Source organism: Megascapheus bottae, chromosome 17, assembly GCF_031878675.1.
Source record: "Megascapheus bottae isolate mThoBot1 chromosome 17, mThoBot2.hap1, whole genome shotgun sequence".
Taxonomy (NCBI): domain Eukaryota; kingdom Metazoa; phylum Chordata; class Mammalia; order Rodentia; family Geomyidae; genus Megascapheus; species Megascapheus bottae.
The window spans coordinates 37,082,617-37,204,512 of NC_143525.1; the positions used below are offsets into that span (position 1 = coordinate 37,082,617).

Genomic DNA, 121,896 nt, shown 5'->3' on the forward strand with positions numbered 1-121,896 from the left:
GGGGCGGGGCGGGAGCCAGCTTTGAGGAAGAATTCATCTCTGCCCACCCCCTTCTTCCTGCCTCGTTCCTCCTCCCCTTCTCTGTTTCTCACACTCACTAATTTTTTTTTTGCCTTTTCCAGCTTCCCCCGCTTTGACGTTCCCAGATTTGTCTGAGCCCCCAGACCATTTAGAGGCTCTCCTCTCAACACAGCCCAGCCCACAGAGGGACTGCTCTGAGCTTGCTGTTTTCCCAGGATTGGGAAGGTCTTCCAAGTATAACCACAGTCCCTACAGCATTTGGATCCATGACAGAGGCTTCCACATCAGGGTGTGACAGAACCCTCTTTGAAGGGATCAATAAGAGCAGAGCTGGAAAGTAGGGTCCTGGGGGGCCCCAAATTCCTTTCTCTTAGAAACTTCCAGGCTATGATTACAATGAACAGTGGGAGTGGGGGTGGGATGAGGCTGCAGATGGGAGATGGACAGAAAAACCTGAGGGAAGAAAGCACCCATGCAAGTGGATGTGTGGCTGGAGTAGTCGAACCACCAGCCTTGAGGGAAACAGCCAAGAGAGCACATGAAGCCCTGAGTTCAAGCCCCAGGGCCAGCGCGCTCTCTCTCTCTCTCTCTCTCTCTCTCTCTCTCTCTCTCTCTCTCTCTCTCTCTCTCTCTCTCTCTCTCTCTCTCACACACACACACACACACACACACAGAAGCATGCACACATACAGAGGCACCCCATAAAATTGAGGACCTGAGAGACCACTGATCTAGTCTTCAGCTCAGGCTCTCCAGGCTGAGCCTTGGTGGCTATGCTGTCATCTGTCACTCCAAACAGCCAGAGCTGACTAGATCAAACATTTCCCCCCTCCTAGCATCTCAAGGTGTGTCCTTCCCTCTGACCCCCTGACCCCCCAGGTCTGGGCCCTGGAAACCTACACTTTGGGAGGACAATGGTCGTCAGATGCCTCTTCTGTCTCTGCTAAGCCGTGGAGAAGGTAAGCATTAGTCAGGTCCCTCCAACCCCTCATTAGGACAATAGCTCCCCGTACCGTTAATTGTCAGGTGTGGCATGTCCTCCTTCCAGCCTCCTGGCCTACAGGTTAGTCACTCTGATTGAGGGTCAGCTCCAAAAGCCATCTCTCCCACTCATGCTCCCATCACTCATTCCAGGCAGAGGGCTGGGATGGGAGCGGGTGTGTCACATTTCCAAAAGAATGCAGAGAAAGAGATTGAGCCCCAAGTCCCATGGCCAATAAGTACCCCCATCTACTCTCTGTCCCTCCTAGAAAGTAGACAGTGTGCCCAGCATCCTTTGAAGGTCTCCTCGGGGATTGCTCAGCCCCTCGGGCTGGGACGCACATAAATGCAAGCTAACCCTTCTGGTCAGAAGAGATTTCTTTCCCCAAATACACAGCACTGGGGAACTCAGCTAGCCTGGAACCCCATTCTCCAAGGGGCCCTTGCCAAGGACTTCAGAAATGAATTCCTTCTCTCTTTAGAGAAATGGGGCCTCTGACCCCAGGAAGCCCCCAACAAACCTTGACTCAATGACAACACAACCAGTGTTTACTTGAAACAAAGCTCCATGGGGACCAAAGATTGAATCAGAGCTGGCAGCCCCCACAGCCTGGTAGAATCACGGGGCATGTCTACACATTTTCAAGGGAGTGGAGCCAAGGGCGCTGAGAGAGGCTTGGGGAGAGGCTGGGTGGGAGCGAGTGGGGAGGGGAGGTCCACACTTGCAGGAAGACTGGAATCCAAGAAGAAGATGGTGAGAAATTGCTGGGTTTCAGAGAAAGGTAAGGGCAAGGGGATCTGGTTGAAGAAAACTTCCCAGGCAGAGACTAGGCGAAAAGCCGGAATAGGGAGAGGAATCTGAGGGGCTCCAGGACATTGCAAGAGGGAAGAGGCAGCAAGAGTGAGGAGATGATCTCAGGTCCTGTGAGCTGTCATGTCAGCCTGAGAGAGAGAGGTGGGGTGGGTACTCTGCTCACCAAGCTGTGCGAGAGTGGGAGGAGGGGGCAAAGAAAGCAGGAATTGGAAGCTTCCGGCACCAGCTCCATCTCTAGGAGTGGTCATCCTCTACCCCTCTCTGAGTTGGCCTTAGGTAGGGTGCAGAACACCTGCTGGGCAACAGGGAGCGCTAGTGAGTATGAGAGCCTATCTGGAGGGCGACAGCAGCGGTCAGAGGGATGACCCACCCTGCTCCTTATCCCTACCCCCACCCCTGCCCTCCCAGGAGCTCCTTACTCTGCTTCTAGGTAGAATTGGAGAGAAGGGATCGTGGGTTTCTTTTCTCTTCCAGGAATGAAAACTGTTAGCTCATGTGCATTTGCCATTACTCATTGCTGTATGCCAGGCTTTGTGGGGATGGAGGTACTGTTAACCAACTGCGGGCAGCTCTTTCCTCAGATGAGTTTAGAGGGCAGAGAGGGCATTTTCCTGAGGAAGGTCACACAGCATACCTCTGTGTGTTTAACTTCATATGACGCAAGACTTCCCCTACTGGCAGAGCCTGCTAAATGCAGGCATTCTGCCACTGTAGAGGAGTTAAGAGCATCTCCGAAAGGAGATGCTAAGTGAACCAGCCTGGGTCTTCTCCCTGGGCAATGCCAGTCCCTAATGAGGAGTCCCTCAATTGGTGCAGCAGGTCTCTGGGCCTGAGCTCTGTGTGTGTGTGTGTGTGTGTGTTCGCCTACACTATGTGTGGGGTCTCACAATTGGAGCAATCCTGGTCTTAATTCACACCTCATGTCCTGTGTGCCTTGGGCCTCTGGCTCTCTGGACTCCAGCTGCCTTCTCTGTGAAGGAGTGGGTGGCCAGCTGACCTGCCAGGCACTTCCAGCTGGGCCCTAGAAGGGTGCAGAGACAATGGTCTCATTCTTTAGCAAACAGGCCAGGAAGAAGTGATGAAGACCTTTTTGCCTTTACTACTCTTGGGAAACTCCAGATGGAATTTGGCATGGAATCTGGAGGGACCCTCTGATTTCAGCAGATCTCTGGGTTTCCCCGCCCCCATTCCCTGCAGACTGAAGCACACCCATGCACACATGTGCACGCCCCTCTTTCACAGTCAGCTCAAGTGTGGAACAGAAGGTACTGCCTGTTTGGATGCCTCATTCTCCATGACAAGAATAGGCCCCTGTCTTATCAGCCTGGGGTTCCTCTGAACACAACTTCACCCCCCCCGGAAGGCTGGGCCATGAACCTGGTGCTTTTAGCTTTCCCTGGCACTGCCCACCTCCTCATATGGTCTGCAAGAAGGAACCCGGAAGAGCAGTTTGATGTCATGGAAAAACAAAACAAAACAAAACCTGGGAGCTCAAAGGCAGATCATTGGTGTCTTTTGAGTTCAGGGACTTCACTTTGCCTGTTGGGAAATGTGGAGTAGGGTGTAGAGTAGCTGTCCTCAAGATCCTGCCTGTGACATTTGGGGCATTTTAGGCCTGCTATATTGAACAAATACAAACATGGGACACTTAGGAAACCTTGAATTTCAGATAAGCAACACATGTAAATCTCAAATGTTGCATGGGACACACAGGAAAAGAAGATTATTTGTTGGTTATCCTGAAAATCCAAATGAGTTAGGTATCTTTTTGTCGCTGCCTTAAGATCTGAGTCAGGTAGACGAATTCCAGTGACCCAGAGGCTGTGAGTCAGCTCCCCTTTGCCCCTCTGCATGGCGCTGGTGCCTTCCCTGGGACCTCTTCACCTCTGCAGCTCTCCCCACCTTCTTCCACACCCTTCTCAGTCTGCTCATTGCACTCAACAGCTGTTTTTCCCTCAGAAGTTCTGCATCTCCTCCTCCATAAAGCCATGCCTCTCTCTGTGGGGCTCCTGGGCTGGCCTGGGCAGGGGCAGGCTGGGAAAGAGATGCAGTATTTCAGGCTGTGGTGCTGCTGCAACAGGGACTCAAGTTCAAGGGAGCAACATTCTCAGGAAAGAGGCAGAAGTGTACTGAGAGAAGTGTATTGAGAGAAGGTTCCAGCGTCCTCTGAACTAACTAGGCCCCCATGCAGGACTTGGGGAGGGGCGTTGTGATCTAGGTCCACTGCCAGCCACAAGTGGAGGAGACAAGAGGTCCCCTTCCCTGCCCAGTCCCTTCCTCAAGTCCAGCTCCATCACCAGGAACTGGGAATGGAGGGGATTCTGTGGGGCCCAGATCTCAGTTGCACTTGGCTCAGGGGAATGGAATATTCTGTTCTTAAGGGCTGAAAGGGGCCAAGAGATAATGAGAAACAGACAGAAAAAGAGAGACCAGGGAATAACATAATGTGGGGGTGAGATGGGGAGGGAGGTGGACCAGGAGGGGCCCTGAGGAGCTGTGTGTGTGTGTGTGTGTGTGTGTGTGTGTGTGTGTGTGTGTCTGTCTGTCTGTCTGTCTGTCTGTGTCTGTGTGTACCCAAGCAGAGGAGGGAAATGAAGGCAGAGAGAAAAGCAGACTTCTCCACTGACAGCAGAGCCTGTGAGGGTGAGGGGAGAAAAAAAAAACACGGAGAGACCCAGCTGGGGAAACTGGAACCCCTGGGAGAACAGAATCTGGGGAAAGGGGGAGCAACAAGGAAAGCATGACAGACAGTATGGTGGACAGCGGGGCAGGGGAGCTGTGGGCGCACCCTGTCCCGTACCCCACTTCTTAGGAAGCATGGTTCTCAGCTACAGCCGGCACAGGGCTCCCGCGTGCGTGGAGCTCCCGCGCAGGTCCACCTCCAGCCGGGCGGGTCTCTGGTCTGCTCGGGTCGCCCGTCCGCGGGGTGCCGGGGTCGGGCGGCGGCTGGCGGGATCCGCGCTGGGCGATGCTGCCACCTGGCGGCCACACCGGGACAGCACGGCGTGCGCGCGGGGAGGGCCTGGGGTCGGAATGCGGGCGGGGCCCTGGAGAAGGGCGAGGGGCGGGGACGGGGGGGCGGGGACGGGGGTCCTTCCTGGGATCCCGGTGGACTGGACTGGCAGGCTCGCGCCCCGGCTTGCTCCTCGGGGGGCGGCCCCAGCGGACAAGTCCTAGGACCTTGATTTCCCTTTAGTAATCGAGGAAACGGTGCCATCACCTCCTCTCTGCGGCTCAGGGGAGGGGTAAGAATGCACCCACAATCACATCCCTCGCTGTTGGCACAAGGGGGCGACCCCCTCCCCTTGTGATTCTCCCCAGCCCTGGCTCCCCTCTTCCAACTCCCCCCCACTCCCAGAAATCCAAATGAGGGGGGGCTTCCAGCATCACGCCTGTCCCCCATCCCAGGCCCAGCCATCCCTCCCTTGCGTCCGGGACGCGAGGACAGAGGATGGTAGGGACTAGCAATGAGTCTTAAGCTGGCCCCACAGTTTTCTGTTTATTTTACTTTATGATTATTAGAACCGCTTTTCTTTTCATTTATCCCACACTTTTTTTTTCTTACAACCAATTAATCTCTGCGGTCTCCCAATTCTCAAGGCCTAAGCAGGATCTCCCCCTCCTCACCTGTGTGCGCCTCCCCGCCCCAAGTCCGGCCCAAACCCCGAGCTCACCGGCTCCGCCCCCCCTCGCCAGGCGGAGCCTCATAGGTGGAGAGAAGTGGGAGAGGTCGCGCCCCGCCTCTCCTTCCTCCGCTCACACGCGGAAGCCCAGCTCCCCGACACTAGGATGTGGGACGCCTGGGTCCCAGGCCTCGAGTCTGCCCTGCTGTTCAGCCTGCTGGCCGGCCTCCAAAGAGTAGGCGCCTGGAAGGTAAGTACGATTTGGGGGTGCTAATCCTGTGGGCGGGGGCCTGCCCACAACCTAGTGTTCACCTCGCATTGTTGGGACGTCCTGGTGACCACTACGGTGAGCAACTTTTCTGTTGTGTGGGGGGTTTTTGGGGGGGAGTGGGCGGGCAGAGAGGTGGAGGTGGAGTCGTCAGGGGAAGGCCCTAGGAAAGCCCTCCATCTCTGGGGGTTCTGTTACTAGGGGATCCGACCCCACCCACCGCCTGACAGGGAGAGCTCCTTCGAATGGGGACTTTGACCCCCTTATTAATCTTGGCTTGGCCTTCCAGCTTCTTCCTGAGTGCGTCAGAAAGCTGGGCCTAAGTTCTCCCTGGAGTGACTCTGCGTCCCGGCCCTAAGGTCCTAGACAACAGGAGGCCCCTGAGCCCCTCCTAGGAGAGGGAGCACAGTCCCCCTGTGTGCTAGCTGTTGACCTGGTTTGGTGACCCAAGGCTGGGTGGCCTCCCTGAGAAATGAGTGACCAAGAGGGAGGCAGGGGTTGAGCCTGGCTTTGGCTCCTGTTCCTCCCACAAAAGCTCTACAAGTGGTGGGGAGGGCTGTCTTGTGATGGTGGAGTCTCTTACCAGCTGGGATGGGCCCAGACACACCTTTTTTTTTTTTTTTTTTTTTTTTAACTTACTTCCTTGAGAGTCTGGGGAAGTCCCTAATCTACTTCCTAGAAAAGTTCATGGGGGGGGGGGGGACGCCAGGAATTTGGCCTAGTGGTAGAGCACTTGCTTAGCATGCAGGAAGACCTGGGTTCGATTCCTTGGTCCAACATACATAGAAAAAAGCTGGAAGTGGTGTTGTGGCCCAAATGGTAGAGCTCTAGCCTTGAAAAAAATCCAAGGACAGTGCTCAGGCCCTGAGTTCAAGCCCAACGACTGGCCAAAAAAAAAAAAAAAAAGAGTTCATGGGGGGCAGGGAAGGGGTTGGTTGCCCATGGCTGGGCCCTGCTGAAGCCCAGCCATGGAACCCAGAGCATCTTCTGTTGTCTCTTCTCAGCAATCTCAGAGGTCAGGCACAGTTAGCACCATTAGCATTACCCTGATGTCTCCTTAAAGCTCAGCCCCAGACAAGATCACCTTGGTTAAAAGTGGGAGAGGAATCAGGGATAAGCGCTCTTCCCCATCACAAGCAGGAACCATAGTTTATGATGCCTGTTAATTATCCACCTCTTCTGAGGTGGGATCCTGGAGGGAAGGGGCAGAGTCTGGGTGAGGGGGAAGGGCTGCAGCTGGTGCCTGGAACCCTTGGTTTATCTTGAACTCTAGAGTTATCCTGTGTACTGTGTGAGTTGAGGGGCAGTAGCTCATCCCATCTTTAGACCAACCCACAGGATCCCTTCCACCTCCTGCCCCCACCAAAGGAATGAATGAAAAGGTACTCAAGCCCAAGCCCCAAGGGAGGAAAAGGGGAATCGCTTCACTAGCAAAAAATGCTATTTTAAATTTTTGTCAAATAAATGTATAAAAGTAACAGGGGACTTGTGCCCAACCTGACTTCCTATCCTGAGCCCTGGCTGTCCCAGGATGGGGTGACCAGTAACCCCTCATAGGGTCTTTGCACTTACATCCCTCTCAGTAGTCTGAAAGCAGCCCCAACGAAAGAAAAATCAGTTGGTTGTTAAATACTCATTCATTCATTCTGCAGATATTTTGGCTATCGGGTTTGGGGTAATGATTTAAAAATACAGAGAAGAATTTTTGCCACATGGAATCTGCATTCTGCTCAGCCGTTAAGATAAGGATGAAGGTCTCTCTTTGGGAGAGTGGTTGTAATTTCAAGTCAGGTGGTTGGAGAAGGAGGTGCTGTCTCAACCTTGCTGATTCCTGGGAGAAGATCCTGTGAAGGCTTGAATATATGCAGTAGTGGTACCCAAGAGACCACTACTAAGGAAAAACCGAATGCTCAGGATGCATAGAGCTCAGTACTGCATTGGGTGCTTGATTCATTTCTCCCAGAATGACTTCTGACTTCCACTAAAGATGCAATCCTTGCTACTCAGAAGGCAAAGATCAGGAGGCTAGCCCAGGAAAAAAGCTTACGAGACTCCATTGGAAACAATAAGGAGCTGTGTGTCAGTGGGGAGTCCCTGTTGTCCCAGCTGCACATTAAGTGTAAATAGGAAGATCAAGATTCTTTCCAGCCTGGATAGGAAGCAGGACTCTTATTCAAAAGTGACGAGAGCAGGACAGGAACATAGTGGTAGAGTGCTTGCCTAGCATGCACAAAGCCCTGGGTTCTATTCTTGGTACCACAGAAAAAGCCAGAAGTGGCGCTGTGGCTAAGGTGGTAGAGCGTAAGCCTTGAGCAAAAAATGTCCAAGGACAGTGCCCAGGCCCTGAGTTCAAGCCCCAGGATTGACCAAAAAAGAAAGAAAGCAAAAAGGACTGGAGATACAGTTAAATGGGAGAATGCTTGTCTTGAAAGTATGAGGCCCTGCAGGGGAAAAGCCTTCTTTCAACCAATCTAAAATTTTAATTTATCACTTAAATCAACCCTTTAACTTTTACCTTGCTTTTAGGACACCATTTGCGGGGTTTTGTTTTTTGTTTTCGTTTTGCCAGTCTTGGGCTTGAGCTCAGGGCCTGGGCACTGTCCTTGGGCTTTTCTCAAGACTAGAGCTCTACTACTTCTCTACCACTTGAGCCACGGCACCACTTCTGGCTTTTTTCTATGTATGTGGTACTGAGGAATTGAACCCTGGTCTTTGTGCATGTTAGGCAAACACTCTACCACTAGGCCAAACTCCCGGCCCCACCATTTGCTTTTTCCGGTGGAACCTTTTCACAAACAAAGGGCAGAGTAGTAACAGATTATATGATAGACACACGATTGAGCATAACTCGTGACTGAGTAAAAGCTTTTGGTTTTGACTTTTTTTTAAAAGTATTTATCTATTATCACTGCTCTGGTGTCCTGCAGAGCCTATTGTAGAAGGGTGGGGGGAACTGGCCTTTTTTTGCAAAGGAAGGACTTTCTGAAGGGTGAATGGGGGCTTGGGCAGGAGTGAAAAAACTCATTGTTTAGGGAATCCCGAGAGGTGTGTTTTCAAGGGGAAGACAGAGGATCAGGACAAGGGAGAGGAAGGAGCTGAGGCTGCTTGCTGGGGGTCTATACTCCAGGGAGCCACTTCAGGGGGTTGTTAGATGATCACATTGATATGGCAGCCAGAGTTTTGGCTGCGGTGCCCAAGTGACTGGCAGGACAGTGGACAGCAGAGCAGAAAGAGGAGAGGAGTTACTGCTAGTCCCGGGACCACAAGTGTTACAGGTTCTTAACTGGCCTGCTGTTAGGAAAGATAAGACTTGGATAAGTGAGCATGAGTGAAGAGGAAGAACCCCCCCACCATGGCCAGGGCTTCAGGGGGTTCCAGACTTTGGCCTGGGGACCAGGGGTGGAGGAAGGGAGAGTCTGAGTCTATTTAACACCTGGCTGTGACTAATCTGGGGAACATCTGAATGTACCACTCGACCCTGAGTTCATGAACTGTGCCTGACTTTCTGCCTCTTTTTCTTCCACAGATTGGGCCCCAGTTCAAATGCGGTGTCTTGTGAGTCTGAGATTTCTGGCTGTACCTTCTGATCTGGCGGGGGGGGGGGGGGGGGGGGAGGGGGGCGGGTAGGCCAATGCCCAGTCACCCATCTTCCAGGATGGGGGATGGATGCCTTGTCCATCACCCTCACTCACCCCCCTTCCTGCCAGAGACTGTACCCTCCTCCACCAGAGAGGGAGGGCCTCCCTCACCACCCAACCATGGTGGGGAGTGGCAGGGTACACACTCACTTAATCCCTACTTTCTCACTTGGTCCCATGGGTCCTAAAGTGCAAATCCAGAGGCGCGAGCACAGTAAGGAGGGGTGGGGTGAGGGGCTCTGAGCAGAAAATGTCCTCATCCAGTCAACCATGGCTGTTCTCAAAGCCCCTTTCCCCCATTCTGGGGCTGAGGGAGACACAGAGAACTCTCTTCACATCAGCTCCAGGAGCGTTGGTATTACCTGTCACTCTACATCTCCTTCAGGGGCGTAACCATGGCAACACTCAAGCACCCCCCCCCAAAATCTGGCCAATGAGCTCTGCAGATGCTTCTTGTACCCATTTTACTGATGAGGCTTGTGAGGCCAAATAACTTGGAACAAGCACACAGGCCAGCTGAGAGATAAGTCTGGAACCCAGGTCCTCAGCCCTGGCTCCAGCTCCTCCCACTGTGGTCAAAATACGGCCTGTCCTGTGCTCTCTAAGGGAGGCTTGAGCTCTGCGGGACTGGGTGTCTCCCTGGCTGCTGTGTGCTCACCGTCTCTTCCAGCCCCTTTCTCTGCCCCAACCAGTTGGTGTCCCAGCGGATTCAAATGTTGTAGTAAAGGCTGCTGCATGGAGAACGAATTCTTTTCCGGCCCCTTGAGGTGAGCCCAGGGCCCACCCCTCCCAACACGGCCTCCGGGGCCGGGGGTGGCCACGTTGACGTGGCAGCGGAGCACTGCGGGGAAGGGGGCGGTGGGACACTCAGATGCCGGCTGTCTCCCGTGCCAGGATCTTCATCGTCATCTTCCTGGTCGTCGTGCCCCTTCTATGCATCTGCGGCCTGGCAAAGCGCTTCTGTCGCAAGTGCAGAGAGCCAGAGCTGGATCCTGCCATTCATCGCCAGGGGCCCCCAGATCCTCCCTCGGGCGCCCCCCCACAGAGGGTCTGGGTCTCCACCAATGAGCCTCCACCACCCTACAGTGAGGTGGGTCTCTCTGTCCTAACCCTCGCTGCGTTGTGGCTGGCTGTCCCTTCTTATTCTCCAGATTATTGAAGTAGTTAAGACAGGGGAAGGTGTGTTAGCCCCAGTCCCGAGGAATCGAACCCAGGGCTTTGTGCATGCTGCGCAAGCACTCTACCCATCAAGCAATGCATCACCCCTCTCATTTGAGCTGCAGCCATCACAGGGTGGTCAAGGGCTATTAGACTCAGGACCCCAGAGGTCCAGGACTGAACAAAACCAGTGCCTTCTTTTCCCTGCAGGTTATTCTGAAGCCCACCTTGGGCCTACCTCCCACAGAGCCACCCCCTCCCTACAGCCCACGGCCTGAGGAGGATTCCGACCTGCAGAGGGGTATTGACAATCCCGCCTTCTGAGCCTCCTCATTTCTGGTGCCTTTTAGAACATGCCAGAGACTTCTGGGACTCCCAAGAGGGTCCCATCCATCCTGCCACAACTCTGATCCTTTGGGGATTTCACTTACTGCTTTTCTGTCCCTGCTACCTATCAGCTGCCTCTCGTCTCCAGAGTTGGGCATAGACGGCATCTGTTCCTACCTCAAGTCAGAGGCTGCCAGGAAGAATAGGCCAGTGGGCTGGAGGCACTTGTGGTAGAACGGTCTCTCCTGCCAACACAGCGCGTCTTGACTGGACAGCTGCTCTGACAGATTACAGAGGCGCCTCTGTGCCCCTGGGACACTGGTAGCAGGGGAGCTTGCCCTGCTCCATGCAGCAGTAAGGGGGACGCTCTTACCAGTGTATGTGGGTTCATGCAGGACCATCGGACACCTCCCCCCAATCGTTGTCTTTGCACTGAGCCCCACAGCCCACTCCAGGCACTGGACACAGCATCTACACTGGCCCGAACTTACAGGAGGGCTGGAAGTAAGTGGCCCTGCCATGCTGGTTGGGTACCCGCTTCGGACTGCTCAATGATACGCCCTTGCTAGGGCATCAGAACTCAGGCAGGTGGCAGAGCTGGCCTGAGGAGATAGCATGGGTATTTTCAAAGATGCCAGAACGGGGTTGATGGAGGCTTCTTGGGAAACAGGACCCAGAGGAAGAGCGATGCTTGCTGATGTGCCAGAGGTGGCAGGGGGAGACAAATCCAACCCTAAGTGGCAGGTGGGGACTGGTGGGGAGGGGGGAGGAAGATAGTAAGTGCTTCATGTCAGTGTGGCTGATGGATGAGAATACAAGGCTGGTGTTGTCCTCATTGCTAAGTAGCCCATCAGGGGAAGCTGAGTTTTGGAGATGTGGAGGAGAAGGCCTACCCTTGGATTGGCTGTCATGTGTCCCCTTCCTATCATCACAGCTAACAGCTGGAGGGAGAGGAGCTACCATCCTGATCCCAGTGTGGCAGGAACTGAGTGACAGAAATGACTGCTTGTCTGTGTCTCCTGTTCACTGTTGCTAGGAAGGGAGGGGATGTCACCTTTCTGGAGGTGATGAGGCCCTATCTGTTCACGCCACCGATGTTTACAAAGCTATGGGTGGGGCACAGACCCCAGCCTGGACATGCGGGAACACATTGATTAGATGGCAATCAAGAAATCTGAGCAGCATCTACCTCCAGATTCAGTGTGCGGGGCATTAAAATCAGCATCCATTGATGGATGTGTGGACAGGATTCTATCTAAGAAGCCACATGTACTGAACGAGTGGACCCAGGTGCCAGTAACTCACACCTGTGATTCCAATAACACAGACTGAGATCTGAGGATTCTCGTTCAAAGCCAGCCCGGGCAGAGCAGGCCCATGAGACTTTTATCTTCGGTTAGCCACCAAAAATAGCCAGAAGTGGATCGGTGGCTCAAGTGGTAGAATGCTAGTGTTGAGCACAAAAGCTCAGGGCCAGGTTCAGGCCAAGTTCAAGCCCAGGACCAGCGTGTGTGCATGCACACACATGCGCGTGTGCACACACACACACACACACACAGTGGATAAATAGCACCCACCTGGACAGGGTCCATCATTTAGTGTGCAGAACAAAAAGGCAAATGGCAAAATAGTAGCCACAATTTGTGTGTGAATGTTTTATCTTTGCAAATACCTACATAAAATCTAGAAGGCTGGGCGGAGAGTTTGGCCTCGTGGTAGAGTGCTTGCTTAGTATGCACGAAGACCTGGGGTTCGATTCCTTGGTGTACCACATACATAGATTAAAGTGGGAAGTGGTGGCTCAAGTGGTATAGCTATAGCCTTGAGAAAGCCCAAGGCCAGTGCTCAGGCCTCGAGTTCAAGCCCCAGGCCTGCGCGGTGGGGGGAGATCTGGAAGGCTATAAGCTATCTCAAGGCATACATGGTTCACCCACATGGATATTGACGCCAGGGCAATAGCAAGAGGAGTTTTGATTTTATATGCTTTGGTGTTTGTGCCTAGCACTTGGTAAGCTGGAACTAGAGGAGTGCCAGCTCCAGGCTAGACTGGGCTATATGGTGAGACCCTAATCTTTTCCTCAAAGAGAAAGTAGTCCTGTTCCTGGTTTTGTTTTTATTAGTTTGTGGAGTTTTAAATATATGTATATATATATTATATATATGTATGTATATATACAATCAGCAAATCATGCCTTTGAAAACTTAAGAGCTATGTTAAAGACTTGTGAACTTTGATCAGTGGCAATTCGTGTATCTTCAGCTCTGCTATGGAGGAAGAGGCTACAGCTCAGACCTGAGCCATACCCATGACCCATATGTGACCCAAGGGACAGACAAATGATGGGTACAGGAAAGCCTGGACACTTGCCAGGCCCATCTGGAACATGGGAAGCCAATATGCCACACCTAAGTAGGACTCCTCTGGCACTGGGTCTCAGCTGGATGAGAAGCCATGAACTGAGGTCTGGCTGTTGGGTGGGTAGATGAGCAGTTCACTAGTTCACTCCAGCAAATGAGTGCTGAAACACTGAACACATGAAGAATTAAATAAGTGCACGAGGGAACTGAATGAACGAATGAGATCTACCACCACGCAAAGAAACATAGCACTGGGGGTGGATGGTGGATGACAAGAAGAGATTGAAAAGGAGGGTAAGGAAATTGAGTGCTGTAGAAATAAACTATGCAAGTACGAAAACAAAACAGTGAAACCTGTTGAAATAGTGTTTTTGTTGCTGCTGCTTCAAAGAAGGAAGTTAAGAATCTTTCCCTAGGGGCCCGGAGTTTGGCCTAGTGGTAGAGTGCTTGTCTAGCAGGCACAAAGACCCAGGTTCAATTCCTCGGTCCCACATACATAGAAAAAAGCCAGAAGTGTTACTATGGCTCAAGTGGTAGAGCTCTAGCCTTGAGAAAATCCAAGGACAGTGCTCAGGCCCTGAGCTCAAGCCCAGGACTGGCAAAAAAAAAAAAAAAAAAAGAATCTTGCCCTAGCCAGGCGCCAGTGGCTCACACCTGTAATCCTAACTACTCAGTACACTGACATCTTCGGGTTTTGGTCTGGGGCCAGCCTAGGTTGGAAAGTCCAAGAGACTCTTATCTCTAGTCAGCAAAGCTGAAAGTGGGGGTGTTGCTCCAATGGTAAAATGCCAGCACTGAAAAGGCTAAGGGAGAGTGCCTAGGCCCTATGTTCAAGCCCGGTACTGTCACAGAAAGCAAAAATGTATCTCATCACCTAATGCCTGGCCCAGGCCCCTGATCCATCTGCTGCCCAGACCTTCCTAGACCTCCTCCCAGCGCGTCACAGGGGCACCTCTGTCCACTGCAGCTGGACCTGGGTCCCACGCTCAGGCCTCATTGTGTGCCTTTTCTCTTCCTGGAAGTCCAACTACCATCTCTAACATGCAAATGAAGTCATCCTTCGGGAACCTTCCCTGGTGCCCCCAGCCTCTGTTGTCTGCTGCTCTACCTCCTCCCTCCCATCTGAATTCTCCATGCTACTATCATTTGTCCTTTGACCCCCACCTTAGGGGATGTGGTTCCTGTCCAGATTAGCAGTGACCTAAATTCTGCTGAAACCAAAGGTCCAGTCTCTGGCCTCGCCTCCCATTGGCATCTGACACACCTGGCCACTGCCTGCTTCTTGAAAACCTGCCTTTCCCAGCTTTCTTCCCATGAGCTGGCTGATCCGTCCCAGGCACCTTCTTCTTTCTTCCTCCTAACCCGGGCTAACCAGAGGGCTCTGCATCCCACGCCCTCATCTTCATGTCTCCCAAGGTGGCCACCATCCACACTTCACCGACCATCTTCAATTCCAGCCAAGACTTTGCCCTTGAACTCTAAGACTTTGCCCTGTTCACTGCTCAGCACCTCCCCTTGGAAGCCTAGGGAATGTCTCATGGGCACTGATTTCCTTCCATCTCCCCTGCCCTCCACCCCCAGTCTAGTCCTTTCCTAGGTGTCCTGTCACAGGAAGACAGACCGCCAGCCATCCAGCTGCTCAGGCCCAAAACTAGCCAGGTGCCAATGACTCTCCCCTGTAATCCTAGCTGCTCAAGATCTGAGGGGTAAGAGTCAAAGCCAGTACAGGCAGGAAAGTCCAGGAGACTCTTATCTCCAAGTAACCACCAAAAGGGAGAAGAGCTGCTGTGGTTTAAGTGGTAGAACACTGGCCTTGAGCAGAAAATCTCAGGGATAATTCCTGAGGTCAACCACTAGGCCCAGAAAAAATAAATAAATAAAGCTGAAGCCTTGAGTTTAGTTCTCAGGATCAGAGCGCATGCACACATGCGCACACACACCCACACCCACACCCCTAAGGTGTGACTGTATTCTGAGTTGTCTTTCCCTTATCCCCTCACCTTGCCCAGTCCCCAGTCCTCTTCTTACCATTTCCTGGCACAGCTAACATCAAGCCTTCCCAGTGCCTCCCTGCCAGCTCCGCCTCCACACTAGCTTCTGTGCTGCCCCCTGCAGTTCATCGTGCACAGTACATGCTGCAATTAAAAGCATACACCAGGGGCCGGGAGCTTGGCCTAGTGGTTGAGTGCTTGCACCAAGACCTGGGTTCGATTCCTCGGTACCACATCCATAGAAAAAAAGCCAGAAGTGGTGTTGAGGCTCAAGTGGTAGAGCTCTAGCCTTGAGAAAGTCCAAGGACAGTGCTCAGGCCCTGAGCTCAAATCCCAGGACTGGCAAAAAAAAAAAAAAAAAGCATACACCATGCTTGCTCCTTGCTTAAAATCCTCTCGGGGCTTGTTCATGGTTCTGGAAACAAACAGCAAACCCCATCTCTAGTCTGCATGACCTGGAAATGTGACCCCTATTTTCCCCTCATATCCCTTCCCCAGGTGTTCCCCTGGCTCATAATATTTGATAACTTTTGTGCTAGAAAGCTCTCCCTATACTGTACACATGGGGCCTCCTCTCATTACGGAGTCTCTGGTGCAGCCATCACTTCCTCCAAAGACTCCTCAACCACCACATCCAGTCCTATTTATCTCAGTACCCGAAATCACACCATTGGCTAATATGCCTACATGTTCAGGGTCTGCCTTCCCTCTCTAGACTCAAGTTCTCCTGGGGATGGGCACTTACCATTGTCGCCATGCCACGTGGAGATGCTCCACGTCCAGCTCGAAGGCATCAGTGCCTTGGCAGCTGACCACCCATCTCAAAAGAAAAGCCCAAAAGATCCTGCAGAAGGAATGGCAGGGAATGAGCTCCAGGCTCTAACCCCGAGCCCAGTGCCATGTCTGATGTTCAGCCCAATGGAAGATGCTATGGGCTTCCTTTTTTTATTCTCCCCTACTCTCTCTCTTCTGTCTCCTTTTCTGATTATGAATCAGGTGCTGTTCCAACAGGTACAGGTGGGAAAGCACTCACGTTATAACCCAGCACCCAGTACCCAGCACAGCCTCTCTGTGGAGAAGACATTGAACTAATTTCAGAAAACTAACATACACCATGGCAAAGGGGTCTCAGCAGAGGCACTGGCATGGGCAAAGCCCTTGAGGAAGAGAGTGGTTGATTCCTCATATAAAGCGTAACAAGCACTGCCCTGTGGCTTGAACAGCCGCGGTCTACTCTTTCACCATTGTGGAGGCCAGAGGTCTGAAATCAAGGTGTTAGCAGCTGTTAGTTGGTAGTTGGCCAATATGTGACTCAACATTTGCTTGAGTTTCCTACCAGTGTTTGTTTTCACAGCAGGAAGGATATCAAGAACTCTGGAGTCTCCAGGAAACAGTTTTGTGTTGGCACGCCACAATAGCAGCATTTTCCCCGGCAATTCCAGTTGGAACCTTAAAGCCTGTTCATGTTATTACCAAATGTCCAGCTCCCCAGGCTTTCCTTCTTGGGTGTCTCCCCACCCCTTTATTTCATAATGGTTGTGGGACTAAGGACAGTCACAGTGTGACTGTGATCTCTGGCCACAGTTGACGGGATCAGAAGTGGGGATGGATCCAGTGTGGGCCAGAAAAACTTTGCTTGAGCTCCTTTAACCTTTGCAGCTCAGGGAGTTTGGCCACTCCCTAGGTGCCCAGGTTGTAAAGCTGGCAGGCAGAAAATCTAGAGCCTACTAGATCAATTCACTTGACAAAGAAGCCCTGAACACCTCCAAGGTTAGGTCAGTGACTGACTAGGCTAGACTTGAACTTGTAGGTTTCCTGTGTGGGTCTCGTGTTTCTGCACCATCACCACTGCTCTTGTGCCACGTGACATATCCAGAGCTCATGGGAGATTTCCAAAGTCCTCCGCTGGAGGGAAGTTGAACTGTGCCTCCTCCTAGCTACAGAACAAAAGGGGATGAGCAAAAATAGAGGAGAGTGGACGCAGAACTAAAGACCTGGAAACCTGGTGGGGGTTCATGCAGGAAATTGTGGATAGAGGAACAAAGTCTACCTCAGAGGGAAAAACCAGCAGGCTGCACTCATCTACGGCTGAGCCCGTCACACAGGAAGCACAATCAGAGGAGGTCTTCACCTTTCTGCAAAACTCTCATGCAGGATCCAAATAAAACTGAGCCAATAACTATCCTCTGAAAGGAGGCTAAAAAGAGATCAGAGAGCTGCTCAGGTGTCCGCTACCTGTGGCTCTCTAAATCTTCCAGCCCTCAGAGGTCATCCTTAACTTTCATATAAAAGAAGCTGGCTTGCAAGCGACCTGGTGGCCTGTCTTGCACAGGGTGCCCCTCCCTTAGCTCTTAGACCTACCAGCTCCTATCCTCCCCCCCCACACTGGACGTTGCCCTCCCTCCAGTCTGTCCCCCGAGCTCAAGTGACCAAGCCACTCTATGTATCTGACATTTACTGCACGTGCGTGTGCATGTGTGCCAGTATTGAGGGTTGAATTAAGGAACTAGGAGCTGCCCCTGAGCTTTCCTTCTCAAGCTTGGCATTCTACCATGTGAGGCACAGCTCCACTTCCAGCTTTTCTGGTGGATAATTGGAGAATCTCTTGGAGTTTTCTGCCCAGGTTGACTTTGAATCACAATCTTCATATCACAGCCTCCTGAGTAGCTAGGATTTACAGGTGTGAGCCACCAGCTTCCAGTTCTGAAGGTTGTTGCTACTGAATGTTTCCAGAAGTTGGGGGTCATCCTAGGAGAGTGACAATGGGGATCTCAGAGTGGCCTGCCTCACGTAAGTGAAGCTGTCTGTGGCTCAAGTGGTACAACACCAGCCTTGAACAAAGAAAGCCAAGCAAGAGCATGAGACCCTGAGTTCAAGTCCCAGTACCAACACAGAAAGAGGGAGAAGGAGCTGGAAGTTTGGCTTAGCAGTAGAGTGCTTGCCTAGCATGAATGAAGACCCGGGTTCGATTCCTCGGTACCACATTCATAAAAAAAGCCGGAAGTGGTGCTGAGGCTCAAGTGGTAGAGCTCTAGCCTTGAGAAAGTCCGAGGACAGTGCTCAGGCCCTGAGCTCAAGTCCAGGACTGGCAAAAAAAAAAAAAAAAGAGGGGGAAGACTTGAAACCTAACTCAGTGGTAGAGGGTGTGACTGGAAGGCATGAGGTCCTAGGCCCAATTCAATCCCCAGTACTAAGCCAAAAATAGGAATGTTTACAAATGCTCATTAGTGAGCCTGGACACCCTCCGGGACTCCTGTCCTCTACTGCCACCTCCTGGCATAAAGCGGCACTGCATAGACATGGAAGGACTATATGTACATACGTACTCAATTTCTAAATGACCAACACTTCAAATCTGGGGCAACATTTAAAACACCTTCTTTACTTTTCATTCTTGTTATTGTCAGTGTGGGGCTTGAACTCAGGGCCTGGGCATTGTCCCTAGGCTCTTGTTCTATCAGTTTGAGCCACAGCTCCACTTCCACTGGGGTTTTTGGTGGTTAATTGGAGATAAGAGTCTCATAGCTTTTCTGCCCAAGCTGGCTTTGAACCATGATCCTCAGATCTCAGTATCCTGAGATCTCCTGAGGTGCGAGCCACTGGTGCCAGACCACCCTCTTTTAATTCATAAAAATATACTGGAATATGTGTGTGTATACATACATACATACATACTGATATCTGTCTATCTATACCTATGTAGATATAGATAAATGAAATTGAGTTACTCAAATACATGCCTGGATTTGTTTTTTTCTTTCCAGGTCTCTCCTCCTCTGTGGAAATCTGATACTGTCCTGTGACCTTAGTATTGCAGTATTGCTCTCATTCCTGTGCTTCTCAGTTTCTATTTCTGGACTTAGACCCAAAGGCCTCTCAAATCTACAACCTGCAAAGCAGAATTGAAGTCCCATCATACAAGGAACTTAGTCCTTCACTTCAGGACTTTGCTTAGACATCTGGGAATCAAGTCACAGACAAGTTAGTTCACAGCTGTCCATCAGTGTCTCTCACCTGACCTCAATGGACGCTGGTACTACTTGGTCTCCTATATTTGTGATCTTTTTCTTTTCCCTTTCTTCTTTCCATTTGTTTCCTTTCCTTTCCTCTTCCTGGCAGTACTAGAATTTGAACTCAGGACTTCACACCTGCTAGACCATGTACTTTACCCCACACCCCCAGGCCTTTTGCTTATTTTTCAGGTAGAGTGTTGTGCTTTTGCCTGGGCTGGCCTGGACCTCATCCTCCAACTTTTCCTTCCCACATAGCTTCTCTGTTGAGGTGGAGGAGGGTCATCTCACTAGCTTTTTGCCTAGATTGACGTTGAACCATGACCTTTACAATCTTCTCCTCCCCAGTAGCTTGAGCTGACAAGTATGAACCTGAACCAGTGCGTGCATTTCCCATATCTATTCATATTCCCATTTCCTCTACTGGCCCATTTACCCATCAGAATAGACCTTTCAAAAGACCAACCAACCTGGTTCTGGTAGCTCATGTCTATAATCCTAGCTATTCGGGAGGCTGAGATCTGAGGATCGTGCAAAGCCAGCCCCGGGGCCCTCCCCGCAAAAAAGGGTGAGACTCTGATCACCAATTCAGTTCCCAAATTCTGGAAGTGGAAGCATGGCTCAAGTGATAGAGTGCCAGTCTCAAGAAAAAAAAAAAAAACACAACTAAGGAACAGTGTTCATGCCCTGAGTTCAAGATCTGGTACACAAACACATGCAAACACACACACACACACACACACACACACACACACACGGCACAGACATCTCTCCTGGTAACTAAGGAAGTCAGGCTACCTCTCCTTGCAGGCACTGGGCTGTGTCCTAGAAACACAGATGCATGGGGAACTGGGTGTAGCAAGTCAGACAGACCCTGGGGACAGTGGCACTAGCTGACCAGCTGTGCAATTGTAGAAAGCATTCATGTGCCAGTGTGCAGTGAAGACTTACTTGGCAAAGAATGTTTTCCTTGGAGCAGGAGACTACTCAGGAGGAAAGTCATTGGTGATTTCATTTCTTTTTTTTTTCTTTTTGCCAGTCCTGGGCTTGGGCTCAGGGCCTGAGCACTGTCCTTGGACTTTCTCAAGGCTAGAGCTCTACCACTTGAGCCTCAGCACCACTTCTGGCTTTTTCTAAGTATGTGGTACCAAGGAATTGAACCCTAGGTAGTGCTAGGCAAGCACTCTACCACTAGGCCAAACTCCTGGCCCTGGTGATTTCATTTGTATGCGCCCTCAAGATTCTGGTATTTTTGTCTAAGTCTCTGGTCATTTTTTTATATAAAGAATTGGATTATTGCAACTGTAAAAACAAACACAGTGCCTTTCTTTGGGATCCATGGCATCTCAAAGCACTTACAATAACATCAAAGGTCACTGGTCACAGATCAGCCATAAAGAACATAACACAATGAGGCTGGGTGCTGGTACTTGCTATTCGGAAAGCTGAGATCTAAGGATTAGGGTTCAAAGACAGCCTGGGCAGAAAAGTCCTTATGACCCTCTTATCTCCAATTAACCACCAGAAAACTGGACATTGACACTAGCCTTGAGTAAAAGAGCTCAGAGACAGCCCCACAAACAAAGAAACAAACAAAAAACATTTGAAACATAGTAAAACTTATGAAAAATGTAATGCAGGAAGCAGCACTCACAGTTGAACAGACTTGTCTCAGAGTACCTGGAACGGAAGGTTACTTCTGGCAAGAGTAAGAACAGGCATGTCGGTGTGAGAATCATGTGTTTCTCTCTCTCTCTCTCTCTCTCTCTCTCTCTCTCTCTCTCTCTCTCTCTCTCTCTCTCTCTCTCTCTCTCTCTCTCCCTCCCTCTCTCTCTCTCTCCCTCTCTCTCTCTCTCTCTGTCTCTCTCTCTCTCTGTCTCTCTCTCTCTCTCCCTCCCTCACTCCCTCCCTCTCCCTCCCTCTCCTTCTCTCTCTCCTCCATCTACTAGCCTACAATTAAGACATACATTTATTTACAAAATGGCCTCTCCCCCCTCTCTCCTGAGTAGGACAAAAGTTGATTATTCTAAACCTTTATAGCTCAAACTACCCTAAAGAGCCTTTATCTGACATTTATTTGTGGCCCTCTAGACTCCCAATATTTTTTTCTCTCTTTTTCCTTATCCTTTTTTCTTTTCTTTTTTTTTTTTTTTTTTTTTTTGGCCCCCTTCTCTTTCTGGCCCCGCTCGCTCCACCCCCGCTCGCTTGGTTGTGTATGTGGGATACCGAGGAATCGAACCCCGGTCCTTGTGCATGCTAGGCAAGCACTTTAACCGCTAGGCCAAACTCCCGGGCCCTCCTTATCCTTTTTTCTTTCTAAGTTTCGGTCTCTTTCTTCCTTTCATCTCCCTCCCTTCCTTTCTCCCTTCCTTCCCTCCTTCTCTTTTCCTGTTCTTTTTCGAGATAGACTCTCACTAGTTAGCCCAGACTGACTTTAATCCCCTCCTCCTCCTCCTTGTCTCCTGACTGCTGGAATTGCAGGTGTGTGTCAACCACACCGAGCTAAAAGAATCCCAGTGTTTTTCCTCTCCCATCTCTTCTGTAGAAAATGTACTGTGTTTGTTAAAGATGGCTGTTTTCTGCTCCACGGTGGGACTGGGCTGTGCCATCCCCAAACTCCTTTGAGCAAGGATGTATCCCACTTGCTAAGAATGCTGTCATCTCCTCCGGGACCTTCCTCACCCTACAGCACGGTACACTTCGCAGGGAGCAGGAGGCACTTCCAGTGACTGCCCGTGGAAGTGGGGTCAGGACCGAAGGACTGGCCATGGAAGCTCTTAACCTAGTTAACTGGGTGAGATGTCTCAGTGCCTGTGATTCCAATGTCTGTACACAGACAGAAACGCAATTCAAAATGGGTTTAACTTCAACCATTCAGAAACCACCGGCTAGCCTCTACCAAAGGACTTACACTTCAACTAATCAAATATTTTTTTGTCTTGTTCCCTGCAATATCTTGTAAATGCTTCCTCAGATGGCCTCCTCCAGAACGTGCTGGATCACTTCTGTCTTGTGTTAAATGCTCAAATAAACACATTAAAATTCTGGGTGCCAGTGACTCAGGCCAGTAATCCTATAATCCTAGTGAGAATGGTTGTTCTAGACCAGTCCTGGAAGAAAAATCCACAAGACTTTGCAGTGTGTGTGTGTGTGTGTGTGTGTGTGTGTGTGTTACTAGGACTTGGAATCAGTACCTGGGAGCTAAGTCCCTTTCTTAGCTGTTTCACTTTAGGCTAGAACTCTACTGTTTGAGCCACACCTCCACTTTGAACTTGTTTTGGAGGCTAATTAGAGATAAAAGTCTCACAAAACTTCCAGTGCAGGCTAGTTTCAAACTTCAACCCTCACATCTCAGCCTCCTAAGTAATTAGAATTATAGGCCCTCCTGCCTAGCAAGCATAAGGTCCTGAGTTCAAATCACCAAAAGAAAATAAAGAGGAAAAAAGGGGCCGGGAGCATGGCCTAGTGGTAGAGTGCTTGCCTAGCTTGCACAAAGCCCTGAGTTCGATTTCTCAGTACCATATACACAGAAAGAGCCAGAGTAGTGCTGTGGCTCAAGTGGTAGAGTGCAGCCTTGAGAAAGCCCAAGGACAGTCCCCAGGCCCTGAGTTCAAGCCCCAGTACTGGCTTACAGAAAAATAAAAAATAAAAAAGTAAGTCACTCACTCCACAGTAGCCCAAGGCTGGTAGGAGGAGCGAGGTGAAGATTTTTGAGCTGTGCGGCACTCCAAGAATCCTAGGGGAGAGGTTGTCGATATTCTATAGGCCTTTCCACAAGTGCCTGGAATACACAGTAAAACCGTTTGTTAGGGAGGAAGGTCCCAGAAAAGCAAAGAAGTAAATGTTGACAGCAACAGTAACTTAGCCAGATCTTCCTACCCCACACAGTGGGAAGGCATTTCATCCTCGGTGGCTGTCCGTGCTGAGTGGGGGGAGATGGTTTGGGCTCTGAGCGTCCATTGTCTCTTGAGACAGATGCGTCCCTGGTGGTGGCACCAGAGCATTGCCTGTGGCGGGGAGGGGCGTGCTCCCACGCAGTTGCCCCAGAACTTACAATCAATCAACAACGGGGTTTCTGCTAGCACCGCCGAGAAAGTGCTGAGCACTGAGCTGAGAAGCAGAGCCTTGGGAGTGGAGGGTCCCCACTGTGACCCCCAGCCTCCGTGTTTACCCTTGCCTGTATGGACCATCTTCCCAGTTCTGTTCTGTGTGTGTGTGTGTGTGTGTGTGTGTGAGAGAGAGAGAGAGAGAGAGAGAGAGAGAGAGAGAGAGAGAGAGAGAGAGAGAGAGAGAGAGAGACAGACAGACAGACAGACAGACAGACAGACAGACAGACAGCATGCTAGGGCTTACACTCAGGGTCTGGATGCTGACCCTTAGCTTTTTTTTTTTTTAACTCAAGGCTAGTGTTCTACCACTTGAGCCACAGTTATACTTCCAGCTTTTTAACTGCTTAGTTGGAAGTTAGAGTCTCATCGACTTTCCTGCCTGGTTGGCTGCGACCATGACCTTCAGATCTCAGCCTCCTGATATCCCCTGTTCTCAATAGGAAAGACTCAAAAGAAATCAGGCAGAGAATCAAGTGCCAGCATTCCCTGGGTCACCACTGGGGGACAGCACAGCTTAGCTGAACAGTGACAAGTTTCCTAAGCTGGTTAGGCAGTGCAGAGCAAACAGCTCTCAGCCAGCACAGAACCTGACTCTTCAGACACAGGGCCCAGAGAAACTCAGGCAGAGGCGGCTTCCCTTGGGCACCCAGCACCTGGGAGGGCTTACCTAGCTCCTTCCTGGAAACTCAGAGGAGTCTCACTCCCAGTGGGAGAAGGAGGGTCTGGAGCTTGATCTGACAGCTCCTTTCCCAGGGAAGCATGACATAGGCCACAGGGGCCATACTCCCAGCTGGTGAGAGTAAGGTTCTCTGCCTCCCCAACCCCCGGCTCGGGCCAAAGGATTAAGTCTGAAGTCCAAAGTGGCATTGGTTAACTTTGAATTTCTCAACTTACTGGTATTGTGGACCAAATAATTATTTGTTGTCCTTTGCACTGGGTTTATCTTGTACCAATGTGATGCCTGTAGCCTCCACACTACCCACCAGTCACAACCAAAAAGAGTCCCTTCCTGCCCCCCCCCCCAACATCACCCACTGTCTCTTGGGGTGGGGGTGGGTCACATACCTCAGGTTAGAATAACCATGTTAACAATCCCAAAGTCAGAGAAGAACCCTCCTCTCCTGGAGGCGACCCCTTTCAGAGCACATGGGAGGAAAGGGCCAGAGGAGGGAAGAAAGAACCAAGGATGCTCTTCCCCAGTCCCCAGCATGGTGAGAGCTAGTGGCAATATGGAAGTTCATCACTAGGGGGCAGTACTTTACACATGTGCAAACACAAACCAAAGATTCACAGGGCTTAGGATCTGTGCCTAGAGAGGGACAGGGGTGGAGACTGGGAAAGGAAAGATGGAGTGAAGAGAAGTAGTCATTACTGAGGGTAGCCTTCCATGGAGTAGGCCTGAACAGTGCCATGAACTAAGGCATATGATTAGCTAATTATAGCATAGCAAATGCATAATGGGGGATGGAAGCAGGGAGGGAGGAGGAGGGAAGAAAGCCAACCATCCACATCCAGCCTGCTCAGGAGGAAAGAAGGAATGGGAGGTGCCCAGGAGTCCCCAGTCCGATCTAGAGAGGCACAGTCCTGGGTGAGAATGGAGTCACTCGAGGGTGGAGAGGGCCCTCAGAACCTGCTTCCCAGATCTATGAAAATGGGAACACTTTGAGAGATTGTATAAGGGAAAATTTCCCAAAATGATTCTAGAATTTGAAGGCCACCAGTTTGACACCTTTGGTTTTAGATTCGAGTCCAAAGACTCAAATGGGGCCTTGACTTTACATCCAGCTGGGCATGAATCATCCAGCAGATGGTGGGGGCACACTCAGAAAGGTGCACAGCCCTCAGAGCCAGAGAGGCCCCCTAAGATGGGCCCCCACCAAGCTGAGCCGCATTCTCTGCAGAGAGTGGGCTGAACAACCAGGGAATTTGTGGGTTTCTTTCTGGCTTCTGGGAGCAGCTGTAGCTCCAGAAATTCAAGTACTTGAGAGGGAGGCACAAACTGTCAGCAGAGGAAAGCAGATGCTCCAATCTGGCTCAGCCTGAGTCACATGTCCAGCCCGCTGCATAAGCAAGAGAGCCCAGGGATTGGCAGAACCCCCAGGGCTGCAGGAAGTGGCTGTACTTGCTGGGAAACACAGGCGAGCTGCTATACAAGAAGGCTGAGAAGCCCACAAAGCCAGCAACTTCCATCTCCCAAGGATGTGGGAACTCGATGCAAGAGAGAGAGAATCCACTTTCTTCGTAACAAAACAGCTACTGTCAGGCAGTTGTGGCTCACACCTGTAATCCTAGCTACTCAGAGGGCTGAGATCTGAAGATCGTGGCTCAAAGCCAGTTCGGGCACAAAAGTCTCTGAGACTCTTATCTCCAATTAACCACCCAGAAATTGGAAGTGGTGTTGTTGCTCAAGTGGTAGAGAGGTAGCCTTGAGCTGAAGAGCTCAGGGACAGTGCCCAGGCCCAGAGTTCAAGCCCCAGAATCAACACACACACACACACACACACACACACACACACACACACACACACACCACATACATGAAAATTCTAAACTATTTTAACACAGTTTTTTTTTGTTTTTCTTCAAAATTCTGCCATTTCATTTTTATTTACAATGTGCATTGAGAACACATTTTCTCTCTCCCCTGTGAATTGCTTACAGGTAAATGTGACTTGTTTAAAGAGCTGAGTATGTTTGGGGTTGCTGGGTGGAGTCTGACAGCCTGACAACAGAAATCCTGGCTGTGGGAAGGAGTAAGGTCCTTGTCACTCAGACAATTCCCTCAGGAAACAGCTTGCTGCATTTGAGGAACTCACTTCTGTAAGCACATCTGTAATTTCATTGTAGCTTCAAGCACTTGTCTGAGAAAGATCCCCACCCCTTTTCTTTTTTGTGCCATGGATGGATGGTAACACTTTAGGAAGTGGTGTACTTCACAAAAAGTTACTAACAAAAGGCACCGTGTCAAAGCCCGACATAAATATAATTAAAAAATCACAACCGACTTCCTGTTGGTTGCCGAAGCAGACATTAAATAAGTCTTATCTTCAGTAGTACATTCAGAACTCCCTGTCATAGAAAATTAGCTTTAAATGATCACTCAGAGAAGAAGCATGAACCGCTCGAGTGCTATTGTTTATTGATGTGATTTATATTACAGCCCAGTGGAATGACAAAACTGTGCCAATAAATTAGTTCGAGAAATGAGACAAAATTAAATATTAATGAAGTGCTCAAACAAGCACTAGTTACACTGCCATATATGCTTATAAATATTGCTATAAGTAATTCCTGCTCCATATACATGTAGCACTGTAGACCAAGAAAAGATTCATTCCTGTATGCAGGGCCTGAACACTGTCCTTGGGCTTTCTCAAGGCTAGAGCTCTACCACTTGAGCCACAGGACCACTTCTGGCTTTTGTCTATGTATGTGGTACTGAGGAATCAAATCCGGGTCTTTGTGCATGCTAGGCAAGCACTCTACCGGTAGGCCAAACTCCTGGCCCTGAGAGACCTTTTATTTAACCAATCCATTTTTCAATTTACAGATTGAATCTTTTTCATGAAAAGCAATAAAACTGTTCATGGATCATGGATAACTTTTACCTGTTATTTTTGTTCGATTGGGTCTTCCATGGACAGGATAATGTCCTCCCCCCTCTTTAAGGGCCAGTCTTCTTAGCCTACCAAGTCAAATGCTCATCTCTTCTAGAAACACCCTCAAAGGCACACCACAAAATCACATTAACCAGTTCTCTGAGCATCCCTTACTTAGCCAGGTCAAGTTGAATGAATCATCACAGCATCTGACCACGGGACATTGAGTGACCATGACACCAGAACTGCCCTCATGAGCTGAGTATATCAGATATACCAAGTTATAAAGTTAGTCCAACAGGAACCCATGATCCAGTTACAGTGGCGTCTCCCAGACCGGGCCAAGCAAAGCCAACAGGCTCAAGGAAGGTAGACCAGCAGGTATCCAACCCCCCTGTCGAGCTGTGCCTCTCCTTTAGTCACATCTATCTACAACCACCTTGGAGTAAAGGAGAGGGCGAACTTCAAACCAGTTGACAAAAAGGAAAAAAAGAAAAACCAAGTTGAGTTCCTGGATGAGTCAGCTGGGTACGTGGGTAAAAGTCACAGATGGACGTCCTCGCTGTGCTCTGGCTGGCCCTGGCCCTGGCGAAAGAGGGAAGAAAAAGCTACCATGGGCAGAGCATATACTCTACTTGATCATCCTCTTTTTTTCTTTTTTTCCTTTTTTTTTTTTTTGGTTGGTCGTAGGACTTGAACTTTGGGCCTGGGCGCTGTCCGTGAGCTGTTCATCTCAAGGCTATTACCCTACCCCTTGAGCCACAGTGCCACTTCCAGCTTTCTGGTGGTTAATTGGAGATAAGAGTCTCATGGACTTCTGTGCCTGGGCCAGCTTTGAACCGCAATCTCAGCTTCCTGAACAGCTAGGATTATAGGTGTGAGCCATCAGCGCCCCAGCTGATCATCCTCTTTATATGCAGAAAAGGCCTGAGGTCAAAGTGTGCATGGAAATGGATCAGCAAACACACACACACACACACACACACACACACACACACACACACACACACACACACACACGTGCATGGACCCAGAGACTGCAGTCAAAGGCTTTCTAGGAACCTGGGGTTACAGGTATGTACCACCACACCTAGCCTGAAGTTCAATCATTTACTTATTTACTTACTTTTTACTGAGTATTGGACCCAGGGCCTTGGATTTATTAGTGGAGTATTGTACCCCTCAAGTTACATGTGCCCCAAGCCCTGGAAAGGAAATATTTGTATCTCCTGTTAATGTGACCAGTAAGGACCACCCAGAAGTTGGAGTGTTGCCAATCACAGCCAGCCCTGAAAGAAGGGGAGAAACAAGTCTTGGCAGAAGCACAAAGTGTACTAGGAGGCAGAAATAGCAGATGTCCAAGACAATGACAGATTCAAGAAGGAGCCAAGAAAACAAAACATCCCCAGATTCTGTTCGATCTGTGAGCTCATTTGGTCCAGTCTCTCAACCCAAGAAGTACTACCCAACCTCCACGCACACACTTTCAAAACAGGATGCTTGTTACCTCCAAGACAACCCATGTCCTTTATTTAGGACATGGCCTCTGTGCAGCAGCTTTCCCTGTGTGACAGGCTGGAGGGTCACCCCCTGCCCTGTGCTTCTGCCCTTCCCCCACCCCCAGGCTCCAAGCCAAGCCAGGATATAGAAGAAGGACGGCTTTGGTAAGATGAAGACAAGTAACAGATGCTTTGTTAAGAGTTGTCTAGTGAAGCTACACTGCAAGAAACAATTCACTTTAGAAAGACATAGAATGGTCTGACTGGCAAATATTTCCCTTGGAGGGAACTAAAACCCTCCCCATTACATCCAACTACCTTCACTTGTGCTGACAGAAAAGGCAGAAAGAACCATTTGGCCAGAAAGCCTGGGAAAAGAAAGCAAATGGGTAAAGTGACCCAGGAGCTGGGGAGAGGATAGAAGAAGAAAGATTTCCACTGTCTGTAGAGTTAGACCAATGGAAAAAAGGTGATGTTTTCTCTACCATTTTTAAAGTTTGGACTCTACAGACTATAGATTTCGGGGTGGTTTAGTTGGTGGTGGTGCTTTTGTTTTTGTCTTACAAGAATTTTACCAGCAGGGTGGCTAGTGCCTGTAATCCTAGCTATTCAAGAGGCTGAGATCTAAGGATCAGATCAGGGTTTAATGCCAGCCTAGGAAGGAAAGGCCACGAGACACTTATCTCTAATAAAACTAAAAAACTAGAAGCAGAAGTGCAGCTCAAGGGATAGAGCACCAGCCTTGAGTGGAAAAAGCCAAGTGAGAGTGCTAGGCCCTGAGTTCAAGCCCCAATACTGGCACACTGGCACACACACACACACACACACACACACACACACACACACACGCAAAGATACTTTGCCTTCCTACCTAGCTTTTCAAATGGGGCGACAGGGAGGGTATGTGCGCTATGCTCACCTTTAGCTGCAGCCAGCCCTGATTGCATGTGTGTAGAAACCATTTGTGGAGCCAGACTGAGAGGCAGGCCAGCATGACCCTCAGGCTTAGTCCTCAGGCGTCTCAAGGTAGCTCTGGTCTTCACCCGTGCATCCACACACAAAGGGCATGATGTCACTTGTCCTTTCTCCTGCCAGCCTGGTGAGGCCCTCACGTGGGAATGTAAAAATACTTCTCACCAGCCCTCCAGGATGTTGGTGGACTGTTTTCACAGTAAACATGAGAATCACAGTGCAGCCTGAGGCCTGGCACCAACTTTACCCAGCGTGAGACTGACAAGCACCCTGCAGTCAGCAGCTGCAGTCAGCTGAAATTGTGAAACCAGAGCACACAAGGGAAGACTGCTCTCCCAGAAGGAGAGATTTATTTTGTTGTCTAATATTGAAATACTTTAATATGCTTCCCAATAAATCGTCTGGTTCAAAAAGAACATGTAACAGATATATGCAATAAAGGTCTCTTTTTTTTAATGTTAGAGCATATACAGTTTTTATGAAACAAAACATCTGTTTCTATCTCCATTTAATAAGTGTTTAAGGAAGGCTGATTAGCTGAAGGGGGTACCCACATCTCTCAGTTCCCTGGCCTTGGCTTCAACAGCCATCGGAAGTAAAGAAGCTGTGTTATCATTAATGCCTCAGCCACAAAGCTAGGTGGCACCTGAGGTTGCTCAGCTACCATCTCCCAGTGTCACCACACGGCCTCCTGTGCCCAAAGGCAGTCTCCTCACCTCAGCCTCCTGCCTAGATGGTCACTGCCACCTGCTTCTCAGAGAGGGGCCCAGCATGGCAGTCCTCCAATGCTATGAGCCAGCTGGTCCCCACTGGGGGTTCCAGAGCCCTTAAGCCTGTCTGTGGAGAACTAGAGGTAGAGAAGCAGAGAGAGAAGACCCTTCAGTAGCTCTAGATCTCATCACTGTGAAGCCGGATAAACTAGGGAAAATGTGGTATGGTCAGCTAACAGCAAATACAGGAGATATTCCTTCCTATACCTCCCTTAAGATGAAGAGACCAAAGTCATTTAGAAGAAAATGAAACAGGATAACCTGAGGAAAATGAGGCCTGGTGAAGGCAACTCAGATGAATGATATTTAGAAACACAGAAGCACCAGCTTTACTTCCAAGACAGATAATCAGATACATCCCTTTCTGAGGGATGCATTCCTCGGCCCAAGAATTAACCCTTGTCTGACAGGATGTAGGCCTTCCTATGAAAAATGCTTCTCCACACTTAATCTACCTCCTGCCAGAAAATACAGATAGCAGAGTATCTCCTTATTTCAAGGATAAGGATCTGTTGTCCCAGCCACAGGGTGCATTTTTACCTGGCAACTCAGAAAATAACACGAGGTATGATTAGACTACCCTTCTACCTCTAAGCCCTGGCTTATTTATTTTTTATGCCAGTACTAAAGCTTGAACACCGGGGCCTTAGGCTCTTGCTTGGCTTTTTTTTGCTCAAGGCTGGCACTCTGTCACTTGAGCCACGCCTCTACTTGCTGGTTAATTATTGAGATAAGTCTCTTGGATTTGTCTGCCTGGGCTGGCTCTGAACTTCAGGATTCAGATCTCAGCCTCTTGAGTAGCTAGAATGACAAGCATGAACTACCAATACCTTAATAGTTGAGAGCATTTTTAAAAAATGAATAAAGGAAATCATGCTTTCTACGACAACATAAAAATCCCAGTCCTTGGGCTGGGAATGTGGCTCAGTGATGGAGTGCTTTCCTACCATTCATGAAGCGCTGGGTTTGATTCCTCACTACAACATACACAGAAAAGGTCAGAGTGGCGCTGTGGCTCCAGTGGTAGCATGCTAGCTTTGAACAAAAGAAGCACAGGGTCAGTGCTCAGGCCCTGAGTTCAAGCCCCAGGATTGGAAACTGCTGGTTAGTTATGTTTCCACCACGCCCGCCTGTCCTTCCAGCCAGGTCTACCAAATGTGCCTAGGTCCCAAGGGCTCCAGTTCCCATCCCATCCAATTCTAGGAAGTCTCGCCTTCCTCCCCAAGTGCTCCTGGACTCGCTGTGGAATGAAGACACACTCCCTCAGGCCGGCCTTGTCTTCCTGTCTGCCTCACCCACAGACTACTCAACGCTAGCTCTGGTTGTGCTCCTTCCCTGCAGCTTGCGGGTGACCCTCCTCATCCCTGGCACTGGCTCAGGCCCTTGCTGGGATTTATCATGATAGTATAAGATCAAATCCTTACTGCTGAAAACTACCCAAGTAACAGAGAAGATAGAAAAAAATCCCAGTGCTTCTCATTGAACAGTCTTGGTCTCCCAGGCCTCTGAAATCCACCGAGGTGCGGGCACACACACTTGCACACTTTTTTTTTTTTTTTTTTTGCCAGTCCTAAGCTTGAACTCAGGGCCTGAGCACTGTCCTTGGGTTTTTCCTCAAAGCTAGAGCTCTACCACTTGAGCCACAGCACCACTTCTGGCTTTTTTCTATGTATGGGGTACCGAGGAATCAAACCTGGATCTTGGTGCATGCTAGGCAAGCACTCTACCACTAGGCCAAACTCCTGGCGTCAACACCTCCCCCCCCCCAACACACACACATTTGAGGTGAGGAAAATTTCCAGTAAAAGAATGAAGGAATCCTTAATTTCCCAGTTCCCACATGACTTACAAGCTCTTGGAATCCACTATGAAAAACACTCTGGGGGGAGAGGGGGCAGGTCACAGAAAAAGGAAATTTATGGGCAAAGCCAGAAAGGATTTTTTAACAAGGCAGAAATAAAGAGGAGCCTCCTTGCCAGGCAAGAGGTAGGAGCAAAGAATCTGAACATGCTCTTCTCAGGTGTAGTTATGCCCTCTAGACTAAGCTAGGAAATCCAGGCTAGACTTTTCCTAGCTAAGTAATATGTCACCTGGCAACCTTTAATCAGCCTTGCTAAATCTCAAAGCAGGGAGACAATAGGTTGAGGGTAGGTCTAGTACCCAAAGCTTGGAGACAATGGCTATCACCTTTGTAGGCATTCCTAATTAGTCATCTAGGGAGATTGCAAGTCACTTAGCAGCTAAAGAAAGGGAGAGTACTGCAGGCCCTATGTTCAATTCCTTGCTGCTCCAGTTGTCACAGCTGCTTATTTTTCAATTTTTAAAAATTTTCTAACTCCCCTCATGTTACCTCATCCTGTGTATCTTGCTTCCACTTGCCACAGCAAGGAGGAAACTCAGAACCACCCTGGATCACCCCGGGCAGATACCAAGGGCAGAGAGACGGCCCTGATTATAGGGTGAGTACACACACCACTCCTTCCTCATTTCCCACAGCCCCTCCCCAATCCAGCCCTCCTTCTAGTCCCAGATCGCACTACATTCAGATGACCCGTGCTGCAGGATCGAATGTGTCCTGGGACACTTCCTAAGGACCTTTCCTGCTTGGCTTCTCTGGCTATGCCTATAATGATAGCTACTCTGGAGGCTGAGATCTGAGAATTGTAGTTTAAAACCAGCTGGGCAGAGAAGTCCCCATAAGACTCTTATCTCTAATAAACTACTCAGAAAAAGCACTAGCCTTGAGCACAAAGAAGCTCAGGGACAGTGCCCAGGTCTTGAGTTCAAGCCCCAGGACTAGAGAGGGGGTGGAGGGGAAGGGGAAGGGCAAGAGGGAGAGGGAGATGGAGGTGGAGAGGGAGAAAGGATGAGAGAGGGGAAGAGGGAGAGGGAGGAAGAGAGAGGGAGAGAAGGGAAGGAGAGGGAGGGAGGGAGGAAAGAAGGGAGAGGAAGGAAGGAAGAAAGGAAGGAAGGAAGGAAGGAAGGAAGGAAGGAAGGAAGAAAAGAAGGAAGGAAGAAAGGAAAGAAGGATGGATGGATCTAGGAGCTGGGAATGTAGTTGGATAATAAAGTGTCTGGAGTGTGCAAGATTCTGAGTTCAATTCCCAGCATTGCAAAAGAAAAGAATTCTAGAACACACACACACACACACACACACACACACACACACACACACGCACACACACACACCACAACACATGAAACAGAATACTGCAGTAGGAAAGAAATTTTATATCCTTTGTTCTTGTTCTGCTGTTTTTGGTTTTTGTTGTTGTTGTTTCTTGTCAGTCATAGGGCTTGAACTCAGAGCCTGGGCTCTATCCCTAAGCTTCTTCACTCAAGGCTAACTTTATTACTTAGAGCCACAGTGCCACTTTTGGTGATACAAGTCTCACAGGACTTTTCTGCCCAGGCTGGCTTCAAACTACAATCCTCATATCAAAGCTTCCTGAGTAGCTGGGATTATAGATGTGAGCCACTGGTGCTAATATATAGAATTTGTTTATTTTTGTGATGTGCTGGTACTAGAGCTTAAAATCGGGGCTTCTTGCTTTTTTTTTTTTTTCCCTCCTAGCCTTGGGGCTTAAACTCAAGGCCTGGAAACTGTCCCTGAGCTTCTTTTTTGTTCAAAGCTAGCACTCTACCACTTGAGCCACAGCACCACTTGCAGCTTTTTCTGTTGATGCAGAACTGAGGAATCATACCCAGGACTTCATGCATGCTAGACAAGTACTCTACCACTAACCCACAGCTCCAGCCCCCTTTCACTTTTAATGGGCTTTTCTGCTCAAGTTGTCACTCTCCACTTCTGGCTTTTGGGTGGTTAACTGGAGGTAGTAGTCTCAGCAACTTTTCTTCCCAGGCTGGCTTTGAACCTCAGTCCTCATATTTCAGGCTCCTGAGTAGCTAGGATTACTGGAGTAAGCCACCAGAGTCTGACTTTATTTTGTCATTTTAAAACAGGTTTAAATTAGGGAAGGAGTGATAAAGAAAGATCTTACAGGCAAGTGAGAACAAAGAACCTACATTAAAATGAGCTCAGATTTCTCACAATATCCAAAGAAGTAAATGTCAATTTATTTTTATCTTGACTCATCCTTAGAAATACTTTTCTCTAGAGCCTATTTATATATTTTTCTGAGACTGAATAAAGAACATAAAAAGAAACAAAATGTCCCTCTTCCAAGCATCTTTAGACACTCAGGATGCGGATGTGTCCTTACTCTGCTGGGTCCATGCTAGTATTTTCTACTCTTGTCTGTGTCATGCTGTGTTTTATAACTCAGTCCCCATTCATTAAATAGACTATGTTGTGGCTAGAGTTCCAATAACACTGGTCTAGAAAAACCTTAAGAAGAAGCCATATTGTTCCTCCTATATGAAGACAGAAACCTCAGGTGTGGAAGTTGCTTAAAAAACGAATCCCTCCTGAGTAGTTTAATTAACTTGAAGAGGCATGCTGAAAAAAAACAAGGGAAAAACTCAGATGTATGAATGAAAAATTCAAGAATGATACACTCCTGTAATCCAGGCACTTGAAAATCTGAGGCATGAGAACAAAAAGGCTGAGGTCAGTCCAGGCTATATAATGAGATCCTGTGCCAAAACAAAACAAACAAACAAAAAACTAAAGAATGAAAGAAGCAAAATCCATCCTGAAGCACCTGCTTGAGGTTTAGAAGGCTACATTTTCCTTTATGTTTTATTTTTTTATTTTTGGCCAATCCTGAGACTTAAACTCAAGGCTTTGTTTCTGTCCTTGAGCTTTTTTTTTTTTTTTTTTTTTTTTTTTTTACTCAAACTAGCACTCTAACATTTGAGCCACAGCATCAGGTCAGGCTTTTCCTGAGTAGTTTAGTGGAAATAAGTCTCACCAACTTCCGTGCTTAGGAGGCCTTGAATGGTGATACTCAGATATCAGCCTCCTGAGCAGCTAGGATTTCAGGTGTGAGCCATCAGCGCCCAGCAGAGAGAGAGAGAGAGAGAGAGAGAGAGAGAGAGAGAGAGAGAGAGAGAGAGAGAGTGTGTGTATGTGTGTGTGTGTGTGTGTGTGTGTGTGTGTGTGTGTGTGTGTGTGTGTGTAGACAGAAAGTTTGTCCTGCGTCTGCCTCCCAAGTGCTTGGATCACCATACCCAGCCTCCCACCCAGTGCTAAATATTGACAGGGTGCAACTGGAAAGCCCTAGGACCTGGCCTCAGGCTCTCCTCCCCACCCTACTCCAGTAGAGAAGCCCCCGTGGCAAGCAGCCTCTGTATTAGGGGACGAGGCACCCCTCCTGCGTATTCCTCGGCAGCTGGCTTTGATTCCCTGCTGCCCTGAGGCCTGAGAAACTATTCAAATGGGTCGCTCACAGCCTCCTGGGAAACATCATCCTTTGGTACTCACTTCTTCACTCTGTGCCCAAGTGCAAGGCAGCATGGTCCTGCAGTGTGTCCTGCGTCGTGTGTGGTGCATGGATGGTGTCACTGCCCCTGAGGCAGGAAGCATTTGGAAGCCACACATTGCTTGGATCTCATATGTTTACAGTCAAGTCCAGTGTCCAGCCTTCCCCATGGCCCAGGGTAGGAGCACTTCTCACAGTGGGGGGTGTCGAAGGGGATTCAACCATGAGACAATATTAAACAGAGGGCACTAAAGATATTGTGCTGGTTCTGGTACTGCTGGGATATGTTAATATTTTACCAATTCAACAGAGTTGGAGGAAAGGAGAAAAAAGTAAAAGGGCAGAGCAGACAATGAGGACTGGGAATGATTGTGGCCTAGTGGTAGAGGGCTTGCCTAGCATGCCCGAAGACCTGGGTTGGATCCCTCGGTACCATATACACACAAATAGCCAAAAGTGGTGCTGTGGCTCAACGGGTAGAGCACTAGCCTTGAGAAAGCCTAAGGACAGTGCCTAGGCCCTGAGTTCAAGCCCCAGGACTGGCAAAAAAAAAAAAGAGCAGACAATGAGAGCTGGTGGTGGCTCCCTCCTGTAATCCTAGATACTCAATAGCCTAATATCTAGGATTGAGGTTTGGATCAAATCTAAGCAGTAAAGTGAACGAGAACTGCACCTCCAATTAACTAAGCACAAAGTTGGGTTGGGGTTGGGTGGTGATAGCTCAGGCCTGTAATCTCAGGAGGCTGAGATCAGAGGGCTGAAAAGTACAAGAGATGTACAAGAGATCCTGTCTCCAATTAATCTGCAAAAACAAAGTTGGAATTGTGATACAAGTGGAAGAATGTCAGCCACGCAAGTGTGAGGCCCTAAGATCAAACCTCAGTATTGAAAAAAAAGTGTGTGTGGGGGAAGCTATAGATGATGTAGGTCAGCAGTAGAGTGCCTGGGCCTGTGTTCAATCCCCAGCAGCACACAAACATACACAGATGTGGGATTCCTGATAACTAAGAAATAAGATAATTCCTTCCCATGAAAAAGGCTTTGTCAAGGGGAGCCAGAGGCTCACACCCATAATCTTAGCTGAGATCTGAGGCTCATGGTTCAAAGCCAGCCCAGGCCGAAAAGTCTGTGAGACTCTTATCTCCACTAATCTACTAAGAAAAAGCCAGAAGTGGTGCTGTGGTCCAGGTGGTCCAAGTGAGCCCTAGCCCTGAGCAAAAGCAGCTCCGTAATAGTGTCCGGGATTCGAGTTCAAGCCCCACAACTAACAAAAAAGAAAAAGGAAAGGGCTTTGTCAAACAACCTATTTAAAACTAAGGCAGGCCTTCTCATTTGAATGTTTTGAGGAATTATTTATACTTTCAAGACTTTCTACAATATAAGAAAACAGCTGACTGGCTGGGAATGTGGCTTAATGGTAGAGTGCTTGTCTAACATGCATAAAACCCTGGGTTTGATGCCTCAGTCCAACATAAACGGAAGAAGCTGGAAATGGCGCTGTGGCTCAAGTGGTAGCACTAATCTTGAGCAAAAAGAAGCTCAGGGACAGTGCCACGGCCCTGAGTTCAATTCTTAGGACTGACAAAAAAGAAAGAGGGAAAGAGAAAGAAAAAAGGAAGGAAGGAAAGAAGGAAGGAAGGAGGAAAAAGAAAAGAGCTCAGTGGAAGTTAAGGAGGTGCTGAAGAGAAGAGAACAATGAACCCCAAATTTTATAAAGTCAAATCTAAATTAATCTATGTATGTGATGTCGCAAGAACAAATTTGTATACCCAGCAATCAAATCTAATTATATACTGCTAAAATGACTGGAATCATGGGCTAAATAGATACAGACAGAACGACCAGGGCCCTGGGTAAATAGATCCCCTTACCCTTCATATCAGATACAAAAACAAATTCCCCATGGATCAAAACCTTAAGTGTGGGGCCAGGAATGTGGCCTAGTGGTAGAGTGCTTCCCTAACATACATAAAAACCCAGTTGGATTCCCACATACACAGAAAAAGCCAGAAGTGGTGCTCTGGCCCAAGTGGTAGAAGGCTAGCCTTGAGAAAGTTCAAGGACAGTGCTTGGGCCCTGAGTCTAAGCCCCAGGACTGGCAAAAAAAAAGAAAAGAAAAGAAAGAAAAACAGAAAGAAAGAAAGAAAGACCTTAAGTGACAAAATGCAAAATAAAATCCTAGGAAAAAATATATAAAATCAGGGACTGGGGAGTTTGGCCTAGTGGTAAAGTGCTTGCCCAGCATGCACAAAGACCCACTTCGATTCCTTGGTACCATATACATAGAAAAAGCCAGAAATGGTGCTGTGGCTCAAGTGGTAGAGCTCTAGCCTTGAGAAAGCCCAAGGACAGTGCTCAGGCCTGAGTTCAAGCCCCAGGACTGGCTATATAAATATAAATATATATATATATATACACATATATGCATATGTGTGTGTGTGTGTGTGTGTATGTGTGTTGTCATCATGGATTACAGAGACCTAGTAAACACAACAGAAAATGAGAGAAAGAGGAACATATTTGATTTTAAAAACTTAGAGTAGTCTTAAGAAGCCAAAGTACAATGATAAGTTCAAGGAAACTTTAAACTTTAAATAGAATTTAAAAATTACAATTGATAAGAAAAGACAAACAATTTAATAGCAACAAATTAATTGTGGAGAGGCAGTTCTAAGAAAGAGCAAATCTAGTCAATAAACCAATTAGCACACAGTGCCCAGCAGAAAACTGCAAATTAAAAAGCAATGAGGTCACTTCTCACCTATAAGATTACCAAATTTACAAACAGAATCACACCTGCTGCTGCTGGGGATGCCGAAAAATAATAGCCTCATACATACTTGATAGAAATGTGAATGTCACAGGACACTCTGGCTTACACTTGCCACCAAAAAGTCCTAGAGACCCCATCTCTCCAGAAAAACCAGGGTGTGGTGATATGTGCCTGTCAGCCCAGCTAAAATAGAAGGATCAAACTCCAGGCTGGTCCAGGGATAAAAGTAAGATATTACCTCAAAAATAATCAGAGTAAAAGTGGGCTACAGGTGTGGCTCGGGGGTGTAGAGGGTCCTCTAGGGTTGCGGGGGGCACCCGCCTTGTGCGTGAGGGTTGTAGGCAGTCGCCCGAGCCGGCAGCCACCCCCTGGCTTTTCCTGCCCTAGCTGACTTTCAACTGTGATCCACAGATCTCAGCCTCACGATTAACTAGGATGCCAGGTCTGTGCCACTAACACCACAATTTGCAAAAATTTTTAACTTTTTTTTTTTTTTTGCCAGTCCTGGGCTTGAGCTCAGGGCCTGAGCACTGTCCTTGGACTTTCCCAAGGCTAGAGCTCTACCACTTGAGCCTCAGAGGCACCACTTCCGGCTTTTTTCTATGTATGTGGTTCAGAGGAATCAAAACTGGGTCTTCGTACATGCTAGGCAAGCACTCTACCACTAGGCCAAACTCCCAGCCTCTTGTCATATATATATGTACGTATATATATATATACACACATATATATACATATATATATATATATATATTGCCAGTCCTGGGCTTGAGCTCAGGGCCTGAGCACTGTCCTTGGGCTTTCCTCAAGGCTAGTGTTCTACCCTGAGCCACCGCACCACTTCTGGCTTTTTCTATGTATGTGGTACCGAGGAATCGAACCCAGGTCTTCGTGCATGCTAGGCAAGCACTCTACCACTAGGCCAAACTCCCGGCCCCTATATTTTTATGTTTAAATGTTATATAGTGATTATGTGCTTTTTATAATCAAGGATAAACAGCTGTTTTCAATGTTGGGGGAGAAACCAGGCAGGTAGAGGTCCCTTGGGGATCTGATTTAATGAGTACCCAAGATCGATATTTAATTAACATATCAATTGCTGGCATGTCAACTGATGTCTTCACAAATCCTTGAAGGGCTGGCTCTCTTAAGTAGACTATCATTTGAAACATTGTTTACCTATCTCCTATTGAACTAATGCTGAGGAATAGACTGCTTACAGAGATGCCCAGGTACAAGAGAGGATTAAAGGAAGTTTTATACAAGTGCCTCAAATATGACTGTGATGCTCAACCCAGTTAGAAGTCTTTCACCTAGTAAGTATCAAGAGACCTTTCTTTAAAAAAGAAAGGGGCCGGGAGTTTGGCCTAGTGGTAGAGTGCTTGACTAGCATGCATGAAGACCAGGGTTCAATTCATTCCTCGCTACCACATATATAGAAAAAAAAGCCAGATGTGGTGCTGAGGCTCAAGTGGTAGAGCTCTAGCCTTGAGAAAGTCCAGGGACAGTGCTCAGACCCTGAGCTCAAACCCAGGACCAGCAAAAAAAAAAAAAAAAAGTTAAAAATTTTTGCAAATCGTGGTGTTAGTGGCTCAGACCTGGTATCCTAGTTAATCGTGAGGCTGAGATCTGTGGATCACAGTTGAAAGCCAGCTAGGGCAGGAAAGTCCATGAGACTCTCATCTCCAATTAGCCTCAACGGAAGCAGAGCTGTGGCTGAAGTGATAGAGCACCATTTTGAGGGGAAATAGCTAAGGAACAGTGCCTAGACCCTGAGTTCAAACCAGTCTCAGTGCATTGTGCAAGCAGGTGCATGCATATGCACGCGCGCACACACCATTTGTAAATCTTTTATCTCAGTGTCACCGTATATTTTGCTTTGGTGGGCATTACTTTACCCGTCCTTTGCGTGTTGCCAGGTTCAGGGGAGGTCAGAGGTGTGTTTAGTCCTTGAACTCGGACTCTGAGGAAGTGTCAGGGTCAGCTGAGTAGGCAGAAAGTTAGAAAGTTAGGATTTCCTAGTTCTTCCTAGTGTCCTCGGAGAGGATAGACAGAAAGACGAATGAAGTGTGATCCCGGGGAAATCACGAGCAGATGTTCAAGTCTCCAGGGCTGGAAACGCACAGGTGAAGAGGCAGGTGATGGGGTGCAGGGGAGGGGCGCGCAGCTGCTAGGTCTTGGCGAAGAGAGTACCACCATCTGCCAAGGTTTGGTGCTTCTCCAAGTGTGGTGCTGGACCTGCAGCATTAGTATGTCCCGGGACTTGTCCAAAATTCTAATTCTCAGGTTCCACTCTCACACCTCGGAAACTTCAAGGGCAGGGACCAGCACTCAGCTGCACTAGTTCTCCAGGTGATTCTGAGTCTGAGAACTACAGCTCCAGCAGGGGCCTGCGGAGGCTTCAAAGGGTGAGGAGCCGAGGACCTTTCCAGTCAACCGGTTACACTTCGCCCTGCTATGCGGCCTGCAGGATGTAAAGCAGGGCCTTGTGTCATTCACGCAGCCTCTCCCAAATGGCATTTGGGGTCTCCCTGGCATTCTCCAGGATCTCAGGGAAGCGACCTCCCGGGCGGTCAAGTCTGAGTTCCCTCCCGCCCAGGAGACACCCGGTGGAGAGGGCGCCGGGGCTGCAGACCCTCCGCGCCCCAGTACCACGCACTGGCTGCCCCGAAGGAGGTGAGCTCACACGGGGGCACGCACGGAGACGTGGAAGGCACGCCTCGTGCAGGCCCGGTCGGGGAGGCGAGAGCGGAAGAACTGCACGCAGCCACCCGCGGGTAACACGTGGGATCCCAGGTTCAGGCGCCCAGGTCCGCGCCGCAGCCAGGGCGATAGCCGGGCTGCGGCCCTGCCCCGCGCCCCGCCCCGGGCCGGGCCCCGCCCCTGCGTGAGCCCGACCCGCCTTCCTGGGCGGGGAGGGCGGGAGTCTCCGCCCCGCGCCCGTGCGCACGCCCGTGGCCGGGTTGCAGGGCTGGGCGCGCGCCCCGCGTCCGGGGCAGGAAGATGGTGGCGAGCGCGCGGGTGCAGAAGCTGGTGCGGCGCTACAAGCTGGCGATCGCCACCGCGCTGGCCATCCTGCTGCTTCAGGGCCTGGTGGTGTGGAGCTTCAGCGGCCTGGAGGAGGACGACCCGGGCGAGGTGCTCCGACAGCCGGGAGGGCAGACGGGCAGGCCAGGCGCGGGGGAGCGGAGGGTCCGGCCAGGCTCGGGGGCACCCGCCTCGTGCGTGAGGGTCGCAGGCAGCCGCCGCGAGCCCGGCAGCCGCCCCCTGGCTTTTCCTTCCCAGGCTGGCCTGGCGGGCTTGGGCGCGGAGGCGGTGCGTGACCCGGAGGCCTGGGCGGCGGGCGGGCTGGGAGCCCAGACGGGAGGAGTGGGTCATGGTGGGGTGGTCTCCGGTCGGGGGAGCCATGAAGGTCAGGCGCGGGGAGCGGGTCTGGAAGGTGGGGCCAGGCCCAAGCCTGCTGCGAGGTGGGGAGCCCCAGGCCAAACTTTCTGAAGTTGGGAGGGGGCGGGGGCGGTGTGCGCTGTGGGCGGAGGAATGGGGCCCAGAGATCTGGGACGTCGGTGCCCAGCCGCACCTGAGAGCTACGACCCGTGGCGAGTGGAAGTCAGGGGTGGATCTGGGGCCTGTGACAAAGTGCATGCCCGGGAACAGTGGGAATATAGAGCGACCCTGAGGGAGATAGCAGGGGTGTCCTCAAGGTGTGGGTTTCTCGGCCCGGGGTTGGAAGAACCTGGGTAGGTCTTCGGTAGGGGGAAGTAACTGCTGAGTTGGGTTTGGGACATTACAAGTGTGGTAGATGGCTCTAAGGAAATGGGGACAGCAGCAGCGGCTTTAGCAAAGCCCCACTCCCCGCCCCACGGGTCTTCCTTGCCTGACTGGTGCGATTTTGGCTGCAAACCCAGACACGTCCTCCCCGGTGTGGATAAGAAGGGTCCAGTGGGGTCTGAGTCCATCCTGGAAGGTGCAGAGGTTGGGCCAAACCATAGCCCTAAGCTGTGGCCAGAGATCAGGGCTTCCCCACTCTCAAATGCCGGCTCTTAGAGCCTCCAGGGCTCTGGGCCAGCGGCTTGCTTGGCATGTCTTTCTGGGCTTCTCTACCTGGTAGGGTGAAAGCTAAGGGATCCTGGAGCTACCCTTGCTGCTGGGGAGAAACAAGAGGCTGCTGTGGTGAGGGAAGCAGGAGTCATAGGAGATCCTAGGGACTGAAGGTGCAAGACCCAAAAGAAGGAGGATGGCTGTGAGGGCAGCTGGTCTCTGTAACTTCTGAAGGGAAGGAGCTTGTTCTGTGTGGACCAATGAGGAGGAGAGAGTTTCGGTCCCGAGTCTGCGTGAAGACAGGGAATTTAAATGGAATGGACTGAAGACACACTTAGGCAGAGCCTTCCCAGAAAGGCCCTGTGCTGAGTCCCTGCTGACCAGTCCACAGCCTGTAGGGGAAAACTCAGGCTGTGGAGAGGGAGGGATACCCACCTAACCCCAAGAGAAATCCTCGACCTGGACAGGAAAAGATCCTCAGTGACTACATGGTTGTGTAGTTCTGGCAGCCACGGGAGCTTGGACCCCTCACCAGATTGGGGATTTTGCAAGGCCACATATTGTTGTGCTTAAGATGGCAAGGGCTGAAGCAGGACCACCTCATTACATATTTTATTTTAATTAATTAATTAATTTTTTTTTGCCAATCTTGGGACTTGAACTCAGGGCCTGAGCACGGTCCTTGGGATTTCCTCAAGGCCAGCACTCTACCACTTGAGCCACAGCACCACTTCCAGCTTTTTTCAGGGTATGCAGTACTGAGGAATCGAACCCAGAGTGTCGTGCATGCTAAGCAAGCACCCTACCACAAGGCAAACTCCCGGCCCCTTATTTTTATTTTTTATGTGCCATACTGAGCCTTGAACTCAGAGCCTGGGTGCTGTGAGCCAAAGCTTATTGACTTATTGGTAATTAATAGTGAATCTCACGGACTATCCAGGCTGGCATCAAACCACAGTCCTCAAATCTCAGCCTCCTGAGTAGCTAAGATTACAGGTGTGAGCCACAGTACCTGACTGGGTATACTTTTCTTGTTGGGTGATGAAAAAGACAAGTTGCAAAGCTGATACCTAGGAGTATTTGCAGGAGTTCCTGGCACAGGCTAAGCTGTCAAATACATAACTCTTATTGTTTTAGCACTGAACATTCATTCAGTCAACAAATATTTATTAAGTCCTATTTGTACCAGACAGTGTGGCTATACTGAGGGTACAGAATTAAAGAATAGATGAGGTCCTGGACCTTATGGAAAGACAGTCTATTGGGAGGGAAAATGAAGAGGAAACTCAGAACAACAAGGGGGCCAGTTTAGATCAGGAGGTCAGAAATGGCCTTCTGCCGGAAGAAATTCCAAGGAGAGTTTGGAAGAAGGCCCTGAGGAGAATGGGCTGAGGAATGGAGAAGGAGGTAGAGCATCTCCCCAAAGATGATTCCATTCTGCTTGGGCAAAGGGAGCATAGCACGGGGCTTCATTTTTACTCTTAAGTGCAGTCAGTCGGGAGAGTATACAGCGGGACTTAGCTTCCACTTACGCCCAGCACTCTGCCGCTTGTGGAGAGGTGAAAGCAAGTACCTGAGGTGATCGCTAACCTCCAATGAGCCCCTTGATAGTTTTCAGAGCTTTCACAAACATCTTCTCATTGCTGTTTTAAATGTAGTTGTGAGATGGGGGTAGGGGCAATGGGGCAGAGTAGCATTTCTTTGTCCACTATCTCTGCCTCAGAGAAAGATTTCAAACGTTCTCAGTCTCCTGAAGTGGTGTAACCCTTTAAATGCCTCCTTGCTGGGGTCTAAGTGGGTAGGAAGGGGCCGAGGCCAGAATGCATCAGGCCTAGGTCCAGTGCCTACCCTCAGTAGTCAAAGGGGATTCTGACCCCAGAAGCAGCTGCTCTAGGTGCATAAGCCTGGGGCTCCCTTGGCCATGCCTGAGAAGGGTGGCTGGAACGTTCTCATTCTTCATTGCTGCCTTCTGGTCCTGGGCCTCCTCTGGGATTGTCCTTCTCAGGGTCAGCCAGCTCCCTGCTGCAGTGCAGGGCATCAACATGCCTGCCTCCTCCCACATCCTGTCCCCCACCACAGCCAGCCTGGCGCAGTGCCCTCCTGCCCTGCCCTCCTGACCAGCTTCCTGACTTGCTGAAACTGGCTTTGACCCCAAGGACCCACATCTCTCTGTCATCTCTACTATGTAAAATTGGACCCCGCCTTCTCTGCTTGCTGTAGCAAGTTAGAAGCCACATATGCCCAGCTCAGTGGAGTTGCCCTCCCTTTCCCAGGCAGCTGCTCAGCCCAGGGTACCCTCGCCCATGTAGGTACAGAACAGCTATTGGTCTCCCAGATCAGGATGGACACCCCAGCTCTCCCTAGATACCTCTGAAGATATTAAAGGGAAGGGTGGGTGCCAGGCACAGAGGGCCTGGATGCCAGGTTATTGGGTTAGACTCTCCTGAAGATGGCTGTCATGTCCACGCTAAAGTTCTAAGAGGGGACTGAAGAGAAAGTCCTAGGGAGGTAAGGGTGGGAAGAACTTACCTGGGACTCTAGATTTGACTCCCTCCCTTTCCAATAATAATAATGACTTTTTGTTGTGTGTGTGTTCATATACATGTGTGCATGTGTGCTAATGCTAGGTTTGAACTCAGGACCTTAAATTCTATCAACTTTCTTGCTTACAGTTGGTGCTCTACTACTTGAGTCATGCCTCTAGTCTTACATACATTCTTTCAACCAATACTTACTGTCTATAATTCCCTGATACTCTCCTGAGCACTAGGAATATGTCAGTGAACAAAACCAAATATCGCTGCTCTTATGGAATCTGTGATGGCATGAGGGACAGAGAGAGAATAACAATATGAACAGTAGGATGATATGAAGCATTATCATATTTTTGTGGGGGAAAAGAAAGCAGAAGATTGAGGAGGGCTGGGTTATTTATTTTTTTTTTGCCAGTCCTGGGGCTTGAACTCAGGGCCTGAGCACTGTCCTTAGGCTTTCCTCAAGTCTAGAGCTCTACATTTGAGCCACAGTAACACTTCCAGCTTTTTCCATATATGTGGTACCAAGGACTCAAACCTGTGTACTAAGCAAGTAGTCTACCACTAGGCCAAACTCCTGGCCCAAGGACTGGAATTTTTAAATACAGGGCCCAGGGCAGGCCTTATTGAGAAGCTGCCACCTGAGCAAAGACTTGAAGGAGGCAAGGAATCAATGGTGGCATGTCTGTGGAGGGTGTTCTAGAGCTAGGGCACAACCAGTGCCAAGCCAGAGCCAGGAGCACCAGGTGAGATGGGGGGAGGGGATGGGGGGACACTAAGCAGGCCATTGTGACTGGAGGCCTGTGAATGAGGCCAAGGGGTCCATGGAAGAGATTGGCAGGGGCAGCTCAGTCTTTTTGGTTGGTTGTTTTCCAGTCCTGGGGCTTGAACTCCAGGCCTAGATGCTATCCCTGAGCTTTTTTTTTTTTTTTCTCAAGGATAGCACCCCACCACTTGAGCCATGGCTGTACTTGTAGCCTCTTGATGATTAATTGGAGAGAAGAGTTTCACAGACTTTCCTGCTCGGGCTGGCTTCAAACTTCAGTGCTCAGATCTTAGCCTCCTGAGTAGCTGGATTCTGAGTGTGAACACCTGTGCATGGTGATGACCTGAGGGGAAGCTGAAGCAGTTTGGAGCAGAAAATACTATGGTAGAACTTAAATTGTGACAGGGACACTAAAGGCTGTGTTGAGACTAGGGAAACAGAGCTGGAACAGGGGATCTAGACAGGAGTAGAGATCAGGTCCTCGGAGGCATCAGGTTCAGCTTGGATTTTCATGGTGGTCCCAATAAGATGTGGGGTGTGAGGGAAAGAGGACCCGAGTTTTCGTCTAGGACTGGGGATGTGCTCTGTGGTACAGTGCTTGCCTAGCATGCATGAAACCCTGGATTTCATGCCCAGAACCTACTACCTCCCACCCACTCCCTCAAAAGCTGAGGGAAGTTGACTTAGCTACTTAAAGGGAGTTGACCCTAAGCTACTTCAAGTTTCATTACTTGTGAAGTACGGGAAGGTTGAAGAAGAGCCGGCATCTGCACTTGGACTTGCAGATGGGAGGTCTCAAGAGAGATGGTATAGAGGTTGCTTGTTCAATGCCTGGAGGTTCAAGGTTGCCTTCCAGGGTGGGGAGAGAATGCAGAGATGTGTATGGAACCACAGAAAGTGAATGAAGTGGAGAAGTGAAAGAGCTAGCCTGGAGGCAGGGTAGCCCCTTGTGGGTGTGGTTGGAAATGGAGAGGAAGACGTAGAAGGATCTTCTGGAAGCCACGTGGGGAGGGTACCTCAGTGGAGTTCTGTCCCTTGACGCATCCTCCCCAGTAAGTAGAGGTGCGGCAGGCAATGTGGAAGGTTTCAGAGGTTCCTCTCAGGGGAACCTGCGGCAAGGACAGACTCGGCAGCCTCCAGCCATGGGCCCAGGCTCAGCCTTGCTTTCCAGTGAAGGACTGCATGAGTGTAAGGCAAGGGCTCCATAGGCAGGCGGAGAGCCCACCTAGCTGGCCAGGACTTCATGCTTCTTTCCTTGCATGACTGTCAGACTGACTTTGCAGTCCTACAACTTTCCCTGAAGGCTTCTGTTCCACCCCTGCCCATCCATCAGAGGTGCTCCTCCAGTAAACGTCTTGTACTCTGCCGGGCACCAGTGGCTCATGCCTATAATCCAAGCTACTCAGGTGGCTGAGATCTGAGGATCATGGTTTAAAACCAGCCCAGGCAAGAAAGTCCATGAGACTCTTTTCTCTAGTTATCAAAAGGATAGTACCTAGGCCCTGAGTTCAAGCCCCAGGCCTGGCACCAAAAAAAATTTTTTTTTAAAGCAATATGTCTGTTGGAATGAGTGGGTCTCAGCAGTCATCTGTGTCCTCTTTAGTGTCTCTGTGCCTTGGGGTATGGGTGGGTGTTTATCTTAATTCTGCTGAAGGAGAAAGCATCTTGTGAGTCCAGAGCATAAAAAAGTTGAGTGTAGCTGGGCAGGCTGGGCACGGGTGGCTCTTACCTATAATCCTAGCTACTCAGAAGGCTGAGATCTGAGGATCAAGGTTCAAAGCCAGCCTAGGTACAAAAGAACCTAAGATTCTCATCTCCAATTAACCTCTAGAAAGTGGGAAGTGGGGCTTGGCTCAAGGGTAGGGTGGTAGCCTTGAGCTGAAGAGCTCAGGGACAGCGCCCAGTCCCAGAGTTCAAGCCCCATGACCCACCATGATCTGAGAGCTCATGGGGTACCTGGGTGCATTGGGGTGATGCAGGAAGGGCTGAGGCCATGCCACTACCTGATTCAGGGGCAGTACTATTTGCACAGAGTTTTCAGGCAAGCAGGACTTCTTTGGGTTGAAGGGTGGGCAGACGCATCCAGGTCTGAGGGGGCCCCTGGGCCAAAGAGGAAGTGAGCAGCTGCCCCATGATGTCTGTCTGTGTATCTTACAGAAAGGAAGGCAGAGGAAGCCACGGCCACTGGACCCAGGAGAGGGCTCCAAGGACACAGACAGCTCGGCAGGGCGTCGGGGCAGCGCAGGCAGAAGGCATGGACGTTGGCGGGGCCGCCCTGAGAGCCCGGGTGTACCTGTTGCTAAGGTGGTACGGGCAGTAACCACTCGGCACAGAGCCAGCCGGCGAGTCCCACCTGCCCCACCCCCAGAGGCCCCAGGCCGCCAGAACCTGAGTGGGGCAGCAGCTGGAGAGGCACTGGCAGGAGCTGCTGGCTTCCCACCGCATGGAGATACAGGGAGCGTGGAGGGTGCTCCTCAGCCCACAGACAATGGCTTTAGCCCTAAGTGTGAGATCGTGGGCAAGGATGCACTGTCTGCACTGGCCCGGGCCAGCACCAAGCAATGTCAGCAGGAGATCGCCAACGTGGTGTGCTTGCACCAGGCTGGGAACCTCATGCCCAAGGCTGTACCCCGGCACTGTCAGCTGGCTGGTGAGGGACAAGGGCATTCTGGTTCTCCCTGGGTGTGGATGTGGGAGATGGCATGGTCCAGATTGTCACCCTCATTTCCCTCATCCTTGTGGTCTACCTTGTTGCCTAAGCTTGTTTTAAATGGCAGAGAGGGTTCTGGGACTCAAGGCTCCAACACTCGGCTGCTGCTGTTGGAAGTCATGCAGCTCCTCTTCCCATCTCACCCCTGCTCTGTGGTCTCCGGTGGGCCTCACGAATGCTCCTGTTCACCCTCTCAGGGAAGATGAGTCCTGGCGTCCAGTGGGAAGAGATGCATGCCCAGCAGCCTGTGGAGGGCCCTCCTGTACGCATCGCCTATATGCTGGTGGTGCATGGCCGTGCCATCCGCCAGCTGAAGCGTCTCCTCAAGGCCGTCTACCATAAGCAGCACTTCTTCTACATCCATGTGGATAAGGTACTGTTGGTGGGAAAAGCTAAGGGGATGTGGGATGACTCCAAAGGTTACAGTAGTCGATGTCTCTCTCATCTGGGCACTGGTAGTCTCGAGCCAGGGAAATTGAGGCTCGGGATGGTGAAGTGTCAGGTAGCGTGGCCGGTTAGAAGCCAAGCCCTGTCTTGGCTATCACTGTTTCCTATGACTTGTACCTTGTCCTGGGCAGAGGCAGGGAATTATAACCTGGGGCCCGACCTTGCCTTCTCCTGTAGCGCTCCGACTACCTGCACCGTGAGGTCTTGGAGCTGGCTCAGCGGTACGATAACGTGCGGGTGACACCTTGGCGCATGGTCACCATCTGGGGCGGTGCCAGCCTTCTGAGGATGTACCTGCGGAGCATGCGGGACCTGCTCGAGGTACCTGGCTGGGCCTGGGACTTCTTCATCAATCTCAGTGCCACTGACTACCCAACCAGGTATGAAGATGGGGCTCCATCTGGGAACACGGGTTTAGAGGGCCCAATGGGCTCCTTTTCCTCCCCCAAGCCTCGTTCTAGGATCCACACAGCCCTCTTGGCCCCAGCTCCATGTCAGTGCAGGGCTGGTAAAGGATAAGCCATGGACTGGGCATGATAAGGGATTGGAGTGGGGAGGAGGTGCCAGAGGCCCATTCCTGGGAGCTGAGGCAGACAGCAGGAATGGAGGAAGGATAAGGTCTTCCTTGGGGCTTTCAGGTCCCACCGAGCCATAGCACCAGCTAGGGTCACATTTCTGGCAAGGTCTCAGCAAGAAAGGCATAGCCAAGGGGCAAAGGTGAAAGCATGCTGGCCGGAATCTCTTCTGTCAATGACTGAGCAGCTGCCCTGCACACCTCTTCCCTCTCCAGGACCAACGAGGAGTTGGTGGCATTCCTATCCAAGAACCGGGACAAAAACTTCCTCAAGTCACATGGTCGGGACAACTCCAGGTGAGGGAGGTAGGGAAAGAGGCCTTGGGGCTTGTCACAACCCCTCTCACACAAACCCGCACAGACGCAGATGAGAGCCTGGACCTTCCTCTGCAACATTCTGCCCACCACTCTGCCACCCACAGGTTCATCAAAAAGCAGGGCCTGGACCGGCTCTTCCATGAGTGTGATTCCCACATGTGGCGGCTGGGTGAGCGGCAGATCCCGGCAGGCATTGTGGTAGATGGTGGCTCTGACTGGTTTGTGCTGACGCGCAGCTTTGTGGAGTATGTGGTATACACAGATGATCCGCTTGTGGACCAGCTCCGCCAGTTCTACACGTACACGCTGCTTCCCGCCGAGGTGGGTGACTTGGCAGGCACGAAGGCCGTGTGTGTGTGTGTGCCCGCGCGTGTGTGTATTGTCTGTGGCTCATCACCCTCTCCTGTCACCTTCAGTCCTTCTTCCACACAGTGCTGGAGAATAGCCCGGCCTGTGAGAGTCTCGTGGACAACAACCTGCGTGTCACCAACTGGAACCGTAAGCTGGGCTGCAAGTGCCAGTACAAGCACATTGTGGACTGGTGTGGCTGCTCTCCCAACGACTTCAAGCCACAGGACTTCCTCCGGCTGCAGGTAGTTTCCCCGGGCCTTTCCAGCCCAGCTTTCCCCATGACCAGGATGGGGAAGAGGCACTGTAACATAAAGAACCTATCTACTAAGCACAAAGCCCTGAGTAAACCCCACCACCACTACCATCTCCAAAAGGAAAAAAAGGCAGGATGGGCATCTCTCTGGAGCACATTGAGGTCTGGGCCGATAGCAATAGCTGGAGAATTCCTGGGAGGCTGACTGTAGGCCCTGCTGAGATGGGTCAGCCCGTTGCCCTGCCTCTATATCCTTTCACACATACGTACACACACACACACACACTCTATATCCTTTCACACATATGTGTACACACACACACACACACACACACACCCTTTTTTCCTTTCCCTTTCCAGCAAGTCTCCAGACCTACCTTCTTTGCCCGGAAGTTTGAGTCAACAGTGAACCAGGAAGTCTTGGAAATTTTGGACTTCCACCTGTATGGCAGCTACCCACCAGGTACTCCAGCCCTTAAGGCCTACTGGGAGAACATCTATGACATGGCTGATGGCCCCAGTGGGCTCAGTGACGTCTTCCTGACTGCTTATACCGCCTTCGTACGCCTCAGCCTGCGCCATGTTGCCACTGCCGCACCCCCACAGGCCACCACACTCTGCAGGTGAGACTTCCTTCTGACACAGAAGTCCCCTTGTCAGGAGGCAAATCAGGACCAGACAGCCCCCACCCCATAAGAATCTGAGGCAGAGAAAAATGCAAGCAATAGTATTGCTATGGCAACTAATAATAATAACAAGAAAAAGGTAAAAGCCAGGCACATAAGTGCTATCGAGTGTGAGGTGTGGGGTCAACAAGTGCCTAGGGACGGGACTCCGCAGTGCCCCCACCCTGGGACTCTAGGCTCAATTAGGTGTGCTGATGGCATCTCCCTTTCTCCCTGCTGGAACCTTCTTAGGTTTGAGCCCAGGGGTTTGCCGTCCAGTGTGCACCTGTATTTCTATGACGACCATTTCCAGGGCTACCTGGTGACGCAGGCGGTGCAGCCCTCAGCCCAGGGGCCAGCAGAGACGCTTGAGATGTGGCTGATGCCCCAGGGGTCGCTGAAACTGTTGGGGCGCAATGACCAGGCCAGCCGGCTCCAGAGTTTGGAGGTGGGACAGAGCTTCCCCCTTTGCTTTCTTCTGTAGGGAGTGGGAAGAGAGGGACAGACACCAAGGGAAGGATAAGGACCTGTCCCACCTTTATGTGCGGGGTCCACCCGGTTCTGCCTTCCAGGAGTGGCACATGCCTGTGTCCTCCCTGCATGTGGATGCTGGGACAGCCTCCTACGTGGGGACCCAGAGGATATTCAGTGGTAGAGAGGGGATTTTCAGTTCTGTTACAAGCTCGACTTCTATCTACAAGGACTCTAGAGACTTGGGCTTCCTAAGTCTCTTCCCCAGAAGCTTTGGCTTCATGATGGGATGGTCTGCCCTACCATGGGCCTCAGTACTGCAGAGCAGTTCAGAACAGAAGAGATTCATGTTCCAGCTGGCTCCCTTTCCTTTTGTAGTTGGGAAAGTGAGGCCTAAAAGGAGGCAGTGAGAAGTCTGCATCAGCGTAGAGAGACCATTTCTTCCAGGTTCTTGCCAAAACTGCCTCTTTTCCTACAGGTTGGCACTGAGTGGGACCCCAAAGAACGTCTTTTCCGGAACTTTGGGGGGCTTCTGGGACCACTGGATGAGCCTGTAGCCATGCAGCGTTGGGCACGGGGCCCCAACCTCACAGCCACAGTGGTCTGGATTGACCCAACCTATGTAGTGGCCACATCATATGACATCACGGTAGATGCAGACACTGAGTTCACACAGTACAAGCCTCCTCTGAGTCGGCCATTGCGGCCAGGAGCATGGACTGTTCGGCTGCTTCAGTTCTGGGAACCTCTGGGTGAGACTCGCTTCCTCGTCCTGCCCTTGACTTTCAACCGAAAACTACCTCTCAGGAAAGGTAAGGATCTAGTGGCCAGATGTGTCACAGAATAGCATTTACCAGGGAGAGGACCCCCCATCCCTAATCTCTCAGGGGAGGAGGAGAGAGAAGGCTGGGGCCTTCATCTTTCATCCCTTAACATGCTAGGGCCCTACAGTGTGATAGGATGAGAAAAGAACTTCCTTCCTTCTTTCCTTCCTTCCTCCCTCCTCCTTCCTTTCCTCCCTCCTCTTCTTTCCTTCCTCCCTCTTCCTTCCTTCTTCCCTCCTTTCATTACCCACCACCTTTTTTGTGTTGTTGGGTTTTTTTTGCCAGTCCTGGGCTTAAGCTCAGGGCTTGAGCACTGTCCTTGGATTTTTCTCAAGGTTAGAACTCTACCACTTGAGCCTCAGCACCACTTCTGGCTTTTTCTAAGTATGTGGTACCAAGGAATCGAACCCAGGTCTTCATGCATGCTAGGCCACTAGGCCAAACTCCCGGCCCCAGCCTTTTTAAGTGCCTTGAATTACTGTTTGGCTTAATCCTAAAGTTAGGTATTCAGGGATTCCTGCTTTTGTTTTCTACAATTATCCATTTTATAGACACAGGAAGTCCTTTGATTAATCCAAGGTCACAGCACAAGATGGTCTATAGCAGTAGTAGCAGGGTTGGGATAGGAACTGGAGTTTCCAGCATTGACTTTTAGTGTCTGGCCTCCATGAGATCTGTAGGGTGTACTTACTGCCTGTTCTCTACCCCTAGATGATGCTGGCTGGCTACATGCAGGACCACCCCATAATGAGTACATGGAACAGAGTTTCCAGGGGCTGAGTGGCATCTTGAACCTGCCTCAGCCTGAGCCCATGGAGGAGGCTGCCCGGCGGCACAGAGAGCTCACAGGCCCTGCACTGGAGGCCTGGACAGATGGGGAATTGAGTGGCTTCTGGTCTGTGGCCGGACTGTGTGCCATGGGCCCTTCCACCTGCCCTTCCTTGGAACCATGTAGACTAACCAGCTGGAGCTCTCTGTCTCCTGACCCCAAATCAGAACTGGGGCCTGTCAAAGCGGATGGGCGACTCAGGTAGCAGGGCCCCAGCCTGCACACCCGGAGGACCCCGGGAATTGCACCTTACAGATGATGGAGGGATGCCCTCTCCGACAGCCAGAACCAGAGGCCTAGGCAGTACACTCATTCAGCCATCCAGAGCCACACCCACCGCAGGGAAGGTGGGCACACATGGCTGCTCATGGCTCTGCTATGGACCAGATCGTCAGCGTTGCTCCAGGAGGATGCTCCAGCAGCTCTCCAGGCCAGCTCTTCCTCCCCTCCGAATTTGTACTTGTTTTTGTTGAATTTAAAATGGGTAGGGGAGGAACTAGAAACAAAACATGTGCAATAGGGCTCGGAACAGCCCCCAAGAAGGTGGAGAAGGTGGCCGTGGCTGCGGGACACAGGGCCTGCTTCACCCATTTGCCTCTGCTCTGGGAAGGCTGGGCCTGCCTTGCTCTCCGGGGTCTGTGGTGCTTAGGGCTAAGGCTTTGCAGGTCCAAGTGCCCTGCCAGGCTCAGGCCTAGAAATAAGTGATTTGGAGGCCAATGTGGAGCTGGGCTCTAATGGGACAGCCTCTCCTCTGGTAGCCAGGGGACCCTAGAGCAGGGGTGGGGCTAGCTCTCAGGCTTTTCAGTACACCCTACCCCTTGCCAAGAAAGGCAGGGTGTCCAGGCCTACTGAGAGATGCAGTTTCCCAGGAGTACTCGTAGGTGTGCCCTGCACAAGTGGGCCTCACGAGCAGTGTAAGAGGACTGTCAGGGCACTCAAGAACCTGGAGTCGCGTTGTGCCTGAAGCGTGGTGTGAAGTCTGAAATATGCAACAGAGGAAATATATCTCTATCTCTCTAAGCTGAGCCTCTTGCTTTTTCCACCTGAGGATTGGTAGTCCATTGTTGTTCCCTGAGCCACAGAGAAGTTTTATGAGGTTTCTCCACCCCCCAATTTATTGTTATTTTGGAGATGTATACAGTGAGGTTACATTTCCTTTGGTATAGCGTCATCTGTTTCCACTCTCCCATCTCCACCCACACGTTGCATAGTTCACTTTCATCAGTATCCAGTGCAGCCAGTGCTCCACTGCTGAACTTTTTCACCTTTTTTCCTCTGATTCATTTGCCTCCCCCCCACACCTGTGGGTTTGGGTTTTTTTGTTGTTTGGTTGGTTGTTTTTTTTTGTCAAGCACCTGAGCCACGCACTACTTCTGGCCTTTCCTGGGTATGTGGTACTAAGGAATAGAATGCAGGGCTTGGTACATGCTAGGCAAGCACTCTATCTGCCACTGGGCCATGCTCCTGGCCGTGGGTTTGTTTTTTATGCTGGTACTGGGGCATAAGTTCAGGATTTTTAAAATTAATTTTTTTTTGCCACTCCTGGAGCTTTGAATTTGGGACCTCCACACTGTCCCTAAGCTTCTTTTGCTCAAGGCTAGCACTCTACTATGTAAGCCACAGTATCACTTCTAGCTTTTTCTGAGTAACTTATTGGAGATAAGAGTCTCAAGGACTGGGCCCGGGAGTTTGGCCTAGCGGTTAAAGTGCTTGACTAGCATGCACAAAGACCCGGGTTCGATTCCTCGGTATCCCACAGACACAACCAAACCGGAAAAAGTGGCAGAGACAAGACTGCGACGGCGACAGAGAGCGAAAGAAGCGAGCTGAGCTGAAGTGAACAAAAAAAGCCCAACCGAGTGGTGGCCGGAGCGAGCGGGGCCGGAGCGAGCAGAGCCAGGAGCAAGCGAGAGCTGGCCGGGCCGGAGCGAGCGGGGCCAGAGCAAGCGAGAGCTGGCCAGGCCGGAGCGAGCGGGGCCAGAGCAAGCCAGGGCCGGAGCGACCCGGGCGCCGAGCGGAAGCAAGCTGGGCCAGAGCGAGCGGGGCCGGAGCGAGCGGGGCCTGAGCTAGAAAGGGGGCCTAGCCGGGCCGGAGCGAGCGGGGCCACAAAGAGAAAGGGGCCAAAAAAAAAAAAAAAAAGTCTCACGGACTTTCCTCCCCAGGCTGGCTTTGAACTGCAATCCTCAGATCACAGCCTCCTGAATTACAGACATGAGCTACTAGTGCCCAGCAGGTTTTATACTCTTGCTTGGCTTTTTTATTCAAGGGCGGTGTTCTGCCACATGAAATAAGTGATTTGGGGCTAATGTGGAGCTGGGCTGTAATGGGACAGCCTCTCCTCTGGTAGCCAGGGGACCCTAGAGCAGGGATGGAGCTGCTCTTAGGCTTTTCAGCATATTCTGCCCCTTGCCAAGAAAGGCAGGGTGTCCGGGCCTGAGAGATGCAGTTTCCCAGGAGTGCTCGTAGGTGTGCCCTGCACAAGTGGGCCTCACGAGCAGTGTAAGAAGACTGTCAGGGCACTCCCGCTTCTGGCTTTTAATGGACAATAAGAACCTCTTGGGTTTTTCTGCTTAATCTAGGTTCAGACCTCAGTCCTCAGATCTCAACCTCCTGAGTATCAGCATCTAGCGACCCAGGGGTTTTCACTGGTACTATTTTGATAGAAAAGCGAGATGAAGGTCTTATTGCTCTATGGCAGAAACCGTTTAGAATCTATCCAGGAACCAGCAGGCATGGAAGACCTCTCAAGAACCCTGACCTTGTCACTGGGCCAGGCTATCTCAGACATGGTCTGCTACTTACACTGGAATGCGTGCCTGTAAAGCCCTGGTAACTGTTCTAAGACCTGGGAGAGGCAAACCCTATGTTTGGTACCTTCTCTCCCTTTCTCAACTCCCTAACTGCTTCAGTATTAGTTCTGTGTACCTTATGTGGTGTGGGTGCAAGAGAGGTTTGCAGATGTCTAAAACTACCCTATCAGCCAACCACACTGGCTTTAGCTCAGCTCGGGAATAAAGGGCCAATTCCTGTGCAGGCTGCCCTCATCGAGATTGCCAAGCTACCAAAAGAGGGGGCTCCTAACCAGTAAAGCACAAGGTGAATTTTATAGCTACTGCTCTGACCTGGCTACCAGTCTCAATCCTTACATCCCTTAGAGGCAGGCACTTTTAAGATCTTTGTGTAGCTTATCAGGACACAGGTTAAGAGCTGTGATATGTTGGGGGTGATGGCAGCATGTTTCAGAGGGAGGCAGGAAGAAGAGCCCCCCCTCCTGTCACTCAACACTCCTCTTAAGACCTAGCTGAACAGGTAGAATAAAAGCACACAAAGTGACAGGAGTAGTGGTAGAGTGCTCACCTAGCATGCACGAAGATCCAGGTTCGATTCCTCAGTACTACATACGTAGAAAAAGCAGAAGTGGTACTATGGCTCAAGTGGTAGAGCTCTAGCCTTGAGAAAGCCCATGGACAATGCTTAGGCCCTGAGTTCATGCCCTAGGACTGGGGGAAAAAAAATAGCCAGGCACGGTAGCTCACACCTATAATCCTAGCTACTTAGGAGGACCTGAGGATCCTGGTTCAAAGCTAGCCCAGTCACTCAAGTCCGTGAGACTCTTATCTCCAATTAACCACTAGAAAAGTGGAAGTGGCACTGTGGCTCAAAGAGCAGGGCACTAGCCTTAAGCTGAAGAGCTCAGGGACAACACCCAGGCCCAGAGTTTGAGCCCCATGACCAAAAAATAAAAAACAAAGTACACAAGCCATTTTTGGTCCAGAAGTGAAGGTAGTTATTTTTTTTCTCATTTAGCATTTGTGGTTGTACCCTAGCCTCTACAATGTTAAGTTTTGTTTCTCAACATCAACTCTTAGATCAGTAAAAAGAAAAATTGAGCAAGGTATTGGTGATTTATGGCTGTAACCTTGGCTTTTCAAGAGGCTGAGACCTGATTATGGCTTGAAGCCAGCCTGAACAAGAAAGTTTGTGAGACTAATCTCCCAACCTTCGAAAAGCAAGAAGTGGGATTATGGCTAAAGTAGCACAGTGCTGGTCTTGAGTGCCAGGATAAGTTCAACTCAATATTAGCATACACACAATTTTTAAAAAATTACTAACTGGCTTCAGTGCATACCAGAACAGGTAGATTGCTGGCCCAGCACAAACCAGCAAAGTTACCCAGGCCATGGCTGTCCAGTGTTAGGTACAGTGGTTCCAAGGGCATTGGTTTGCTAATTTAAATGGTTCACACTCATCTTCCCTTGCCATTCTCCATCCTATCATACCAGATCCATATTGCAGTCTCTTGCTGTAGTCCTAAGTTTATGTTCTTGTCTAGCCCAGACATTGCCCTTAGTGTGATTTTGTCCTTTGAAGGTTGCAACCCTGCAGTTGTGTGTTTGTAAAGCTTCCTAGGTGATACTTGTTTGCCAACAAGTAGAATGGAGTCTAGCCTCAGCCCCTCTGCTCTGGCAAGCTTGTCTTGGCCTTACTATTGGGTTGGAAGTTTTGCAGGACCTGGGATCAGACTCCATGACTCAGATTCAGAGGCAGGCTTCAGTAGGAGGCAAATCTACAGGATGAGGCCTTCTGCACCATCCTTTCCTGTTCATGTCACTGAAACACTACTAGCTGTGGGAACTCCTGACATTGTTCTTGTTCCCTTTCTCTATGGTTAGCTTAGCCTTCAGCCTTAGGCTTTGAAGTTTCTTTGCAATCCCACTGAAGTCAAGACCAGAATTTGGGCCAGGCTGGAGATGGGATGTGAATGGGTTGAAGTGCAAGAAGGCTGGCATCTGAGCTGCATAATGTTTGCACTGGAGAGCCTGGGAAGAGGCTTTTGTATTTTGTCGCCCATGTGTTTGGTTTCTAGGGCAACTATTAGAGGCAGAACCAAGACTAAAGGACAGCCAACTGGCACCAAGAGCTCTCAGTTACCTGGACCAATGAGAAGTAAGGTGGAAGGTGATTTGAGACTAAGAACATAGATCTGAGCAGCTGGAGCTCCCCTAGGTAGTGATCAGGCATAACAGAAGCTGAGTCTGTTTTAGTCACCCCCCCCCCTTTTCCTGGGGGGGTGGAAGAGAAGCCCTTGTGGCTGCCAGGCACAGAATACTAGGTCATAGCCTGGTATCCACCAGGATAAGCACAACAAGAGAAAGCTATGCACAGATGCCTGGCTCTAGAGGAAGTTGATAAGTCTGGGCTGGGATTCATGGAATGGATATGGACCCAGTGAGAGGCTAGCCCTGAAATCTGCTGGTTGCTGTCAAGGTCAAAGTCCTTTCTTGGCCCCATATAATGGGCAACAGCTCCTGGACACAGTCGCAAAGCACTGACCAGGACCTACTGCCATTCCAAGCCACAGGACTGGGGCAAAAGTGCCCTCTCATTGTAGGCTAGACTCCTAGCCTCATCAATAGATCATCTAGAGCATGTGTCTCCCAAGCCACTTGGGAAGAATGCTGTATATGGAAGCTCCGTGACCCTGGACTACCCAGTTGTACATTGCCACTCTTTTTTCTTTTCTTTTTTTTGTCATGAGGCCTGGAACTCAGGGCCTCAACACTATCCCTGTGCTTTTGTCGTCAAGATTAGCAATCTACCACTTTGAACCACAGCACCACTTCATTTTCTGGTTGTTAATTGGAGATAAGAGTTTCTCAGACATTGCTGCCTCGGGTAGGATCTGGGATTCCCAGATCTCAGCCTCCTGGGTAGCTAGGATTACAGGCATAAGCCACCAGCATCCGGCAGCATTACCAGTCTTAAATTGCAGCAGAAGGCTGGGTTCCAAATATTCTCTGCTCAGGCTTTTAAGTTTTCTTCTGCCACCTCAGACCCATTCTTCGGGTGTCTGCTCCTTTCTTCTCTAATGTGTACCCTTGTGAAGTTCCTCTAATACATACAGCTCCTTCCCTGGGCTGAAGGAAGCAAAAGTAGCTCGGCTCTATCTCAGGGAGTTGGTGCAGGAACAAAAGAGGGCTGTCTGCAGCTCAGTTTGCTTTGTCTGTGAGGCTAAGTAGGCCCTTCCCACACTAACTTCCAGCGCAGAATTCTAATCTAAAAGGAGATGGGCCCATGCCCAAAGGCTCAGGCTGCCCTGGCTAATTCTCTGGGGATGGTAGTGTTCCTGCTGCTACCATGCCAGCGCCGACTCCACTGCTGTCAAGTCAACCACTCCTGCCACTTCATGAATCTCCACCAACATAAGCACCCCTCCCCAACAAGTCCAAGCCAGCAATTCCAACAAAAGGGCCCCAACATTCGAATTTAGGAGAAGAAATGTCTTGTAGGAAAGGGTTAAGGTCATCTAAGTCAGGCCCCTTCCTGGCCATTATAAGGCAGTATTCTGAGCCAAACTTTCAGGGCACATAAAAGATCTTTCCCTTGCAATCCAGCTCCTAAGGCAACATTAGAAATTTAAACTGCAGCCTCCATGGCTGACCCAACTGGCACCGACCTGGGATAAATTATGGGGTCAGACAGAAGTGTGTTCTCTAGCTCTCCTCCAGAGGTCATCAGAGCTGCCTCCAGGTAGGGAGTGGGCCTGGAGAAAGGAACAGAAGATCTCTTTACACTCAAGTGCTTTTCAGAAATGCTGGGGGCCTGAGTTTTGGCCTGCAACTTGGAGAGGACTATATGGATGGGGAAAGAGGTACAGGGCACAGAAAAGTTTGGGGGCTCCTGAATACATCTTAAACCCAAGCACACTTCATGATTCCCAGGACTGATCCCTCTCTCTCTTAGCACTGGCCCCACAGAGGTCTAGCTAACAGAAAGGTGCTCAGTGCAGGAACAAAAGAGGAGAATGTAGGTGGGGAAGGATCCTTGAGGTGTCACCTAGGAAGGAGAGAAAAAGTGTGCACCAATGTCCTGAAACCAGAGTGGGCCTGTTGTGATTGGGTAAATAAGAAAGAATTCAGGCCTGTAATGCTAGCTACTCTAGAGGCTGAGATCTGAAGGTCTTGGTTCAAAGCCAGTTCAGACAGATAAATCCAAGAGACTCTTTATCTCCAGTTAACAATTTCCAATGAATGGGCAAAAAGTTGAAATGGAGATGAGGTTAAAAAATAAGTCAAGAGTTGGGCACCAGTGGCTTCACACCCATAATCTAACTCAGGAGATTGAGATCTGAGGATCACAGTTTGAAGCCAGCCCAAAAGGAGTCTGTAAGGCTCTTATCCCCAATTAACCACCAAAAAGCCAGGAGTGGAACTATGGCTAAAATGGTATAGAGTGTAAGCCTTGGGCAAAAAAACTAAGGGACAGCACCCAGGCTCTGAGTTCTGTCCCTAGTACTGACACAAGGAAAAATAAAGAATTCAGGAGAGATAAAGTGGTGATAGATTAAGGACACCTAGAGGGGTTTCTTGAAAGGAAGAAAAGAGGATGGGACCCTCAGTCTTAGGCTCACTGTTCACAAGGCCCTGGGTGGAAGATGGGTAGGATGTTGGATGCCTCTGAGTCTTTGAGCCTCTTTGTTACAGGGAATCCCAGAAGGGTGAAGTATTCTGTATGGGGCTATCTAGGAAGCACCAGCTGTCACAGTGGCAATCAGCTTGCTTGTCCAGCTCTGGGTGTTTCCCAGAAGGATTTGTCAGCTGATAATAATCAGCTTAAAGCTGATTGTTAACTTAAAGCTCTGGGTCTAGGGCCAGGAGTGTGGCCTAGTGGTAGAGTGCTTGCCTAGCATGCAAAAACCCTGGATTTGACTCCTTGGTACCACATACACAGAAAAAGCTGGAAGTAGTACTGTAGCTCAAGTGGTAGAATGCTAGCCCAGGCCCTGAATTCAAGCCCCAGGACTGGGGAGAAAAAAAAAAGCCAGAAAAGAAAGTAGGTTCAGTGTATCCAACTGTTCAGGGGCTGGAAGAAGCCATCTGTTTCTTAGCCATGGCTGAAGCAGTCATTTGCTACCTTATTGTGGAAAGACTCATTTTCAAGTCAGGTGGGTGCTATATGAGCCTCAAGGGTCCTGCTGCCTCATCCTGCCCAGGTCGGGGGAGGGTGCTATGCTTAGGCATACAGCCTGCTCCCTCTGCAAGTACCAGGTGTGGAACACAAGTGTATTTCTTCCTCTACTGCCCCCTCCTCTCACAGGCCAGAAATTGGACTTTTAGGAAATCCATGAGGGAAGAAGCAGTGACACCCTAAAGCCCAAACTCTCCCCTTCCTTCCCTCTAAGGGTCAGTGACAGAGCAAACTCCTATATACAACCACTTCTCATTTCCTCAATGACATGCCTCCGTCCTGCTTTACCCCCTTGAAGTACATGGGAGGATAAGAATAAACAAAGCAGTAGGCAGCTCATCTAAGTTTGTCCCCAATACACACTGGGAACTCCAGCCAGCTTTATTGAGCTTCAGACCTCCTAGGGTATTCCAGCATTTCAGAGTCCCCACAGCCACCATCCAACAGACTTCCTCTGTGGCAGCTTGTTGTCACCTTAACCCTTGACTTCTGATGTCACCCTCTCCTGTCACCTGGGCTCCAGTATCTGCCCAGGACTCAGAGCATGGCTACCAGTTTGAAGGTGCCCACAGGTTTGGCAGGAACCACATGGACAAAAGTCTTGTAGAGCACAGCACCCTTGGGCAGCCTGGTGACCATATCCACAGCCTCCGAGTTGTTGGGGTTGGGCACATACACCTCTTTAGTGTAGCGAACTATTCCTTCTTCCAGGGCATACAGGTACTTCTTCTTCCCCAGCCCCACCTGCAACACAGACCTGGTCAGCTGGAGGGACAAAGGGTCCATCCCAGAACCTCAGACTTCTTCCTCAGAGGCAGGATCTGACGCAGAAGAGGAGATAGAGAGCTCCACCTCAGGTTCCTTTTCCCATTATTTCTTTGCATTTCTTTGCTTCTACTTATTTACTGAATCCATAATAGAGGAGGAAAAAGAAAATTCCATTAGCCAATCCAGGTGGCCGTTCTATCCCAGGGGGCTAATATCATAGTCAGTCTCTACAGCTGGTCAGAATCACACTGGACAGATTCTAAAACCAGGCACAGGAAAATGCTGCAATTCAAAGCCACTGGAAACATGTTTTTAGACTTAAAGCCAGGTATGAGGACACACACACACACACCTGTAATCCCAGCACTAGGCTTTTTTGGGGGGAGTTGGTCATGGGGCCTTGAACTCTTTTTGCTCAAGGCTAGCACTCTACCACTTTAAGTCACATCACATCCAGTTTTTTGGTGGTTAATTGGAGATAAGAGATTTTCTTGCCCACTTTGGCTTTGAACCATGATCCTCAGATCCTCCTGAGTGGCTAGGATAACAGGTGTGAGCCACCAGCGCCCAGCTAAGTATTATTTTTTTTCTGTTTTTTCATCTACAAATGAGAGCAATATTGTTTTATAAGATCCTCTTATATATAAGTAGTAATCATAAAGACCTTAGAATACTACCTAGCTCAAAACAGTAAATCTTGGATTATAGTATAGCCATATATCCAATATCAATATCATGTACATTATCAGTTTGCATCCAATTAGCTTCTTTGAAATAATTATAAATTATAGTAGTCCTTTATTAAAATTGCCAAAAAGTAGCTTGGACATATTGAATGCTACTCAATGAGAGCACTTGCCTGGCATAAGTGTAGGTTCTGGATTTTTGATTCCTAGTACAGAAAACAAATTTACCAATAAAAGCATGAGGGAAGGGGCCAGGAGTTTGGCCTAGTGGTTAAAGTGCTTGCCTAGCATGCATGAAGACCCGGGTTCGATTCCTCGGTATCACATACATAGAAAAAAGCCGGAAGTGGTGCTGAGGCTCAAGTGGTAGAGCTCTAGCCTTGAGAAAGTCCAAGGACAGTGCTCAGGCCCTGAGCTCAAGCCCAGGACTGGCAAAAAAAAAAAAAAAAGAAAGCATGAGGGAAGGGGCCAGGACTTGCCTAGCATGCACAAAGACCCAGGTTTGATTCCTCGGTACCACGTATTATAGAAAAAGCCAGAAATGGTGCTGTAGCTCAAGTGATAGAGCTCTAGCCTTGAGAAAGCCCAAGGACAGTGCTCAGGCCCTGAGTTCAAGGCCCAGGACTGGCAAAAAAAAAAAAAGAAAAAAAAGAATGAGGGGGCAAAAACGGACTACAATAGAAACTAAGAAGCCTGGCGCAGTGGCTCACACCTGTAATCCCAGCTATTATTTTTGGCCCTGCTACTCTCTTAAGTCTCTGTCTGGTGTTTCACCTGTAAAGTGTAGATGACACTCACCTAATAGGGATGTGGTAATGAGATAAAGTAGAAATAGGAATTAGCAAAATGCTTGGCATATGGTAATTACCCAATCATTGCAAATATTTCCATTACCACTGTGCTTAAAAGTATTAAAAGTTCATCCTAGAAAAGAGACAAGGAAGGTGGGGGGTTACAGAGCAACTTACATGAGCACCTGGGTGCCAGCGGAAATGGCGCTGAGTCCCAATGATGTTGCCAGCATGAACATAGTGACCTAGAAGAGAAGCCCACAGGTATGCTAACTGAGCCCAGAACATAGCAACACAGTCTACTGCTAAGAAAGCATGCTGGTCAAGTATTCCTGATCAATAACACAACATAAGCAGAACCCCAGCATCCAAGAGCCTCTTCTCTAATGGCACAGCTATGGCTCCTCCTGTTCAGGCACTCTCATACCTTCTCAGAGCTTATGTGCCCCTTCAATCTAGTGCTACATGGGCCGAGGGAAAATCCAGCCCAGGTACCCTTGCATTGTTTCCTAGCAGCAGGGGCAGGGCAGGGGTCAGCTGGGGTACATACTTACCTTCCATTTTCTTGATGCCATAGTGTTTGCCTGGTGATTTTCCACCGAGGTTTTTGGAGCTACCACCAGTTTTCTTGGATGCATATCTAACAGCAAGAGCTGTAGTTGGACTGGGACTAAGCAGAGCTGTAACTACCAAGAAAATAGAGGCTGTGTTCACAAAGATCCCTAAATAGATTCTTAGCTTCTACAGACATTAGGCTAAATTTACAGGTTGCAGGGGAGAAAGATATGTAAGAGGGACAAAAACGCTAAGTGTGTTGGTTTTCAGGGGACACCTGGAAGTCCTCCTTCTCTAGCACCTGGCTCAACATTAATTTTGAAAAGGAAAGTGAACTACAAAAATCTGCTAACATGGAAGCCCCTCCCTGTATGACAAGCCTCTAGGGCTAGTAGTCACTGCCATCAGGACACCTAACACAGAGATGGTTTGTGGACCAGGGTCTTTCGAGAACCTTTGAGGGTGTCTGAAGCCTAAGTTCAGAGTTTGCATTGCATGCATTTGTCAAGTTTTCATAATTTTAGGACACAAATTGGTTATCAAAAAGGACCAGAGATACCTTACAAAGAACCCAGACACCAGTAGCTCACACCTGTAATTTAGGAGGCTGAGATCTGAGGATTTTAGTTCAAAGCTAGCTAACACAGGAAAATCCCCAAGATTTATTTATTTTTTACCAGTCCTGGAGTTTGAATTCAGGGCCTGAACACTGTCTTTAGACACTTTTTGCTCAAGGCTAGCTAGTGCTCTATCACTTGAGCCACAGTGCCACTTACGGCTTTTCTGTGTATGTGGTTCTAGGGAATCGGACCCAGGGTTTTATGCATGCTAGGCAAGCATGCTACCACTAGGCCATGCTCCCAGCCCAATCCAATTACCTCCAATTAACCAGCAGAAAATAGTGGAATTAACCAGTTGAAGTGTGGCTCAAGTGGTAGAACACCAGCCTTAAGCCAAAAAGCTATGTAAGAATATAATGTGCCCCCAGCTCAAGTTGTAGTATTAGGATGGATGTGGACTTGTATCCACGCACACACACACACACACACACACAAACTACAAAAACTTATTAAATGCTCAGAACCAGGAGCTGCCTACCTTTAAACATCTACTCATTCACTCACTTATGAATGAGTGCCTGGGATTTTGCTTCACCTACCTTACCTTCCTACGCCCCATCTTTCTCCTCACTGTAGATGATGCCATGATGTAAACAGCTGCTATAGCAAAAATCAAGTTTTCCATCTGGTTTCATGCATCTACTCATTCATTCATTCATTCATTTATTCTGCACTGCTAGGGAAAGAACAGGTACTCTAACGCTGAACTACATCCCATGACTGTCCTATTTTAAATTATAAAAGAACAGCAGTTTGCTTCTCAAAATATAATATTAGGCCATGCCTATAATCCTAGCTACTTGGGAAGCTGAGATCTGAGGAACATGGTTCAAGGCCCGCCAGGGCAGGAAAATCCATGAGACTCTTATCTCCAATTAATCACAGAAAAAGCCAGAAGTGGCATTGTGCCTCAAATGGCAGAGCGCTAGTCTTGAGTAAAAGGAGCTCAGGGACAGCATGCACGTCCAGAGTTCAGGTCTCAAGAGGACCAGGACGGGAGGGGGGGGGTCTTAATAATATTAGATCACTCTGTACAGGGCTGGTTTTCCAAAGTTTTGGGGGGCTGTAACTCAATTATATCCTCAGAGGCCTTCTTTAACCATCTAATTGAGACACATACTCATCCTTTATTTCTTTACAGCACTTGTCGTAATTTATATTTTATTTATACGTATATATTTTATTTATTAGCTAATTTTCCAGAAAAAGAGCAGACCAGGAGTTACAAAGTCCAAGTCTGCAGGTTTGGCACAAATAAATCTTAAATCTGTTGAATGCGGGCGTTCAACGGTGACCCTCAGACCTCTGCCTGCAGAGCAGCTAGGATTACAGGAGTGAGCCACCAGCGCCTGGCATGAATTAACTAACTTCTCTTAATAATTATTTTTGTTTCAATGTATAGAGGGGTTACAGTTATATTCGCCAGATAGAGGGTGCGTTACTTCTCACACACTGATGTCCCTTCTTATGTTTTTGTCCCCAGTTCCCTCCCCCCATGCATTAACTTTTTTAAGTCTTCGACATAAACGCAGAACTGCACATAAACTCCGCAGATCCTCGGAACCCCGACGCCTGGCCTCGCCCCTCCCCCGGCACCCCCGCCCCTCCCCCGGCACCCCCGCCCCTCCCCCGGCACCCCCGCCCCTCCCCCGGCATCCCCGCCCCGCCCCGCCCCGCCCCGGACGCGCCACGTGCTCGGCGCCCCAGCCCTTCCAACCTCGCTTGTCCGCACATCCCCCACCGCGGCCAGTTTCCACCCACACTCCCAGTCCTGCCTCTCCACTCGTCCTCCCTGGAATTGCTACAGTGTCCGGTTACCGGCTGCTCGCGTCCTCAGCGCCAGCACCGCCGACGCCATGCTGCTCCGACCCTCACTTCCTAGCTGGGAAGTCCACTTCCGCTACCGGGAGATCGACTTCCGGGTTACCGGGAGATGGACTTCCGGGTCGGGCGTGGCTGTTGAAAAAGTGGCGGGAGAAGCTGCAGGTGAGCGCTGTGGGCCGCGGGCCCCGCTCGGGCCCCGGTCCGCAGGGGCTTGGTGGTTGGGGCATCCCGGGACGCAGGCAACAACCGCCGGCCTCGGAAGCGCGGAGCGCGCCCTCGGTGGTCTGCGTCAAGCGGGGTCTCCAGGCGCCATCTGCGGCCCAGGGCGGGGTCAGGGAGCGCTGAGAACAGGAAGCTAGGCCTGAGAAGGGAGTCACAAAAGGCCACCTAGTGTAGAGTTGTGTTCCCATGAAGTACATATTTGTAGTGATGATGACATGAAATATCCAGAATAGGCGATAGATGTTTAGTTGAAGAGAAGGGACAGGGGCTTTGCTGACTGCAAGATCTCTTTTTGAGGTGATAACATGTGTTCTGGAATTAGTGGTCTTAGTAGCACAACCTTGAATATACTCAAACTCGCTAAGCTTTTTTCGTTTTTGTGGGGACTGAACCCTTATTGAAGCAGTCTGCCATTGAGATATACAGGCTTTTCATGTGTTTTGGAGAAATTCACCCCATCAATCATTCTTCCTTCTCCCTTCTCCCTACCTTTTGAATGAATTTTACATTATTCTGGTTTTATAACATGCATGTAAAGAACGTCGATCATGTTCACCTCCTCTCATCATTCACCTTTCAAAAGGTGACTTTGAAGTTTTGTATTTCTAGCCAAGTGTTGGTGGCTCATGCCTTTGTAAAGCTTGGCTATAAGAAAACATGTATGCTATCATCTGTGTCTCATTTCTTTTCCTTTTAGGCAACTAATGTGATAGGACATATTGATGGCTGTATTACAGTCATCCCTCTCACTGGCTTCCACAGAGAGTGATTCTGAGGAGTTGCCAACGTTTTCCTTTCTGAAAAAGGTGCCATCTTTAACAAAAAGGAGGAAGACTGAGAGAGTGGAGAAGATTATACTGGTTGAGACTTCAGATTCTGAGGCTTCTTGTCCTTCGTCACCAGTGTTGGAAGATCTAGCACGTTTCCCAGACACAGATAAAACACTCACACAAACAGAGCCTGTCAGAGTGCTAAGCAGTGGAAGTGAGGATGAGGATGAAGAGGAAATTAGACCTCTGGCTGAGAGGCTGACCTGTAAATTTTTGACACACAAGCAGCCAACTTCCAAGGACTCCAGCTCCCCAGTTAAAACTATTTTGGAACATCCCAGTGACTGGAAAAAGCCATTTCTAAAGATCCCTAATGTTTCCCTCCACAATAACTCAAAAAGAACAACAGATACCCAAGACCCTATTTCAGAGAGTCCATGTCATCAGCTTTTAGCTTACCAATCTACCTGCCTTGTTCAGAGCAACAGGTTGGCAGAAACCGAAATAAATCCTGACACCTTCCCACCTGAGAAGAGAACCAAAACCAAGAATAGGCAGAAAGTTCAGAAAAAAGGTTCTCAGAGATGCCAATCACAGAGACAAGCAAGCTGGAAAGAAAGCACCCCAAGACAACCAGAAAGAAAGAAGACAATACCAGTCAACAGCCTGAAAGCTCTGAGGCCAGAGGAATGCTTAAAGCACATCATTGTGGCGCTGGATCCAGGTTCTCCTAATATCTTTCTCTACCCTAAGCTGAGCTCTCTGCTTCCTGGACCTCTCCACTGACAGGCCCTTTCCCATCCGTTTCAGTGCTTTTGCAGATGGAAGGTGGGGGACAGCTTCTCGGGGCGCTGCAGTCCATGGAGTGCTGTTGTGTGATTGAAGCCCAGGCTGTGCCTTGCAGTATCACATGGCGGAGAAGGGCAGCGCTGCCTCAGGTAGGGCTAATGGTTCTTCTTTTTTTTTTTTTGGTGGGTCATGGGGCTTGACCCATGGCCTGGATGCTGTCCCTGAGCTCTTCAGCTCAAGGCTACCATCCTACCCATGAGCCTGGGCACTGTCCCTGAGCACTTCAGCTCAAGGCTACCACCCTACCTTTGAGCCAAGCCCCCACTTCCCATTTTCTAGAGGTTAATTGGAGATAAGAATCTCAGGTCCTTTTGTGCCCAGGCTGGCTTTGTACCCTGAATCTCAGATCTCAGCCTCCTGAGTAGCTAGGATTATAAATGTAAGCCACCACGCCTGGCTTGGGCTAATAGTTCTAGCTAATAGTTCTTCCCTTCCTACTCTTTAGAGTTACATCACAAATAGTTTGTTTTTTAAAAAACAAGGCTAGGGCTCTACCACTTGAGCCACAGCACTACTTCCAACTTTTTTCTTGGTATGTGGTACCAAGGAATCGAAGCTGGGTCCTTGTTCTTGCTAGGCAAGCACTGTACCACTAGGCTAAACTCCTGGTCCAATAGGCTTTTATTTAAAAAAATACACACACACACATAAAATTTGAGGCTACATCAGGGAAACAGATGGTACTTTGGATAATTTGAGGAAGATTTAATAAAGGAACTGGGTTTTTTTTGTTTGTTTGTTTTTTGGGGAGGAGGTGGGGAGGAGTTTGGCCTAGAGGTAGAGTGCTTACCTAACATTCACAAAGTCCTAGCTTTGATTCCTCAGTACCACATACACAGGAAAAGCTGGAAGTGATACTGTGGCTGAAGTGGTAAAGCACTAGCCTTGAAAAAGCTCTGGGAATCCAGGAGTGGTAGCTCATGCCTGTAAGCCTAGCTACTCAGGAGGCTGAGATCTGAGGATTGAGGTTCAAAGCTAGCATGGGCACTAAAGACCCTGAGCCTCTTATCTCCAATTAATCACTAGAAAACAGTAAGTGGGGCTGTGGTTCAAGGGTAGGGCAATATCCTAGAGCTGAAGAGTTCAGGGAAAACCCCTAGGCCCAGGGATAGGGCAGTAACCTTGAGCTGAAGAGCTCAGGGACACCACCCAGGCCCAGAGTTCAAGCCCCAGGATTGGCAATAAATACGTAGGTAGGGTACAACAATAGCTCCATCTTGATAGCATAAGTGAGAGTTTTTATATCTCAGTGCTGGTGAGATTTCAGATCAGATAATTCTTTGTGAGCAGCTAATGGAGCCGAGGGCTAGAGATGGTTCTGTGCACTATAGAATGTGTTAGCAGCATCTGTGGTTTTCACCCACTAGATGCCAATGGTGTCCCTCCCAATTCTGACAACCAAATATGTCCTTTATGGGGAAAATTGCCCTTGGTTGACACCCACCTGCAAAGCAATTAACCCATCCCTGAGCCTGAAGAGATAAAGGGAGGAAGTGGTTAGCAGAATGTGTAAGAATAGAACTGGAGAGGACCACTTTCAGAGAAGCTTTGACCTCACTCTCCTCTTTCCCTCTAGTCTCACACTCCACTTTCTGGCTGGCAAGTGGAGGGCACAAGGGCCGTGCAATATCTGTAGCAATTGCCTCCTTGCACAGAATGGGTCAGAGGAAGATAATCCATCTATATCTGATGACTAGTTCTGTAACTGGGCTTTGGGAATTGGGGCTGTGTTTGAATCCTAACCCTATGGCTTTATTGCTGCAACTGCAGACAAGTCATCTTGGTGTCTCTGTTCCCTTGTGTGAGACAGCGTTGCAGTGTTATAATCAGTCTCCCTGTAGTGGTGTGTGTGTGGCGGGGAGTGTTCAGCATCTGGGAGTAAGCACACAGAACCTATTTCTGCCTGTCTAGGCTCTCCAGGTTAGTGCACTTCCAGTACCTAGCCTTCCTCTTATTTGTGACTCTAAGTTCTCTTTATTTTCAACAGTTAGGAGATGAAACATTAAGGTTTTTTTCCCTTTCTCTCTCTCTTTCCCTCCCTCCCCCCCCCCCAGGGGAGGGGGGCGTTGGGTCTTGTAACTTTCTCAAGACTTGTTTCCACATTGTTTACATCCGGTGTTAGCAAACTTCATATTCACAGTGCTGTTTATCCTCTCAAGGCCGCTTGTTTAGGTGTGGTTATCCTGAGGGAGGAATTCCCAGCAAATCACAGGTGGAAAAATAAATAGGTGCAGAGACCTTAACAGCCTGGTTCAAGATCACAGCCGAAACTAGAACCAGAGCTCCCAGTTACACCCTGCTGTACTGGGGGTCTTGCGCTTGTTTGTAGGGCCCAAATCAGAGAACTGGAAGTTCTGCTTCCCAGTCACTATGAAATTGTGCTGCTGTAGGATCATTGGCCCAGAAGCAGCCTAAGCTTTGTGTTCTGGCTCTGATGAAGAAAGCGAAGGTGCTCTCACTAATGGAGGTTTCTCCTGGGACTTTTCTTTGTTATTCAAAGGTTTTTACGTATTTGTAAGGCCCACCCAGATCTTAGCATACAGATTCAGAGCCAGAGTTGTTTATTTGTTCCCTCCATACCTCTATTCAAAGTGCATAGAACAGAGGCTGGGAGGGCTGGGAGTTTGGCCTAGTGGTTAAAGTGCTTGCCTAGCATGCACAAAGACCCGGGTTTGATTCCTTGGTACCACATACATACAAAAAAAGCCGGAAGTGGTGCTGAGGCTCAAGTGGTAGAGCTCTAGCCTTGAGAAAGTCCAAGGACAGTGCTCAGGCCCTGAGCTCAAGCCCAGGACTGGCAAAAAAAAAAAAAAAAAAAAAAGAACAGAGGCTGGGAGTGTGGCCTAGTAATAGAGTGCTTACCTAGCATGCACAAAGCCTTGGGTTCGATTTCCTGGTACCACATATAGAGAAAAAGCCAGAAGTGGTGTTGTGGCTCAGTAGTAGAGTGCTAGCCTTGAGGAAGCTCAAAGACAGTGCCCAGGCCCTGAGCTCAAGCCCCAGGACTGGGAAAAACAAAAACAAAGCAAGCATATAAAATGCATGAAACAGCCAGAATATTCAATGTACGTATATGTATATGATAAAGAAAGTGAGAAAAGTGAAATGAGTCAGGAGCGAGAACCATGGATAGAATGACTTTGATCGAGAAGCACAGGACACGTGGGTGAACATGTTAAGTTGTGACTACCCCACCACCCTGCTCCCTTATATATCTTTTATTTATACCTTTTGAAGCTCAGAGCGTTTTGATTATTGTTGTTCTAATGTATAGAAAAATTGGGCTGGAGCTGGGCATGATGGCTCATGCCTGTAATCTTAGCTACTCAGGAGGCTGAGATCTGAGGATCGAGGCTCAAAGCCGGCCCAGGCACTAAAGATAAAGACCATGGAACTCTTATCTCCAATTAACCACTAGAAAACCAGAAGTGGTGCTGTGGCCCAAGGGGTAGGGCAGTAGCCTTGAACTGAAGAGCTCAGGTACAGCACCCAGGCCCAGAATTCAATCCTCAAGACCAACAAAAAAATAAGAAAGAAAAGAAAAAATGGGCTAGGGCCGAGAGTGCCTACCTACCAAACTCAAGGCTCTGAATTCAAGTTTAAGTATTGCAAATTAATATTTAAAAAAAAAAGATACATAGGGAAAAGTACATAAGGAAAAGAAAAACTTGAGTTACTTCAGATCTTTCAGCATGCTGATGTGTTCCTTCCTTTATCCTCTGTGTGTGTGTTTGACCTGAGGGTCAAACCCAGGACCTGTGCATACTAGGCAAGTCCTCTATCACTGAGCTGCCTTTCCAGCCTTAGTGTTCATCTCTTCTTCCATGTCTGTTGAGATACTGTGCACCATTGAACCGTTGAAGACTGGGAAGAAGCTGGTTCTTGTTACTATGATGTCATTCGAGAAGAAATAGATGATGCATAAGGGGTGGAGAGTTTTACACCTGCAGCACCTGGGCCACTCATGGCAACCCTACACCTGTTGACTTCCCTCACTGTCCTGTGCTCTGGACCCTTTGACAGGATGGCGAAGACTGGGAGGAAGAGCCCACAATCCTTGTGTTGCTCATGGCAGAGACTTTTAAGTCACTGGTCTACAACTTCAAGCAGGTGGGCAGGGCCAGAGGGATAGGAATGGACATGGAATGATGCCCAGCTCTTACTGGGGAGCAGGTGGTAATGCCCTTTGTGCCCCTTCATACAGGGAAGTCCCAACAGCTCCGAGAAAGAGAAGGAAACCCTTCGTGGTTTCGTAACTGACGTCACAGCAAGGACAGAGGGAAAAGCACTGTCACTGGTGATTGTGGACCAGGAGAAATCCTTCAGGTTTGAATTTCCCCTGACATTTAAGTGCTAAAGGGGCAGCTCCTGAGCCAACAAGGGTGAGTTTATTCACCCCAGCCACGAATCTTGTGCAAGACATGCCCCTGACAAGCCTTGTGGTATATGCTGAGCCACTCTTATGCCTCTTCTGGCCCAGCTCACCTGGAGCTTCTGTCCTTTTATTTTCTCCCCTGCTCCAGTACTCAGAATCCTCCAAGGAAAAAGAAACAGGGAGCAGCAAGTAAACAGGCCAAGGAAAAGAAGCAACAGAGACAAGAGCCCAGCACAGGCCTCGTGGTATCCAGGGTAGACATGGAAGAGGTAAGAACTTCCTGTGGCCCGAGTCTGTTGGTTGCATACTGGTAATTTAACCAGATTTCCTTCTGAGATGGAATAAAATGCTCTCTAGAGAGCTTTCTTCTGTGTTGGCTCCCAAATGGGAAGCTGAGAAGTTGGGGTAAAGCTACAGTGAAGGGTGACTTTCTAGTCTCCACGTTTCCAATCCATTGTTACCTTGGGGTTTCTAGGCATTGGTGGATCTGCAACTCCACACAGAAGCCCAGGTTCGGATTGTACAGAGTTGGAAAGAGCTATCTGACTTGGCCTGCATGTTCACAAAAGCTGTGGCTGAAACACCGTTCAAGTGAGTGTCCTGGTACAACCAGCATCTGTGCTGAGTCTGGGCTTTACCCCTGGTTCTTCTAGACAAAGAAAAGGTCTCTTTTCCATAAATTCTGTAGCTAGCCCATTGCCTGTTTGGAGGCAGAAAGAGCTAATGTCATCGTAATACTTTTTGGAACAATACTGAAGCCTAGTCTCTGTGAAACTTTTTTTTTTTTTTTTGCCAGTCCTAGGGCTTGAACTCAGGGCCTGAACACTGTCCTTGGGCTTTCTCAAGGCTAGAGCTTTACCACTTGAGCCACACTTCCACTTCTACCTTTTCTATGTATGTGGTACTGAGGCATCGAACCCAGGTCTTCATGCATGCTAGGCAAGTATTCTACCACTAGGCCGAACTCCCAGCCCTGTGAAACATTTTTTTTATGTGCAGGTATGCATTCTGCAGGTGATGCCTCATTACCAGGATCCACTATCAGATCACTTAGTAATAAGCCCTCGCAAGGCAAAGCTCTAGCCTACTTAGTTCAAGTTTTCGTAGTCCTCAGAGACAATCCTGTTCAAGTCCGATATTTTATATTTGAAGCTGGAAGATTGGCAGGTCTTAAGCTTTAATTAGCAAGTGAGGACCAGAAAACCCCCAATTACCTGACATCCAGTCCCTTAGGCAATACACAGCCCTTTCAACATTAAGCAAAAGAATTTCCTAATGAAGGACAAGATGATACCTGGCTATCTCGTTGCCTCTGTGGTACTGAGGATGGAACTCATGGCTTTGTGAATGCTAGGCAAGTGCTCTACCATTGTGGCACACTTTCAACCCATGTGTGTGTGTGTGTGTGTTGAAACCCGTCCTGGGGTTTAAACTCAGAGCCTGGGCGCTCCCCCTTAGCGTAGTGCTCTGCCACTTGAGCCACATCTCTACTACTGACTTCTTAGTGCCTGACTGGAGATGAGTCACAACTTTCTTGTCTAGGCTGCTCAGCCTCTTGAGTAGCTAAGATTATAGGCATGAACAGTGCCAGGCTCAAGACATAGTTTTTAAGGCAATTGTAACTAACACTGTACTTAGCTCTAAAGTGATGACTCAAATCACTGAAGAAAACTCATTGGCCAGACCTAACTTTTTCATTCTCCAGTTGAGGGGGATAGTTGTCAGAGTAATTAATAACCTAGCTCAACTATGCTGTTTGCAGGAAGCTTAGAGATCAAACCAGCTTCTCCTTCTGCCTGGAGAGTGACTGGGCTGGAGGGGTGAAGGTGGATCGTACTGGCAGAGGACTCACACTGGTCTGGAGGAGGCAGATCCAGCAGCTAAACCGAGTCAGCCTGGAAATGGCCAGTGCCATTGTAGGTGCTTATCCATCCCCCCGCCTCCTGGTGCAGGTATGCTGCTTTAAGGGTTGCCACCCCCAGCTTTTTTTTTTTTTTTTTTTGGTCAGTCATGGGGTTTGAACCCTGAGCCCTGTCCCTGAGCTCTTTAGCTCAAGGCTTACCACTCTACCACTTGAGCCACAGTACTTCTGGTTTTCTGGTGAATTGGAGATAGTCTCATGGACTTTTGTGCCCAGGCTGGCTTTAAACCGTGACTCAGCCTCCTAAAATAGCTAGGATTATAGGTGTGAACCACCGGTGCCTGGTCCCCCAGCCCCTTTTGCCCTCAGTGGGATGACTTCACATTGTTGGGGGCCCACATGTCCTGAGTATCAGGGGTATGGGTTGGCTGACTTGGGCAGGGAAAATAGGTTTTCATCGCTAATCCAAGCATGCCAACTTCCCAACTCATGGACAGGTGATGACCCTGGATGGTGTGGTATAGTCATTTACCATTTTCAGGCTTACCAACGATGTTGTTCAGATCAAGAACGCCAGAATCTGCTGGCAGATATCCAGGTACGTCGAGGGGAAGGTGTGACTTCTACCTCCCGCCGTGTTGGGCCAGAGCTGTCCCGGCGCATCTACCTTCAGATCACCACTTTGCAGCCAGACCTCTGCTTAGACAGCACTGACTGACATAGCCAGCCGTCACGGACAGGAGGAAGCCTGGAAACCTGACAGCTTTGGACCTGAAGCACCTGCTGGGCACAAGCCTCGGTGAGAGCTAGTTTCCTTCACCAATTTTGTTCTCCCAGCTCAAAAATCTATGACATGGACAAACCATCCTGCCCAGCCAGCCCTCAAAATACAAAGGAGCAAAGACAGACCACTCAGACATGGATTTAATAATTGTAGAAATCCAAAACAATCAGCATCCAATCTCAAAAGTCGGAGTGAACTCTCACCTGCAGGTTGGCCTGACTAGGCTCAGCCACTGAGCTGCCTCAACCAGCCAAGGAGCTACGACACTAGGAGGAATTCTGCGTTATCATGTCACCATTATGTACTATGTGATTGTTTAGCTTTAATAAAGCATTTGTATCAATGGCTCTGGAGCTTGGAGGAAGACTAAAGAGTGTGTAGTGATTCTGAGAAAGGTACAGACCTACGCAGCAGAGCTATGGTTGCAGGAGAACAAAGTCCTTTCTTCCAGTTTCAGACAGACCTATCCAGATGGACCACGAGGGCTAAAAGCTTGGACCCTGCCCTCTGTCTTAACTGATGGGGCCCTGCTCTCTCCAGGGAGGAGCTTGAAACTGGGAGTTTTTAAGCAATGAGCACCGTGACATGGTCACTTCTGATCCCTTCATCCAGCTATTACGGCAAGAGAATGCTTGTGTAGCAGCCAGGAGAATAAGCCACTACCTCATTTGTGCTTCTCTTCAGTTATGCAGTGCTTTTCTGCTTCATGAGTTAATGTTTCCTTTCATTCCTTCCCTTCTGGTGCAGGTCTAGAGCAGTTCTAAACCTGTTTCTATAAAGTTGCATTTTCAGGTTGCCTTTGAGGTATTTTGTCACACCAAGTAAGATGGCGCAGTCACAAGCAATGCAGCTTTGCAGAGATCTGCCTCCTTACTAACTGGTAATCAGGGAGTTAATGCTCTAAGACTGAGCAAGGAGCCAGGCCAGCTGCCATTTTGTGAAGCCACACAGGTTGGGGCAGGATGCCACAGGTGTGGCCCAAGACCCTGAAATGTAATTCTGGTGTGAGTTCTGTTCTTTTGGGACACAAAGGAGGTCAAATGGCATGGAGGAAGAAAAGAATACGGGAGTGGGATCGGGTTCTGCCTCAAGACTAGCTGGGGAGACCACAGGCAAGTCAGGGAAGGTCTCAGTTTCTCTGCCTGCAAGTGTTACATGGACCTAACAGTGAAGCCCTTTTCATAGCCAGATTTTTGTATGGCAGCTAAAACACTTAAATATCTGAGGTCTTAAACTGGTCTCCCCCAATTTAGGTCGGGTTTGCTAAATGTTCCTCTTGTCCCCAGTAACGCACTGCTTCCTGATCTGCCTAGAAGAAATGAAAGGGTTTGTGACATACAAAAGTATAAATGAGAGCTGACCATTGAGTAGAAATAAACCTTGCCTTTGCACAGCTTTGTTTACCTACAAAAGGTTCTGTTTTCTCCCCAGCCCTAAGCCTTTAGGCATGCAGGTAACTGTCCCTTCCCACCTCCCATTTCTCCTTATTCCACCAGGGAATCCTGACTAAGGAATAAAGGATTGTGCCACTCAGCAGCCATTGGGTGATGGCAGGTAGGTCTGATGCTAAAGAGGCTGTGTCCAGCAGAACCCAATTCCATAGGAATCCAAGCTCCAAGGCCAGGAGGCAGCAGGTGTGGAGGACAAGCTCACTGCTGGGACTCGGTCTGAAGGACCCACTGCAGGATCTCATGGCGGCGCAGACCCTGGATGGCATTGTCGTAAATGGTGTTCACACTGGTGCAGAGGGGATGCTGCTGCAGCGCTGTCACTCGGCATGCAACCACACCACCTGCCACACACAGCAGCAGCAGCAGCAGCAGCAGCTTCAGTACTGCCCAGGACCGAGGATGCTTCCGGGGTGGTGGTTTGCGGGGCCGGGAGCCAGATTTGGATTCTAGAGAAAGTCACAAAACAAGTTCAGTCCATTTGAGAAAATGACTTTATAATCTATGTTGAGTCTCTTCTATATGATCCACTTCCCCTCTTTAAGCACTTAACAAAAAAAATTGCTTTAGGAATATCAGAGCTCTAAAAACTGCTTCCCAGGGCCGGGAGTTTGGCCTAGCGGTTAAAGTGCTTGCCTAGCATGCATGAAGACCCGGGTTCGATTCCTCGGTACCACATACATAGAAAAAAGCCGGAAGTGGTGCTAAGGTTCAAGTGGTAGAGCTCTGGCCTTGAGAAAGTCCAAGGACAGTGCTCAGGCACTAAGCTCAAGCCCAGGACTGGCAAAAAAAAAAAAAAAAAAAAAAAAAAAACTGCTTCCCAGAAACTGAAACAGTCTTCTCCCCAAGCTCTCAAGCCACCATATTTGAAGTGGAAACTCATTCTGCATGTCTCCTGTAGCTCCAGGGTCTTAAGTTCTCCTTGGTAACAGGGAGGATCCGGATCCCTCAGGACTGAATCAAGAGGAGCTTATCAGAAGCATGCAACAGGGACAGAATGCTGCCCACTGGGGAAACAGGGTCTAGCTTTACTAATATCGTAAACATCATAGGTACAAAAAGAAAGCTTGGCCAAGTGTGGTAACATTATACCTATTATCCCAGCACTTGGGAGGCAGAGGTAAAAGGATTGTTGAGTTCAGGAGCCCCTTCCAAAGAAAAAGAAACCTAGAAGTTAATATATCACATTGTAAACAATTATTACTGGGTATGGAGGACACATAGCTACATACTAGGAAGGATGATACATATATTCTACATCCTTTGCAATGAACAAGATTATAATGAAAAAAAAAGTATTGAATTTTTTTTAAATTTTGTCAATTGTGGGACTGGAATTCCACATCTGAGCTCTTTTGCTCAAAGGCTAGTACTCTACAACTTTGAGTTAAGGCTCCACTTTTGATTTTTTGATGGCTAATTGGAAATGAGTCTCACAGGATGTTCCTATATGGGCTGGCTTTGACCCACAATTCTCAAATCTCAGCCTCCTGAGTAGCTAGGGATACAGGCATGAGCCACCAGCATCCCCTTAAATTGAGATTTTTAAGCAAAATTCTTTAAAACTTTACAACACCTACAATGCTAGCAATGACGTAATCCGGTTTCTTCTTTTAATTCTAATCCTCTCCTATAATCAGGCATAATCCCCATTTTCAAGAAGAAAATTAAAAAGGTGGCTTAATCAAGGCAAAGATGAGCAGGCCTCCACCCTCAGCAAAATGCTTCTTCTCCTCCTCCACCTCCTCCTCTTCCCCTATCTGTGCCTCTCCTCAGAGATCCCTTTTGATCCAAAGTACATGATTGTAAAATACAGAAGTAGGCACAGTACTCGACTGCATTTAGATCCTACTTCCATAGATGCATGCCAAATGACTTCTTTGATGTTCAAGCAAAAAGCAATTTCTTTCAACTTCAATACGATCGTGGTACTACTGGCTTTATGGTAAGAGACCACACTATTTAAAAGTTATCCAGTCAAGCTGGGCACCATAGCTCATGTCTGTAATCCTAGAGGCTGAGATCTAAGGACTGTGGTTTCAAGCCAGCCCAGACAGGAAAGCCCATGAGATTCTTTGTCAGTCATAGGGCTTGAACTCAGGGCCTGAATACTGTACTTAAGCCCTTTTGTTCAAGCTTAGCGCCCTAACACTTGAACCACAGTTCCACTTCCTGTTCAGGTTGGCTTTGAACTGCAATCCTCAGATCTCAGCCTCCTGAGTAGCTAGGATTACAGGGATGAGACACTAGGGCCTGGCCATGAGATTTTTATATCTAATTACCACCAAAAAAGCTAGAACACACACACACACACACACACACACACACACACACACACACACACACACACACACACACACACACACACACACACACAGAGTTACTCAGCTGGGTGATAGCAACTCACACTAAAATCTGAGGATCATGGTTCAAAACCAGTTCAGACAGGAAAGTCTGTGAGACACTTACACTTATAATTAACCACCAATTAGAACTGGCTTCAATGGGTGAGTGCTAGCCTTGAGCACAGTGCCCCGGCCTGAATTCAAGTCCCACAACTACCACCACCACCACCACTACCAACAAAAACAGTCACCCAAATCAGAACCTTAGCTACTCAAGGTTCAAAGCCAGCCCAAGCAGGAAAGCGCTCATGACTCTAATTAGCTGCCAAGAAAGGTCAGATAGTAGAGTGCTAGCCTGGAGCAAAAAAGCTCAGAGACAGTACCTATGCCCCTAAGTTCAAGCCCCAGAACGGGCACACACACACAAAGTTCCCCAGTCAAGGAACATGCAATCTTAGTCTGATTTGGTGTCTGCAGAACTGCATCCTGTAGAAACTTAGTTGAGACTCCCTATTCTGAGAATGCTCTAAGAAACAGCCATAAAGACATAGACCCAGAAGTGTGTGAGTACCAGCTTCCTTGGAAATTCCCTGTAACCGTATTCAGCCCTGCCAGGTATCCCTGGCAACAGTACAGTTTGTGTGGCTATGGTCTGCAAGCTCACTCACTCATCCACGCCTAAAAACTCAAATCTACAATGCACTTCTGTTGGTATCAAAAGAAGGCAAACCTACTTGGAGCCTGATTTGTTTCCTTCTTGGGCTTCTTCTCCTGCTCCTTCTTAGATGTTTTGAGGGCATCATACTCCTTCCTTCGACGCTCCTTCTCTTCTGCCTTCTCCCGCTTCTTCAGTTCCCTTTCTTGAGCCTCCTTAGCTCGCTGCTTGGCTTCACGCTTCTTCTCTGCCTCTATAACAAAGCAAACTGGCATATAACTCCTCTTCCACAAACCTTTTAGCAGTTTGCTTTCCCAAGTGATTAAGTATGGAGTATTGATTCAGTTGCTTTTCTCCTTAAGCCATGGGTCACACAAGAAACTGAAAGGATCTGGGCATGGTGACGCATGCATAAAATCCTAGCACTTAGGAGGAGTAAGACTAATGCTAGTCCCAGGCTACAGGGAAAACCAACTCAGAACGCACACACACACACACACACACACACACACGCGCACGCACAGAAAGAACAAGAAGAGGAAAAGGAGGAGGAGGAGGAGGAGGAGGAAGAGAAAAAAAGAAAAAAAAAGGAAAACTGGACATGGTTCAAGCCTGCAATCCTAGCTACTTGGGAGGCAGAGATTAGAGGACCCTAATTCAAGGCCAGCCTGGGCAAAATGGTTCACAAGACTCCATCTTTTTGTTATTGGTTATGGGGTTAGAACTCAGGGCCTGGGCACTGTCCCTGAGCTTTTTTGTACTCAAGGCTAGTATTCTACCACTTGAGCCACAGTGTCGCTTCTGGTTTTTGAGTGCTTAACTGGAGATGAGTTTCATGGGGCATTTTTTGCCTTGATCCTCAGATCATAACCTTCTGTGTAGCTAGGATTATAGGTAGAATCACCAGTGCCCAGCACAAGACAAGTGGGGAGTGGACAGTGGTAGTGAGTGTCTACAGGAGAAACACAATGGCCAGGCACCGTAACCCTCCCTGTCACCCATGCAACACAGGAAAGCACAAGTAAGAGGATTGTAGTCCAGGCCTATCTGGGAATAAATCAAGATACTACCTTGAAAGGACACTACCAATGCAAATGAGCTAGAGGAAGGGCTCAATGAGAAGAGAGCTTTCCCAGCAGGCATGAGGCCCAGAGTTCTATCCCTGGTACCCCCAAAAGAGAAGAATACTTAAATGGAACCGCCGTACTTTGCTGCTCTACACACTCCATAAATAACAAGTATCTCTCAGGATTTGGACTTGCTCAATAAATTCTTATGTGGTTCTTAATTACAAGCAAGAGAGAGAGAGAGAGAGGTGAGAAAACAAGGGGACAAAGGAAGGCATGGGGTAAGTGGCATATTCCTCTAGAATTAGGGGCTAATCCAGAAGACAGAGCAAGGCAGGCACAGTGCGGGACATTGGTGGACCCAACAATGGGGAATGGGGTGACTAAGGTAGGTGAATCAGTGGAGTCCACAAGTTTACAACCACCCCCAGGTCACCTGTGTCTGCCTGTTACTTATACACACACACCATACAAACAAAAGTACACAAAAACAAGAGCAAAAAGCAGAGCAACTGACAACTACCTAGACCTTAGCTCTGAAGAGGAGAAATGGTGGAGGAGTTGATTCTATGAACCTCTTATCTTGCCAAGCTTCAGAAATATGTGAAGAGGGCAAGTGAGGATATCAATACTTCCTTTTAGGGTTAGAATCAAAGTTCTCAGTTTCTAAAATCTGCCAGTCGTCTAAGCCAACTCAGCAATCTGCAACACACATTTACCCAGTAGCCTAAGTGTGTTTACATGCAGTACCCAACTTCCAAATTATTGGGTTCTAAAAATGCAGCTCCAAATTAGTTATTTGGAAGGCTGGAATACATGTTTCTAAAGTCAGAATGCCACAGAATGGTGGTCAAATGTCCTTTCAGAGTTCAGAAGCCTACGTGCACCACCACAGAGCTAAACAGTAGTCCTCTACGTCCTGTAGCTTTCCACTGTGGCTCCACGTTCCAGCTGGGCACTAAGGGTGCCAAGAACATGCTACACTCAGCCTCTAGGGACCATATGTGTCAAGGGGAAGCTGTAGGGGCCACAGTACACGTGGCATGTCTCGCCATGGTGGCTGAGCACAGAAGGGAGGGCTGTGACTCCAAGACCTCAGGGACAGTCTGCAGTCAGTGCTATGCCTGTCCCTCTCTAACTGTGGCCCCACAGTAAGAGGGCTCGGAAGTCAGCTAGCCAGTTGTGAGTACCCCATGGTTGCATTTTAAATAGCAAAAAAAAAGGGGGGGAAATTGAAAGAGATAATGTTTATAACAGCATAAAAATGTGGGAAAACTTTGACAACAGATATGCAAGCCTTGTATATCAAATCTCACACTACATGGCTAAGCTACACACTAAGAAAGAACAAAGTAAATGGCATATACCACACCAACAGCTTGGGAAGAAAAAAAAAATCCACATTAAGATTTTTGGGGAAAATCCAGGGCCGGTTCTAGTGCCTAAGCCATCTGTTCTCTAGAGAAAGAAGACAATACAGGGCCAGGAGTTTGGCCTAGTGGTAGAGTGCCTGCCTAGCATGCACGACGACCCAGGTTCGATTCCTCGGTACCACATACATAGAAAAAAAGCCGGAAGTGGTGCCAAGGCTCAAGTGGTAGAGCTCTAGCCTTGAGAAAGTCCAAGGACAGTGCTCAGGCCCTGAGCTCAAGCCCAGGACTGGCAAAAAAAAAAAAAAAGAAGATAATACAAAAGTGAAGTCTGTAATACAGACATGTTTGGCCTCAGGAAGGAGCAGAGGAGGTGCTGAGGAGTGACAGGCAGAATGGCTACTCGAGACTGGCCACTCCAGAGAAGGTCAGGGGTGACCTAATACTAAAACTGTAGCAGACATGAGGAATACCAATAGGCAATCCTGTAGAAACTGAGGGAAAAGAACATTCCTCATTTCATGTTCTGGTTTAGTGTTAAAGATCTGATAACTCACACCTGTAATCCCAGCTACTCAAGAGGAGAGCTTGTATCACTGTTCAAGGTCAGCCTAGGCAAAAAAAAGTTGGCAAGACCTTATCTATGGTCTGAGCCACTTGGGGGCCATAAGTAGAGGGTCTTGGTCTGAAGCTGGCCGCAGATGAAAATACAAGTGCCCACCTGAAAAATAAAAGCAAAAATGGGCCGGGGATGCGAGGCCCTGGGTCTAAGCACCTACTTTTGGGGAAAAAAAAAAATATGCCCTAGGTTATTAGGGAACGGAAGAGCCATGGAGATGTGGCTAGGCCATACTGTAGTACTGTGGCGCTTTTCAGAGGTGATGCTAGCCGTGCAGAAACAGTTTTAGAAGACTGATAACTGAAAAAGGGAATCACTGGCTCCTTTCCTAGTTAAGGCTGAGGGAGAAATACAAGAAAGGTTATTTCCTACTATGGGGAAAAGCTGAAAGGGCTGATGGGCAAGGAGGGGTCTGCTGAAAGGGCACCAGGCTGTCTGAGACATCTTTTAACCCTCTCATCAGAGACAGATGATAAGCAGTTGCTCATGACTTCGGAGCTCAGTAGAGAAGGCGGGACTAGAGAGGGAATCAAAAGTCAAGGATGGGTGGGGAGTTTAGCTAGTGGTAAAGTGCCGGCTTAGCTCAAGCCAGCCCCAGGACTGGAAAAAGAAAGAAAGGAAGGAGAGAAGGAAAGAAGGAAGGAAGGCAGACAGACAGACAGACACCATCTGCCACTCCACCAATCATCCCTAACTGAGGCACAGACTGGAAAGATGACTGAAAGATGGCCACTGACCTCGTTCCACTTCTAGCCGCCGCTGTCTCTCTCGCTCCTGGTCTGCCTGCACGGCCTTCATGTGCTGCAACACCTGCAGAGGAAGAAGAGCTCTCAACTACTCACAGGAGGCTCCGCTGCTCACGTCTACTCAGAAGTCTCAAAATAAAGGGTCACCAGGGCACCCAAAGCATTTATGTGATTAATGAAGAGAGGTAGGTGCCAGTGGCTTAGGCCTATAATCCTCAGTTACTCAGGAGGCTGTTCAAAGCCTGTTCAGGCAGAAAAGTCTTCATGAAATTCTTATCTCTAATTAAGGACTCAAAAACCGGAAGTGGGATGGTGGAAGAGTGCTAGCCTAGAGCACAAAGAGGCTCAGGGACTGGACCCGGGACCTTTAGTTCAAGCCCCACAACTGACCAAAAAAAAAAAAAAAAAAAAAGAATGGCTCTAGAGCTTGAACTCAGGAATGCTGTCCCTGAGGTTTTGTGCTAAAGGCTAGTGCTCTACCTTTTCTAGCTATTTTTGTTCCAATAAAAAATGATCAGCACAGTGGCATTCTGGAGTGTGTAAGCCAAGCAAGGATGGTATTTTTTGTGCTAGTTGTCAAGTGAAGAAGCAAAGAAGTCTGCCGACCAAGCTAATTCACTCAGACCTTGGTGCTGAAATTAAGCTGTCAGTGCCCCTGGAGGAAAAATTAAGGAGTGGCAAGTACAGGGAGAGGCTGAGGGAGATACCCAGGAGTGTCGTGCTTACCTTGTTTGCACACTGCTTACACTGCTTCTCATCCAGGCAGTCACCTGCCACTTTGGCCAAGACAGGATCCAGGGGATTGTCCTTCAGGTCCAGCCACTTCAGGCTCTACAGAGATAGGCGAAGAGGTCAACTATGTTCACACACACAGTTCCTCAGGTGGAGTGAGAAGAGCTGGAAGAAAGCTCCTGGGTTTACTCTGTGCCCCATGGGGTGAACCATCTGCCGCCGTGCTAACACAGTGGCATTTCAACTGCCGTTCTGAGGGTCATGCTCCAGCAGTCTCTGAGCCCTTGACCACACATGCCTGTGTAACCTGGGTGTGTGGGTGTGCGCTTACCTTAAGCTGAGCAAAGCTGACAGGAAGGGTGACCAGCCTGTTGTTGAGGAGATCCAGGTGCTGGAGGTTGACCAGACGGCCAAAGTCTGCTGGCAGTTGCTGCAGCTTGTTCTTACTAAGGTCCAGCTTCACTAGGTGTGTGAGGCCACAGAAATCCGACTAGGATCAGAGAGAAAATGCCTAAACCAAGGGCCACATCTGGGTAGAACATTCTAGGAACTCCCAGGTCATTCTAAGAGGCATCCACAAATAAACCCCAACCCTGCCTTTACCAGCTATCTCTCTGAATTACAATGCCAAGTCCTACCGCTCCTGAGAGTGAATACTGAGTGTGTAAGCACACAGACCTTAGGGAGTTAGCACAAAAGACACGCACATGCTTCCCTTGTCTCCCTCCAGCTTAGCTTGTACACTGCTGCTAACGGGCAAATGAGCCTTTTCTGTTCTCCTACAGACCCCATCACTGTTTTCCCTAGGATCTCTGAAAACAGTGTGCATATGCCTAGAATCTCAGCTACTTGAGAGGCTGAGGCCAGAGAATTACTTAAGCCCTGGAGTTTGAGGTCAGCCTAGACAAAAACAGTAATATTGTAATCTTAAAGAAAAAAAAAAAGAGCCAGGCGTGGTAACTCATGCCTGCTGCTCAGGAGGCTGAGATCTGAGGATTGAGGTTCAAAGCCACCTCCAATACTAAAGTCGGTGACTTTTTTTTTTTTTTTGCCAGTCCTGGGCCTTGAACTCGGGGCCTGAGCACTGTCCTTCAGCTTTTTCAAGGCTAGAGCTCTACTACTTGAGCCACAGCACCACTTTCAGCTTTTTTTTCTCTATGTATGTGGTACTGAAGAATTGAACCCAGGGCTTTGTGCATGCTAGGCAAGCACTCTACCACTAGGACAAACTCTTGGCCCCAAGACTCTTTATTTCCAATAAACCACCAGAAAACCAGAAGTGGCACCGTGGCTCAAGGGATAGGGATGTAGCCTTGAGCTGAAGAGCTCAGGGACAGTGCCCAGGCCCTGAGTTCAAGCCCCACAACTGACAACAACAATAAAAAAAAAAAATACAAAAATGGATCTGAGAATATAGCTCTGTGGCAAAATGAGTACCTGGCCATACAAAGCCCCTAGTCTGATTTAAAAAAATAAAAAAAGTATGCTTAGTACATAGGATCCTGGGCTTCTCCCTCCCGCTCCAAACTACATGTGATCATTTATTTCCTAATAAGATCATCCAGTCCTCAGTTTCTGTCTTCTTTGTTACTTACAGCACCTAGCACTGTACCCTGCACAGGTGCTCAATGAGTGTTTTCAGAATAACTGGATGAATGTCAGGGGCCATCCTATGTACAACCTGGCTTTTCTTCAACACAGATCAGATCAAAACAGGCCCAACCATCAACCTTTGCTAAGCACTCATCTGAAAGTGACATCACAACTCAGCTAATGAAGCACTATTCACACTCTGGGGACTTGTAACCACCAGCGTCTCTGTGCTGCAAAGTGAAACGAGTTGCCATAACAGACAACAGAACAAACTCAACTGAAAAGTGAACTTAGGCTGGGCAAGGTAGTGCCTGGCCATGTCCCCGAGCATTTAGGAGGCTGAGACAGGAGGATCTTGAGTTCAAAGCCAGTATGGGTTAATACACATAATGAGACAGGGGATAAATAGCTAAGTGCTAAGTGATATCTGGGAAAGTGTAAGGCAGGTATGAAGCTTTAAGGAATTGCTACACTTTTTTATTAGACACAAAACACTTCCTGGAATAGAAACAGTTTATGATCAGCTGTGTGAAGAATAATGAGAGGCAATGGACTAATGATCCAACAAGCGAACTGCCAACTTCTGCACTCAGTCCCTGAGCCACAGCCCAATAGGAAGTTACCCTGGGAAGCAGCAGGGAGTGGTGTGGCAGAATGAAGGTAGGAAGAGGCTATACTGACAGCCAATGTGGCCCAACAGCAAAGAAGCACTGTGACAGAGACTTGTATGACAGGTTATGGACTGAAGAATTCAGTGCCTAATAGGTACAGCACAAGAAGAGGGAGATCTACAAGAAGAATCAAGAGGTTATGACCTAGATTGCATATGCTGCCTTCTCCCCCACCTCCAAAAAAAAAAAAAGGTAGCACCTAGTAACGGTGGCTCATGGAGTGCTAGCTACTCAGGAGGCTGAAATCTGAGTATCATGGTTTAAAGCCAGCCTGGGCAGAAAAGTCCCTGAGACTCTTATCTCCAATAAACTACTCAGAAAAAGTTAGAAGTAGCACTGTAGCTCAAGTGGTAGAGCACTAGCCTTGAGCTCAAAGAGGCTCAGAGACAGGACCTGAGTTCAAGTCTCTAGGAGCAGGGGAAAAAAGAAGGGGGGAGGAAGCAGCAAGTCTCTAACTAAATTCTAGTCCTTGTATAAAAATCACATCCTTTCTTGTTCTTCAACCAAAGATGCACAGAAGAGAAATAGGGCGCATTCACAAGAAAGCTGTACACTGGTTCTCCCCAGAATTCAGAGCAACTTACACAACAGTCTCTAGCTTGCTCTGTGGAAAAGGGAGGTAAACTACTCTTGAAAGAAATAAAATAGAGCAGACAAAAGATGGGCCCAGTGAGTGACCCTCAGGCTGCATCCTGCTGATTTTAGTTTTCCATGGCCCGACTTCCCCACTGTTCTACAGAACGGGGCCTGTAATTATACCTATGATACCTCCACCCCAGCAAGAGGGAAGAGTGTCTAAGGGTCTACGACTCAGTTGCTTGCGTTCTTACCGGTAAAGTATTCAGTTTATTGCAGGATAGATCCAGTACTGTAGCCTTTGGAAGTGCAGCCTAGAAAGGGAAATGGGAAAAAAAAAAACTTGTCAAACCAACACCTGGAATAATTCAGTGACAGCTGCTAGTGAAGCATTTTCCAGAGAAACTTCCCATGAAAAGAAAACAGCAACGACAAAAACAATAACATTATGCCAGTTACAATGGTCCACACTGTAATCCCATTATGCAGAGGCTAAGGTAGGAGGATTGTGAGTTCAATGCCAAGCTAGGCTACAAGATTCTATGTCAAAAAAAAGCATTAAAAAATAATGGCTAAGAGGGGGAAAAAATGAGCCAGTCTGCCAAGATCTAGTTCCAAGGCAGCCTGTGCAGGAAAGTTCATGGAACTTTTGTCATCAATTAACCACCCAAAAACTGGAAATAGAACAGGGGCTCAGGGCCGGGAGCCTGGCTTACTAGTAGCAGAGTGCTTGCCTAGCATGCACAAAGACCAGGGTTTAATCCTCAGTACTATATACACAGAAAAAGCTGGAAGTGGTGCTGTAGCTCAAGTGGTAGAGCTCTAGCCTTGAGAAGGCCCAAGGACAGTGCTCAGGCCCTGAAATTAAGCCCCAGAACTGGCAAAAAGAACAGTGGTTCAAGTAGTAGCAAACCTGAGTAAAAAAAAAGCTAAGGGGCAGTGCCCAGGCAGAGTTCAAGGCTCAGCACCAGAACCTTCCTTTCCCCAACCCCGCAAAGCCACCCAGAATACTTTTAAAAGTTCCTCAACTGTGCCCTCTTACTACGTAGCAGTTCAAATGTACACCCTCCCATTTAGGAACTTTCTCTGAGAAGCCACTCAATATCCACATATGTGGACTAACTCTGGAACATGAACACAGAAAATGAGGGAATGCCAGTAACAGCAAGACCCTCCCTGCCCTGCTCCATTTTTCCATAGCATCCAAACTTGGAGAAGCTTTGCAACAATGACCCTCTCCCCCCACTAGGGCAGGCGCTGCAATGGTCAGATGCCTGGAGTAAAGCAGTTCAGACAGCAGTCCCAGGGCCAGACTGAGGCCGGACTGGCCATCTTCCTGGAATGGGAAAAAGAGGCAAGCCTTCACCGAAGGACTCTAGGTCCATCTGCACTTCCCGAATGCCAGAAAAAAAGTTTCTGATACTATAGTTGGTGAGCAGACTTAACACCTACCAAACTTAGCTACATTTGAAATTACAATGAGGGGTATTAGCACCATTTTATAAACGACCAAATCTAGACCTAAGGGTTGATTAACTGGCTCATAACGGTTAGTTAGCTGCACTCGGTTATGGTGCAATGGCACTGTGCTAAGAACTGGGAAAGCCATTCTAGGCACCCAGTCACACGGCCACGGGGGAAGGAAGACTGGACCAAGGGCATTATGTAGAGAAAGTGTAGGTCATTCCAAGGGGTCGAGGTCATGGGTCCCAAGCAGCCACTTGGAAAAGCAAAGAGATGGGACCCAGCTCCACCTAGACACCGGAGGAGTTGTAGGATCTCCCCGGGGGGCTCCCCAGCTTCCTTCAGTGGCGGGGCGAGGGGTGGAGGTGAGCGGAGGGCAGGAATTCCCGACAGTCCGCGAGGCTGGGCTGAGACCTGGCCCAAGTGGGTAGGGAGCTTTCACTTTGTTCGAAGGAGCGCGGCCTCCGGGATGGGGCGGCCGGGGCGGCCGGCTTCCCCGGAAAAGCCGGGTCTTGAGCCACACCCAGGTCGGCTGGAAGGCCTACTTCCCCCGATCCGGCCCGCCGGCCGGCCGGCCATTCATTCATCCATTCCTCCCTTCCCCGGTCACCGCGCGGCGGCGGGCTCCTCCTGGAAGGCCGGCACGGAGGCGGACTCTCTTTTCCAGCCCCCCGAGACCCGAGCGGGGTCACTCCGACGGGGCAGAACCTCCCTGGTCCTCTGGAACTCAGCCAAAGTGACACGTGTCCGTCCCAAGAAGCACGGTGAGGCCCAGCTCGGCCTCCCCGGGGACTTCCGTTATAAAGACGGGGAAACTGAGGCTTGGGGCGAGGGGAGGCCCCGGCAGGGGGGCCCCCGCCCCGCTCTGCGTGGGGGGGCCGGGGGGGCCCACGTGGGATGGTACTGACCAGCTCCTTGACGGGGACTTCGTTCAGATCGCTCAGGCTCAGGTCCAGCTCGTTGCCGTCCAGCTTGTCGCGGAGGCTCCCGCCCTTGTTGCTGGTCTTGGTCATGATGGTGCCGGCGGAGCGGGGCCCGGGCTCCGGGGTTCCGACCGGCCGGAGGGAGAGACCGAAAGACCCACTCGGCGGCTCGGCGGACGCGTAAGCCGCAGACACCCCGCCTGTTTCCTTCGCCGCCGCCGCCGCGTGGTCACCTCCGCCCGGGCGCCCGTCCGTCCGTCCGTCCGTCGCACTCCACGTCCCAAGCCCCGCTCTCCCACTGGTGCCCGCCGCGACGACGACGACCACTTCCGTGTCCACGTCACCTTCCGCGACCACTGAGAGGGACGGGGCCAGAGCGGCCCGGGCGCGTGCGGGCGCGCCCTCTGGAGGACAGGATGGTGCGCTGCACGGAGGCGCCGTGGCCAGCTCCGGGGAGTTCCGGTGCCAGGCAGGCAGCGCCGTGTCCCCTGGGGCCAGACTCCAGGCTGCCAAAGGGAATAGGGCTGCACAGTGGATGACCTGATTTCCCATCCAAAACGGCTCTCATCAGATCAATCAACCTCCCCCCCCCACACACACACCCTTTGAAGTAGGAGCAGAAGCTGGGCGTGCTCCAGACTCTCACCCTCTCCTCTAGTTCCCTCCCAAGTCACCATGGTTTTGATGCATTTCTCTGCTCTCTTCCCCACTGCCCTGCTTCTCACCCGACCTCCCACCCATCCTCACCCGCTGCTTTCTCCACCCCCACCATGGTCTTTCTAGAAACTTGGCCAGATCTCTCCTTTGTTTCCTGCTCAGCTACATCGAGCCTGCAGGTCACCAGGTTGCCCTCCTTTCTAGGCCTGGGCCCTGCCGGCTGTGCAGCACCCCTCACCTGCTCTACTCCTGTCCTGGAGACCTCTTCCACAGTCTCCATCCCCTGCTGGGCCCTGTCTTCCCCACATACCTTCTCTTCCTGGCTCCCTTCTTCCTTCTTGGTTCTTCACCAAACTACCTCTAACTACCTGAACACCTTATCAGATACGGTAAGACTTCAACTCAGCAGACCCTCAGGCACCCACCCAACTGGATATTATTCCTGACTCTGCAAAGCCTCTGCCATGTTCTTATCTATGGATGTTTAAGAAATGTGGATATCTACATTGACCTAAGGAAAGATTTTACACACACACACACACACACACACACACACACACACACACGGTTCAAAGCCAGATGGGGCAGGAAAGACTTTAAGACCCTTATCTCCAATTAACCACCTCCAAACCAGAAGTGGAGCTGTGGCTCAAAATGGTAGAGTTCTAGCCTTGAGCAAAAGAATCCAGGAACAGTGCCCAGGACCCAATTTCAAGCCCCATGATGGACCCTCCCCCCCAAAAAAAAGAAAAGAAAAAAAGTCAAAGAAAAAAATATAATCATTCTTTTTTCTTTGCAAATGCAAGGCTTTCACAACTTTTGGCAGGTGCTGCGACTGTGGTTTACTTTGCTTTTTAATCTGGGGCTATTAGCAAGGAAATAGTTTATTTATTGTGCTGGTACCTTCGTGTATTGGTTTGAACTGTGCTGGTACTTGGTGCTGTGTATTGGTTTGAATTCACACTCACACTCTTCTTTAGCTTTTACTGCTCAAAACTAGTGCTTTACCATTTGAGCCAGTAAGAGGCTCTTGGATTTGTCAGCCTGCTGAGTTGCTAGGATTACAGGCATGAGCCACTGATGCCCAGCAAAATACTGATCCTTTAAGATCACATCTGTCTGTGCTTGTCATACGTTAGTGCTGAGCAGTAAGTGTTATGCGGTTCCTTATTTTCACTTTCAGTTTGAAAGTCAAGAATACCCACTTTCAGAATAAATTTTATCAGCCTTTTTTGTTTATGTGGATTTTTCATATTAGCTATATAGAATGATGTACAAATGATATAGCTCTCTTCTTCAAAGATGGAAATTCTCTCCTCTCCCCCCCCTCCTCCTCTCTCTGCCAGTCCTGAGGCTTGAACTCAGGGCCTGAGCACTGTTCTGGGGCTTTCCTCAAGGCTACAGCTCTGCCACTTGAGCCACGGCACCACTTCTGGCTTTTTCTATGTATATGATACCAAGGAATGGAACCTGAGTCTTTGTGCATGCTAGGCAAGCACTCTACCACTAGGCTAAACTCCCGGCCCCCATTGCTCCATTTCTGACTTCTCTGATAGTTAATTGGAGATATGGCTTACAGACTTGCCTGCCTGAGCTGACTCCAAACCTCAATCCCCAGAACGCAGCCGCTTGAGTAGCTAGGATTACAGGCATGAATCATCAGTATCCATGAGTCCATTCTTTATATGACTGCTTTGGCTTGTGTCTCCCTCCCCTGTCCCCCACCCCAACAGTCCTGGGGCATGGATTTAGGGTCTGGGCACTGTCCCTGAGCTTCTTTTGCTCAAGGTTAGTGCTCTACCATTTGAACCCCAGTGCCACATCTGGCTTTTTCTGTGTATATTATACTGAGGAATCAAACTCAGGGTTTCATGCATGCTAGGCAAGCACTTTACCACTAAGCCACACCCCAGCCACTGCCCCCTCCTTGCAGTGCTGGATGGAAACCAACCCAGAGCCTTCCCTATGAGTGAACTGTATTCCCAAACCACTAGCACAGTCTCACTTTTCCAAGACCATTATTTCCTTCCCTCCAACTCTCACTCCTCCTTTCCTTCTTTCTTTCTCTGCCTCTCCCTTTCCCCTTCCCTGTCTCTCTCTTCCTCTTCTTCCCAATCTCTTGCTATTGTAGCCCAGAATGGAAGATCCTCCTGTCTCAGGCTCTTAAGTACTAAGATCATAGATGTGTGCCACAATATCTAGAAGATTATAGAAATATAGTGAGAATATTCCTTTAAATAACTTCCAGAGTGGAAGTGCGTGCCTATGATTCTAGCTCCTAGAAAAGCTAATATCAGGAGTTTTAGACTATTCAGGCAAAAAGTTCTCCAAATCTTACCTCAACCAACAAAAATCTGGGTGTGATGGAACAATGCCTACCATCCCAGCGACTTGGGAGGTGTAATATATGGACTGAGGTCTAGGAGGGCCTGGGCCAAAAGGAAGAATTTCATTCCAAGAACAATGAAAACAAAAAGGGCTCGAGGCATGATTCAAACTTGTAGAGTACTTGCCTAGCTAATACAATGCCCTAAGTTCCAACCTTAGTGCCATCAAAATAAAATAAAATAAAATGGCTATATTTCACATGCCACAGTCTTTTACAACAGCTATGAAATTTTAGATGAGATAAAGAGATTTTCTCAAGGTCATTGGCAGAAAAAGCAGCTGACTAGATCCTTCTCAGATATGATAATGCAAGCTTCCTGCTCTCATTTTGTTATTGTTTTTGTTTTTTTTGTTTTGTTTTGGTTTTTTTTTTCCAGTCCTGGGCTTGAGCTCAGGGCCTGAGCACTGTCCTTGGACTTTCTCAAGGCTAGAGCTCTACCACTTGAGCCTCAGCACCACTTCTGGCTTTTTTCTATGTATGTGATACCAAGGAATTGAACCCGGGACTTCGTGCATGCTAGGCAAGCACTTTAACCACTAGGCCAAACTCTTGGCCCCTCATTTTGTTATTGTTGCTTGAGATGAGGTCTTGCTATGCTGGACTCATTACATAACCCAGGAGCTGGTCTGCCCTCAGCCCTCCTGCCTCAGCTGAGATTCCAGGCATGTACCGCTACATCTGACTGCCCTTGTTTTTCTATGTGAGAATGTAATCAACCTCAGTTCCTGTAACTGTTTGATAGTACTAGGTAGGAAGCTTCAGTCAGCTAACCCAAAAAAGTGGCTCATGCCTATAATCCTAGTTACTCAAGAAGTTCAAAGCCGGTCCAGGAAGGAAAGTCTGAGAAAGTTTTATCTCCAATTAATCAGCAAAATGCCAGAAGTGGATTAAGTGGTAGAGTGCCAGCCTTGAGTGGAAAAAGCCAAGGGAAAGCAAGGCTGAGTTCAAATCCCGGTACTGGTACACAAAACAGTGCTAGCTGTCAGGCCCTCCCCATTCACAAGCAAGATTTTCTCTTGGTCTCTGTGAGGAATGAATCTACATGGCTATGTAACAAGAACAAAAGGAGCTAAGGGCTAGCATGGTTCAAGCAGTAGAACACCTGCCTAACAAGTATAAGACCTTGAGTTCAAACTCCCAGTACTGTTAAAAAGAATTGAAAGAGCTGGGATTAAGCTCAATGGCATATACTTGTTATGCCAGGTACAGCAGGACGCATAAATAGGAGGATGGAAGTCCATACCAGCCTCAGCAAAAAACAACAGTCTATCCCCCCAAAAAATTTAAAAAAAAAGAAATATGAGGCTGGGAGTTTGGCCTAGTGGTAGAGTGCTTGCCTAGCATGCACGAAGACCCGGATTCGATTCCTCGGTACCACACACATAGAAAAAAGCCAGAAGTGGTGCTGAGGCTCAAGTGGTAGAGCTCTAGCCTTGAGAAAGTCCAAGGACAGTGCTCAGGCCCTGAGCTCAAGCCCAGGACTGGAAAAAAAAAAAAAAAAAGAAAGAAAAGAAAAAAATTGTGAGATATTTCTGCCTTCTGGCTTTTGAGAATAATTCTCTTAGGAACATTAATGTACCAACGTATATTTTAGTTTCTACACACATACACTCACACACACAGCTCATTTTCCCAAGCACAAATGATAGCTATTAGGGAAAGTTGAGGAATAAAGTCTTTCTCAGGACATCCAATAGTATGAGATAAATGCAGGGAGGAGCTCATCGCACCTTCTAGAACTGACCCTCAAATATAATGGGCAGTGCAAGGTTTGTGGGACCCCCATCTACTACTCCCAGAACAATCATCCAGTGTCACCCAGCAATCTAGTGACACAGCCTGCCAGACACGACTGCTGCCACATTCCCTGAGCACTATCAGAGACAGTGCATGTGCTTACTTAGTCTCTTTGTGTTTTGTTTTGTTTTGCTTGGCTTTTTCATGGGCACCGATTCCAGCATTGAGCTTGTTAGAGAGGCATCCCTTTGCATGCCAGCTCTTGTGACTTCTCTGCTTTACTTGCAGTTTTAATCGGATATAATTTTTCCTTCAGAAATCCTGCCCAGGAATTGAGGCTCCAGTGGAATTTGAAGTCACTCTAAGGGTCAAAGAAGAATAGAGTAGATTAGTCCTGACCTCAGCTGAGCCAAGGTTTCCAGGGTAGGGCAAAGGTCTCCCCAGGCCAGACTCCACCCTCAGCCAGCCCTTCCTTGTGGCCCAGCTCTTCCAGTGTAGGAGTTTGGAGGCTACCCTGCCAGGATCTTTCTCCCTTTCCTCCTCCTCCTCTCAGCCTCTGGAGGAGGAGTCAAGGCTAACCCTGATAGTGTGGGATTACTCCAGTACTCTGGGTTTATCTTTGCAATCCAGTACCATCTTTGCCATCTTTCCCAGGCAGGGTCTTAGGGGGGCAGTGGGTTCCAGCAGCTTTGTAAGCTCAGTGCACTCACACTCAAGCTTCAGGGGACCAGATGGGGGAGGGAGGGAACAGGGTAGGGAAATTGGGGGAGGGAGGAAGAGAGTGAGAAAGAGAGAGCTCAGTGAGCTGAGTCAGGTACAGGTGTAGGTGTGTTTTCTTCCTGCCTGAGGCAGTCAGGAAATTGCACGGAGGGGGAGGCCCAAGCTAAAATGGACACAGATCCAAATCTCTGACTTTCCTTGACTGTGGAAACCCCACTAGAGGATCCAGGCAGAGACACTCGAGGAGGGATAGGAGGAAGCCAGCGTGTTTGGAGTGGCCAATTACAGTTTGCTTAGCTGGAACTTGTCTGAGCACAGAGTGGCTCAGACACCATACTCTTTGTCCTAGCTTTGTCTGGCAGGCTTTGGGGGTACTGGGCTGCGCTTCTGCTCCTTTGGCCTCTGGTTCACACCGTGTGTGTGTGTGTGTGTGTGTGTGTGTGTGTGTGTGTGTGTGTGTGTGTCCACGTGATCCACTCCCTAAATGGGGCAGGGCGGGGGGGGGGGCACACCAGCTTTAGCCTGGCCATTTGCACTGACACATTGGTGGCTTTTCTTTTATGAAGTTAACACATTTGTGGCTCTCTCTCCACTGCCCCCACCCCGCGCCAGCCCCCCAGATTCAGCCCTCCTGAATGGTTGGGGCTGCAAGCCCTAGCTTTCGGATCCAGAGGGAAAATCGGGGTGTGCGGGGAGGGGCGGTGGAGAGGCGCCCCCCGCGAGGGGGCCCCGGGAGCAGATTCGCCACCTCTCGGCCACTCCTGGCCCCGCCCCGTCCCGCAGGGTCCCCGATCCTCCGCACCCCATAGGCAGAGGCGACCCTCCCCGCCTCCTCGGCCGCTCCGCCGTCGCCCCGCCTCAATTCGCTTTAAAAGTTTGCTGGCTGGGACGGGGACGCGCGGCCAAAGCGAGCCATGGCTGTGTATCTCGGGATGCTGCGCCTGGGGAGACTGTGCGCCCGCAGTCTGGGGGTGCAGGGGACCCGAGCCACCCTCTCTCCGGGCTGGCTGGAAGCGAAGTGGCCATGTATGCGCGCTTTCAGGTACCGGGCCGGGGAAGAGAGAGGGCTGGGCAGTTCTCCCCTCCCCCTCCGGACCGGCAGAAACTCGGGGGTCCCGCGGGCAGCGCCTTCCCTGGGGCTCGATCTCAGCCCAGCTCGTAACCCCAGGCTGTCTAGTTCTGGATGCTGCAGACTGAGGGGGGGTGCCCACTCCCCTGCTCTCCTACACCCCCCCAACCCGGTACCCTAGCATCTAGTTGGAGGGGGAGGGGGCCAGAGCTGCTGTGGTCCTGTTCGGACTCTGAGTTCTAGATCAGAGTCTAGATGGTTTACTTTCCCGTCACACTGGGCCAGGCACTGTAGACCAAGTTTGGCTGTCTATCCTGAGGGGCAGGGGCAAGGGGCAAGAGCCAAGACGTGGGCCCAGACCTCAGGACGCACCGCCTGAGTTGGGTCGCTTTCCAGGATAAATTTGGGGATCAGTCCAAGGTGTCCTCTACTCAAGCATCTAAAAATAGCAGTCTCTCCTTATCAGAGGTGGACAATGTCTTCTTTCCAGCTTTCAAGTACGAGGATCTGCTCCCGGGCCTATTTTCTTCTGTCCGCAATGCAAAGGCTGGGAAGGGGGTTGGCCGGCCAGGATGTAGTAAAAGCTGGTGCTTCCTGAGATTGCAGTGGGAAAGTAAAAGGTTATGTGAAGGTGGCTGTGGACTGGGGTCAGTTATCTTCAGCATCCAGCAGGAGGGTGGCCTGTCCTGCCAACCCAGTCCCGGGCTCCATTGTCCACAGCACACAGGCCTGGCGGTGGCAGCTGCCGAACCAGAGTGGTGGTTTTGCAAACTAGATCTGATACTTGAAAACAGAACATTAAATGCTGGAATATTGACAAGAAGTGTTGGAGATACAAATTCTTTTTTTTTTATTTTTAAATTTTATTTGTTTATTTTTGCCAGAAATCAAGCTCAGACATTCTTGAACTTGTGTGTGTGTGTGTGTGTGTGTGTGTGTGTGTGTGTGTGTGTGTGTGTGATTCCTGGAAACTCACAGAAACTAGAAAGTGGTGCTGGTTAAACACTACCACTGAGCTATACCCCCACACCACATGCTGTACCTTATCTACTGTTTATCAGATTATTATTCTCATCATCATTATTATTAATGGCACTAGGGCTTGAACTCAAGGTTTCAAACTTGCTAGGCTGATGCTCTACCACTTGAGCCAAGGCTCACAGACTTTCCTTTCCTGACTGGCTTTGAATTGATACTCTCAGACTTTAGCCTTCTGAAAAGCAGATTACAAGCATGAGCCACTGGTATCTGATTATCCTGACTTTTTAAATTTAAATTATTTTTATTATTATTTTGCTAGTCCTGGGACTTGAACTCGGGGCCTGGGCTCTGTCCCTGAGCCTCTCTGTGGTACTGAGTAATCAAATCCAGGGCTTCATGCATGCTAGACAAGCATTCTACCACTAAGCCACAGTTCCAGCCCCTGCCTTGGCTTTTTGCTAGTTATTTTGGAGACAGAGTTTATTGAACTCTTCTGCCAAAACTGGCCTCAAACAGTGACCCTGCACACCTCACACTCCTGAGTAGGATTACAAGTGTGAGCCGCTGGTATCTGGCTGCATGCAATACTTTAACAGGGCTCTGCCTTATATGCTGTGGAAACAGGGTATTTAGGCCAGGGAGTGGGTGGAACCTGGCTAAAGGGAGCTGAGTGCCCTTTTAACCTTCCTCTGTATATTTCTCTTCCCTATAATGCCTACCTATATATTTTGTGCCTACACCTCTACCCTCCAAGCCTTACCTTTGGACCCATGGACCCCTCAGGGTTTGAGACCTCTAAATAAAGTGAATTCCACAAGTATACCTAGATGCTATGTTAAATCAGGGTGCTAGAACTACTTGAACAACATTTTGACCTTTGACATTTTTGTGTGTAAACAAAGTAGCTTATTTACCAATCCACACCTGTGATTTCAGAAGGTGTGGAAGCCAGGCCTCAGAGAAATTGAGTTTTAAGAAGAGCCTTTGGTCTAAGGAAAGAGTTCCTGAAGCTCTGGCCTAACTTCCTTTCCCCCTTCCCCCCTTTCTTCCTGCATGGGCCCTTTGCTTGCTACAGGGCCTTTTATCTGCAGCTTCAAGCTACTCAAACTTTAAGTACACATTTTCTTTTCTTTTCTTTTTTTGTTATTGTAGAGGTGCTATACAGAAGGGTTACAGTTACGAATCAGGTAATGAGAGTACAATTCTTTTTTTCCTACACATTCTTGAGAACATTTGCTGTGGCGCCTCTAGTGGGCATTGTGAGAATAAAACCAAGGAACTTGGCAGTCTGATGACAGGAAGAACTAAATCAAAACGATCACTTTTGAGCATTACAGGCGCTGTGGGGGAAGGAAGCTTCTGGGCTTCTGCTTTCTGCATTTCTGGAGCGTGACCTACTCAGAAAGGTCATGCTTGAAAAAGTAGCTGCTTTTCTGCTACCCAACTGCCCCAGGCTTGTCACTTCAAGTTCTTAGTTTTGCTTGATTAGAGCAAGAATTTGAAGGTAGATTATTATCTCTCTCCTACTCTCCTGACCTACCCCCATCCCTGGTCCTGAAGCTTGAACTCAGGGCCTAGACACTATCCTTGATCCTCTTTGTTCTCAAGGCTAGTGCTCTACCGCTTGAGCCACAGCACCATTTCCAGCTTTTTCTGAGTAGTTTATTGAAGATAAGAATCTAGAACTTTCTTGCCTGGGCTGATTTTGAGTAGCTAGGATTATAGGTGTGAGCCAGTTACGCCGGTTTAAGGCAGATTATCTTGGGTGACAGCTCTGGTTATTCTAACGACCCTTGAGTGGCCTTGGACAAGTTACCTTGAACTTGGTTAGTTTGTTGTTAACAAATATCTGCTTGTTAGATTGGCTGGTAGATGGACTAAAGCCTGCTCCCCCCACCCATTTTTCTTTTTCTTTTTTTAATTGTGTGAGTACTGGGGCTTGAACTCAAGAGTATTAAACTCTTAGCTTTTTTTTTTTTTTTTCCCCAAAGCTGGTTGGTGCTCTTCCACTTGAACCAACACCTCCAGCTATGGCTTTTTGTTCTGGTTATTAGAAATATGGGTCTCAGATTTTTCTGCCTTAGCTGGCTTGGAACCAAGGTCTTCAGATCTCAGAGTCCTGAGTTGCTATGATTCCAAGTATAAGCCACTGGTACCTGGCCTAATGCTTGTTCTAGTAATCATCTTTTCTTCAGAGACAAGACTGATCCTAGAAAACTGAGACCGGGGTCTTGTATGTGTACCTTCAAATCTTATCAAGGTAGAAGTATTTAAACTCAGCTCCACTCCTGACTTCTGGAGGCTCCTTGCAAGCATCTCAAGCGGGGAAATCTGAACTGATGACATTTCCTAAATACAAGTATGTCCCCTGTCTTTTCTCCAGTGGTGGGGACTCTAACCCAGGGTCTTTTACATGGTAGAGAAATATTCTAGCCCTGAGTTACACTTCCATCCCCCCAAGGCCTACTGTCTTCTTGGAAGAGCTTGCTGAACCCAAATAACAACTTCTGGTATGCTTTTTCTTCATATCCACAAATGTATATACATGGTTGTTTGTATTGGAGCTACTCAAAGTGAAGCCTCCACCAATAGTCTCTCCTGTGTAAAGTCTTTATTGTGGCTCTTTTTCCTTTGTAGTTTTTGTCTTTCATAGGCTGTGGATTCCCTCAGAGAGATTATACTGGGTGGTGATTATGAGGTTTTATGGTATAATTACATGTAGTTAAATTACACCAACCTTAAGTATATTGCTCAGTGAATTTTAATGGTCTTCCTATTTTGTTGTTGTTGTTCTCCTTGCTAGAAGGGAATACCACAGAACTGAAGAAATTATAAGAGATGAAGGCTCACTTAGCTCATTATCACCTGGCCTCTGCTTAGCATGGTGAGAGTCTTCTCTCTGGGTTGTGACTTCCTAAAAGGAATCACATGGTGAAACAGTTCAAATATGCCCAGGAGAGCACACTGTTAAAACCAAGGCAACTCCCTTCACAACCTACGAATCCGGGAATGGATTACTCCATCCATAAGGGGGGAGCGCTTACCATTCAATCATGTTTCCAGGGTTCCACTTCCAAATTCCATTCATATATATAACATGAATTTGGAGAGTAAGTACCTTTTATGGGAAATTTGGGGCCACCTATGTGCCCATTGCTTAACAATCTTTTATTCTTTCCCTTCCTCTTCCTCCTGCTCTCCCTCACTCCCTCTTTCCCTCCTCCTTCCTCTGCCCCTCTCTCTTTCTTTTGCAGTCAGTCCTGTGGTTTAACTCGGGGATTTGTAGTTGCTCTTCCACTTGAGCTGCAATGCTTTAATCACTTTTTTTTGCCAGTCCCGGGACTTGAACTCAGAGCCTGAGAACTGTCCTTGGGCTTTCTCAAGGCTCTACCACTTGAGCCACAGCACCATGTCCGGCTTTTTTTGTGTATGTGGTACCAAGGAATTCAACCTGGGTCTTCATGCATGCTAGGCAAGCACTCTAATACTAGGCCAAACTCCCAGCCAGCTTTTATCACTTTTTGAGTAAGGTATTGCACTTTTACCTGGTTTAGCTTCTTATTTATTCTTCCTATGTAGCCAAAATGACAGGTGTGTACCACCACACCCAGCTTTCTGTAGGTTGGGATGGGTTCTTATGAACTTGGGGGAATAGTCTGAAACCTCAATTCTCCCAATAAGCCTTCCAAATACATAGAATTACAGGTGTGAGCCACCTTTACCAGTTATGTGTATGTGTGTGTGTGTGTGTGTGTGTGTGTGCGCATGCTGAAGTTTGAGCCTAGAGGCTTGTATACTAAGCAACAGCTCTATCACTGAGAGCTAACACAATATTTATTTGTTTACATAGGATGTAAAATTTGTTCTAAATCCAGTTTTTCCCCACTTTTCTTTTTTTCTTTTTTCCAGTCGTGGGGTTTGAACTCAGGACCTGAGCACTGTCCTTAGGCTTTCTCAAGGCTAGAGCTCTACCACTTGGACCACAGCACCACTTCCAGCTTTTTCTATGCATGTGGTACTGAGGAACTGAACGCAGGTCTTGGTGCATGCTAGGCAAGCATTCTACTACTAGGCCAAACTCCCGGCCCCTCCCCACACCCATCCCCCATGAAGCTCCATGGCGTGTGGCTTGATGAGTGGCAGATGAGGGTGAATGGTGTGCTGGGAAGGCAAGAGCATTCAATGAACTGGTGCCAAAGTCATGGGAAAGAAAAGCTCACAACTGCCAAGAACTTGGAGAGGCATTCGATTGTTTGGCTAGAACACTAAAGTCCTCTTTATATCCTTCCTGTCATAAATTCAATGTATATTGTATCAGAGGAGCATATGTAAATATATTTTGGGTGTTGGAGAATAGAAACATTTCTCTGCATGCTAAGAAAACTCACTAAGTATAGGCAAGCATTCTACCACTAGGTAGAGTACTCTGTACTCACTGAGTATATCTCTAGCCTGATGTTTATACACACACACACACACACACACACACATATATCATACACACACACACACACACACACACACACACACACACACACACACACATATATATAGTATTGGTCCTGGGGCTTGGGGCTTGAACTCAGAGCCAGGGCACTATCCGTAAGCACTCTACTGTTTGAGCTATACCTCTGCTTCTGGCTCTGTGTGTGTGTGTGTGTGTGTGTGTGTGTGTGTGTGTGTGTGTGGTTAATTAGGGATAAGAGTCTGAATTCTGAATTTCCTGGCTGGACTGGCTTTGAACCTCAGTTATCAGATCTCAGCCTCCTGAGTAGTTAGGTTTATAGGCTTGGGCCATTGACACTTGCTGAAATAAATAAATAAATAAATATATATATATATATATATATATATATATATATATATATTTGCTTTAATCACTTTTTTTTTGCCAGTCCTGGGGCTTGAACTCAGGGCCTGGGCACTATCTTTGGATACATTTTTGTTTAAGGCTAGCACTCTGCCACTTGAACCTCAGCACCACTTCCAGATTTTTCTATGTCTGTGGTTCTGGGGAATCAAACCTAGGGCTTTGTGCATGGTAGACAAACACGCTACCACTAGGCCATGCTCCCAGCCCCTGTTTGATATTTTTAATATATCCCTGACTCCATAAGCAATATAGTGCATGCGTGTGTGTGTGTGTGTGTGTGTGTGTGTACTGGAACTTGAACTCAGAGCCTCTTGCTTGGCTTTTCCACTCAAGGCTTATGTGCTACTATTTAACCCAAACCTCTGTTTCTGGCTTTTTGTTGGTTAATTGGCGATTAGAGTTCCTTGGCTATGTCTGTCCCCCTAGCCTGTGATCCTTAGATCTTAGCCTCCTGGGATTATAGGTGTGGGCTTCTGGCACCTGGCATATCATTTGGTTTGTGAAGTTTACATTTGTCAGTACTTGTGCTTATGCCATGTGAGTAATACGTGATCTTAGCCTTCATTTTTGTATTCATGCATTAATACTTTTTTTTTCCTCTGCCAGTTCTGGGGCTTGAACTCAGGGCCTAGTGCTCTGTCCCTTAGCTTTTTTGCTCAGGCCTGGTATTCCACCATTTGAGTCACAGTTCTACTTCCAGCTTTCTGGTGGTTCACTGGCAATGAGTCTCCCAGATTTTTCTGTCAAAGCTTGCTTCGAGTATGGATCCTCAGATCTCAGCCTCCTGAGTTGCTAGGCTTGATTACAAGTGAGAGCCACCAGTATCCAGTTAGAGGACTGTATCTTTAACAGTGGAGTTGCTGGGTGGAACTGAGAACTTTTCTCAGCTCTTCTGGATACTGCTCTGGAAGTCCCAAACTACTGTAATTGACCATAGCAGCAGCCAGGGATTGCCATTGTCCCAGTTTATTGCAATTCTTAGTATTGAGAGCACATGCTGTGCCAGGCCACTCTGCAGGTCAAAGGGCATCTCATTGTGATTTTAATTTGCATTTGATGATTACCAATGAGACTGAGTATATTTTGTAGTGATTATCATTTATGTCTTCTGTGACTATTTTGTTCATTGTTTGCTAATTTGTGTTGCAGTATTTGTCCTTACTAATTTGTGTTGTTTTTTGTTTATTTTGTTTGTGGTCTATTATTTGAATGCTGAGGATTAAACCCAAGGCCTTGTATATTCTACTATAATACTGGAGGTATATTCATACTCAGCGAGTCCTGGGCTTGAGCACTGTCCCTGGGCTTTCATTAAGGCTAGTGTTCTATCCTGAGCCATCGCACCACTTCTGGCTTTTTCTATGTATGTGGTACTGAGGAATCGAACACGGGTCTTTGTGCATGCTGGGCAGGCACTCTACCACTAGGCCAAACTCCCGACCTCATACTCAGCCTTTTTTGTTTATTTATTGATTGATTTTTTTTGAGGGACAGGGATTAGCAGCTATCTTTTTCCAGGCTGGCCTCAAACTTGTCTCTGGAGTATTAGGCTTATAAGTTTATACTTTGCCCAGTTAACTTTTTATTTTTTTGTGCTGGTACTGGGGCTTGAACTTAGGGTCTTGGCACTATCCCTGAACTTTTTGCTATAGGCTTGCACTCTACCACTTGAGCCATACTTCTGCTTCTGGCTTTTGGTGACTAATTGGAGATAAAGAGTATCATGAACTTTCCTTCCCGGGCTGGTTTTGACTCTTGATCTTCAGGTTCTAGCCTCCTGAGTAGCTAGGATTACAAGTGTGAGCTACAGTGCCTGGCTGTCTTGTTTTTAAAGATAGTCTAAATATCAATCGTTTCCCTTTTATGTATAAAATTTCTTTTTCTTTTTGTGCTAGTACTGGCGGTTGAGCTCTGGGCTTGGCTTTTTCACTCAAAACCGGGGCTCAGGCTGAAAATGTGACTTAGTGGTAGAGTGCTTGCTTAGCATGCACTGAGTTCGATTTCCTCAGTACCATATATACCAAAAAAGACAGAAGTGACTCTGTGGCTCAAGTGGTATAGTGTTAGCATTGAGTGTAGAGAGGCTCAGGGACAGTGCCCAGGCCCTGAGCTCAAGTCCCAGGACTGGCCAAAAAAAAAAAAAACCAACCTAAAAAACAAAACAACAACAACAAAACTGGTGCTCCACTACTTGAGTCATACCTCACTTCTATGTGAAATGAACTTTATAAACATAGTTGCATGTCTTTTGAGTAGTGTTCTTGGCACCTGGAGCCCAGGAGGGGAAAACAGAGGTCATTAGTCCAGGATTTGAAATCAAACAGGATAGTGATTTCACTTTCAAATTCAAAGGCCATGCTGACGGCTGTCCTGCCACTTTCCCAAAGGAGGAGTGGCCTTGGTTTGAGAACTGCTGCTGTGGGGTTATGGGCACTGAACACAATGACTTTGGGGCATTACAAGGCCTTGTCCAGAGCCTGAGATAGTTGAGGCCTCCAGCAGGAGCAGAATCTACCTGCCAACTTCTGATTCAAGTTCAAGCAGGTAATATGTACAGGAAAAAAAAAAACAAACAAATTCCTTTTCCCCTTAGACCTCTTTGCCCAAGCATTAGCAATTGTCCTTACCCTAGGTGGCTGCTTTGGGGTATAGCTCTGCTGTGTGTGTTACGATGAGATCCTCAGACCCTATCGGCATGGTTTAATCCTTCTAGTTTGGGCCAGCCCTAAGGTGTCACTGAATGTCACAACTGTCCATCTAGATTCCCTGAATCAGCCAGATCACTTTTTTTTGGGGGGGGGTCTAGGTTCCCCAAGGCTGTACTTTGCTCTCACTAAGGGTCTGTGCAGGCAGGCATTGGAAGGTTTGGTATGTTTATGCCAGCAGAGGTGAGTAGAGCTATAAGGACAAAAGAAGGGAGGTAAGAGGATGAATCAAAGCCACAAGTGCCAGGGCCTGGTGGCTCAGGCATATAATTCTACCTACTCAGGAGACTAAAATCTGAGAATTGGCATTTGAAGCCACCCTGGGCAGGAAAGTCCATGTCACTCTTACCTCTAGTTAACCACTGAAAAGCCAGAAGTGGAGCTTTGGCTCAAGCAATAGAGTCATCAGCTTTGAGCAAAACAAAATAAAACAAAAACCTAATGAACAGCACCTAGGCCCCGAGTTTAAACCCCAGTACCAAACAAAAGTTACAAGTAAATTATGGAAAGAGTCTGTGCATTTCAGAGGTATGTGGCCTTCTCTAGGTCCCATCCTGTATCCTCAGGGAAGGATATGAAGGGGCTGTGGCAGAAAGAACGGCATACTCAGAGAGGGATCCAGGTTTGCCATCTAACAGTATTAGAACAAATCTCTTGCTTTTTCATTCTGAAAAAGTAGTCTAAAGTCAGCTATAATGTCCTATCGTATAAACTCCAGCTAATACTCTAGATGCTGACACGGGAAGATCACAAGTTCAAGGCCAGTCTGGGCAACTTAGCAAGACCCTGCCTCAAAATAATAATTTGACACTGGGTACTGGTTGCTCACATCTGTAATTCTAGCTACTCCGGAGGCTGGGATCTGAAGCTCATGGTTCAAAGCCAGCCTGAGAATGGGCAGGACAGTTTATAAGCCTCTTGGCTGTGTACATTTGAATCCATTTGAGTGTTTGTCAAAGGACAAAATTACAGCAGGCTTGTTTAAGTGCCTTTATTAGCTTTATGTTTGGCTCTAGAATCAAGTGACACTACATTCCATAAAATTAATGTGATGTACAAGAGGAGTTTGACTGCAAAGATAGAGAAGGGAAGAAAAATAAAGGCAAAGTCAGTAGTGGATTAGTTCTTTCAAAGTTGCTTTCCTTGTAGGGCCTGGATACACACAAGTGTAGAAAAATATGTATTGGTTAAAATCAATTTATTTCAGGTTGTGTGTGTGTGTGTGTGTGTGTGTGTGTGTGTGCATGTGTAAAGATTAGAGCAAAGCAGACTGATAATGTCCTGATTTGGAGATTTGGCTATTATTTTTCCTGGCTTCTTGAAAGAGCTTAATTTTATTTGAACCATAACTTAGGTAACTCCATTTTGTGTTTTAGTCCAGTCTGTTGGATCACAGTACAAAGAACTTAGTTCAAAACACTGGAGTGGAATTATAGGTCAGACGGTGATTCTCTGCATTTAGCCTTTTATAGGAACTGCATCCTCTTTTGCACAGTGGCTAACATTTCACATTTCCCACCAACCACATATAGGATTCCAGTGTGTGTGTGTGTGTGTGTGTGTGTGTGTGTGTGTATGTGTGCTGATCCTGAGGCTTGAACTTAGGTCCTGGATGCTATCACTGAACTTCAACTTGCTCAAGGTTTGTGCTCTACCACTTGAGCCACAGCTCCCCTTTTGGCTTTTCTTTCTTTCTTTCTTTCTTTCTTTCTTTCTTTCTTTCTTTCTTTCTTTCTTTCTTTCTTTCTTTCTTTCTTTCTTTCTTTTTGGTGGTTAATTGAAGATAAGAGTCTCACAGATCTTTCCTGCCCAGATACCTTTGTCCCATGATCTTCAGATCTCAAGATCTCAGCCCCTTGAGTAGCTGGGAATACAGGCATGAGCCCCGGAGCTAGGTCTACAAGCATGAGTCACTGGTGCCCAGTTCTGTCCAGTATTTATAACTCACTCAACTGGTCATTCCTCTGAGGACTTCTTTTGTTGCAGGCACTGGAATAAAGCAGGGAACACATTCCTCGCCAACATTGAAGAGTTAGGAGAATATATTTTCTTCAGGAACTTCCTTGTTCCTGATTTCTCTTATGAAGTCTGATATGTGTTTGAATACCTACGGAATAGTTCTCTAAGGGCATCTTTAGGCAGGGCTGGGCCTTGTCTCTTGTCCCCTTGTAGCTCTTACCTGGCTTCAGTCCACCTGGCCACCAAGAGCTTTGCGTTCTACAGTCCCCAATCTTAAGTAGCTGATAGCTTCAATACATATTTACTTTAATTCCTTGAGTTGAGACCAACTGGGTCTGCTGGCTCTTCTCCAAGTCCCTAAGCTTCCTCCCTATACTCTATACTTCTCTACTCTCTCTCTCTCTTCTCCCTCTCCCTCACTTCCCTCCCCCCATACACACACACACACACACACACACACACACACACACACACCCCTTCAGTTCCTAAAACCTCTCCACATTTGTGTAGGAACAGAAAACAAAAGCAGCTGCCCTTTTTGGCCCAGGGGTGTGGAGTGTGGGGTGTTGGCAGGGAAGAAGAATCAGTGTGTTTGTGCTTGTGCTTCTGAAGTGATTGAATGGAGGGGCATTTTGTGTTTATGAGCAAATTGCATTGATAGACATTTCTAGAACTTGTTTAATTGCTTGGAGCAGTTACCTGGTTCCCTCTCAATGTTGCCCTACCCTAGTTGATTTTTTTTTTTTTTTTTGCCAATCCTGAGCTGAGAACTCAGGACTTGAGCACTGTTCTTGGGCTTTCTCAAGGCTAGAGCTCTATCACTTGAGCCACAGCACCATTTCTGGGTTTTTTTTTTTCTATGTATGTGGTACTAAGGAATGGAATCCCAGTCTTTGTGCATGCTAGGCAAGCGCTCTACCACTAGGCCACACTCCTGGCCCTTTGATTTTTTTTTTTAAAGAATCAGTTATAGAAAGCATGGAAAAGTAAAACTGAGGTTAATTATTGTCTGATAATCAGCCAAAGTGTCAGGAAGAGGAACTGTCCCTTTGTACTCCTGTCCTTGGTGGGATGGGCTGGGCAGACTGAGGCTCTTCTCACTGGATTCCCAGCTTCCATCCAGTTCAGCAGTTTACCATCTTGGCCTCTCTGCCATGCAGCTTTTTTTTTTTTTTTTTTTTTTTTTTGCCAGTCCTGGCCTTGAGCTCAGCACCTGAGCACTGTTCTTGGGCTTTTCTCAAGACTAGCACTCTGCCACTTGAGCCATAGCACCACTTCCAGCCTTTTTCTATGTATGTGGTACCAAGGAATTGAACCCTGGTCTTTGTGCATGCTAGGCAGGCACTCTACCACTAGGCCAAACTCCCGGCCTCATGCAGCTTTTTTATTTTACGATTTCAAGCCCCACCACTGCTTTAAAAAAAAAAAAAAAAAAAAAAAAAGAAGAGGAAGAAGAAAACAACCTGGTAGTAAGCAGCCTACCTCTGAGTTGGCTGTGCCAATGCAACAAGGCCCAGCCTGGCGTAAGTCCAGCTCATGGTTCTTCTTCCCACAGTTCCATTGAGGTAGAACGTACCACCCCGCTGCCTGTTGGAGGCTTAAGCTACATTCAGGGCTCAACCGACTTCCGTCTTATTGACCGGACTGTGGGTTGGTGTCTGGATACCACAGCACAAAGGTTCCCTAACCGAGAGGCCTTGGTCATCGTCCATGAAAACATCAGGCTGACCTATGCACAGCTCAAGGAGGAGGTGGGTTCTGACCTTGAACCTTCAAAGTGGGCAGGTGCCAGTCCCTTAGGTTGCCGTGGCTGGGGGAAGCTGGAGAGTGGGCACATGACTGAGGACTCCAAGAGATGGCAGTAGAAGGGGATGTGGCTGAATGAAGCAGAGGTGGCCTGCATGGTCCTGGAGCACTTGTTTTAACTGTGAACTCCCCAGCTCCGCTCCTGTCCACCAGGGCCTGAATACCTATTTGGTTCTTTGCTTCTGTTCAGCCTGGTATGAATGTCTGGACCAAAGGCTGGGGGTAGGAGTCATGGCCTCTTTCTGCTTGCTCCATCTCATTCCTTATCCCTACATGTTTCCATCAGGTAGACAAGGCTGCTTCTGGTCTCCTGAGCATTGGTCTTCGAAGGGGTGACCGGCTGGGCATGTGGGGACCCAACTCCTATGCATGGGTTCTCATGCAACTTGCCACTGCCCAGGCAGGCATCATCCTGGTAAGAAGGTGTTTCCCTGGCACAGTGGGGTTTATGTGTGTATGTGTGAGGGTGAATAGTATACATAGGGAGCTCAACCCAAGAACCCAGCTAGTCAGTGTCTGGCTGGTTTCAGAGTCAGTAGTACTTACCTCTCAGGCCCACAAAGAAGCCTGGCAGGGCAGGGCAGGGCAGGGCAGGGTAGGGTGATGCCTTGGGCCTTCTGAGAATAGAGGGAGGGCAACAAATGGGAGAGCAGGCCCAGGACTCCACACTAGTGAGGCCTGTTCCCCTAGGTGTCTGTGAACCCCGCCTACCAGGCCTCGGAACTGGAGTATGTCCTCAAGAAGGTAAGGCCTGTTCCTGGGGAAGGGGCTCCGCTGGTACCTGCGTCTGGGGGCTTTCAGTTGTTTTCAAGGAAGGGCAGGTGCATTGCCCAGGGGCCCTCTGGGGAATCCTGTTGACTCGCCTGTTTGTGGGGCTCCCTTTCCACAGGTGGGTTGCAAAGCCATTGTGTTCCCCAAGCAATTTAAGACTCAACAATACTACAATATCCTGAAGCAGATCTGTCCGGAACTAGAAACAGCACAGCCAGGGGCCTTGAAGAGTAAGAGGTAGGTGTACCCTGTCCTGGGTTTGGAGAGCATCATGTATTATCCTTGGTTTACTCATCACCCCCTAACACCAAGGGTGGGGCTTTTGCTTCCCTGGGCCCTTCTTCTACCCCTGCTTGTCACCACCCTCCCTGTCCCCCAGGCTCCCAGATCTGACCACAGTCATCTTGGTGGACACCTCTTTGCCCGGGACACTATTGCTAGATGACGTGGTGGCGGCTGGAAGCTCAGAGCAGCATCTGGCCCACCTCCGGTACACCCAGCAGTTCCTGTCCTGCTATGACCCCATCAACATCCAGTTCACCTCGGTAGGGTGGAGGTCTCCAGGTCCTGAGCTCAGCTGACACATGTCCCCCTGCCCCTGTAATCCTTTCCTGGGGGTGGGAGAAGGCAGAGGAAAAGTTAGGAGAGTAGACACAGGTCTTGAGCGAGCCTCTCCATTTTGGGAAATCCACAAATGACGCCCTTGTCACATACTCACTTCCCAGCCCAGTTGCTCCCAGTAGCATGCAAATTTACCCAAGTCACCAGGACTCAAAGGGTCAGAGCTAGTTGAGACTGTCTCTGTTTAGCTGAGGGAGAATCAGAGGCCCAGAGAAGGAATTTGCCCAAGCCCTAAAGTCAGTGGGCAACAGAGTTCTTAGAAGACAGAGACCGCTTTCAAATTCCTGGATCCCAACTTATGATGTTGAGCAGCACATCGTAGACCTTTTGCACCTACAAAGGGAATGAATGGATCTGGGGCGGCAAACCTGGGCCTTTAATGCTTAGTCCTATGCTCTGTGGGGCAGCAGCCAGCCAAAAGATGGGAAGGAAATGGGAAGAAGGGGGCCAAGCTGTTATCTGTTTGTCTTCTCAGGGGACCACAGGCAGCCCCAAGGGAGCCACCCTGTCCCACTACAACATCGTGAACAACTCCAACTTAATAGGCCATCGTCTCAAACTGCCTGTGAAGGTAAGGCCTGTGATCCTCCCTTCACACACACAAAGGCTTCCAGGCTGTTGGAACTGGCATGGGATGGTTTGTGGGCTCCCTCTGCTGGCTCGAGGAATGGACCCCATGATGGACCTGGAGCCTTCTGTCTCCATCTCTAGACAACAGAGGAGTTGCGGCTGGTGCTGCCCAACCCCCTGTACCACTGCTTGGGCTCCGTGGGGGGCACAATGATGTGTGTGCTGCATGGTGCCACGCTGTTCCTGTCCTCTCCAAGCTTCAATGGCAAGATGGCGCTGGAGACCATCCACAGAGAGAAGTGGGCATTGCTGGACAGGCCATCTAGGGGTGGAGGAGACCTTCTTAGTCCTCACTCTCGGGTCCTGATCACTTTCTAAGAGGATTTTCGCCCAGGAAACCTCAGATGGGAGAGTGGGGGATTCCCAAGAGAGGACCACTTCCTGCCTTAAGCTTTTGGCCTTGGCCCTTGCTAGAGGTTCACAGCGGAGGGTGCGGGGGGTGGGGGTGGTGAGGGAGTTTGTTTTCATTTTCAAGCCTAATTTTCAGACTCTTATTTATGCAGAGGCTCCTTGCTGTATGGCACCCCAACAATGTTCGTGGACATTCTGAACCAACCAGACTTCTCCAGTTATGACTTCTCAAACATGTGTGGAGGTGGGGTTGCTTCCTACTGGAACAGCTTAGCTGGTCGGGTCAGGAAGGGTATCATAGAAATGTGGGTGGGAGGAAAATCCCATTGTCTCTGGACACCAGACCAAGGCTAGCTATCAGGTAGGGGAATAAACCCAGGAACAAGGGAGAGAAGGGATTCCACCAGGTCCGGAAGCAGCGGGGTGAGAGGAAGAGCTGTGTCTTAACTTTCTCCCTCCTCCCCCCCCTCTCTTTTTCTTTCCTTACTTCTGTTTGTCTTTTCCTTCTCATGCTGGAACTCAGGGCCTTGTACTCTTGCTTAAGCTTTCTTGCTTAATTAAGGCTGGCACTCTACCACTTGAGCCACACCTCCACTTCTGGCATTTTGCTGGGCCACTGAAGATAAGAATCTCACTCAGGGCTGTCTTTGAACCTCCATCCTCCACTCTCGGCCTCCTGAATAGCTAGGATTATAGACATGAGCCACCAGTGCCTGGCAGCCTTTCTTTCTGATTCAGGTGTGATCGCTGGGTCCCCTGCACCCCCAGAGCTGATCCGGGCTATCATCAGCAAGATGAACATGAAGGAGCTGGTGGTGAGTGATGGGTAGAATTGAAGTGTGGGAGGAGGCAGGTTAGCCCTAGAATGAAGATGGGCCAACAAACCAGGCCAGGGGTTCAAAGGAGACAGAAACAATCCTCCCCTCTCGAAAGCAGAGGTGGGACAAGACAAGTCTGACCTCATCAGTACCTGGAGAGGCTTGGAGACAGGTGACCAAGGAGTAAATATCACATGTACATAAATTTATATTTATAGAAATCTGGGGCAGAAATGCAGCACGTGCAGCAAAGCACTGGTGTTCTAGGACATGTCCTGGCAGGTAGAGGCCAGCAGATTTTGGGAAATGGACTTGAGACCCTTTCTGGAAGCAAAGGGTGTGTGTGGGGGGGGTGAGGGGACAAGGATTTTGATGTTTGTTTCTTAATGGCATGGGAAAAGTGTGATTTGGGGAAAGTGGCTATCCTGAGAATCACCGCATTCTGGTTCTAATAGAGTTGGGGAGGCAGCAACAGCTTCTCTGAGAGGAGCTGTGGCAGGATCCAGTCTTGATGGCTGAGGAGGGGCACTGTGTCTGCCCCCTGGACCCCATTGGGTGGAGTTGGGTTGGTCGTGGAGTATCTGAGGCCCCCTGCCAGGATGTGTCTAGTTGTGGACAGCTCTGTGGACAGCAGAGACTGTGGGGAGAACTGTAGGCGGCAGTGGAAGGTCAGTAGTCTCTCCAGCAGAAGGCAGAGGCCAGTCACCAGGACTAGCTTTGTCAGGACCTGTGTGGGAAGACAAGGATTGGTGTCAGGATTCCAAACACCAAGCAATGTTGGAGAGAACAGTGGATAGGCCTAGACACAGTCCTTGACGGGGGGACGTCCTCCCCACCTCTTCCTGCAAAAAAATAAATAATTAAAAATGGGAGGTCTTCTAGGTGCAGGTGGCTCAGGCCTGCCATCCTAGCTACTCAGGAAGCTGAGATCTGAGGATCATGGCATGAAGCCCGCCCAGGCAGCAAAGTCCATGAGACTCTTATCTCCAACTAACTACCAAAAAAAAAAATGCTCAGGTGGTATTATGCTGGGAGATAACAGCTTTTTACTGGAATCTCTAAATGGGGAAAAGGTGAGCAGTCTGGCTGGCCCTCACCTGTTTAATGGCGGCCAGTTTTCTTGGACCTCTTGGTGGGAGATTTGCAGCTGCGGAAGGCATCTGTATGACGGATGTGTTGGCCTTTAATCTTGATGGGTGAGTCGCAAGTGGCATCTGAGTGAAGATTCTTGGAATCTAGCCACCTGGAAAGACAGAGAGTTGCCGAGGTTGGGGGAGATGGCGGAGACCTCTTCGGGGAAAGGAGAGTGAACTGTAGGGCTAGGATGAACTTGGCCCCAGCACCATCTGAAGCTTCCATTTTCATTTTACACAGGAGGAAGCTAAGACTTCCAGGGCTCTCAGTCCATTAGGAGCAGAGATCTAAGACATACACCTAGGATGTCTTAGCCCAGAGATCCACTCTAGGAGAGCATGGCATGGGGCTGCTCTCACCGCCGAAGGCCCAGAAGCTGGCAGGTACACTTCCAAGGGTTGTTGATGAAGGTGAGGGTCTCCAGCTTATCAAAGGAGAAGCTGGAGGGCAGCTGGTTCAGGCGGTTGTTCTCCAGATAGACATGCTTCAGTGATGTCACATCCAGGAAGGCGTCATCTGCAAACTGGGGTGGCAAGAAGGGCAGTAGTGAGTACACTAACCCAGGGTCCAGCTCCATCACCTCAGGGTGGCACAGGCACAATGTTTTCCTGAATGAAAGCACTGGCACTTTAAGAAGTCACAGAGTGACCAAGTGGTTGGATGATCTATTCCTTAGAGCACCCTGTGAGATAGCTATTGTTTCCAATATACAGATGGAAAAGTAGAAGAAGTTCCATCCTTCAACCAGAGATACACTAGCAAGTAAACAGTAGTTGCAGGACCTACCCCTCACCTTCTCACACTCCCTGTACAAACACAGGGGTCTGGGGAGGTAGCCAGAGTTTGGCTCCAGGCTGGCACATAATGAACCTGGTCAGTGTTTGGTGGAGTGGGCAGTGAGCCCAGGCTCCCCACAGCCCCAGGGTCCTGGGACTCCCTCCAGTTCTGTCCTCACCACTCCCCCATAGCCTGCCAGATGCTATTTATGGAGCCACCTTGGTAAAGACTTTGGCCAGGTTGGATGTCTCCAAAGGAAATGTTCTATTGGTACCCACATCTTGGCCCAGGTACCTCAGTTCCTGACCTCCCCTGTCCCCAAAGGTCTCTAATATGGCTGCCCTACTGCTCACAAAAAAAAAAAAATCTAGCACTAAGGGCCTCAGCAGGGTCTCCTTTCAGCTTAGACAGGGCCCAGGTTGAAGAAGACGGGCTGGAAAGCTCTGTTTATCCAAGGTTGGTCACTGCCCAGGTAGGAATCTACTTTCGTCTTTATAGCTGTGTCCCATAGCCTAGTGTGAAGCCCTTGTTCCAGAAAAAAAAAAATTCCAGTTCCAATGGAAGGATTCTGATTCACCCACCTGACTAGACCGGGCATCCGGAGAGGAAGGACAAATGGGATGGGCAAAGGGCAGCTCTGTTTGGAAGCTCCTGAGGTCTTGCGCCAAGAATAAGTAGAGTTACTCTTCCTTTGCCCCTTCATGGAGCCCATAGGCTCCATGTCTACAGCCTAGGGAGCCTTAGGGAATCAGGCCTTGACCTCCCTATGGAATTGAAATGGACCTGAGAATGAAATGAACTGTGTGTGTGTGTGTGTGTGCGCGCGCGCGTGTGCGTGTGTGTGTGTGTGTGTGTGTGTGTGTGTGTTGGGGGGGAATCAGTTGGGGGACAGGATCCAGTATCCATCAGGGCTTCTGTGAGATGCAGAGATCTTCCTTAGATATTTTCTCCCCTACTCACTCCACAGCCCCCACCCCCCTTTCTTCCTTAGCACACATGCCAGCCCCCAGCAGGAACAGGGTCTCTTTGTGGGGCTTGATTTTCCCAGCTTCTCTGGAAGGCTCCTCACCTCAATACACAAACCTCTCTTTATAGGATGGTAGGCTTACTTGAGACTGGGGAAAACAGCAGAGGAGGGGTGGAAAGCCCAACGGGAAGAGATGGCAATGACTCTGAGTGAGGATTTAGGAGTGTTGGAGATGTCTCCTAAGAGGACATTCGTGGGACCAGGGGAACCCCACTTCTCTTAAAAGCAGAGCAGTGTCTGAGCAAGCCTCTGGACAGAGATTAGGGTGGAGATGTGACAAGATGAGGGAGAGAAGTGGCTGAGCTCTTGTCTTGAAGACAGCCAGGACAGAGGGTCTGCCCAACTATGGTCCTGGCTCCCAAGTCTCCAAGGAAGGCAAGAAGGGAGTCAGGGTCAAGTTCTGCAACCAAGCACTCACTTTTTCCAGGTGGGTGTGGTCCAGCCAGAGGGTTTCCAGGTATTTGCCAAAAGACTGGAAGGCTTTGGAAGGAATGATCTTCAGACGGTTGTGCGACAGCTTGAGTTCCTCCAGCACCCTCAGTTTGCTCAGGGCGGCTGAGGGGTAGCTGGAGAGCTGGTTCCTATCCAGGTACAACTTGACCAGGTTCTCCACATCATCCAAGGCATTGGGGTGCAGAGAACTGATGGAATTACCGGTCAGGTAGAGCCAGCGCAGGTCCTTGGCACCCTGGAAAGTGCCGGCTTGCAGCTCTCGAATCCTGTTATTGTTGAGCTGTAGGATGAAGAGGTTGGGCAGAGGGTTGAGGAACCCCGGGCGCAGCTCAGTCACCTTGTTGCGGTCCAGATAGAGGTAGGTGAGCTCCGTCAGGTCCTCGAAGGCGCCGGGGTGCAGCACCCGGATGTCGTTGTTGGACAGGTACAGGTAGATGAGCTGGTGGAGGCCGTGGAAGGCGCCCTTGACCACCTCGCGGATGTGGCAGTGCTGCAGGTGGAGGGACACGAGGTTGGGCATGTTCTGGAAGGCGTTGATAGCCAGCACGGGGAAGTGGTTGCGCTGGAGGTTGAGCAGCTTGGTCTTCTCTGACATCTTGGGGATCTTCTCCAGCCCCACCTTGTCGCAGATGACATGCTGCAGGTCCCCGTGGCAGTGACACTTGGGGGGACAAGCCACCAACAACTGCAGGAGGCCGGCCAGGAGGCCCAGACTGAGAAACAGCCTCGCGTGGGCCATGGCCAGGGCTGGTGGGGGGGGGGACGGTCACCTGGAGCCGGGGCCTGGCGAGGGAGCCTCGGCGGGCAGGCGGGCGGGCAGGCGGGCAGCCGGGCGCGCGGGCAACGGCAAGTTCTGAGCGCGCGGGTCTCCGCCTCATTTATAGGCGGGTCAGGACCCACCGCAGGCCGGGCGCCGGGGCGACGTGGACTTAACCCCTGCGCGCCCGGAGGCCCGCCCCTGCCCCCCCTCCGGACCCCCCCCCCGCGCCGTCCCCACGGCGCCGCACCGGGCTCGCACCCCTCAACCCCAGCCCCTCATCTCCTGCCCCCTCCATCAGATGCGATGCTGATTAAATCAACACACAAGACTTTAATTGGGAGGGGGCGATCGTGGGCGTCTATAGAGGGGAGAACTTATTTGTTTGCTCAAGTTTGGGTCTCCAGGTCCCCCTCCCCACCCACCCCGGTTCCTGGGGCCGGGCCTGGGAGGGAGGCGGGGCGGCGCGAGGGCGCGGGCGGGGCTCCCCGCGGTCCGCCGAGGCTTTAAGGCGACTCTTGTGCAGCGCCGGCCAAGCGTGGGAGCCGCTGGGCCCCAGCTCGGGCTCCCCCTTCTGGCTAGACACCCCACCGAGGACGTGCTAGCTCCTTCCCCCACCCCTGGGCTCCGGCCAGACTCCTTCTCCTAACCGGAGGCTGCACCCTCGCCCCCTTTTCATCCAGGGCTGAAAGTGAAGCAGCGAAGTGGGAAGCGGTGAGGGTGGGTGAGAGATGCGCAGGCTGGACCTCCCCTCCCCCAAACGTCCCCACCCTCTCATTCCCCCCTCCTCCGCCCCGCGGTCGGGACCCGCCCCTCAGGGGTCTCAGGGTGGCAGCCCAGTGGCGCCATCTGTTTGGCCGAAGCCACACCTGGGCAGTGGCCCCGGGGGAATGTGGGGATCAGGGAGGGGAACCCTGGTCACAAGGCATCAGCCTTGGCCACAGCTCAGGCGGCCAGACGCAAGGCTGTGGGCAGCCGCGCCCCAGAGGGCTAGATCTTCCCGTGCCCAGGTGCCAGCCACGGTGTCTGGGGTCCTGTGGACAGGGTAAGCTGGCAGGTCACAGTTCTGGCCAGGATGAGCTCTGGGCTGCCTGACAGCCAATATTGTCTGTTTGGGGAGGTGGGGAAGAAGAACCCAGACGCCAGATGTGCCAGGGACATACCAGAGACAGAGACCAAGTTCTGGCAGAATGGGGGACTCCAGGGGCTGCTCTTCTTCTAAGCCCCTTTCACCCTTTCCCTCTAGATTGGGGGTGGGGGGGGAAAGGGTCATTCTTGGCCTAGAACCTTCTCTGAATGGTATTTAGACTGGCTTCTGGTTTGTCTGTTGCTCAGGATGTTCCGACCACGGCATGGGGTGAGGTGGGAGGGAGGGTGTCACAAGCATTTAAAATCCCTGTTCTGGCTATATTTTTATTTTGCTGAGAATAAATTTACAGGAAACTCCACAGCTTGGGGGAGGGTGCCCACCCCAAGGCTGCCTTGGATGGAGGCTGTTTGCATGTGTGTGTGTGTTACTCTCATCTGGGGCCAAAGCAGGCTGTCTTTCTCATCAAGTTTATGGGCCTCTGGCTTGGAAGGGAAGGGATGAAGGATGTTGTGGCCTGAAATCAGGAAGGTGGGGAACTTAGGCAGTCTGGGCATAGGGAAAGAAGTCCAATGGCTTCGGGTATAGACAGGAGGCTGCTCTAGGGGTACATTGGGGCAGAGAAAGCCGTGGCCAGGGAAGAATGGCTTCCTGGCTCTCGATTTTATTTAGATTTGGGCACCTGTGCTTCTGACCTCTGACCCCTGCCAATGCTGCCTCAGTTACCATCCTTTCACTACACAAGGTAGTTTGCCCTAACCCTCTAGCATCACTGAGCTCCCTGTAAACTCTCTTTCGGGATCTAGATTGCTTATGGAACCACAGAGAACAGTCCTGTGACCTTCATGAACTTTCCTGATGATACCATAGAACAGAAGGCAGAAAGCGTGGGTAGAGTTATGCCCCACACAGAGGTGAGTCTTCCCTCCACTGAGACCCCTTCTTTCTCCCCCAAGAGCCCAGCTCCCACTACTCTGGGACCTTTATTGCTTTGTCTCTGAGATCTTAACAATTTAACTGTAGATGCTGAGGGCCTGGGGGCAGGGTGGGCTGGCCGAGCCTGTCCTGAATAGGGAAGAGCTGGGACAGCGGCCCTGAGCAATAGCCAGCTAAAGCTCTCCACAGCCTCCCTTCCTGTCTGAGGTGTGTTTTTGCCAAGCCCACTGTCTGTTTTGGGGCAGCCAGGATAGCCTCCGAGAGAAGCCAGAGCACAGAGATTTTTTTTTTCTACTCAGCTCCCTCTCCCCCAGGGGCCTACAACCTCTTACTTTGGAAGAGTTCTTCTCTTGATTAGGCACAAACCCTTCATTTCCTAAGCTGCCTGGGCCTTTTGTCTGTGTGTGTGTGTGTGTGTGTGTGTGTGTGTGTGTGTGTGTGTGTGTGTGTGTGTGTGTGTGTGTGTGTTGGGGGGGGGAGTGGTCCCCTGGGCCCTCTAGGATCACCTCAGAGCACTTTTCAAATCTCATATTCCCAGCTCAGACTCCTTTGGCGGTCTAACCCAGGAGCTCAATGGCAGCCAGCTCCATTTCCTTGTTCCTTTGGGGTTCCTGGCAGGCTTCCCTGGGCTGAGTGCTACCCTCACCCTCCGTGCTTGAGCAGTCCTTCAGGGAGGGGGTAGGTGTTGAGGGGACAGAAGCCCCTGCCCACGGATCCAACACCCTCACTACCACCATCTTTGGGAAGCTGGGCATAAGGTCTCCATATCTCAGCTGCAGGCATCAAGGCATACAGAGATTCAGTTTCCCTTGCCCCTTGGCTATGGCTCCTCTCTCTACTAGACTTTCAGACGCTATTTCCCCTGTTCACATGGATCACCACGACACCCTATTTGGCTTCTTTGTTTGCCATCTCACGGGAAGTGAGAGGAGACTGCCTTTCCTTCTGAGTGGTTTATAACTGGGCAGCTGGCCTGGCTCTCCTCCGGCTGCTCTGAGGAGCCATCCTGCCTACCCCCTGTCCTCAGCATCCGGCCTGGACCTCAAATACCCTTTCATGTCTAGCTCAGGTCTCTGACTGGGGCTGACCTACTCTGGCTGGGCTCTCCCTTCCTAGACTGGGATGGCTGGAGCCAAGGAGCTTCATTATTAGGGAGATGGCCTAATAATGACGGCCTGTCCATCCCAAAGTAAGAGGCCTTGGCTAAAGCCAAGCTTTCCTTCCTAGGCCCGGATCCTGAATGTGGAGACAGGGGAGCTGGTGAAGTTGAACACGCCCGGGGAACTGTGCATCCGGGGGTATTGCATCATGCAAGGGTACTGGGACGAACCTCAGAAGACCTTCGAAGCAATTGGGCAGGACAAGTGGTATCACACAGGGTGAGAAGGAGGGATGGGGAGAGTGCCTCTGGCTACTGAGGTGAGGCTGTGGCTGAGCTAGGAACATTTAACACAGGGAGAACATAGATGTTCTTCACACCCTAAAAATTTAATTTCTAAAATGTGTTTGATAAGGTATGTCCACTTACTATATTGTCATAACAGGCTACAGCTGAACCCTCAAAATATGAGGCAGGATTTGGTTGCTTGTGTGTGTGTGTGTGTGTGTGTGTGTGTGTGTGTGTGTGCCAGCACAGGGACTCGAATGAAAGACCTGGCACTGTCCCTTAGCTTTCTCACTCAAGGCTGGTGCTCGGCCAGTGGAGCTATACCTCTACTTCCAGCTTTTTACTAGTTAGAGATAAGGGTTTCATGGACTTTCGTACCTGTGTTGCTTCTAACAGTGATCCTCAAATCTTAGCCTCTCAAGAAGAAGGATTACTGGTGTGAGCCACAGGCGCCTGATTCTTGCCCACTCATTTGTGAGTTCAGCACATTTCAACTGTGAACGTTATGAGTACCAGCACCCTGCTCCACCGAATTGACTCAGTAGACCCTGCTTTTACTTCCCACATGTCTGGTGCAGGTAGACAGATAATTACAGACAACAGAAAAATGTATAGGTTATAAAAGAGAAAGTGGCTGTGGTGGGGAATGAGAGCATTTCTTACACTGGGTTGTCAGAGATGCTGCCGAAAACATTGGAGCTCAGATTTGAAAAAGAAAGACATGGGTGAGGGGGGGAGGGAAATGGGGACCAAGACATGTGAAAGGCTATCAATGTATGGGAATTAATGCACCATCTATCTGGCAAATATCATGTAACCCTTCTATTAATTACAATAAAAAAAATATATGAAAAAAAAGAAAGACATGGGTGGCTCACACCTGTAATCCTGGCTACTTACTAGATTGAGATCTGAAATCCTGGTTCAAAGCCAGACCAGGCAAGAAAGTCTGTGGGCCTTTTGTCTCCAATTCACCACCAAAGAGTTAGAAATAGACCTGTAGCTCAAATGGCAAAGCTCTGGCCTTAAGCAAAAAAATCTAAAAGCTAGCACACAGGGCCTAAGTTCTAACACCAGGAAAGACAGACACACACATACACACACAGCCTCAAAAAGCCTACATGTTGATATGGAAATAGGAAGAAAAAAAGAACAAGAGGAAGAGAATGGGGAATGAGACAGGTATTGTGCTGGCCTATTTTTCTTTCTCTGTCTTCTCACCTAAACTATAAATTATAAGGCGGTGTTTTATTTTTTGTTTTTATTTATTATTATTATTATTAGCCAGTCCTGGGGTTTGAATTCAGAGCTTGCGCACTGTCCCTGTGCTTCTTTTGCTCAATGCTAGCACTCTACCACTTGAGCCACAGCACCACTTCCGGCTTTTTCTTTTTCTGTGGCACTGAGGAATCCATCCCAAGGCTTCATGCATGCTGGGCAAGCACTCTACTACGAAGCCACATTACCAGCACCAGGAGTTTCTTTTGTTCCTGCTTCTAGAATCCAGTGCAATAGTGGAAGACATCTTATAGGGACTCACTAGATGTTTGGTTAGCGAATGCACAAGAGATGAAGAAGAGGTGAGAAATTGCCTGGGGTTTCCTTCCAGGGACATTGCGGTGATGGATGAGCAGGGCTTCTGTAAGATCGTGGGCCGTTCCAAGGACATGATCATTCGAGGCGGGGAGAACATCTACCCCGCAGAGCTTGAGGATTTCTTTCACAAGCACCCACAGGTGCAGGAAGCACAGGTGAGGAAGCCAGCCTCTCTGAGCTCCCAGGAAACAACAGGTAACGCTCCTTCAGGAAGAGGATAATGTCCCATATTTGTCTCTGAATTTTGGAAGGTGGTAGGAGTGAAAGACCAGCGGCTGGGGGAGGAAATCTGTGCCTGCATCCGGCTGAAGAGCGGGGAGAAGACCACAGAAGAGGAGATCAAAGCTTTCTGCAAAGGGAAGGTAGGAGCTTCAGCTACCTCATATCCAGGGCACTCACTTGTTCACCTTCTCTCTCTCCCTGCTCAGCAGCCTGGGTAGGCATGCTCTGCCTTGACTTAAGCCCTCTCTGGTCTCCCCCTAGAACCCCATCATCTTGCTGAACCTCATGCTTTACCTCTCTGCTCTACAGATATCCCATTTCAAGATTCCTCGATACATTGTGTTTGTGGAAAACTACCCGCTTACCATCTCAGGAAAGGTGTGTCAGGTGGAGGAGATTGGGTAGGGGTGACGGGTTTGTATGAAAGTTTCTTGGGTTTAGCACTAAATGCTGGAGAAATACCCTCCCAGCGATCCCAAGTCCCAGGAAAACTTGACAGCAGTCACCCTAGTGGACAAAAGGCCCAGCTCAACTCCCATGCTTTTGTCTTTCTTCTAGATCCAGAAATTCAAACTCCGAGAACAAATGGAACAGCATCTCAAACTGTGAATCAAGGGGAGGAGAGGTTCTCCCAGGCCCTCCACACCCCTCCTCCATGCCCTGTCTTTGTGATTTGGCATAAAGAATTCTTTGTTTGATAGGTCTCTGGCGAGTGTGCTATTTCTGCAACTACTGTGGGAAGGACGGAAGAGGAGGGTAGAGACTTGGCACCTTCAGACCTATTCCTTTGAGTGCTTTGCTAGACACTAAGCTTTTGCGTGGGTGGGGCTTCTGGTTCTGGGGTTTGAACTCAGGGCATCATCCTTTAGATTTTATATATATATATATATATATATACACACACACACACACATATATATTGCTTGGTGCTCTACTACTTGAGTCACACCTCACACCTCTACTGGCTTTTTGCTGGTCATTGGTGATAAGAATCTCACAGATTTGTCTTCCTGGATAGGCTTTGAACCTTGATCCTCAGAGTTGAGTCCTGAGTAGCTAGGATTCAAGATGTGAGT

General features: G+C 49.2%; 7 protein-coding genes across 9 annotated transcripts; 4 read left to right on the forward strand and 3 right to left on the reverse strand.

Moving 5' to 3' along the window:
- Positions 1-5,592: 5,592 nt before the first annotated feature.
- Positions 5,593-12,062, forward strand: Tmem92 (transmembrane protein 92). The gene is made up of 5 exons (XM_090350977.1): positions 5,593-5,689; positions 9,234-9,262; positions 10,038-10,112; positions 10,240-10,435; positions 10,714-12,062. The coding sequence occupies exons 1-5, from the start codon at positions 5,606-5,608 to the stop codon at positions 10,825-10,827; spliced, it is 498 nt and encodes a 165-aa protein (XP_090207103.1). The 5' UTR covers positions 5,593-5,605; the 3' UTR covers positions 10,828-12,062.
- Positions 12,063-41,270: 29,208 nt separating this feature from the next.
- Xylt2 (xylosyltransferase 2) lies at positions 41,271-54,236 on the forward strand. Its single transcript, XM_090350979.1, has 11 exons — positions 41,271-41,433; positions 47,791-48,283; positions 48,541-48,716; positions 48,968-49,170; positions 49,581-49,661; positions 49,787-50,003; positions 50,099-50,275; positions 50,647-50,909; positions 51,204-51,399; positions 51,901-52,234; positions 52,958-54,236. The coding sequence occupies exons 1-11, from the start codon at positions 41,299-41,301 to the stop codon at positions 53,278-53,280; spliced, it is 2,598 nt and encodes an 865-aa protein (XP_090207105.1). The 5' UTR covers positions 41,271-41,298; the 3' UTR covers positions 53,281-54,236.
- Positions 54,237-61,384: 7,148 nt separating this feature from the next.
- On the reverse strand, positions 61,385-66,352 carry Mrpl27 (mitochondrial ribosomal protein L27). 2 transcript variants are annotated; one of them, XM_090350980.1, is made up of 4 exons: positions 66,282-66,352; positions 63,843-63,974; positions 63,466-63,533; positions 61,385-61,787 (listed from the first exon to the last, which is right to left on the reverse strand). In XM_090350980.1, the coding sequence occupies exons 1-4, from the start codon at positions 66,319-66,321 to the stop codon at positions 61,581-61,583; spliced, it is 447 nt and encodes a 148-aa protein (XP_090207106.1). In that variant the 5' UTR covers positions 66,322-66,352; the 3' UTR covers positions 61,385-61,580. The 2 variants fall into 2 exon arrangements, with proteins under 2 accessions (XP_090207106.1, XP_090207107.1); XM_090350981.1 differs by having other exon boundaries at positions 63,843-63,968; positions 66,282-66,347.
- Positions 66,353-66,397: 45 nt separating this feature from the next.
- Eme1 (essential meiotic structure-specific endonuclease 1) lies at positions 66,398-75,519 on the forward strand. The gene is made up of 9 exons (XM_090350982.1): positions 66,398-66,449; positions 67,207-68,003; positions 68,090-68,217; positions 72,152-72,238; positions 72,333-72,454; positions 72,652-72,772; positions 72,979-73,094; positions 74,266-74,455; positions 74,906-75,519. The coding sequence occupies exons 2-9, from the start codon at positions 67,232-67,234 to the stop codon at positions 75,080-75,082; spliced, it is 1,713 nt and encodes a 570-aa protein (XP_090207108.1). The 5' UTR covers positions 66,398-66,449; positions 67,207-67,231; the 3' UTR covers positions 75,083-75,519.
- Positions 75,520-76,585: 1,066 nt separating this feature from the next.
- Positions 76,586-89,699, reverse strand: Lrrc59 (leucine rich repeat containing 59). Its single transcript, XM_090350983.1, has 7 exons — positions 89,343-89,699; positions 87,225-87,284; positions 84,462-84,620; positions 84,125-84,229; positions 83,390-83,462; positions 79,676-79,849; positions 76,586-77,045 (listed from the first exon to the last, which is right to left on the reverse strand). Exons 1-7 carry the CDS (start codon positions 89,445-89,447, stop codon positions 76,798-76,800), a joined length of 924 nt encoding a protein of 307 aa, XP_090207109.1. The 5' UTR covers positions 89,448-89,699; the 3' UTR covers positions 76,586-76,797.
- A 6,036-nt stretch (positions 89,700-95,735) lies between these two features.
- Acsf2 (acyl-CoA synthetase family member 2) lies at positions 95,736-121,518 on the forward strand. 2 transcript variants are annotated; one of them, XM_090350986.1, is made up of 16 exons: positions 95,736-95,902; positions 108,003-108,198; positions 108,540-108,668; positions 108,944-108,997; positions 109,143-109,261; positions 109,404-109,569; positions 110,121-110,216; positions 110,357-110,514; positions 110,779-110,870; positions 111,365-111,441; positions 117,486-117,593; positions 118,843-118,994; positions 120,612-120,753; positions 120,850-120,960; positions 121,130-121,198; positions 121,379-121,518. In XM_090350986.1, exons 1-16 carry the CDS (start codon positions 95,775-95,777, stop codon positions 121,427-121,429), a joined length of 1,848 nt encoding a protein of 615 aa, XP_090207112.1. In that variant the 5' UTR covers positions 95,736-95,774; the 3' UTR covers positions 121,430-121,518. The 2 variants fall into 2 exon arrangements, with proteins under 2 accessions (XP_090207112.1, XP_090207111.1); XM_090350985.1 differs by lacking the exon at positions 95,736-95,902 and having other exon boundaries at positions 107,784-108,198.
- Chad (chondroadherin) lies at positions 111,849-115,642 on the reverse strand. The gene is made up of 4 exons (XM_090350984.1): positions 114,801-115,642; positions 112,938-113,101; positions 112,542-112,687; positions 111,849-112,171 (listed from the first exon to the last, which is right to left on the reverse strand). The coding sequence occupies exons 1-3, from the start codon at positions 115,572-115,574 to the stop codon at positions 112,546-112,548; spliced, it is 1,080 nt and encodes a 359-aa protein (XP_090207110.1). The 5' UTR covers positions 115,575-115,642; the 3' UTR covers positions 111,849-112,171; positions 112,542-112,545.
- Positions 121,519-121,896: the final 378 nt, after the last annotated feature.

Bases quoted from the DNA above. Each gene is read 5' to 3' on its own strand.
- Chad (XM_090350984.1), bottom strand. From the start codon at position 115,574: ATGGCCCACGCGAGGCTGTTTCTCAGTCTGGGCCTCCTGGCCGGCCTC. The intron at 113,102-114,800 runs GTGAGTGCTTGG...TTGCCACCCCAG, and splicing joins ACCACACCCACCTGGAAAAA to TTTGCAGATGACGCCTTCCT. The intron at 112,688-112,937 runs GTGAGAGCAGCC...CTGTCTTTCCAG, and splicing joins CAGCTTCTGGGCCTTCGGCG to GTGGCTAGATTCCAAGAATC.
- Mrpl27 (XM_090350980.1), bottom strand. From the start codon at position 66,321: ATGGCGTCGGCGGTGCTGGCGCTGAGGACGCGAGCAGCCG. The intron at 63,534-63,842 runs GTAAGTATGTAC...CTTCTCTTCTAG, and splicing joins TGGCATCAAGAAAATGGAAG to GTCACTATGTTCATGCTGGC. The intron at 61,788-63,465 runs GTAAGTTGCTCT...TCTGTGTTGCAG, and splicing joins GCTGGCACCCAGGTGCTCAT to GTGGGGCTGGGGAAGAAGAA.
- Xylt2 (XM_090350979.1), top strand. From the start codon at position 41,299: ATGGTGGCGAGCGCGCGGGTGCAGAAGCTGGTGCGGCGCTACAAGCTG. The intron at 48,717-48,967 runs GTACTGTTGGTG...CTTCTCCTGTAG, and splicing joins TCTACATCCATGTGGATAAG to CGCTCCGACTACCTGCACCG. The intron at 49,662-49,786 runs GTGAGGGAGGTA...TGCCACCCACAG, and splicing joins CATGGTCGGGACAACTCCAG to GTTCATCAAAAAGCAGGGCC.
- Tmem92 (XM_090350977.1), top strand. From the start codon at position 5,606: ATGTGGGACGCCTGGGTCCCAGGCCTCGAGTCTGCCCTGCTGTTCAGC. The intron at 5,690-9,233 runs GTAAGTACGATT...TTTCTTCCACAG, and splicing joins AAAGAGTAGGCGCCTGGAAG to ATTGGGCCCCAGTTCAAATG. The intron at 10,113-10,239 runs GTGAGCCCAGGG...CTCCCGTGCCAG, and splicing joins TTCTTTTCCGGCCCCTTGAG to GATCTTCATCGTCATCTTCC.
- Eme1 (XM_090350982.1), top strand. From the start codon at position 67,232: ATGGCTGTATTACAGTCATCCCTCTCACTGGCTTCCACAGAGAGTGAT. The intron at 72,455-72,651 runs GTTTGAATTTCC...CCCCTGCTCCAG, and splicing joins GACCAGGAGAAATCCTTCAG to TACTCAGAATCCTCCAAGGA. The intron at 73,095-74,265 runs GTGAGTGTCCTG...TGCTGTTTGCAG, and splicing joins GTGGCTGAAACACCGTTCAA to GAAGCTTAGAGATCAAACCA.
- Lrrc59 (XM_090350983.1), bottom strand. From the start codon at position 89,447: ATGACCAAGACCAGCAACAAGGGCGGGAGCCTCCGCGACAAGCTGGAC. The intron at 84,621-87,224 runs GTAAGAACGCAA...CTCTGATCCTAG, and splicing joins ATAAACTGAATACTTTACCG to TCGGATTTCTGTGGCCTCAC. The intron at 84,230-84,461 runs GTAAGCGCACAC...CTATCTCTGTAG, and splicing joins TCAGCTTTGCTCAGCTTAAG to AGCCTGAAGTGGCTGGACCT.
- Acsf2 (XM_090350985.1), top strand. From the start codon at position 107,821: ATGCAGCTTTTTTATTTTACGATTTCAAGCCCCACCACTGCTTTAAAA. The intron at 111,442-117,485 runs GTGAGTGATGGG...TTCGGGATCTAG, and splicing joins TGAACATGAAGGAGCTGGTG to ATTGCTTATGGAACCACAGA. The intron at 120,754-120,849 runs GTGAGGAAGCCA...GAATTTTGGAAG, and splicing joins CACAGGTGCAGGAAGCACAG to GTGGTAGGAGTGAAAGACCA.